The 144,179-nt window shown below is 41.5% G+C and overlaps 1 protein-coding gene and 1 pseudogene across 1 annotated transcript; one reads left to right on the plus strand and one right to left on the minus strand.

Moving 5' to 3' along the window:
* The first annotated feature begins 22,862 nt into the window (after positions 1–22,862).
* Positions 22,863–73,697, plus strand: LOC126161588 (glutathione S-transferase 1-1-like). The gene is made up of 5 exons (XM_049917533.1): positions 22,863–22,992; positions 38,508–38,717; positions 44,034–44,175; positions 64,134–64,301; positions 73,124–73,697. Exons 2-5 carry the CDS (start codon positions 38,515–38,517, stop codon positions 73,274–73,276), a joined length of 666 nt encoding a protein of 221 aa, XP_049773490.1. The 5' UTR covers positions 22,863–22,992; positions 38,508–38,514; the 3' UTR covers positions 73,277–73,697.
* A 14,842-nt stretch (positions 73,698–88,539) lies between these two features.
* On the minus strand, positions 88,540–105,993 carry LOC126152989 (glutathione S-transferase D5-like; annotated as a pseudogene).
* Between the last annotated feature and the right edge of the window lie 38,186 nt (positions 105,994–144,179).

The raw sequence follows: 144,179 nt of genomic DNA on the forward strand, positions 1-144,179 counted from the left end.
GACCAGTCCTTTCTGAGAAAAATTACGGGTTCTAAGTTGCTCCACTACTTAATGACACGGGTACGGATTTGCGATCCCTGGTTTATGCCATCCATTTCCGTGTTATACATACTTGGCCACTGCGTTGCAGCTGCAGTCGTGGAGGAGGCAGTCTGTTTCCTACTAGCGCTGTTTTCGCAGCAGATATTAACCGCGACGAATCATTCACTCAACGGCCCATCTGGCTGAGGCAGACAAGGGCGCTATAATAGCATCCATGCAGAGGGATTTTCAAATGGTTATGTAGCAAGAACTATGGGTCTTCACAAGTCGGCGGTAGCTAGGTGGATTAGACGAAAGGAAGAGAGTGGTAACCTGAATGGAAGGCCTCATGGCCGTCGCCGCAAAACAACAGCAATTCAGCATCGCGCAGATACGCCGTTTCAGTGAGAATCACCTTTTGTTAACGCACGACAAATTCAGCAGACTTTGGGTGTCAACGTTAGCAGTAAGACTGTCACTCGTCGTCTAAGGGAAGGTGGACTGAGAGCAAGAAGCGCTGCTGTGAAAGAGACATTTACTGTTTCCCACAGAGAAGCCCGCCTTACTTTTGCTGCTGAAAATGTCGACAAACCTCTCCAGTTTTGGAGGCGAGTGATTTTCACGGACGAAAAAGTTTTCTCTATTGCATCAACCAGTAAAGTACTTGTTTACCGGCCAAAAGGTGCTAGGTATAATCCAAAATATATTTACAGTTGCCGAAGGAGTGGCAGGGAGTTGGTAACGGTATGGGCATGGATATCGGCCGAAGGGTGTGGGCTCCTGTGGGAAGTGGAAGGAAGACTCGGTGCGCGCAATTACATATCAGTTCTGGAGAATGTGATGTTGCCTTCTGTGACAGCGAGATTTGACGATGATCAGATCATGTTCCAACAAGATCGCTCGCCTGTTCATATGGCACGTGTGGTAAAGAGGTGGTTCGACGACCATAGTAATATTACTGTAATGGAATGGCCACCTAAAGGAGCTGACATGAATCCCATTGAGAATATTTGGGCAGAAATGGTCAGAGTAATACGGGAAAAGGGACAGTCACCGTCGACTCGCCGACGGCTTTCTGATGTGATTTATGACGCTTGGAATAAGTTAGTTGAATCTCCTAGTTATGTGGCTACAGTTGTGCGTTCAGTGCTCAACAGAGTTCGAGCCGTTGTGGAAGCCGAAGGAGGCTATACGCGATACTAAGCAGCATCAGCAGAGGTGTTCTTTTTTTTTCAGCCCTTAACTAATCAGGTGCAACAGATGTTTCAAGTTATTTTTTTTTACAGACGTATATTTTATATAGTTTTAAGGAAACGCAGTAAGTGGAATCTGGAAAACAAATTAATTCAAAAGATATGTAATACTTAATTTGCTAAGAGAAGAAATACTCACGTTATATATTCATGCAGTCTCTAAAAAATACATGACACACGTGTATATGCAAGAAGGGTAAAAAGCAGATCAGCACAAACGAAAAATATTGAGGAGAAGCTCGCCAATGAAGGTGTAATTGAAGACAGAAGGTTAGGCTAGAAGGAGGGGGAGGGGTAAGGAGGCCCGAGAAAGAAGAGAAAAATCAAATACCCAATAGATTTCGTTGTCGCAGCACAGGGCGGTTGGTATATGCGATTCGGAGCAACATTAGAAGAATAGTTTAATTAACCGATTTTTGAGGCTTTATTTTGTGACGGCTAAACAGTGCTGCTTCATGGAACCCCTATCTGCCCACATGTGGCTAGACATCAGAGGTGTAAAAAATTTTGAGAGGTGCCGAAGTTTTCTGGAACAGTAACGTGTTTTAGACAAGAAGATGATTTTTAGTTCATGTCATTTTAACCATTCACAGTGCGCTTTGAGATTCTAATCTATGATTTCATTTTATTGTTATGTATCTTTTCTTCAGTAAAAGTGAGCGATAGTAAGTTTCAAGATATAAAGAATAACTGGAAGTTTTTAATTTGTGGAATAGCGTATTTAACAGTTAATATTTCCAACAAATCTGTAGTTATAGGACATATTAAGAAGCAGGTCAAAAATGGCATTGTGGAAAGATCAGTTGGTCTCTAAAGGGTGACGACGGTCAAGTAGCAAATACAAAACTATGGGTAACAGCTATTGTTGATGGTGAGGAGCCATAATCGATATGCCACTATTCTGTAATTGTATTTCTGAAGTTTATCGTCGATCCTAGAACTGAAACCGATACTCTGTTTTACGTAAAGAATATAACCTTTAAAATTTACGTATCAGCGCAGAATATTAGTACACAGTGTATAGATCAGGAACCTAATCCCACTGACTTTAATTTTATTCTCACGGATGACATCGAGACAGTAAATAACAAGAGGAATAACAAAACTCTCAGAATCAATATAGAGAATTCAAGTGACCAGTGGATTCAAAAGTTTTCTATATTATTTCTTTCACTGACTCCTTCATGCCTACATTTTCTCAGTCAGACAATGTTTGAAACTAGGACTAGCAAGGTAAAACATTTTTCCACAAATTGTAAAATTGGAAGTCGAACAGCAAGTTACATAAATTACGATGACAACAAACGTTTTTCAAGTACACTAATCACTGTAGGAATCCAACGCTTTTATTGTGTGTTACATGTGCAGTATGTAAACTTGCAACGCTAGCAACAAACAATACCACTAAGCTATGAAACAACTGTAGCAAAACAGAGCATCCTCGTTGTCCATGTTATGGATAAGACGACTCATTCGCAACATAAATGTCAATGTAAGCAGCAATTTCTGTTGGAACGTGCTTCCTGGATCAAATAATATACGTTTCCTGTCTTCAAAGTGAATCATGTACTAACAAATGTAATCAAAGGACATAAAAATAACGAGTGGATCTACTAACATAATTATGAACCACTCAAAAACGTAAATCGATGGTCACATAGTTATAAAACGTATTCTACGGTGTTGCCATTGTCCACCAGACTAGCAACTGGAAGAAGACGTTCCGCTCAGGTGATGTGCTGAGATAGCTAGCACTGGCGGAGCTAGCGCCTCGAAGGGGCCACAGCATCGTCTGCCACCACTTCGTGGGAAACGAAATACCTCAAATATAAGCCACTGTGTTGTATTCGCATATCTGTGACTATGACTTGGCGCTAAAGTGTGGTTATGGTTAGTACGTATGTTCAGATTGCGAATCTAACATCATAAATAAAGACGAGGGGGAATGAATTAGGAGTCCTTCCTCTTTCGTAACATCAAATATATTTTAGTCATTCTGTCTTAAATGAATTGAGCAGAAAATCATTCACCAGAAGTGAAAAACTATTTAGCAACACCAGATGATATTAAGAGCTTGCCGGCGCAGGTTAGCCGTGAGTTCAAAGGCGTCATATCGGAGGGGGCTCTCGCTCGTTTTGTTCACGACTGTACATGTCCTTGCGGGTGTTGCATTTCTTTCCAGCAGTATACGTAATTAAATATGTAGGTGAGAAACTTAGAACACGAATCGGCATTTAGTATAGCAAACATCGAGTGGCGTGCAAAAAAATAAAGAATAGGATAAAAACATTACCTTTTATTCTACATGTCTGGGAACAAAGCTTTTACAATTACGAGTATAATATCATTTTCATAAGCTCAGTATGATCTATTAGTTGTTGCTGGTATTCTCACAGTACATGTTTTCATACCTTTATTGTAGTGAAATTCTCAGTAACGTCGTTGAAATCTGTTTCATTTAAAACAGTGATTCCAAACCTTGGAGTAATTACACCCTGAGGGATAAAATGAATTTTTCTGAAGAGTAAAAACTAAACGATTCGATTCTGTTTCAGTCACGAAACTAAATTACACTCCTAGAAATTGAAATAAGAACACCGTGAATTCATTGTCCCAGGAAGGGGAAACTTTATTGACACATTCCTGGGGTCAGATACATCACATGATCACACTGACAGAACCACAGGCACATAGACACAGGCAACAGAGCATGCACAATGTCGGCACTAGTACAGTGTATATCCACCTTTCGCAGCAATGCAGGCTGCTATTCTCCCATGGAGACGATCGTAGAGATGCTGGATGTAGTCCTGTGGAACGGCTTGCCATGCCATTTCCACCTGGCGCCTCAGTTGGACCAGCGTTCGTGCTGGACGTGCAGATCGCGTGAGACGACGCTTCATCCAGTCCCAAACATGCTCAATGGGGGACAGATCCGGAGATCTTGCTGGCCAGGGTAGTTGACTTACACCTTCTAGAGCACGTTGGGTGGCACGGGATACATGCGGACGTGCATTGTCCTATTGGAACAGCAAGTTCCCTTGCCGATCTAGGAATGGTAGAACGATGGGTTCGATGACGGTTTGGATGTACCGTGCACTATTCAGTGTCCCCTCGACGATCACCAGTGGTGTACGGCCAGTGTAGGAGGTCGCTCCCCACACCATGATGCCGGGTGTTGGCCCTGTGTGCCTCGGTCGTATGCAGTCCTGATTGTGGCGCTCACCTGCACGGCGCCAAACACGCATACGACCATCATTGGCACCAAGGCAGAAGCGACTCTCATCGCTGAAGACGACACGTCTCCATTCGTCCCTCCATTCACGCCTGTCGCGACACCACTGGAGGCGGGCTGCACGATGTTGGGGCGTGAGCGGAAGACGGCCTAACGGTGTGCGGGACCGTAGCCCAGCTTCATGGAGACGGTTGCGAATGGTCCTCGCCGATACCCCAGGAGCAACAGTGTCCCTAATTTGCTGGGAAGTGGCGGTGCGGTCCCCTACGGCACTGCGTAGGATCCTACGGTCTTGGCGTGCATCCGTGCGTCGCTGCGATCCGGTCCCAGGTCGACGGGCACGTGCACCTTCCGCCGACCACTGGCGACAACATCGATGTACTGTGGAGACCTCACGCCCCACGTGTTGAGCAATTCGGCGGTACGTCCACCCGGCCTCCCGCATGCCCACTATACGCCCTCGCTCAAAGTACGTCAACTGCACATACGGTTCACGTCCACGCTGTCGCGGCATGCTACCAGTGTTAAAGACTGCGATGGAGCTCCGTATGCCACGGCAAACTGGCTGACACTGACGGCGGCGGTGCACAAATGCTGCGCAGCTAGCGCCATTCGACGGCCAACACCGCGATTCCTGGTGTGTCCGCTGTGCCGTGCGTGTGATCATTGCTTGTACAGCCCTCTCGCAGTGTCCGGAGCAAGTATGGTGGGTCTGACACACCGGTGTCAATGTGTTCTTTTTTCCATTTCCACGAGTGTATTTTAAAAATATCATTACTATTATCACAGTTTTGTAAGATTCTAATACTGATTGTATAGGTTATCAATGATTACTTTTTCTCAATTAGTAACATTAATGCGACGAAGGTTACAGGTTTCTCACATAGCTAGCCCACTACACACATATGTTGTTCTTTGTCATTGCTGATGATAAAAGTGAGGCATATACGTAACAGGTACTAAATATCTCAAGAAAATGTATTCTCCAGGTTGTAGATAGTACCTACAGTTGTCCAGGAATTGTTTCACTACTCGCTTCGAAACAGATACGTGAATTAATTGACAGCACGACACAGCAGTAACTACATAAGTGCTACTATAGTGCCGTACACATTGTTATTATTATTATTGTTATTATTGCCACTACTACTACTACTACTGCTACTACTACTGACTGTGGGCAGACACAGTTTCTGCCAGTTCGGAAGAAGGAGTGCAGCAGTCAAGTGATTTATGAACAATAAGTATAGTGCACACATTTTAACTTGCTTGATTTTAAATGGGGTTGCAGAGTGCAGGTCAAGCAAGTAACAAGTGTCTACCGTTACTGTGGATAGTTAGCTTTCTTATTTAAGATGGAGTTGTGAGTAGCATTTGCAATGCATCATGAATTACTTCGTCTTTCATTCTAACACACAACACAAACACAAACTAACACACACACACACACACACACACACACACACACAAAATATCTCATATCTTTCATCATTTTAAAACTAAAAGTGTTCCAAGAAAAATCTTTCATTCTACAATTCAACTAAGTGTTAAAATTGGTGTTAAAGTGGGGGAGCGGGGGGGGACGGTAATACTAGCTAAGGTCAATTGCACTTAGCAGAAGAAAGGTTGGTACAGACATTTAAAGCTTTTCTTTCAGTTGTTAAAATGGAGAGACTGGAGAGACTGACTAGTCGTTACTGATTCATTGTAGATTGAAGATAATTTTTTATTCGTTTCGTCTCGCATGATGCGTCTGAGGCACAATTGGTGAAGAACTATTGGATTATAAGTGATGTATAGCGTAATCATCCACTAAAGTCCCATTAAATTAAAAACTCAAGGATTTCTTGAGCTGTCCATCTAGCAACTACATCCACATTTGTATCGGACAGAGCAAAGTGACGCATTAGTTAGCACACTGGACTCGCATTAGGGAGGACGACGGTTCAAACCCATGTCCAGCCACCCTGATTTAGGTTTTCCATGATTTCCCTAAATCGCTTCAGGCAAATGCCAGGATGGTTCCTTTGAAAGGGCATGGCTGATTTCCTTCCCTAATCCATTTGGACCGATGACCTCGTTGTTTGGTCCCCTCCCCTGAATCAACCAAGCAACCCACTTGTATTGGTTGCACGCAGAGGCCTTCAATACTTCATTTCTTGGTATTCTCATAACAGTTCTTGTATAAATCAGTCTTTGCATTCAAACACTGACTGACGAATTTCTTCTTGAATTAATAATCCAGAATCATGAACTAGTTCACCCATCATTGTTTTATTACCCTTCCTTGTTCCTCTTAGGTCAATGTGAATTCTATATCACTGCATTTCTTAGTATGGTCTATAGCACTGTCTCTCCCCATCCCCCCCCCCTCCCATGAACCATGGACCTTGCCGTTGGTGGGGAGGCTTACATGCCTCAGCGACACAGATAGCCATACCGTAGGTGCAACCACAACGGAGGGGTATCTGTTGAGAGGCCAGACAAACGTATGGCTCCTGAAGAGGGGCAACAACTTTTCAGTAGTTGCAAGGGCGACAATCTGGATGATTGACTGATCTGGCCTTGTAACATTAACCAAAACGGCCTTGCTGTGGTACTGTGGACGGCTGAAAGCAAGGGGAAACTACAGCCGTAATTTTTTCCATGGGCATGCAGCTTCACTGCATGGTTAACTCATGATGACGTCCTCTTGGGTAAAATATTCCGGAGGTAAAATAGTCCCCCATTCGAATCTCCGGGCAGGGACTACTCAAGAGGACACAGTTATCAGGAGAAAGAAAACTGCCGTTCTATGGATCGAAGAGTGGAATGTCTGATTCCTTAATCGGGCAGGTAGGTTAGAAAATTTAAAAAGGGGAATCGATAAGTTAAAGTTAGATACAGTGAGAATTAGTGAAGTTCGGTGGCAGGAGGAACAAGACTTCTGGTCAGGTAAATACAGGGTTATTAATACAAAATCAAATAGCGGTAATGCCGGAGTAGGTTTAATAATGAATAAAAATATAGGAGCGTGGGTAAGCGACTACGAACAGCATAGTGAAAGTATTATTGTAGCCAAGATAAACACGAAGCCCACTCCAACCACAGTTGTTCCATTTTATATGCCAACTACCTCCGCAGATGACGAAGAGATCGAAGATATGTATGATGCGATAAAAGAAATTATTCAGATAGTGAAGGGAGACGAAAATTTAATAGTCATAGGGGACTGGAATTCGATAGTAGGAAGAGAAGGATAAGTAGTAGGAGAATATGGAATGGGGGTAAGGAATGAAAGAGGAAGCCGCCTTAATCATAGCTAGGGTATCGACTGTTTGTAAAAAATAAATAAAAAAGTAAAAAATAAAAAATGAAATATGTATGACATCTGTACAATCCTTAGTTCTTGTGCAATAAATAATTCAAATGTGTGAATTCCTAAGGGACTAAACTGCTGAGATCATTGGTCCCTAGACTTACACACTACTTAAACTAACTTATGGTAAGAACAACACACACACCCATGCCCAAGGGAGGACTCGAAATCCGGCGGGAGGGGCCGCGCAATCCGTGACATGGCGCTTCGCAGTAAATAATTGAAAGTGTTCCCGAACTTTATGTACACCCTGTACTGTATAAATCTACACATGTCAACGGTGTCTACAGATCGAGACTTGCTGTCGCCTCTGTTCCTACTTTTAAGCCGGCCGAGGTGGCCGAGCTGTTCTAGGCGCTACAGTCTGGAACCGCGCGATCGCTACGGTCGCAGGTTCGAATCCTGCTTTGGGCATGGATGTGTTTGATGTCCTTAGCTTAGTTAGGTTTAAGTAGTTCTAAGTTCTAGGGGACTGATGACCTCAGAAGCTAAGTCCCATAGTGGTCAGAGCCATTTGAACCTACTTTTAAAAGAAGCGACGTGCATACTAGGGGCACTAGATGAGTAAACTTTGTTTTATGGGGTTCATATTTTAGCAGACAGGTCATTTAATAGACAAGGAATACTGATGGATGTCGCGAGAAGACGCGTTTTCTAAAATCATTCAACATTACAGTAGATTAGTCTTCGTTCCGTAACAGTTTTCTGGTTATAAAAACCTTGTCAGTGAATGAAGAACATGGAACTAAAGAGTCAGCGGTTTCCGGAAAGACGATAAAACCAGGTGGAAGAAAATGTCCTACTGGTTTAGAGTTGTAGCAAGTCTGGCTTTCTCCGGATTTGTCTTCGCACTGACCACAGCGAAGGCTGTCCATTGTGGGGAGGGACTGTCTTGAGATAAGCCCGAACTTGTTTCTGTTTCCGGAGAAATTAAAATGATAAAACAACATATTAATAAACACTCTTTGCTAAATATTTTCTAAATGGTGACAATTGTGTGCGTAGTTTCGTTCAACGGACATTAAAAAAAAAAGTCAGTGCCACGCACACTTAACTGCTCTCCTGCACACGTATTTTTTTCGCCACTTCACGCGAAATATAGTTTTGAGAATGTTCATGTGCTTTATTAGACTGTAACTGGTCACAGAGAATGTCCTAAGGTGTGTAACAGCACATGCTTTTATGGCAAAACTGCGGTAGCTTCCACTCTACCAGGCATGTCAAAATGAAAGCTGTATCACATTTTAAGTTAGACCTGCAAAAATACAACTGAAAATCGCATCCAATTCCGTGCATTAGTCTTTGCGTGGTGCGCTTACAGAGATAAACACAAAAAATCTAAAAATAATTGTTTTCGCTTCGATAGCTGTAATAAAACACACCGTCACAGTCAATTTTCTTAAATATCTCTTGCGTAGACACATCTTCAAGATACAATTTTGTTACATGTGTCAGTTCACAATGCAGTGGAAACCGCTGGTCGTATCATTCAAAGAGTATCGGCTTATATGCAGCAAAGCTATGTCCAATACTGAATGAGTTTCGCTGCCAATATCTTGAGCAGCTTGGTGGACGTCATTTCTGATCACCATCCTTTGAAAAATTGTTAGAGATATCGTTAATGGAACACTTCCTTTGAACAGTAACGCTGACAATATTGTTATGAAGTACAGATTCAAGATCTACACCATTCTTCAACGCTACCGATTTGTAAATTGAAAATTATTAACCTGCTATCAAAATAACTGTTTAACCAATTAGCTGTGTTCGTGCTGCACGCTATTCGAAATCATCCAAATACAAACTACAGTGTTTTATGATGATAGCAAACACAAATAGCTGATACCTACATAGTTACATGCCGAGAATCAACATACTTCTTTATTGATTAAACTTCGGGCTATATTTGAACAAACAAGGTCCTTACCTTATGCTTCAGTGATTCCCTCTGTTTCAGTCAGCAACTTTGGATTCACTATATAAAATCGATGTCACCCACTTAATGATCTTCTACTTTGTAAAAGAAGTTGACGATTGGCCTCCAAGCCCCCATTGTTAGATGTCTGTACTTCTCGGGACTTTTGCCGACTGTCCATTTTAAATCGCTGTTGCCAACGTCAACATTCCCGCGCTTTTACATTTTGTGCTGTGTGGCGTTAATTGCATGCAAGGGGTTTGCCGCATGAACTAAATGTCACTAAGAAGTTATTGCTGGCCATCTGTTCTTCGTCGTGACGCCAGAAACATTATTAATCAGTTGGCACAATGTTGCGAACTTAACCAAATGGTGAGCTAATTCACCTTTTTCACTAGTCTACTTGCAACAAATAAATGCTATACTTGAAGTGACTGTCAAAAACGAAAAAAAACCTCTGACTTGACAAGAGTTTTCGCGCCCATGCACGGGACCCCATAGCATTTGCTAACTCCTGTTACATGGCTAATCCGGCAATGCGAGAGGGAATACATGGGAGTGCATGAACTCTATCTTTTTAATTAGCGCCATACGATCATTTCATTTCACTTCTTCAGTTTTTCGTTGTGCTACTCCATGCTCACCTGAGACTGAGGCGGCTTTACCATAGCCTTGAGCGCACCACAAAGTAATATCCAGCCCATCTTTTTCCAGCTACTGTTGAATATCTTTTGATTTATCCTCTTCAGTCTTCCCCGACATTTATTTTGGATGTATTTTGCATACATATGGAGCCTTGAACTCCAAACTGCTTCCCATTTATTGAACATATTTATACCTTGATTGGGACTGGATTAAAAACTGTCTGGTCCTGGGAGGCCCCCAGGAACGGAGGACAGTGGCAGGCCGCCTCCTCCGCCACCCTTTTGGTCTGCCACGGCACTGGTTAGAGAAATGGAATAGACTAGGACGGAAGTGGCGTCCAATTGAAAGATTTGCCCACGGCCCTTGAGCCACACTTAAACAATCACTTCAGCACTTCCCCCACCCGCCGGGGCTTTTCCCCCACTACAGATGTTATGCTTGCGTCATGCAGGACGCTGAGCGGCTGCTTTTTTTTTCTTTATTGTTGTCTGAAACACCTTGTACAAAGGTGGGCTGTCAGCAGCATAGTACACTGCTCTTCAGCCACGGGTGGTACAATAAATGACATAAAGGAGTGACAGATAATACAATAAAAATGGCGAGTAAAAAAAACTGGAGACACAAAAACAAGAAACATGAAGCCGTTCACACTGGTCAAGAAAAAACACTAAAGCCTGTTGACACGCCACACATAACATGGATGACGGCGACGGCACACGTGAACAATGGTGGTGTGACAGCGCAAGAACACTAAACACAAACGAAGGCACACACACAAGGCACTGATGGCGATGATCTCCGGCGTGTGAATGTTCACTGAGCGTGTGCAAGTCTGGGGACCTGCCAAGAGAGGAGGAGGAGGATGGGGAGTGGGAGAGGGAGAGGGGAGAGCAGGGATGCCATGGGCAGGGAGAGAGGGGGAGGGAGGAAGGGGGAGGGGAAGCCCAGGGGAAGAGGGGCAGAGGAAGGGGGATGGGTGAAAAGGAAAGAGAAGGGAGGGAGGGTGCCTAAAGGAAAGGACACAGGAAGTGAGGGGGGAGGATCAAAGTTGATAGGAGGGGTAGATGGAGGGGAGGAGGACATCATCAGGGTGGGGGAGCTGGCGGAAGCCACCTTGGGAGAGGGTAAGGAGGGTGGAGAGATGGAGACCGGGTGGGACATGGGAATACAGGTGCGGCAGCGGGTGGGGGTAGGAGAGGATGGGTCAGACAAGCGGGTGAGGAGGATCGAGTTTGCGGGAGGTGTACAGGATCCGTATCCTTTCAAGGAAAAGGAGGAGGTGGGGGAATGGATGAGATCGTACAGGATCCGTGTGGGGGAGGGGAGACGGATGCGATAGGCGAGGCGGAGAGCATGGCGTTCAAGGATTTGGAGGGATTTATAAAAGGTAGGGGGGGCGGAGATTCAAGCCGGATGGGCGTAACAAAGGATAGCGCGGATGAGGGATTTATAGGTGTGGAGGATGGTGGTGGGGTCCAGACCCCACGTACGGCCGGAAAGGAGCTTGAGGAGATGGAGTCGGGAGCGTGCCTTGGCTTGGATTGTCCGGAGATGAGGAGTCCAGGAGAGGCGACGGTCGAGGGTGACGCCAAGGTACTTAAGGGTGGGAGTGAGGGTGATAGGACGGCCATAGATGGTTGGATAGAAATGAAGGAGGTGGAAGGAAGGGGTGGTTTTCCCTACAATGATCACCTGGGTTTTGGAGGGATTGACCGTGAGCAACCACTGGTTGCACCAAGCAGTGAACCGGTCAAGATGGGATTGGAGAAGGTGTTGGGAGCGCTGCAGGGTGGGGGCAAGGGCAAGGAAGGCGGTGTCATCGGCAAACTGGAGAAGGTGGATGGGGGGTGACGGCGGCGGCATGTCCACCATATACAAAAGGTACAGAAGGGGGAAGAGGATGGAGCCTTGGGGCACACCAGCGGAGAGGAAAAAGGTGTAGGAATCTGTGTTATGGATGGTGACATAGGAAGGACGGTGGGAGAGAAAGGAACCGATCAGATGGACGTAGTTAATGGGAAGGGCGAAGGTTTGGAGCTTGAAGAGGAGACCGGAATGCCATACGCGGTCATAAGCATGTTCGAGGTCCAGGGTGAGGAAGATTGCGGAGTGACGGGAATTAAGCTGGTCGAAAAGGAGATGCGTGAGGTGAAGGAGAAGGTCGTCGGAAGAGAAGGACGGCCGAAGGCCACACTGGGTAACGGGAAGGAGGCTGTGCTAGCGGAGATGCTGGTGGATGCGTCGGGCGAGGATAGATTCCAGGACCTTGCTGAAGACCAATGTAAGGCTGATGGGATGGTAGGAGGAAACGGCAGACGGTGGTTTGCCAGGTTTAAGGAACATCAGGATATGGGAGGTTTTTCACAGGTCGGGGTAGTAACCGGTGGACAGGACGACATTGTAGAGCCTGGCCAGAATGGAGAGGAAAGAGACAGGAGCTTCACGAAGGTGACGGTAGGTGACACGATCGTGACCAGGAGTGGTGTTGCGTTTTGTGCGGAGTGTAGCAATGAGATCCTGTGTAGTGATAGGGGCATTGAGTTCCGTGTGTGCAATGTTGTCCAAGGTCTGGAAACCAGGTGCGAGGGGAGGGACAGAGGTGTCAGTTCGATCGCGGACATCCAGGAAGAGGGAGTAATCGAACTGGGGATCATTGGGGATGGAAAACACATCGGAGAGGTAGGAGGCAAAGTGATTGGCCTTACTAAGGGTGTCAGGGAAGGGGTGATCATCATGGAGTAGAGGGTAGTAGGGGGAGGGTTTAGTTCCGGTAAGGCGACGGAAGGCTGACCAGAACTTGGACGAGTTGATAGGTAGAGTAGCATTTAAACGGGTGCATGTCTGTTGCCAGTCCCGGCGTTTCTTAGCCGCGAGCAAATTACGAATGTGTCCCTGGAGTTGCCTGTGGCATTGTAGTGTGTCCGGGTCACACGTGTGGAGGAAGGCACGGTAGAGACGGCGGGATTCACAGAGGAGGAGGACGGCCTGTGGGGGTAAGGTAGGATGGTGTGGGTGGATGGCGACAGTAGGGATGTGGGCCTCCACGGCCTCAGACAAGGTCTGCTGGAGAAAGGAAGTGGCATGGGTGACATCGTCAGGGTGGTGGTAGGTGAAGGGGTGGCTATCGATCTGGGGCAGAGGGTATCTCGGTAGGCATTCCAGTTGGCACGGGAATAGTCATGGACGTACTTAGGGGGAGGGTCAGTACGAGGGTCGGGACGGGGGCAGCGACCGTCTGAAATGGTGAGGAGGGCAGGGAGATGGTCGCTGCCAATAGGCTCCAGGACATCCACCGTTATGCATCCAAAGAGGTTGGGGGAGGAGAGGATAACATCGGGAGTGGAGTTTGATTCGGGATGAATGTGCTGGAGGATGGGGATGAGGTCGCCTTTAAGGGAGGAGAGGAACCGATGCCACCACCATAACTGGGCGGCAGAACGACTATGGATGTTGAGGTCGGTGGCAATCACGTAGAAGGAGAAGGTACGGTCATCGTGGGAGAGAAAGCCAAAGGGAATAGGGGCATTAGGGTGGACATAGATGGTGGCACAGGTAACGGTAAGGCCGGGGAAGAAGAGACTAAGGATCAGGTGTTCGGTGGGGTCGGGAAGGAGAGGTTGGAGCCGAACGGGGATCTGGCGGTGGTGACCAATGGCAACTCCACCACGCGCAATCGGCGGGTCGGGCCAGCAGAATTGTGGATGCGGCGAACCGCACGCACCTCCAGATGGGGATGTGCCTGAAGCTCCGCCAACACCTCCTCCTCCGTGATCATCGGACTAAGCCGAATGATCATGGCGGTGAGGGTTGGCGAGCAATGCAGAGGTTGGGGTTGGCGGGAGGAAGGCGGGGGAGGGGCAGGGGTGAGGGAGGCATGAGGGCCAAAGCAGGTGACAGGGATGCGGGAAAGGAGATCCGTGTAAAGGGTGGGGCTGGTGGAGGAGATGATAACCAAATCATGGTGAGGAGTGAAGAGGGAGATGGGGGCACCAGGAAAATGCTGGCGAAGGAAGAGGGTGAGGTTCCAGGCCTCAAGAAGGGAGGGATCAGGACAGGAGAGGATGTAGCGGAAGGAGGAGGGGGAGGAGGAGGAGGAGGAGGAGGGGGCAGGGACAGGCAGCGAGACATCCATGGCATCCTGGACAGGTGAAGGGGGACGAGGCGGAGCCTTTTTGAATGCAGAAGAGGCAGGGGTGGCGCTAGGGATTTTGACGGCAGCGGAGGAGGTGTGGGGGACAGGAGCAACAGGAAGGTGGCGTGGAGGGGCAAGTCCCGGTGCTGGAGTCGGCGCCGGAGATGGTGAGGGCGATGGCGACGGGGACAATGAAGACGATGATGAGGGCGAGGGGGAAAGTTGAGCGTGGGCCGTGGCCCTCCGGGCGACCACCCTAGCAGGTGCCACGGAAACAGAAGGAGCAGAGGGAGGGAGTGGCAGGAAGAGATCAGAGGAGGCGCGGGAGGAAGGAGTCGGGGATGGGGCGACAAATAGTGAGGGAGATGGGAGAGTGAGGAGTGGGGGGATGGACTGATGGGGGGGGGGGACTGGGCACACCACTTGATAGTGGTGGCAGTGGCAGAGGGGGAGGTGTATATGATGGCAGTGGTGGTGGCTGTAGAAGAGGTGGTGGGGGTTGACATTATGATAAGAGGAAAAACACAGGACAAAACAAAGAAGCAAACGAGAGACAGGCAGGGCGACGAGAGACACAGAGTAGAAGGGGACGGAGAATGAGGAAAGACGAAGGAGACTGCCCCACTCTGCTGCCGCTGGCGGGGGGGCGACCCGGCTGGCTGGCCGCTGGGGACGCTGCTGGTGGTGGCAGCTAGGACCGCTAGGACCACTGCTGGCTGCCGACTGCTGGCTGCTGGTTGGTGGCTGGTGGCTGCGACCGCCGGTGGTTGCTGGCCGCTGGCGGGGACCGCTGCTGGCCGCTGGCTGCTGGCGGGGACCACTGCTGGCGGGGACCGCTGCTGGTTGCGGGCTGCGGGCGAGGACCGCTGCTGGCCACTGGCAAGGACCGCTGCTGGCTGCTGGCGAGGACTGCTGCTGGCTGGACTGCTGCACATTGACGGGCTGGCTGGCACCTGCAACACCTGTCGCTTCGATTGGTACCGTAACAGCACAATCAAAGGGCAGTATTCAAACGAATTACTGCCGGAGATCCTGCGCAGCTGCTTGTTGCTGCTAGTTAACAAGTGACTGCGGAGCAGAGGGGTGAAACTCATATAGGGATTTCCGGTAACACGACGTTGGTTTCGTCCCAGGCCACTGGGAGCGCTGCAAGTTTAGCAATTTATAGTCTCGTGTTCCTAGTGGATGGCGTAGTCTTCCATAGTTGTTTTGGTATCGTGATCGTGATTTTTCGTTTAAATTGCAGTGTAAGTATGTTGCTATTATTCTGCTTAATTTTTGGATGCATTCGTAATATTTAACGGTGTGATGATTCAGTATTTACTTTTTTACTTTTGTTTCACATAGAACACAAGGTTGTATCATCACATTACGTTCTGTGGACTCTTGTATATTTGTTCCTGCAAAGAAATACAATTTCCGTTGCTCAGTTTACTTAAAGGGTAAATATATTTCTTATTTCTGTTCATATGTCCTTGTATTTCATAGAGAATCACATGCTAGCAGATTTTGACATAGTTGGTATTCAACTTTCCGAATCCTGTAACGGAATATCATTCTGGCTTTGATTCATCTTCCTTTTTGCCGCGAAGTACTCTTAGTGACATAATAAGTACCATTTATTGTGCCATTTACTACATACCAAATATTGGACGTGTTACAATTGATTCGTAATGCCTCGAGTGTGTTCTATTTCCCGTTTTCGACTGTAAATATTCTGTACAGTACATAACACTCTATCCAGGTAAAAAATGTTTGCTGCTGTTGTATCGACAAATGTTGTGTTCTCACATAATAAGACATTTGTTCGGAAGTCACACAAAGCAGGTCTTTCAAGCAGTTGGACATTTACACGTATTGTTGTGGCAATATCCAATGCAGTAGAAATCTTCTCGCACTTTAATGCTCAACACAATGTAATACAGATTTACAGTTGTAACTGTTATTCATAATGTACAGTTGAATTTCGTATCTACCATGGTATCTAGATGCTGAAATATACTGAAATGGTACAATAAGCAGTGTTTCTACTGCCTGATGGCACTGTTTAACGAAGTAGTGTTGAATATAGAATATAGTGCAACTACGCTCACGCAGTTATATATAGAGTGATGTGCATATCCGTAGTAGAAATGAGAATTTGTTTCGTTTTTTCACTATTTTGTAGCAATACCACATCAGATTACAAGCCATGATAACAGTTACCAATACTTCAGTACAGGATAGCTGCATTTAGACATAAGCTAATATGATTTCTGATAGTGAAATTAATTTCACATTGAGTTTTCTTTAACATTAATCAATGTAAACCATACCTGATCTTTTTTCTCGTTCCTAATTTTTGGTTTGAATAACATTTCAGTCACATGAGGATGGATCATACAGAAAGAGAAGAATCCAGTTTGAGATTGAAATTGAAATACTCGCGCAAGGTTCCCGGATGCAGGAGTAGTTATTATGTAAAAACAAATTCCAAACACAAGAATAAACATTTCTATAAATTTCCAGCTGCATCAAAAAGTGAGACTTTAAAGAAGTGGAAATTGATCTGTAATATACACTCCTGGAAATTGAAATAAGAACACCGTGAATTCATTGTCCCAGGAAGGGGAAACTTTATTGACACATTCCTGGGGTCAGATACATCACATGATCACACTGACAGAACCACAGGCACATAGACACAGGCAACAGAGCATGCACAATGTCGGCACTAGCACAGTGTATATCCACCTTTCGCAGCAATGCAGGCTGCTATTCTCCCATGGAGACGATCGTAGAGATGCTGGATGTGGTCCTGTGGAACGGCTTGCCATGCCATTTCCACCTGGCGCCTCAGTTGGACCAGCGTTCGTGCTGGACGTGCAGACCGCGTGAGACGACGCTTCATCCAGTCCCAAACATGCTCAATGGGGGACAGATCCGGAGATCTTTCTGGCCATTGTAGTTGACTTACACCTTCTAGAGCACGTTGGGTGGCACGGGATACATGCGGACGTGCATTGTTCTGTTGGAACAGCAAGTTCCTTTGCCGGTCTAGGAATGGTAGAACGATGGGTTCGATGACGGTTTGGATGTACCGTGCACTATTCAGTGTCCCCTCGACGATCACCAGTGGTGTACGGCCAGTGTAGGAGATCGTTCCCCACACCATGATGCCGGGTGTTGGCCCTGTGTGCCTCGGTCGTATGCAGTCCTGATTGTGGCGCTCACCTGCACGGCGCCAAACACGCATACGACCATCATTGGCACCAAGGCAGAAGCGACTCTCATCGCTGAAGACGACACGTCTCCATTCGTCCCTCCATTCACGCCTGTCGCGACACCACTGGAGGCGGGCTGCACGATGTTGGGGCGTGAGCGGAAGACGGCCTAACGGTGTGCGGGACCGTAGCCCAGCTTCATGGAGACGGTTGCGAATGATCTTCGCCGATACCCCAGGAGCAACAGTGTCCCTAATTTGCTGGGAAGTGGCGGTGCGGTCCCCTACGGCACTGCGTAGGATCCTACGGTCTTGGCGTGCATCCGTGCGTCGCTGCGGTCCGGTCCCAGGTCGACGGGCACGTGCACCTTCCGCCGACCACTGGCGACAACATCGATGTACTGTGGAGACCTCACGCCCCACGTGTTGAGCAATTCGGCGGTACGTCCACCCGGCCTCCCGCATGCCCACTAAACGCCCTCGCTCAAACTCCGTCAACTGCACATACGGTTCACGTCCACGCTGTCGCTGCATGCTACCAGTGTTAAAGACTGCGATGGAGTTCCGTATGCCACGGCAAACTGGCTGACACTGACGGCGGCGGTGCACAAATGCTGCGCAGCTAGCGCTATTCGACGGCCAACACCGCGGTTCCTGGTGTGTCCGCTGTGCCGTGCGTGTGATCATTGCTTGTACAGCCCTCTCGCAGTGTCCGGAGCAAGTATGGTGGGTCTGACACACCGGTGTCAATGTGTTCTTTTTTCCATTTCCAGGAGTGTAGATGAAGGTGTCAACTGTAGTTATTATTATGTGTGTGAGGATAATTTTTACAAAGCAGATTTTGTGAACTTTACTAGACACAGGCTAAATCCTGGTGTTATACCAAAGCACATGGAATTGGTGTTGTATCACCCTCCCCCACCCATCTATGTTACACTGGTGGTGGTGGTGGTGGTGGTGGTGGCAGTTTCACCACATCGGGTGCAAATATAAGTGTGCACGAGACAGGTCACAACGCAAAATCTACAGTAATACAACGAAGCAGTCCCCCTTTACAGAGCACAGATGATGGTGAGTACAGCTTTTTATCCTCACCTGTTTATGATGTTGAAAGTAGTCCAGGTGTAATGGGATCTGGCGTTTCTAAACGTGATTTAACTCCAAGAAAACACAAAATGTATAAACTGCATAGAGTTATAGTTTCCATAGTGTGTAAATTGTAAAAACAGCTACAGAATGAGAGGAATAAATTGAAAATTCTAAAAGAGTTGTATGATGACAGGAAATTTCAGTTAATTGAAGAAGAGTTGAATGATGTGACTAAAACTTTTATTAATACTCAGTTAAGAAATGCCAATATGCAGCCCACAGCAATAAGGTGGTCTATACAAGATAATGCATTTGCTTTATCTATTTATAAGCGTAGTCCCCGGTTGTACAGATATTTGGCCACATACTTCTCCCTTCCATCTGTCAGGCAGCTCAAGGGAGTGCTTTCCCACATACCATTTGATACAGGACTTAAACCAACTTTATTAAACTTTTTAGCAAGGGAAGTAAGTAATATGCATGAAAATTACAAGTATTGTGCTCTACTTTGTGATGAAATGTCTCTGGATGATGGTATGTACTATGATGCACACAAACAGTTAATCTATGGGTATCAGGACTTCGGTCATTCAGGACGTTCACCTATAGCTGCTAGTCAAGCATTGGTTTTTATGCTGAAAGGCATTCACAGAACTTGGAAACAAGTTCTAGGATATTACTTTACCGCAACCACTTTCCACTACACCCATTTGAAATCACTCATTGTTCACATCATAAGTGAACTACAGAATATTGGGTTCAAAGTGGTTTGTACTGTATGTGACCAGAATGCAACAAACCAAAAGGCCCTTAAGCAACTGTGTGAAGCAAATTTGTTGAAGCCCAGTATATTTCATTTTGTCGTCAATAATCAACCAATTGTTACCATTTATGATGTACCACATCTGCTCAAAATCACTAGAAATGCTTTGATAGATAATAAAATTCAATTTGAACCTAACAAAGCAGCAAAGTTTGAGTACATCAGTACAGTGTTCTTTTTGGATAAAAAAAAACGGTTCAAAACTCTACCCAAATTAAAAGCACAACACTTTAACTTTTCTGATTTCCATGTCAAAATAAAGGTAAAAGTTGCTGCTGCACAAATGAGCCATACTGTTGCAGCTTCAATTGAAACATATGTTTCTACTCACACATTGCCATCTGAAGCTATACACACAGCTGAGCAATATCCCAGGGATGGAAAACAATTTAGATGTGCTTTATCAGAAAATTCACTACATTTAGAAATGTGGTATAGCATATTGAGGGAAACAGGCAGCTGGCAAATAATAGATTTAAAAATGGGAGGAATCAAGACTAATATGTTTAGCTTCATAAAAGGTTGGCAGATTACATTACAGTCTATTATTTTCTTGTGGAAGACCTTGAAAGTGGTTGGCTTTAAGTACTTAAATTTAAAGGCGTTCAATCAAGATGCTTTAGAAAATTTCTTTTGTTGTATAAGACAACATGGTATTTCTAATACAAACCCAAATTGTTTTCAGTTTGTACAAGCTCTTGTGTTGTCAATCATATGACTTAGCCTTTCAAAGCCATGAGTGTAAGTAACTGTGAAAATTATGATTATACTCCCTTGAGCAGTTTGTGTCACTTTTTGGCAGCTAGTGGTAGGAGTGAACATTTAAGTGAATGTGAGATGAATGACACTGATACACCTGAGCAAATTTATTCTTACTCAGATGGTATCATCGAGCCTGTAGAAGATCAACAATCCTTAGCCTATGTAGCAGGCTATGTACTAAAAGCCATAGATGTACCAGATGATTGTGAAACATGTAATACCAGTCTCTACTCCTCTGTTGTGACTGAAAATCATTTGTTTACCTCATTTAAAGAGAATAGTGAGGAGCATTCTCATTTGAAATATGAAAGTGAAAGAGTCATGATTTTCCTAAGGGCACTCCATGATCAGCTGTATGAGTATCTAAATAGTCATGGTCACACAACAAGACTACATGATAATTTAAAAAAAAAGCATTTGTTCTGTCTGATACAACAATTTGTAATAAACATGACACTGAAGAGAGACTTCTGAAGACAGGTATTCCATTTATAATATACAAGTACGTGAAAGAAAAGAAATTTACAAACAAGAGGATATTTTGTATGCAACAACTTAAAAAGAAGTTCAAATCATGTTAAAAGACTTTGTATTTCAGTGTTTATTATGTGTACAATGAGAGTAAGCTTCCTATACATATACGAATGTTGTGTTAAAATCAGAGAATTACATGTTCTTATATCAAAATCATGCCTTTGATTTGTTATGACAAAATCTGGTAATTCAGCAGGAACATAACTTAACACTTTCTAGATGTGATGATTGAACTCTAAAAGTATAATGAATAAAGTGCTGTCAAGGGGAATTTATGTTAATTTTCAGTAGTGTACCAAACAAAGTTTTCAAAGAGGAAGTAAATAAATAAAAATGTTAAAAATAAATGTTGTACCAGCGTCTTCTTTCATTATTTAAACATGATGGGTGTTGCCAAAAAGCAGCCAAGTTGGGGAAAAAAGACAAAAAATGTTATGTGTTGCAGTTCATTTTCTTTGTATGTCTCATTGGCAAAAACATTTTGGCTACATTCATGGAGTGCCTACCTGCTCTGCTCCCAATTTGTTTTTCAGTTGATGTAAAGTAGTATTTTGTGTGTTTCATAAATTTATTTGAACTGTGCAGAAGTTCAATTTCAGATGACTGAATATCCATAAATAACAATCAACAGAAAAAATAATAAATCGGATTTTATAGATTTTACAGTACATCCTTGGTTTGTAGCACAGATTTTTTTGTAAATGACCTGTTGGTTATCCTTTAGCTGTGTAGTTATTTATTTGTGTAACCTACTATTCCACTTTTGATCATGGGAGTGGACATAATGTGGTTTAGGATACGTGGAAACGAAAAAGTCATTTATATATGCATGAAATGTCAGATGATTTTTTAGTCTGACATGTGCTAAATCTCTTTATTTCCACATGATAATGACCACAAGGCAAAAATCGCAATATTGAGTTTTACAAAAAAATTTCACAGTCAAAAGGTGACGACGTAACTTACGAAAATTTCCACAATGTAAACTGCAGCTACGAGTAATTAATGTTTGTTTTTGATTGAGATTTCTTTTATATATTACTTTGCAAGATCTCAAAAACCTATATTACTGCACTATGTGGCCCACATTCAAAGATTAAATGAAAAATATTGTCATCTAATTCGCGTATTTAGAAATAAACTGGTGTCGTTCTGTGTTTCCGTATAATAACGTGGTCTTTGCACTTCTACTATATTGTAGAGATGGGTCGAACTCGATCATTCCCGTGAACTGCTTCATGCATTTCACCCTTTGCCGTGAAGCGTTCAAATGAAGTAGTTCATTCATGAAGAACGGAAGCCTGGCGAAATTGCCCAGTTCGACGCTCAGCAGCGGCTACGCTCGCTTCGCCTCGCTCGTACAATAAAGCTTCGTAATACTTCATAATTTTACCAACAGATGGCCGAACTATGCAGTAACATGCACGCAACGTTTTACGCTCTTACAACGTCTGAGCTAACTTAGAGTATGGTCGAAGGGGACAAAGGAAAGATAAACAGAAAAGCCTGTCACATATAAAGAAGGTATTACATTTAATCTTGCTCGACATTTTCTCATGAAGCGCCCAGAAAAGTCTTTATCTGCCAAGTGAAACATTATTTGTTGTAGTCATGGACTGAAAACTAGGGCTACCAACGAAATGCAGTCCAATTTTAGGTTCCTTTTAAAATTTAATCCAAAATAGAATGTTTATGTTTGCCACTGTCAAAAAGTCTATATATCTACTTTAAGTAATAATTCAAAAGTTTTCCTGTAGATTTATTTTTGTTGAGGATAATAACCCTCCAGATTCAAAACGTAAACTGTCACCTGTAGTTATGTCAGCACTGCAGGAAGCAGCTGACGCTACCTTCCCCTTAACCCTCAGCGCCAAAACCCCGCGCAAACCCATCGTTCCCCACAAACACAGTGGATGGAGTGAAGCGTTAATTTAAACGACTCGTTCACGAGCTGCCCACCACTACAATATTGGTGTTCTGTGCTGCGGAGGTTATATCACAGAACAGAACACGCGGGAATACGGTAGGCGGTATTTCAATATCGTTATAAATGTTTTGTTGAAAGTGTGAGAACATCAAATGTGTTCAACTTTACACTTCTTTGTAAAACTCTTATAACACCCATTATCGCTTACTGCAATCTTTACTTCACTTTGTGGCGTAGCCTACAAATGAAAATAACTCAGAAACTGGTATGTGGACCAAACCGGTATCGGTAATATTTATTGTTTCACTTCTTTATCTGACACACGATTAACATGACCATTACTGTTACGTGACAGTGATGGGATGATATACAACAATCATGTATGGTATCGGTGTCGTTAATACTTGTGGGAATGGGCGTTTCTTAGCTCCGTAAGTCAAGTCAACCACGGAGAGGTGGTTCTTCCAAATCATTTCGGGTTCAGTAATGTAAATAGCAATTATTAACGTTAGCTGAATTTGAATAGCACGAACTGTTAGTGCACTGTAGTGTGCAGTGTAACATCTTTTCTACGTTATATTTGCCGTCGAAATTCAGTTTAAGAGAAGCCTAAAGGATTTATTGGTGGCCAACTCCTTCTACTCCGTTGATGAATTTCTTAGTAAAACCAACTGATTTGTATATAAGTACAACATAACTTCTGCACAATTTCAGTGCAGTAATGTGTTCACTGAAAATGTGTGTGTGTGTGTGTGTGTGTGTGTGTGTGTGTGTAATCTAACTTCTGCACCATTTCAGTGCAGTAATGTGTTCATTGTAAATAAGTATTACAGTAGTTGTAATACATGTTTATTACCCTATAAATAAATAAAAAACTTTATTTTAAATTCAGTGCATTAGTATTTGTAAAATGACTCTTAGTGTTCATTAAAAATGACGATCATTCCACTTGGGACCTGTGGAATGGTACATTAGCTTATTTGTTTTAGTTGTAAATATTTGTCATGTATTGTTGTTTTTCTGACATGTTCCACATCCTGGAGGACCTCCTCACTGCGGATCAATTGGAATGAAAGTAAATCTAATCGATCATAATAGCCTGTATCACGAACTGTGAGTTTTTCGTACGATTGCAGTAACATATGATCGATGGATATTTGGGACAAGTATTGCATTTATGTAATTGGCAAAGAGATGAAAACAAATTTAGCATCCTGTCAGCAACAGAACACACTGTAACAGGAATAGCATTGAAGAGGATATTTCGCGTTTCGGCACCAATGAAACAAGTTGTCATAGCCATATTAGAGGTTTTGACTCAACTGCTCTGATATATCATGTTCTTCTGTAAAAGCTTTGCTTAGAACTTCTGCATATGGATAATACTGAGACAGCATTGCAGTTACAAAAGTGAATCGTAGCAGATGCATTTTTCACAGATGTCAAAGCTACTGGGGAGGGTAAGTTTTGGTATGTAGTTGATGTTACTTGTCAAAATAGATCTGTAGTTAGTTTGATTCGTTAGACAGTTTTTATACAGCCGTCAGCGAATCGACCAGCATATGGTGGCGTGCAAAGTGTTCATAAAGTTGTAGCATGTAGATAAACATAGATGGCTTGTCTTAAATCTTCATTTATCTTGCACATAGTTGAGTCAGTCTTTAAGTCAGAGAATTTTAATGAGTTGGAATAGATTTTAGCCCACAATTGACACAACAGGTGAAATGTGTGTATTAATCTGACAATTTTTGGAATGTGTTCAGCCCATCTTCATATACACTGTTGTGTTTGTCCTGTTTTCAAATATGCCATGTAATCTGTAAACATGTATATTGGTACTGGTTTCTTATGTACCTAACTGAATACTGGCACATCAGTAAGTACCATCATTGACACAGTACTATTTATTTACTTATGTTGTTTGTTTTGGCAAATGTCTGATCAATAATGTATATAGTCCTGAAGATGTAATGATCACAATCCATAACAAATTGCGCTGATAATACATTTCAGTTGTGCCAGAGGTGGTGGACTGGTGGTAGCTTTATACTGCAAGTGAGAAGTTGCTGCAACAGCACATTCACTTACACCACGAATAAAATGATTGTAATGAGTCTTTTCCAATTTTTTTTGAGAAGGTAATAAGTTTGTTTCTAAATTAATAAATATCTTGGTATTTTTATTGGCTCCAACCAGCTCTTATTTTTTGTAAGTGTCAGAGATTAGAAATCGTGCAACTGTGTGCTGCTAAGAAGTAGGGTTTTTCATTTTACAAAAACAATCAATGAGAATGTTTGGGACTGTGAAATGAATCAATGAGCAACAGAGATACCAGTTAGCATGAGATCTTCTCATTGTGATTCCTTGTAGTGTCAAGCTGTATTGTCTTAAATTTGTTACCGCCAACTGTGAATCTAAAATCTCAATAGTGGAAGTGCATTAGTATAAGGAACCTTAGGCATGTTAATTAAAAAACACAGACACACATCGTCACAATTTCTGGACAGTTTAGGCCTACTCACACAACATATATAATATTGATGATGCCAGATACTGATCATTCATCAGTCACAAAATACATACACCATAATAGCCGTTCATAGCTTGGCTACATGTAAGTGCACAGTTGGAGGTCTGTACTTAAACTGTTCGCCCACCATTCTCATAACATTAACATATTTCTCAACAATTCTGATAGTGCATGGTACACTTCGCAAAGTCCATAAAGATTTTCATCGCTGCAGTTAACACAGTCTATTCTCATACGAAGTCACGGTCCAAGTCCTTCTCCTGCCTTGCATCTGGCTATTTATAGTCTCATCCTTTGGGCAGTAATGCATCACTTCATGGTTTTTAGCATATTACAAGAGAATGCTTCGTTAATTTATGATACAGAAGGGAGAATATATAAAACTTGTCCGGCTGGATTTTTAGCATCAATTACTTAATACACCATGTTGTTTGAATACTCGTGTTTTACAGAAACATGAGGCACTACTATTTTATTTTATAATGATATTGTACTTTTGTGTTCAACAAAACTTCCGCAGCTTCTAAGAGAGAGACCATTTATAGTTTATTTAACAGAAGTTTAAGCTTTGAATATTTCCCTTAAAAATCAAAGTTTGAGAGGTCTAAAGATCACTGAGTTCAGAAAATTTCAGGCTATAGTACTATGAGAGCAGAATTTTGAAATATTAAAACATATGAGTGGGTTGTGTGTTGAAATCATATCTTAATTAATTAATAACTTTTGACTTACAGAAATTTAGTCAAAATGAATCACTGTCTTAGAATCAGGAACAATTGATTTACAAAGCTGATTATTTTGTTGGTTCTTAAGTTTCAGCTTTTACCCATGTATTTTTGCATGGTAGGCCTAATGAAATTATATCTCCTAATTTACATCTACACTCCACAAACCACTGTGAAGTGCATGACAGTGTATGACACATTGACCCAGTCATTAAGGTTTTTTTCCCATTTCATTCATGTATGGGACATGGGAAAAATGATTATTTGAATGCCTCTGTGTGTGCTGTAATTTATTCGAATCTTATGTCATGATTCCTATGTGCATAATATGTGGGGGTTTGTAGTATATTCCTGGTGTCCTGAAACTTTGTTAGTAGGCTTTCCCAGGATAGTTTGTTTGTCTTAAAGAGTCTGCCACTTCAATATCTCTATGACTCTCTCCCATGGGTCAGATAAGCCTGAGACAATGTGTTGGCTTTCTCTGTATATGTTCAGTATCCCCAGTTAGTCATATTTGGTACAGGTCCCACACAGAGCAATATTGTAGAATGGGTCATGTGAGTGATTTGTAAGTGATTGTACTTCCCCAATATTTTACCAATAAACCAATGTCTGCCTCCTGCTTTACACACAACTGAGCCGATGTGATCATTCCATTTCATATCCCTACAAAGTGCTACACCAGAGTATTTGTATGAATTGGTCAATTCCAGCTGTGATTCACTGATATTGCAGTCTTAGGATACTACAATTTTTTTTTCATTTTTTGAAGTGCACAATTTTACTTTGCTGAACATTTAAAGCAAGTTTCCTAACTTTGCAACGCTTTCATATCATATCAAGATCTGGATGAACACTAATGCAGCTCTTTTCAGACAGTAATTCATTACAGATAACTGCATCTGCAAAAATTCTGAGGTTCCTATTAATCTTGTCCACCAGGTCATTAACAAACAGAATGTACAGCAAGGGTCTCAAATCATTTCCCTTGGGCACATGTGAAGGTACTTCATCTGATGATGACTCCCATCCAAGACAACATATTGTAATGTAAATGGGTAGATAAAAAACACACACACACACACACACACACACACACACACACACACACACACACACACACACACATACAGATTTAACTTTTACAAGCTATCAGAGCCAGTGGCACCTTCTTCTGGGAGAAGAGAGTTGAAGGAAAAGGAAGATAGGTGAAGAAAAAGGACAGGAGAGGTTTAGAGAAAGGGGTACAGTCCAGAAAAGTCACCAAGAACCCTGGGTCAGGGGAGACTTGCCAGACGGGATGAGAAGGAAAGATTGATCGTAAGACAACATACTCAGTCCAGTCACAAATTTCACTTGAGGACCCATATGATTGAACATTTGACAGTAAGTGTAGATGTGGTACTGAGTCAAATGCTTTTCAGAAATCGGTAAATACTGCACCTGCCTGTCTGTCTTGACCCAAAGCTGTCAGTGAGAGTATTGTTAATTGGGTTTCACATTATCAGTGTTCTCAGAATCCATACTGACTGTCGTCGAAGAGGTCATTCTGTTCAAGATACCTTATTATGTTTGAACTCAGAATATGTTCTAAGATTCTACAACAAATTGATGTTAAGGATACTGGACAATAGTTTTGTGGATCACTTCTGCTATACTTAGATGGGTGTGACCTGTGCCTTTTTCCAAATCTCATGTGTTTTCCTTTCTAAAGGAACATGTGAAAATGGAGTTAAGCATTTCAGCATTTGCTTCGCTAACCTCAATTTCAATTCCTGTGTCATTTGCTAGGTTCTGTGTACACTAACTTTGGTGCCACTAACCACTTTTACATATGAGCAGAATTTCTTTGGGTTCTTGTACTTTGGTAATGATTGTTGCCACCACAGCCAGACATGTCCTGAATTAATTAACTTTAAAGGGGAAACAATTAGCCTATCTCACAGTGTTCATGGTTGGAGACAGTATGTTTGTAATGATACTATGTGAAATCCTTTACCAAATGTGAAATGTGTTGTGGCTGTATAAATAAGAGTTTATACAAAATTAATTTTAACGATTAGTTGCAAATACTATTAAATATCAGTTGTGCAGACAAGTAAGTGTGATAGTTACAGATCATTTGAAGAAATCTCATTAAGATAATGTGGTACATATTTCACACAGTATTCTTATTGCCCACTTTTGCTGAGTAATACTGGATAGGGAATGGAGGGGGAATGAACTGAGTGTCCCAGCATTTACAACGAAATAAAAAAAAATGGAAATGTCATGTGGCTAGGGCCTCCCGCCGGGTAGACCGTTCACCTGGTGCAGGTCTTTTGATTTGACGCCACTTCGGCGACCTGTGCGTCGATGGGGATGAAATGATGATGATTAGGACAACACAACACCTAGTCCCTGAGCGGAGAAAATCTCCGACCCAGCCGGGAATCAAACCCGGGCCCTTAGGGTTGACATCATTCAGTGATATGTTATTAATTGGTTGACCTATTACTTTCTTTTGATTATTGGACACCTGATTAATGCGCACTGTGCATGTTGGTCCAAATGTATGGTTATCCAGGAAACATAACCATGGAAAAATGGCAAAGTAATGTCATAAACAACATGACTTACTGCTGTGCATTTGTTGATTATGCCACAACGTATAGTAAATGTCATGTCATAAAAAAGTATTGAGCATTATTACTTAACTTGCAGCATTTGATCTGTGGAGCATGAGGAGTTAGCAATTAACTTAAGCTTTGATATTGGGTTTTGGCATTAAATGATGAGTTCTCTTCATCATTGATGCATCGTGTTTGCAAGCATGAGGGGGGGGGGGGGGGGACTTTTGTAACTTAGCTTCAAATTGCAGTGGAGCATCCTGCTGAACTATGGCACTCTGATGTCGTAGCCTATAACATATTCTGAGCTTGAGCATAATGAGACATCTCAGACAGAATAAACTCCTTGCCATCCTGTACAGATTCCAAAAAATCAATCGTGCAAAACCCAATATGTGCTTTTCTAATGTTAAAATACTGAAAGCCATGAGTTACGATAACCAAGTGCATGAGTATGTATTGATCAAATTCTGAAAAGCATTTAACTCTGTACCATATCAATGTCGATTGGTGAAAGGACTACCATATAAATTTTTAAAAAAGTAACTGGATTGAGGATTTCATGGTATGAAAGATACAGCATGTTATTGTGGACGGAGAGTTGTTGATAGAAGTAGAAGTAACTTCAGATGTTCCCTAGGGAAGTGTGTTGATACTTTCACTCTTCATGTTGTGTAATAATAGTTGACAGATAATATTAATAGTAACCTCAGAGTTTTTTACTGTTGATGCAATTGTTTATAGTGTAGTATAATAGATTAGAAAATGAAACACTTGAAGTAGTAAATGAGTTTTGCTAATAGGGAGAAAAATAACTGATGACGTTAAAGTAGAGAGGATAATGTAGATGGCAATGGCAAGGAAAGCATTTCTGAAGAAAAGAAATTTGCTAACATCGAGTATAGATTTAAGTGTCAGGAAGTCGTTTCTGAAAGTATTTGTATCGAGTGTAGCTCTGTATGGATGTGAAACGTGGGTGATAAATAGTTTAGACAAAAAGAGAATAGAAGCTTTCGAAATGTGGTGCTACAGAAGAATGCTGAAGATTACATGGGTAGAACACATAACTAATGAGGAGGTACTGAATAGGATTGGGGAGAAGAGGAGTTTGTGGCACAACTTGTGTTTCAACTTCTCACGGTGTAATGAATAGTCTATTAAATTTCGGGAATGCAGCTGCGCAAATAAAACTTCCTCCACTGATATTTCGGCCACATATTGTCCAGCCATCCTCAGAGTGAGTCACAAGACTGACAATAAGATGCGAAGCATGGCCTTACATGCTCCACTGCAGTGGTATTGTGCATGCTGGTCACAGACGCTGGTCATCGGCAAGGAAATATGCTTACACATGCGCCGCCTGTGGCGAAGGCATACTGATGTTCGATTCGCTTATTGATGTATGTTCGGTGGCGGTGACACCATGACAACTACTCAGCAGTTGAATTACCTCAAGAGCCGGATTCCATACTTTGTGCAAATTAAAACCATTGTCTCTATTTATTAATTTATTAACTAATCTGATCTCTATAGCTTCCTTGAAGACAGAATCCCAAAAGGAAGAGGTGGATGTTAAAATCTTCACATCACTGTAATTCAGGGAATGCCCTGTATCAGTACAATGTTCGGCAACAGCTGACTTGTCTCTCCCTCATAAGCGTGTGTATCTTAATGCTCCACACATCTCTCATGAATGGTGCGAGTTGTTTGACTCATGTATGACTTCTCACAATCTCCGCAGGAAATCTCATACACACCCGCTTTACGAAGCAGTAAATTGTCCTTTATAGAGCCGAGTAGAGCTGCAATCTTCGTGGATGGCCGGAAGATCACCTTAACACAGGGTTTCTCAAGAATACGGCCTATCTTCAAGGAAAGAGCACCCAAATATTGCAAAAACTCATTTGATATGAAGGAATTAATACTTCTTCCCCATCATATGCCTGCATTCCAAGTTTTCCGTTGAATGATCTACAAATTTGCTGCGGAGAAAATCCATTTGCTTTAAAAACGCTCTTGAGGTGTGTTAGCTCTTCTTGCAGATTCTCTATATCGGATATACAGTGTGTCCTATGCACTAAAGCCTTAAGGACACCTATGGTCTGTGAAGGGTGATGGCAGCTACTCGCATGTAGATATAGATTTGTGTGTGTTGGTTTTCAATATATGGCATGCCCTAATGTGCCATCACCTTTACAGTTCACGACAACATTCGGGAAGGGGACGCAGCCGTCATTTTCTATTTCCATAGTAAATTTTATAGTAGCATGGATATAATTCAAATGCTCAAAAAATTGATGTAATTCATCCATCCCATGCGGCCACACCACAAATATGTCGTCCACGTATCTCCAGAAGACCGTTGGTTTAAAACTTGCTGAGTCAAGTGCCTTGTTTTAAAAGTCTTCCATGGATAAATTAGCTAGCAGGGGGGAGACGGGGCTTCTCATAGCAATGCCATCAAGCTGCTCAAAAAATTCACCATTAAACTGAAAATAAGATGATAAAAGCACATGTTCAAATAAGGCCATAGTGATCTTATCAAAATGTTGGCCGATGAGAGATAGTGTCCTTTAAAGGTACCTGGGTGTTTAATGATACCACATCAAAACTAACAAGCACCTCTGTACTTTTCAGCCTGATATTGCTAAGTCTCTGGATAAAATCCATAGAATTACGAATTTGGTGACTGCATTTTCTTACCAATGGTTTTAATAAGAAAGCTAAATATTTGGCAGTAAAATACGTTGGTGAACCAATAGTGCCCGTTATAGTCACGTCCCCTTCACTCTCACCCTTATCAATCTTGTGAAGTTTAGGAAGACCATAAAAGCTCGGTGGTACTGCACCTCGCACTTTTAAACTTATTGTGACTTCCTTTAGTAGTGATGAAGCATTCAGCAAGGCAGCAGTCTTATTGTCACCTTGTTGGTAGGATCTTTGTTAATCTTCTGGTATGCACCAGAACTAAGTAGACCTCATGTCTTTTCCTTGTAGACTTCTTGAGACAAAAGGACGGTAGCATTACCTTTATTAGTACGCAGGATGACTGTCAGTATCCTCACACAGCTTTCGTATTGCACATCTATCTTCCTTGGAAACATTACTTCTTTGTGGATGATGATTTGTAATTGCTCGGCAAGTGTCACATCTGATTTCTTCAGCAGAATCCTCTGACAGCGGTCGAACAGCTTCTTCAATGGCACTGATGAAAGATGATATCAGCAAAGTCTTCGGACTAGGAGCAAAATTTAGCCCTTACCCGTCAAGTATATGACAGGACGTGGATTCGCGAAGTGGCTACAAAAAGACAGATTGCAAAGTAAAGGTGATTGGACCAGCCTTGCCAAGTGTACTCTGTTGTTCGATGTCCTGTCATAAATTTTATGAGCAGATTGATGGCGTTGATATGGGAAGCCCCTCTCCCCACTGGTAGCTGATTTATTCATGGAAGACTTCGAGGACAAGGCACTTGACTCAGCAAATTTTAAACCAACGATCTTCTGGAGGTACGTGGACGACACATGTGGTATGGCAGCACGGGATAAATGAATTACATAGATTACCTGAGCATTTGAGTTCTATCCATACTACTGTAAAATTTACTATGGAATAGAAAACGACAGCTGCCTCCCCTTTTTGGATGTTGTCGTGTGCCGTAAAGATGATCGCACATTAGGACATGCCATATATGAAAAACCAACACACACAAATCTGTACCTGTGTGCCAGTAGCTGCCATCACCCTAAGGTCATAAGTGTCCTTAAGACCTTAGTGCATATGGCGCACTGTATATCCGATAAAGATAATTTGCAAGAAGAGCTCACACACCTCAAGAGCATTTTTAAAGCGAATTGATTTTCTCTGCAACAAATTCGTAGAGCGTTCAATGTAAAACTTACAATGCAGGCATATGATGGGAAATAAGATAGTAATTCCTTCAGATCAAATGAGTTTTTGCAATATGTGAGTGTTCTTTCCTCGAAGATAGGCCGCATTTGTTAGAAAAATTGTGTTGAGGTGATCTTCCGGCTACCCACAGAGATTGTGGCTTTACTCATCTCTATAAAGGAAGATTTACTGCTTTGTAAAGCAGGTGTGTGTGAGATTCCTTGTGGAAGTTGTGAGAAGTCATACATAAGTCAAACAACTCACACCATTCGTGTGAGATGTGTGGATCATTGAAGATACACACGCTTACCAGCACCAGACAAGTCAGCTGTTGCTGAACATTGTATTGATACAGGGCATTCCATGAATTACAATGATGTGAAGATTGTAATATCCACCTCTTCCTTTTGGGATTCTGTGTTCAAGGAAGCTATAGAGATTAGATTAGCTAATAATTTAATAACTAGAGATATTGGTTTTAATTTGGACAAAGCATGGAATCTGGCTCTTGAGGTAATTAAACTGCAGAGAAGGTGTCATGGTGTCACCGCTGCCGAACATACATCAGTAAGCAAATCGAATGTCAGTATGCCTTCACCACAGGCGGTGAATGTGTGACGTGGAAAAAGAAAATTATTTGAATCATTTCTCATGAGCCAATCATTGATATACAGGTATATCAAGAAAAGCAATGTATCCATCTATCGCCCACCAGACTCATCTCCTGATGTAATCAAAAACATTAGAGAATACCTCAGTTCGTGTGTACTTAAGTAATCTTTGGTGGAGACTTTAATTATATACTGAGAGATGCTGCATGAAGTGTGCTTGGCTGTCAAGAGGGCAGTGTGTGAAGCCTTCAATAACTACCGTAGCAGAATATTGTCAAGTGTTCCTTCATGAAACCCAGAGAAATTCTGATTGCATGTGAAGGCACAAATGTTAGTGTCCAGTCCCTAACGAATGAAGCAGGAGATGAAATTAAGGGTAGCAAAGCAAAGGCTGAAATGCTTAACTATGTTTTCAGATGTTCCTTTACAAATAAAAATCCAGGAGAATTTCCCCAATTTAATGTTTGTACCACTGAAAACTTGAGTGAAATAAGTATTAGTGTCACTGGTGTTGAGAAACTGCTGAGACAGTTTAAACTGAAAAATGCTCCAGGACCCAAAGGAAATCCTAGCAGATTCTGTACTGAATTTGTGGCTGAACTAGTCCTTCTTCTAACTGATATATTGTAGATCGCTCAAACAGAAAACCGTGCTCAGTAGTTGGAAAAAAGTACAGGTCACAGCTGTCTCCAAAGAGGGTAGTAGAAGTGATCCAGAAAACAACCCTCCAGTGTCCTTGACACTGATTTGTTGTAGAATCTTAGAACATATTCTGAGCTCAAACATGAAGTATCTTGAATGGAGTAAACTCCTCCATGCCAGTTAGCATGGATTCTGAAAACACTGATTATGTAAAACCCAACTAGCACCACTCACGCCTGAAATACTGAAAGTTTTGGATCAAGGCTGTCGGGTAGATTCAGTCTTTCATAATATCTTAAAAAGCATTTGACTCAGTGCCACAACTATGCTTATCATCAAAAGTTCAGTCATATTGGGTCTCAAGTAAAATTTGTGACTACTGAAGACCGTTTGGTAGGAAAGATACAGCACAGCACTTGGACAGAGTGTCATCATCATTTGTAGATGCAACTTCAGGTGTGCCCCAGGAAAGTGTGTTGAGACCCTTGCTGTTCATGCTGTATGTTAATGGCCTTCTGGACAGTATTAATAGTAACCTAAGAATTTTTGCATATGTTGCAGTTACCTATAATGAAGTACGATCTGAAAGAAGCTGCATAAATGTTCATTCAGATCTTCATAAGATTTCAAAGTGTTTTGGCAACTTGCTTCAAATGTTCAGAAAAGTTAAATTGCGCACTTCAAAAAATGTAGGAAAAAAAGTATTATTCTATGACTATGTCAGTGAATCACAGTGGAAATTGACCAACTCATACAAATACCCTTGTGTAGCGATTTGTAGGGATATGAAATGGAATGATCACATAGGCTCATTTGTGTGTAAAGCAGATGGTAGACTTCAGTTTATCGGTAGAATACTGAGGAACTGCAATCACTTACTCATGTGATCCATTCTAGGATATTGCTCAAGTGTGTTGGGCCTGTACTAAATAGGGCTAACTGGGGATACTGAATGTATACAGAAATGGGAATATGAATGGTCTCAAATTTGCTTAACTCATGGGAGAGTATTATCAGGATGCTGAAGAAACTGAACTGGCACACTCTTGAAGACAGGTATAAACCCTAGAAAGTCTACTAATAAAGTTGCAACAACCTGCTTTAAATGATGATGTTAGGAATATACTACATCCTCTTACATATTGCTTACATACAGAATAATTACAGCATGCTCAGAGGCATTCAAACAAACTTGCATGAATGGAATGAGAAGAAACCCTAATAACTGTTACAATGGTATGTATCCTCAGTCCCGCACTTCTTGGTGGTCTGCAGAGTATAGAGGAAATAGATGTTGATGTAGAACAGAACCTTTTTGCACACTCCACTGTTCATAATTCCAGTCATTTCTATTTGGTGTGGATTCGACATACTTCAACAATATTCTAGAATGGGTTGCATGAGTTTTGTAAGAGAACCCTATTGTAGACTAATTGCATTTTCCCAGTATCCTGCTTTACGTATGGCTAAGTCAATGTGATCATTCAATTTCATAACTGTATGAATTGTTACACCTGGTATTTGTGAGTTGACTGATTCCAATTGTGACTTATTTTATTGTAGCCAGAGAATACTACATGTTTGCATTTTATGAAATTTCTGAACATTTAAAGTATGTTGCTTCATCCTTGCACTGCTTCAAAATCTTAGCATTGCCTGACTGAGTATTTGTGCTGTGTTTTTTAGACAGTACTTCATTACAGTAACTGTATAATAAAAAAACAGAGGTTACTGTTAATATTGTGTACCAGAATGTCTTAATATACAGCAAGGGAGCCAATTCAATTCCCTGGGGCATGCCTAAAGCTGTTTATAAATCTCTGGATGGTTCCATTCAAGATGACATGCTACATCCTCCCTATCAAGAAATGTCAATCCAGTCACAAAGTTTTTTTGATGTAATGTATGACAGTACTATTGTTAATAAGTATCGGTGCAGTGCTGACGGTGAGTCAAATTCTTTTCATAAGTCAAGAATTATTGTGTCTACTTAACTGCCTTGATCCATGGACTTTAGGATGTCAATGAGAGAAGCACATTTTAGATTTTAAAAAACCAATATTTTTCAAATTCATACTGGTTGTGATGGAGTAAATGCTCTGGGAAAGGGGTGGCTGGTGAGATGCTCAGAGGGATGCAGCTGGTTTGCCAGCTAAGAATGCAAGAGGGAGGGGTGACAGGCGCATTACCTCCTGCCACCCAAACCTAGTCCACCAACAGATTTCCCATGCCATATCCTCAAACACCCTCAATCCTCCCACCACCCTCAAGAATTACCTACGAAGGAACTCTCCCCAGTCAGCCAATATTACCTTGCACTGGAACAACTGAATCGTAGGGTTTTGATTATCTCCCATTGTTCCCTGAAATGAGAGAAATCCTGCCCAAGATCCTTCCCAACTTTTCTAAACTGGTGTTCAGTCACCCACCCAACCTACACATCATCTTAGTCCACCACTGTGCCACTCCTACTTTCAACCTGCTACAAGGATCATAGACCTGTAGAAGGTTTAAGACCTGCCCAAACCACACACCCAGAACTTTCTGCTTCAGACCTGTCACAAGCTTACCCTACCCCACCAGAGGCTGGGCCGTCGCTGAGAGCAGCCATGTCGTAGACCAACTCTACTGCAAACACTGCACAGTTTTTTATGTAGGTATGATTACCAGTCATCTGTCCACAAGGCTGAATGGCCACTACCAAACTATTCCCAAGAACAAAGGGTTGGGGTTGAGTTGTTTGGGGGGAAGAGACCAAACAGCGAGGTCATCGGTCTCATCGGATTAGGGAAGGAAGTCAGCCGTGCCCTTCCGAAGGAACCATCCCGGCATTTACCTGGAGCGATTTAGGGAAATCACGGAAAACCTAAATCAGGATGGCCGGATGCGGGATTGAACTGTCATCCTCCCGAATGCGAGTCCAGTGCAAGAACAAAGTTGACCACACAGTGGTACAACATGCAGCTGAACACAACATGCTCAGTTTCATTTCTCCTTCACACTCCGGGCCATCTGGGCCCTTCCCACCATCACCAGCTTCTCTAAGCTACACAGCTGGAAGTTACACACACAACACATTGTTTGCTTCCGTAGTCATCCTGGCCTCAATCTCTGGTAACCTGCTATTCCCACATGTTACACCCAACAGTTGCTCCTCCCTTTGTCCTGTTGGCTCCTACCAATCATGTCCCCATGTCACCTTCAGCAAGCAGTGCTCTCCACCAGCTTCAACAGAAGTGTCCAACTTGTGCAGCTGCCATCCCTCCCTCCCACATTACTAGCCCGCAAACCAGCTGCCTCCCTCTGAATCGCTAGCCAACCACCCTAACCCCTCTCCTTGCCTCCCAACTCTGTCCCTCTACCCACCCAACCACCCCACCCAACACAACCCTCGCCTCACCCCAGTCCACCCTACATCAGTCCACCTGCCGAAATGAGGCACTGATGTATGTCCAGTTGGCACCATGTTTGTTTGTTTACTTTCTATGTGTATTTTACAGTAGCTGAAAAGGGTTACTCCGCAACCCAGCGAGTCTTCTTTTATTGTGTGCATGCCTGTCAGTGACTCAATGCATCTGCTTTTCAGTGACTGGTCTCCTTCAGTCCCAAAGCTCCAAAGCTCTTTCAAAGATCATCAGTTTTCATTATTATAAAGCAGAACATCATGCCATAAAAGCATAATTTCTTAAGAGGCAGCATAAGAACAAGACACTGTAGACATTGTAAATATAAGACTGCTCTTTTTTAGTACTGAAGGTCAGGCCTTTTGTTTCATCTTTGGGGCATCAAATCAGTATTTAATGGTAATTGTGTGGCAACATATAATTTATGGAAGTAATCCTCCAGTGCAAATGTACAGTCGTGGGAATCACTCCAGGTTCTCAATCTCAAAACCTAGTGATTTGTTCTCTTGAAATTTCCTGTGAGATTGTGGTATATGACTAATTTTACTTGCCAAGGTGGTAACAGCATTGGCCCTGCATTATTCTGTGCACTCAGTTGGTAGGCTCATTTTTGTGGTAAAGATCTGCTGTATATGTAGCATGCTGCTGGAAATCCTTATATTGATAATCATTTGCTTGCTTGTGGAGTTTCGTTTGCTGATAAGGTGTGTATGGGAACTGGGAGTGGCGCAGTAATCCTTAGATCAACAGATACAATAACTAAAATATATTTCATACTTAGCCATATTTCTGTAGAAGATAATTCTTTAGAACGATAGGTAATAAAAATATTCAAAATAAAGTTTGTCATTTCTTCAAGACAATACAGTAAGATGGATTTGGTAGTGCAAAACGTGCCAAACCGAGCTTCATGAATTTTTTAATTTGTTGACTCTAATTTAACTTTTTATTCACTCCAAGGACTTTTACTTAATATGTTTAATTTAGTGTATAACCAGTAATGTGCATTTGAACCGAGTATCATGAGATAAAGACTTAAACTATTTTCTGTCTCCATTTACACACCTATTCAGCTACCACCTGAATGTGTTGACATGATGATCACATATGAATACCACATGTTACACTTTCGACACATTTTTATGCATTGATATTATTCAGCATGTAGTAACTTACTAAGAAGCAATTTCTTTCAGCAGTTTTGCAATGGCAGCTCTTGACTTTTATGGTATACCAGGGAGTCCACCCTGCAGAACAGTTAAGATGGTAGCTGCTGCCATTGGTGTGAAACTTAACAGCAAGTTTGTAGACCTTGATGCTGAAGAACATCTGAAGCCTGAGTTTCTGAAAATGAATCCCCAACATACGATTCCTACAATAGATGACAATGGTTTTTATCTTTGGGAGAGGTGAGAACTGTTCTAATAATGTTCTAGCATTTAATCAAGTTCAAATAATTTGTGTACTTCATTTCACAAAAGATCCTGCACTCTTGTATGTATCATTTTTTAAAGAATATATTCTTATTATTAACCACAAGCACTATCAAGAGTAGATGTAGTGTTCTGTTTTTGCACAATTACAAAAGTCCTTCAAGAGGACGCCATGTGACACACACACACACACACACACACACACACACACACACACACACACACACAATATATTGGCTATACATGGTTGTTCCTGCAGACAAGTTTTGTTGGAGTTGAAAGAATTGTGGTTAGGGAAAATTATAAAGGAGAGGAAGTATCAGGAAGGAAAAGAGGGGGGGGGGGGGGGGGGGAAGATGGCTCTCAGCAGGATTAAAATGTGTGTGTGTGTGTGTGTGTGTGTGTGTGTGTGTGTGTGTGTGTGTGTGTGTGAACAGGAACTAGATGTAAAATATCTAGGTACATGAATAGTAGGATGAAAAATTTCAAGTGAAGGAAAGTGAGGTTGTGGGGAAAACCAAGATGGGGACAATTGGAGGAATAGAGAAATGAATTACAAGAAAGGAGCTTATTTTTGGGTTGCCTTTCCCTCCCAGAGAGAATACAAATGACAGAGATAATGAAGAAGTTGTTGAAGTCTTTATGTTTTTGCACACAAATTGTTCAGCACATAGTAGAGCTTGTAGTTATCCACAATTTTGTGGTGGGCATCACACAGGTACCATCTGGTTAGTTGTCATACTAGTGCTTGTGAAACAACTGCATTAGATGTTGGTTGGATTGGTGTATGCAGAATTTTGCACTAGTTTGGCTCACAAGGGAAGGATGAGTTTACAGTGTTGATCTCAGAAGACACACAAAAAATTTTATCATTTAATTAAAGAAATATAAAGATGGATCTGTAGTAGATTTTAGTTTACAATTTGTGTACTGTAATTAAACAATTTGTTATGAAATTTCACTATAAACAAACTTTACTTAATTTACGTCTATTAATGGATGACTGAGATGAATAAATAACTGGGGTATGATGTTTAATAATGCAAGACTACAAACGCTATAGCAGCTTTGAATTTGGAGTCTTGACAACACTTGTTATTGCCCAGCCCCCTATTTCAGTGGCCCTTAAAGAGCACCAGGCTGGGCACAAAGACAAAACCTGTGAAGCACTTGAGTGCATACAGTAGCAGTTCGTATTTTTACGCATAAAAGACATTGTGTTAACTCCCACAGCGACAACAGCAATATGCAGATGCTTAGAGGATAATTCTTTGGAAAATTGGAGAATTTACCCATTTCATTTCTGAGTTGCAGATGAAAGTATGGTGTTAATCAACTTTAAAACAATGTTTTATTGCAAATTTTCAAAAAACCTGGGTGTAAGAGAAACAGAGAGAGAGATTTTTTCCCAAATTTATGTTAGTATGATGCATTGTTGTGTGTAAGAGGTCTGTCCAAAAAATTTCAGAACATTCGTAATTTCATGCCAGTTGTATGTTGGAGTGAAATATGGTTGGTGTCCCTGTGTTTAATGTGACTGCCAGAAGTTTCATTTTGGTATGTCTGTTAGTTATTATCCAGTGCTGTATTGAGCAGAACATTGTCACACAGTTTGCAAATTTCGAGATGACGTGGTTAGAGGAGTTATGCACCTGCATTAAATTTTGCATGGATCTCAAGAAAACCTTATAGAGACACACCAAATGATGCAGGATTTCTATGGTGACAAGTGCTTAAGCAATACTCAGTGTTAAGAATGGTTCATATGATTTAAAAATAATGAGACAGAAGTTAGATGACCCTCGTTTAAGATGCCATTTATTTACGGACGATGTCAGGAATGTGAATGAAATTGTGCATGCCAATTGGAGACTGACTGTCAGAGAGGTTGTAGAAGAATGTAACATTCCAGTTAGATCATTTAATGGAATCCTGACACAGCATCTTGGAGTGCATCGTGTTGCCACCAAGTTTGTCCCACAGTTCATGAATCAAGACCAGAAAGACCTTCTCCTTGCGATCTGTGGAGAGCTTTTGGATCACGCAACTGAGAACGACATGTTCCTTAAGAGAATCTTAACTGGTAATGAGATAGGGGGGTCTACAGTTATGACATTGAGACCAAGGTTCAACCTTCACAATGGGTCAGGAAAGATTCTATGACACTAAAAGAAGTTTGTCAGATTGGGTCAAAGTCATGCTGATGGTTTTCTTTGACTCTGAAGGATTATTTCATCATGAATTCGTCTCACAGGGACAAACTGTTAATCTGTGGTAATATCGGGACGTGTTGCATCATCTGCGAGGAAATATGAGAAGGAAACGGTCTGAAATGTTGCGAGATAATTCATGACTTGCATAGTGATAACGCACCTGCACATTCAGCCCTGTTAGTATTATTGCACAAAAAATGAAATCTCTGTGCTGCCTCATCATCTGTACTCTCCAGATCTGACCCCTGTGGAGGTTTTTTTTGTTTTCAAAGTTGAGAACCCCATTGAAAGGATAAAGATTTGTATTGTGTACATAGTTCCGCGTAGTCAGTGCGTACACAACTTTCCCACTAGAGCACGCCTCGCTAAGCGCAACAGCGCTCGTCCGTCTCCGCACTAAGAGATGGCGCTGCCATAGAGGCGGACCAAATTCTGCTTCTGCCGATGCGCGTATTAATATGTAACACAGTCAATGAGATTGCTGCTAACATAGAACCTTTTCTCCTCGCGGTTCACACTCCCGCAGTGATACATGAACGCACGAGTTATTATAATGAGTATACAGACCTCCGATGACCAGTCTGCACCAGTCTGTATGAGTTCTACATTTGTCTGTACCAGTCTATAGTCAAGATTACCATATTCCTGTACATAGCCATGAAGATAAATGTATAGACACTTTTGTCAAGTATCAGAGATATATGTGAGAATAAGATTAACGTACCAATACCAAAGGAACTTCAGATTGTCAATTGTAAATAGCATCCAGAACCAAGTTAAGTAATTTTTATGCTTGTTATTATTTTAATACCGTATTTACTCGAATCTAAGCCGCACTTTTTTTCCGGTTTTTGTAATCCAAAAAACCGCCTGCGGCTTAGAATAGAGTGCAAAGTAAGCGGAAGTTCTGAAAAATGTTGGTAGGTGCCGCCACAACTAACTTCTGCCGTCGAATATATGTAGCGCTACGCAGGCATGCTTTGCAAGCACAAAGATAAATACTGGCACCAAAACCTCTGCGTCAGTAAATAAATTTAAAAAAAGGTGGAAGACGAGCGTTTTTCTCCGCCCCGAGTTTCGACCACTGCATTTTCATACATTATCCAACGAAGTAAATACAAATTCCGTATTGTTCATCTTCGAATGTAGCACAATTTCAGTGTACTACGAAAATCTGACTGGCAAGACTGTTTGGGATGTTTGTCAATATGGCCAACTCTACGTTCTGAATTTTTTCCTACCTGTGAGAAGAGATGTTTGCTAATAGGAACCTGAAGAAATGTGAATCACATGCAGTATTCTCTGCACCATAAGAAAGAATACGAATATAAACATTTAGCCATGTATTCTTTCGTGTTTGCTGCTATCTCATTTAAATCCTGTCTGCCTAATAAACTACAAAACTAGTGTGAGACAGCAGCAAACGCGGAAGAATATACATACCATGTCATGTTTATATTCATATTATTCTTATGCCTAATAGTGATACAGTCAGAAATGAAGCACGGCACTTGACTAGATTTTCAAATCTAAGATGACTCTAATTTCTGTGCAGAATGTAATGTACTAAAGAGGCATCTGCAAAGATTTTCAAACGGAGAAAAATTTTCGCTAAACTCTCATTCAGAACATCATCTGTCATACACAGTCTATTATTTGGTTCTTGTTGATCATTATCAAAGAAAGCAGCAGTGTAACTAACAACAAATAGCAGTCTCTTGCTATTGTTTCGCTAATGTGACGATTCTTCTCTCTCTCTCTCTCTCTCTCTCTCTCTCTCTCTCTCTCTCTCTCTCTCTCGCGGCGGTAGCGCGCACACAAAAGCAAGCCATGCCGCGAGCGGTGATAGGCCGTAAACACTCATTATCAGAATGCAACGAACAATGCAGGACACAGTACAGTAATGCATTTTCAGCTTAGAGTGACGTAAACACCTATAACAAAGAGAACGGCACTTATCAGATCAAAGAAAAATAAGCAATAAATTCAAACCAGACGAAGTGCGTGAAAAAGGAAGGGTACCTGTATAAATGCGGACGGAGCGCCTGATGCATAGCAATGGCTACCTGGTAAGCTTAACTGCTAAGCTTACGACTCAAACCAAACTACTGTAGCTGTATCGTCATTCATTCGACCTAAATTGTGTCTCATATTACAATGGACCAACTTTGTTTCGATTTGGAGGTGCGGCCTAAAACTTTTCTCTCCCCTTGAATTTCGAGTCTCAAATTTCAGGTGCGGCTTAGATTCGGGAAAATTTTTTTTCCTTGATTTCAAGTCTCATTTTTCAGGTGCGGCTTAGATTTGAGTGCAGATTAGATTCGAGTAAATATGGTAAATGTGTGTGAAATTTGATCAAGTTCTGTTTAAAGTTGGTCACCGTCAATCTGCTACTCTAAGCGTGCAAGTGGCATTTCTATCGTCTGACCTAACGGCAGAAGGTAAACACGCCACGTTAAGACCACGAGACATATTGCTGACACCCACCTACTTCGTTAGAGTGACAAGCCAAATAATCTGATGGTGTGTGTACTGAAGGTCTTACAGTATGCACACCACAATTTGCAATTATAGCTGAGATAAAAGAAAATTCGAGGATGGCACTTAGTGCAGTCCAGCAAGAGACATACCAAGACTGCTTCGAGAAGTGGAAACAGCATTGGAAGCAGTGTTTCAATTGTGTAGCAGAGTATTTTTAAGGAGACCATGCAAAATGAGTAAAAGATAAGCATAAAAAAATTTGTGGACAAAGTTCTAAAATATTTGAACAGACTTCGTATATGGGAATGTCATACAGCTCTTGAAGGCTGTGCAGACAATATAGTCACTTTCCAAAGAATGGCATCAGATTTATTTAGTATATTATGCTGTAGAATTAATACTCGTGACACAGTCAAGGTGTACAGGACATTTTGGTATAGTGTGCATGTATAAGAAACTAATGACATTCACAAAAAAAAGTTTGAGGTAGTAAATTTCTTTGAAATCACTGTTTCCTTAAAAAAAGTAATTTTCTCTTCTAACTTGCATTGATTTTTATATGAAAGAAATGTTTCTGATGAATTATCATTTTATATAGCCGTGCTATAGCTGCTTACTTAGTGGACCAGTATGCCAAAGATGATTCTCTGTATCCCAAGGATGCTAAGAAGAGAGCTCTTGTGAATCAGAGGCTTTTCTTTGATCTTTCAACACTTTATGATGCCTTTGCTGATTATTATGTAAGTATCAGATTTATAGGTTAAGAGCTAGATAGTTGTTTTTCATTGATTAAACGTAGAGAGGGTGTGCGGATATCTGTGAAGTTTGATTAGGATATTATAAAAGAAATGCAAAGTCTACACATTTAAAGAAATGTAGATCAGCATTTAGCCACAAGCTTGCATAACAAATATTGTATACAGGCTAGGCATACTGATTAAGTGGAACGTAGTGACCATTCTGTAACAAAATCATTTTATTGTATTTCTCGGCAACATATCATGCAATAGTAGACTGGTTCTTCTTCGTGTTAAGTTGGCATCAAATGCTTTGAATCTGTTACATAGTAACACGGTAGCTAAGAGAATCCAAGAAAGGCCTCTCTAGCCTGTTCAGTTTCTAAGTTACTGTGTAACAGATTCAAAACCTCTGACTTACTAAGGTGTCAAAACCAGTCATTATAGTATTTTTATGACCCAAAACTGTGAGATACAATTAAGGAATTTAACTAGTTTCTTACTGATGATAGTTTTCCACCCAATTTATTCTACTGTTTTCATGTAACCTGCCCAGTGCTCAGTTAAGCTAGTTACAAGGAATATAAATAAAACCAACTGGATCAAGAACAACATTTATGCAAGGGTAAAACTACATTTCTTCAATACAGTGTTAAAAGGCAATAAAAATTGTAAAATAGTAGCTACATTTAAAAATTACCACAATTTCTATATATATGATAACACTGTTAGGGAGGGAGAGGTGAAGAGCACCAATGCTCTATATTACTACCTGTCCAAAAACTATTTCTGTGATAGTTCATTTCAATGTTAGCATTTCAGTATTTTCTTTCTTCATTGTTGGTCATTTATTTCCTTTGGGTTTGTTTTGCTACCAATAATGTGACACAGTAAATCAGTGGTTAAATCCCAAGGTCAGGTATTAAATACCCAGTTGATGGTAGAATTTTTTCTGTCACTAATCGAGATTATTTGTGTTTGTCGAAAATGCTATGTTTTACTGTTGTTCGTGAAGTATCATTGCCCAAGGTGTGTAACAAGGTAGTGACTGATACACACAGTGGAATAACAGGTGGTTGCTTATTGACCATAAACTAAGTAGAGCTTTAGAGGACAAAGGTCCACACTTGATTACAACTGAAATGTCCTTGTGTGGTGATGCATAGTGAGTGCCCATTACAATGAAGTCCATGATTGTTGGTAGTGGGTATGAACAGGGAGGTGCCATGGATGCATAGTGACAAGATCCCTCAAGGTTATGAGGTATTGGGAAGTTCGGGCATAGATCCAGTGGAATGAGGGCTGATGGAGGTCTGAAGTCTAAGATCAAGCAGCTGTGATCCTGATGAAGATGCAAGATGGCTGTGTCTGATGGGTAGTGGCAGGCATGGTCCAAAGCCTAGGCTTGAGGCAGAGACTAGTGGTTGGTCTGGTGCCTGTTGATCAACTGTTCACTGAGGGGCTGAGTGGCGATCTAAGCACCCACGAGCAGAGGAATCTGGTGTGGTGTCATGTGGATACATGACCTCGTTCACACTGATATGTGCCTGGGATTGCAGCACTGTTTACTATGATCTGCATGCGACGTATCACATGGCTTGCACTCCAGATGCTTTGGTTGCTGAAGGAGGCTTGCTGGTAAACAGCTCTGTGATTTTTCTCTTGACAAACCACATCTCGCACTTAGGTAGTGGCCATGTCCGGCCCACAAAGTGTATCTGCAAGTGTGGGGGCCAAATATGAGGCACAGAGCAGCCTCAAGAGCAGACTGGAACAAAACAGGATAGTCAGTCAGTGAACACACAAAAAAATTGATCCCAATGAAAGAAGCAAAAGATTCTGCATAAGGGACAGCAACTGGCCACTGTAGGTGGTGAGGAAGGCAAGGTAGGCAGGGCCGGCAGCAAAGTGTTCAACAAGGCACAACAGCAGGGGTGGCTGGCCGCACGCTGGAACAGCTGCAGAGGAGGCGGCAGCAGCACTGTTAGTGGTGACTGTCAGGAGTGACATTGAGAAGGCTGGCCACAACAAGGGGTGGAGACAATTGCAGAGGAGGCCACAAGAGAGATATGACAGTGGCGCAAGTGGTGACGATGACTGGGAAAGGTGTTGTGAGGGCCGTCTGAGATACAGCAAGCAATGATTAACGGGCTGGACGTGACAGGCCAGTGAGTGAGCAGACAGTGTGGGCTGGCTGCCTAAAGGTCAACGACGAGTGGGTCAGAGTCCGATGGCATCATGTGCAAGGACTGGACCAGTACCAGAGGAATGTCTGGTGGAGAAGTCTGTGAACAAGAATGGAGTGCAGCTTGGCATGACAACATTTTAAACAAGCTGGATGGCAGGGGGCCCAGCTTGCCATACAGAAAACTCCTTGATGTCCTGTCCAAATACTGTAGGAAAAAAAGATCCTTGTGAACCTGAGTGATGCCCTGCAGCAGGCCTTGAATTGTACAACCTCTGAATGAAAGTATTGGAGACACTGATGGATTGCTTGACCCCTGACTTGGAGGGCTGGAGGAAGTGATAGTTCCTGGCGATTGAGAATACAATACAAGTGAACTAGAACCTGAATGAACACAGAAACATAAGGTATTCACAGACCAACAACACAAAGTAAGAGAATGTACATTGGAAGAACTCATCACCAGATCACCCGAACTATGCAGAAGAGAGAACATTACCAAGAGCTTACATCTGCTGAGAAGTGTGAAGACAAGTTGCAAAGGGACACCTACCAGAATTGAGACAATCAAACAATTGTACAGTAACACTGACTCAAACAGTTGAAAAGTCCATGTCTGGTACACGAAAAGTCCTGGTCCAGTGCATGGTTGGAAGAGTAGTATTCTCTTACCGAGGAGTGAGACTTGGTGAAGTGAGACACACATGTTACAATGACAGCTGTTTATTACAAGAACCAAACCAGATACACCTCCTGAGAGTAATGTCTGCACATGGGAACAGCAATGTCTTGAGATACAGGGAAGATTAATAATGACACAGCCTAACAAGGCGATGAGCTTGTAGGCAGCCTCCCGATGAACAGTACGTGCTGCGACAACACTGTCCTACAGGGAAACGTGCTCATAGGCAACCTATTGGTAATGACATGGTCCCCCAAGGAGATGAGCTCACAAAAAGTGACAACAAATATGGCCATACAATGCCCTCAGAGCAGCTGGCAGAAGCACAGCATTGGATATGGATCACAATGAGGGCAATTCGGCACCTTGGTGGACATTGAGAGTGGCAGTGGCAGTCGTGGACAATAGCAGAAACTCAAAGCGGCTGTTGGTTGCTCAGAGCTCAGGAGTAACTGTGTCTCCCTGGACAGATCGCTGAACTAAGTACACATCTGCGGAAGCATACACACAAAGTATTATATTTACACATGACCATGCAGTCATGAATTAGTGCCCGCAACTGCAGCGCTGTGTGTTGTAATTTGCACGCCATGTAGTCTCAAGGCACTGTATCCCTGGGCACTGTAGTGGCTGTTGGTGGTTTGACTGTACATAGTGCCGTGCCTTTTTTATACAAATTAACACCTAGATGAGGCAGGGGCCATACCTAACATGCAAAACATACACATTAAATGTTTTGGCTAAAATATGCAGGGGCCAGCCCTGTATACACAACATCCCTCCCCCTTAAAGAGAAAGAGATTGTGCAACCATCTCGGAGAAGTGCTGCATACAGGGGAGGAGGCACTCCACTGCTGCCAGCACTGACTGTCCGAGCAGCTGCAACAAAACAACAGTACATCAGCCATTGTGTAAACATGTGTTGGAAATGATCAACATGTAACTAAAGATTTTAACAAAACATTTCATTCCACAAGCATTGAATATAACCAGAACATCATGCACAAACAGAACCCCAGACATGACATGAATATTTAAACAAGAATGCAAGATACAGTGAACAAGAGTGCTGAGCATGTGGTGTCGGACCCATGACATCTGATACACAAGACTAGAAAAAGCACACAAACATTGCATAAAAAAACTCAGCACCAGATACATAAATACGCTGAACTAAACTACTAAGAAACACAAGAAAGTGAGCCCAATGCAACACACACAGAGCTGGTGATGTGTAGACATAGGGCTGATGTCATCGCCAACTGGCAGGGCAACAACATGTGGTCTGGCCTTAAGAGGGGTGGCACCAGTAGGAGTGCCGAAGAGAAGAGGACTGGCCATAACAACGCTGATGCTGATGTAAAAGCTGGCAAGGGCTGGCCCAAGGGTGGTGGGACTGCCACCATAGAACTGAGGGCCACTCAGTAAAACAATAGTGCACACGATCTGACTGAAGGTGGTCCAGATTGCCACACACAAAACTAAATTTCTGGTCGTCCTATCCAGACATTGTACATGAACAGGCTCACTCAAAGATTGTGGGTAAGAGCCCATCATTAACCAAGACCGTATCACAAGCACTGCTCGGCCAAAGGCAAATTTCACAACAAAAATGCACATATAATTGTTCAACTAACAACCCAAACTCTTATGTTATCCAGACAAGAGCCTGGGAAAAATGCATTGTGCACAGAAAATTTCTGCACCCACATCGGCAGCAAATGAGCACTATGTTGTGTGTCTTGTGGTATGTAGGCTACGAAGTGTAACTCCAACTGTTGACGGTACAGGTTCAAGTCCACATGAAAAGGCGGTGCAAGCCTGAGTGAGCTAAGTTACGTCCTGCCTATGAATTTGCTGCTCCTGTAACTGAGTGACTTAAGATAAAGACAGCTCTGACAGTTTGACATCCATGATAAAGGAAAAATGGCACTCAAACCTTAAGTGAAAAAAAAAAACCCTTAGACCATCAGCATCAACTAACAGAATTCACACTCATAAAACATATGAACAAACTACCTGAACTCTGCAGAAAAGGCAATTACTAAGAAACCTGGTTCACGAGCATGCATAGATGAGAAACCAGGCTTGGTTATAAAAATCATTGAATGCGACACCACTGCCTACATACTATAGCAAAACAAAACTAATACACAGCAAGTAGTACTAAAACACATGTGAAGAATACAGAAACATGAAACCCTTTACCTCATTGTCAATGAAGCATATGGCTGACGAGAAGACATGAAAACCCACTTCTAACACATGAGCAAAATAGGCTTGTTGCCAATGAAGTACAGTGGACTAGCGAAGAGCTCTGAAACATCTCACAAAACCTTTCACCCTGCCACAAGTGAGGTACTGCGTATGAGAGAAGAACACTAGAAAACTACATGAAACCTTTTTTTTTTTTTTTTTTTTTTTTTCCCCCCCTCATTGACAATGTGCTACCCTCTTACTGAGGAATAACGTCTACACATCTTGAGAACAGCAGTGTCTGCAGGAGCAGGGAAGATCAATAATGGCACAGTTCCACAAACAAACTGATGAGCTTGTAGGCAGCCTCCAGATGAGCAACAAGTGCTGTTAGTAATGACTCAGTCACATGAGACAGTGAGTTGTGAGCAGTCACAATTAATACTGTAAAGTGGGGCCCTCTGAGCACCTGGCAAAAGTGCGGTATCGGATATGGCTCACAACAAGTGTGACTTGGCACCTCGGTGAGCAGTGGGGATGGCAGCAGCATGTGTGGTCCGTAGTGGAGCCTCCAGGTGGCCGTTGGTTGCCTTGAGCTTGGAATGTAACTGCTTCTCCAGGGATAGAGCACAGACTTAAGTACCTGCCTGAGGACAAATACGTCCATGTGGATATAAGTTAGTGCCCATGACTGCAGCGCTGTCGACTGTGATTTTCACGTCATGTACTGGCAATGCTGATGCTCCCGAACATTGTGGCAGATGCTGGTGTCATGACTACACAGTACCTTGGTGCCTCTTGTATTCCAAATTACCTACAAGGTGAGGCCTGCACGACATACATGTAAATGCGGTGAATGAAATATGCAGGGGCCACTACTTCATACATCACAGAAACAGTGCATTTTAGTAGGATCTGAATACAGAGTGGTGCAACACACTAAAATGACTATGTTGCCCCACCAAGGTGAGTTAACACACGTACAGAACTGAACAACTGAAAAAAGGATGAAACACTTCTCCAGCAAAAATGAATGAAGACACATCGGGAAACACTAAAACACACCCAAAGAAGGGCAACATTGCGAATGGTTTGGTGGTGGGGAGACGGGTAAGACAAAACCAGGAGCTGGCACTGGAGCAAGCAAATTTTGAGCACGTACTGTACTGAGAAACCACACATGTGGCATGAAACCATCATCATCACCACCACCACCTGTTAACATGTATGACAGACAAGTGAAGAGCACCGTAACACAAAACATTATCCTTGTTGTCCTTTGAAGTATCCCTGACCAGGTGTTGTACCCAGGTAATGATTAATATGCACATTGGAATAACAAATGTTTGTTTATTGACCATGAACTAACTCAGTACAACTTTAGAGACTGAAGGTTCATACACGAGGACTACTGAAATTTCCGTCAGCGATGATGCATCATGCTTACCATGACAACATCCACAGCTGTCAGTAGTGGCGATGAGCCGGGAGTTGCTGTGAATGTGTAGCAACATCGTCCCACAAGGCCATGAGCTGGTGGGCAGTCCAAGTGGAGGTCCAGTGGAAAAGGGTCTTCCACAGTGGCTGTGATCAGACGGCACCGTCTGATGGGTAGTGGTAGCGGCAGGTGTTGTGGTCCGAGGAGTAGGCTCAAGGGTGGCTGGCAGTCACTCTGGAGCCCGGACCTGATCTGCCATCAAGTAACCTAAGTATCTGTGAGTAAAGGAATGTCAGAGTGCTGTCACTTGGTCGCACAACCATTTGGATGCAAATAGCTGCCTGTAATTGCAACACTGTTTACTGCGACTGGCACACCACATATTGTCATGGCTTGTGCCTCCAAAGCTGTGGCAGCTGCACGAAGCCTCTACATGATGTTTGGTTGTCAACTTTATGCAGTATTCTTAGAGCACACTTATGTAGAGTAACAGCTTTTTTGACTGTAGTTGCATTGACCCAAATGATCATGGCACAGGATCATACTGAGTGAAACATTGCTAGTGACACCTGTTCTACTGTATTGTATTGGCAACAGACAGATTAACCAGTTTTTATAAGGCTGCTGTTACATTATGGAAAGAAGAAAACCTAAAAAGGATTGCCAAAGTTTGTTTTCCAAAGTGGCTATTTTAACTGCAATTACTTTGTGTATTAAGAAGTTATGTTGGTCATGTTATTGCAACCAAATGTAAATTTTATTCTTCTCTAACATAATATTAAATATAATGTCATTAGTTACAGAACAACAGTTTATGAGAAAAATCTGCTAACATGCAAGACTTAGATTAGCAGAATCATGGGCCAGTACTGTTTCACTCCTCCTGTATCAACTGCATAAATTTATCCTATGTAACTGTAGTCCGATTTAAAGTAGCTGCTTCCTCCAGCAATACACCAATGGGAGCCAGCATCAACTGCTCCCACTGTGTTGCCTCTTCAATTACCGTGTTTACTCGAATCTAACCCGCACTCGAATCTAAGCCGCACCTGAAAAATGAGACTCGAAATTCAAGGGGAGAGAAAAGTTTTAGGCCGCACCTCCAAATGGAAACAAAGTTGGTCCATTGTAATACGAGACACAATTTAGGTCGAATGAAAGATGATACAGCTACAGTAGTTTGGTTCGAGTCGTAAGCTTAACAGGTAAGCTTTATCAGGTAGCCATTGCTATGCGTCAGACGCTCCCTCCGTATTTATAGGGGTACCCTTCCTTTTTCACGTGCTTCGTCTGGTTTCAATCGATTGCCTATTTTGCTTTTATCTGATAAGTGTCGTTTTTTTTTTTTTTTTTGTTATAGGTGTTTACGCCACTCTAAGCTGAAAATGCATTACTGTACTGTGTCATGCATTGTTTGTCGCATTCTGATAATGAGTGGTTACGGCCTGTTGCCGCTCATGGCATGGCTTGCTTTTGTGCGCGCTACCGCTGCTTACAATTTAAAAAAAAAAGACAGGAATCGTCTCATTAGCGTAACAATGGCAAGAGACTGCTATTTGTTGTTACTTACACTGCTGCTTTCTTTGATAATGGTTAACAAGAACCAAATAATAGACTGTGTATGATAGAACATGTTCTGAACGAAGTTAGGCAAAAATTTTTCTCCGTTTGAAAATCTTTGCAGCCACTTCTTTAGGACATCAAATTCTGCACAGAAATTAGTCATCTTAGATTTAAAAATCTAGTCAGTTGCCGTGCTTCATTTCTGACTGTACCACTATTAGGCATAAGAATAATTCGAATATAAACACGGCACGGTATGTATATTCTTCCGCGTTAGCTGTTGTCTCACTCTAGTTTCGTAGTTTGTTAGGCAGACAGGATTTAAATGAGATAGCAGCAAACACGAAAGAATACATGGCAAAATGTTTATATTTGTATTTTTTCTTATGGTGCAGAGAATACTGCATGTGATTCACATTTCTTCAGGTTCCTATTAGCAACCATCTCTTCTCACAGGTAGGAAAAAATTCAGAACGTAGATTTGGCCATAATGACAAACATCCCAAACAGTCATGCCAGTCGGATGTTCATAGTACATTGAAATTCTGCTACATTGGAAGGTGAACAATACGGAATTTGTATTTACTTCGTTGGATAATGTATGAAAATGCAGTGGTCGAAACTCAGGATGGAGAAAAAAGCTCGTCTTCCACCCTTTTTTTTTTTTTTTTTTTTTTTTGACGCAAAGGTTTTGACGCCAGTATTTATTATTGTGCCTACAAAGCATGCCTGTGTAGCGCTACATATATTTGACAGCAGAAGTTAGTTGTGGCGGCACCTACCAACATTTTTCAGAACTTCCACTTACTTTGCACCCGATTCTAAGCCGCAGGCGGTTTTTTGGATTACAAAAACCGGAAAAAAAGTGCGGCTTAGATTCGAGTAAATACGATATGCAAATCATTGTGCCTGCCAGTTCACAGAGAGCCATTGCAGGAGAAGATTGCTGTAACATTTATTTTCACATCCATTATGATGTGCTACATAAGTAGTTGAAAGGTGGGCGTAGGGAAAGCGCAATGAAGGGCTATACCATACATAAATTTCAGGTTTTTTATGTGATATCTGAAGACAATAGAAAATTTAAACTTCATAATTATTAAATATTGACAAAAATTGCAAGAATAAATGTTGTTTCATGAATAATTTACATATCAAACATGATGTGATACACAAAATTGGAAAGAGACATTACCAAAATAATTGCATTGAGCTCAGTAGTTATCTAGATACACAGAGATTCCTACATCATATGAATATCAGATATTTTATTTGATGTTTGTAGGAGGTATATACTTAGAGGGATTTTCTTATTCCCATGAAAAGTGCAGCATTGTGGCAGAGTCCTGTGAGCATTACTTGTTGTGACGTCACCACATGTTTCGACCTTAAATGTCAAATGCCTGCTAATAATTGAAACCATACTATGGTTCATAACAACACATTTTAGTTTAATGAAAATTTTGAATGTTTCGAGGGTGGTTTGAAAAGTTCTCGGAATCACCACAAGTATTGTATTTGCAACAGACAGATTAACTAGTTTTTATAAGGCTAGTGCAACGAGTTGTTCACATGATATTCATTCGACTGTTGCTTGTAAACGAGTGCCACATCAGTGCTGTTGGAAGAGAGCTATGGCGGTAACACGGCTCTGCTGTTGTTCCCGTGTAGTGACTTGCATAGATCGAAAAAATCGAGATTCGAGCAGTGATTAAGTACTTCGTAAACAAAGGTATGATAGCAAAGAACATTCACGCTGATTTCCAGATTACACTGGGGAACACTGCTCCTTTGTATTCAACTGTTGCCAAGTGGACAAATGAATTTAAATTTGGTTGGGAGAGCTTAGATGATGATCCGCGCAGTGGTCGGCCTAGATGTGTCTACCCCAGAAATCATTGCAAAGTTGCGCAAAATGGTCATGGAGGATCACTGATTGAAAGTGAGAAAAATTGCTCATGCTTGACAGATGTCATCTGAAAGGGTGTATCACATTTAATGGAAGAATTAGAAATGAAAAAATTATCTGCAAGATGGGTGCCGTGACTCTTGATGCGCACCTGCACACATGTGCTGACGCCTTGGCAAAATTACATGAACTAAGGTATGAATTATTGCCACACTGCCTTATTCACCTGATATTGGTCCGTCAGACTTCCATATCTTCCCAAATCTGAAAATTTTTCTTGGTGGACAAAGATTCACTTCAAACGAAGAATTGATAGCTGGAGTTGACAACTGTTTTGCAGGCCTGGAGGAAACTCATTTTCGAGATGGGATCAAGGCACTGGAACATTGTTGGACGAAGTGCATTAATCTACAAGGAGACTACATTGAAAAATAAAAAATATTTCAGTGATGTTAGTACTTTTTTTGTATTCCGTTCAAAGAACTTTTCAAACCACCCTTATACTTCAGACTGTGTTTGTACTAAGTGATAATAGTGCCCAGTCTCTAGTGAATGAGACTGGAACTGAAACTGAAAGTAGCAAAGCAAAAACCAAAGTTCTTAAATGTTCCTTTACAAAGGAAAAATCAGGAAAATTACTCCAGTTTAATTCTCGCGCCACTGTAAAGTTGAATGACACATGTATTAGTGTCAGTGGTGTTAAGAACAGCTGAGTTGGTTAAAACTGAAACAGGCTCCAGGCCCCAATGTAATCCCTGACAGATTCGATACTGAATTTGCAGCTGAGCTAGCCCCTCATCTAACTAAAATATGTCATACATCCCTCGAACAAAAAACTGTGCCCAGTTTTTGGAAAGAGGCGCCTGTCTACATGAAGGGTAGTAGAAGTGGCCCACAAAACTACCATCCAATATCCTTGACATTGGTTTGTTGTAGAATCTTAGAACATATTCTAAGCTGAAACATAATGATGTATCTTGAACAGAATGGTCTCCTCCATGCCAACCAGCAGGAATTCCGAAAATATCGATCTTGTGTGACAATTCACGCTTTTCTCACATGACGTACTGAAAGCTTTGGATCAAGTCAATTGTGTAGACGCTGTAGTTTCTGACTTCCAAAAAGCATTTGACTCACTACCACCCCTACGCTTATTGTCAAAAGTATGATCATGTGGCGTATAGAGTGGAATTTGTGACTGGATTGAGGACTTTTTTGTAGGGAGGATGCAGCATGTTATCTTGGATGGAGAATCATCATCAGATGTAGATGTAACTTCAGGTGTGCCCCAGGGAAATTTGTTGGAACCCATGCTGTTCATGTTGTATATTAATGATCTAGCAGACAAAATTAATACTAAAATCAGGCTTTTTGCTGATGATGCAGTTGTCTGTAATGAAGTACTATCTGAAAGAAGCTGCATAATTATTCAGTCAGACCTTGATATGATTAAAAAGTAGTGCAGAGATTAGCAAGTCGCTTTAAATGTTCAAAAATGTAATGCACTCTACAAAATGAAAAAAAAAAAAAAGTAGTATCCTATGACCATAATATCAATAAGTGACTGTTGGAGTTGGCCATCTCATATGAATACCTGGGTGTAAGACTTGTAGGTATATGGATAGGAATAATCATATAGGCTCAGATGGGGGTAAAGCGTGTCGCTGGTAGACTTTGGTTTAGTGGTAGAATACTGGCGAGTACAATCAGACATTACTTACAAATCACTCGTGCGACCAGTTCTAGAATATTGCTCAAGTGTGTGGGACCCATACCAGATAGGCCTAACAGGGGTTATCGAATGCATACAGAGAAGGGCAGCACAAATGGTCACAGGTTTGTTTAATCCATTGGAGAGTGTCCCAGAGATACTGAAGGCACCGAATTGGAAGACTCTTAAAGATAGACGTAAACTATCCTGAGAAAGTCTATGGGTGTCGTACCAAAAGTAAGGTTCCCGGTGAGCTACAGCCTTGAGGGAAGGTGTAGGCTAAATCCAACAACAGTGCCATGCACAGTGCTTCCCCCATTCTTAAGCCCGCCACCCGTGATTCGCTACATAACTTAGTGTTGGCTTGGCAACCGCCGCTCCCGCCAAGTGCGAAGTTCGAGCAGTAATCCGGTTTCTCCATGCAAGGAAGTTACCACCCGTGGAGATCCATCAGCAACTGACTGACGTTTATAGTGAAGGGTGCATGTCCATTCAGCACATCCGCAAATGGTGCAGGGCTTTTGCTGAGGGACACACGGAAGTCCATGATGAAGAATGGAGTGGATTTTCAAGAAGATTAACAGTGAGCTGCTTAAATTGTAAGACATTTCCAGGGGCAGATGTGGACTCTGACCACAATCTATTGGTCATGAGCTGTAGATTAAAACTGAAGAAACTACAAAAATGTGCTAATTTAAGGAGATGGGACCTGGATAAACTAAGCCAGAGGTTGTACAGAGTTTCAGGGAGAGCATAAGGGAACAATTGACAGGAATGGGGGAAAGAAATATAGTAGAAGAAGAATGGGTAGCTTCGAGGGATGAAATAGTGAAGGCAGCAGAGGATCAAGTAGGTAAAAAGACGAGGGCTAGTAGAAATCCTTGGGTAACAGAAGAGATAGTGAATTTAATTGATGAAAGGAGAAAATACAAAAATGCAGTAAATGAAGTAGGCAAAAAGGAATACGAAGTCTCAAAAATGAGATTGACAGGAAGTGCAAAATGGCTAAGCAGGGATGGCTAGAGGACAAATGTAAGGATGTAGAGTATTATCTCACTAGGGGTAAGATAGATACTGCCCACAGGAAAATTAAAGAGACCTTTGGAGAAAAGAGAGCCACTTGTATGAATATAAAGAGCTCAGATGGAAACCCAGTTCTAAGCAAAGAAGGGAAAGCAGAAAGGTGGAAGGAGTATATAGAGGGTCTATACAAGGGCGATGTACTTGAGGACAATATTATGGAAATGGAAGAGGATGTAGATGAATATGAAATGGGAGATATGATACTGCATGAAGAGTTTGACAGACTACTGAAAGACCCGAGTCGAAACAAGGCCCCGGGAGTAGACAATATTCCATTGGAACTACTGACTGCCTTGGGAGAGCCAGTCCGGACAAAACTCTACCATCTGGTGAGCAAGACGTATGAGACAGGCGAAATACCCTCAAACTTCAAGAAGAATATAATAATTCCAATCCCAAAGAAAGCAAGTGTTGACAGATGTGAAAATTACCGCACTATCAGTTTAATAATAAGTCACAGCTGCAAAATACTGAAGCGAATTCTTTACAGACAAATGGAAAAATTGGTAGAATCCGACCTCTGGGAAGATCAGTTTGGATTCCGTAGAAATGTTGGAACACGTGAGGCAATACTGACCCTACGACTTATCTTAGAAGAAAGATTAAGGAAAGGCAAACCTACATTTCTAGCATTTGTAGACTTAGAGAAAGTTTTTGACAGTTTTGACTGGAATACTCTCTTTCAAATTCTGAAGGTGGCAGGGGTAAAATACAGGAAGTGAAAGGCTATTTACAATTTGTGCATAAAGCAGATGGCAGTTATAAGAATCGAGGGACATAAAAGGGAAGCAGTGGTTGGGGAGGGAGTGAGGCGGGGTTGTAGCCTCTCCCCAATGCTATTCAATCTGTATATTGAGCAAGCAGTAAAGGAAACAAAAGAAAAGTTCGGAGTAGGTATTAAAATCCATGGAGAAGAAATAAAAACTTTGAGGTTCGCCGATGACATTGTAATTCTGTCAGAGACAGCAAAGGACTGGGAAGAGCAGTGAGCGGAATGGACAGTGTCTTGAAAGGAGGGTATAAGATGAACATCAGCAAAAGCAAAACAAGGATAATGGAATGTAGTCGAATTAAGTCAGGTGATGCTGAGGGAATTAGATTAGGAAATGAGACACTTAAAGTAGTAACGGAGTTTTCTATTTGGGGAGCAAAATAACTGGCGATGTTCGAAGTAGAGAGGATATAAAATGTAGACTAGCAATGGCAAGGAAAGCGTTTCTGAAGAAGAGAAATTTGTTAACATCGAGAATAGATTTAAGTGTCAGGAAGTCATTTCTGAAAGTATTTATATGGAGTGTAGCCATGTATGGAAATGAAACATGGACAATAAATAGTTTAGACAAGAAGAGAATAGCAGCTTTCGAAACGTGGTGCTACAGAGGAATGTTGCAGATTAGATGGGTAGATCACATAACTAATGAGGAGGTATTGAATAGAATTGGGGAGAAGAGGAGTTTGTGGCACAACTTGACTAGAAGAAGGGATCGGTTGGTAGCACATGTTCCGAGGCATCAAGTGATCACCAATTCAGTACTGGAGGGCAGTGTGGAGGGTAAAAATCATAGAGGGAGACCAAGAGATGAATACACTAAGCAGATTCAGAAGGATGTAGGCTGCAGTAGGTACTGGGAGATGAAGCAGCTTGCACAGGATAGAGTAGCATGGAGAGCTGCATCAAACCAGTCTCAGGACTGAAGACCACAACAACAACAAACAACAACAACTGCTCAAAGATCAGAGGGTCACTGTCCTTGAACTAGTCGAACGCATTCCTGAAGCTTCCCGTGGCACAATCGAAAGAACCTTAACAGAAACGTTGGGTTATCACAAGGTGTGTGCTCACTGGGTCCCCCGGATGCCGACTGACGGACACAAGAAGCAAAGCCTTGACTGTGCTCGCAAGTTTCTTCAACAATGTGAGGGGGGAGGCAACAAGGAGAAGTTGTTGGGCTCTGTAATCATGAGAAATGAAACGTGGGTGTTTCATTACACTCCTGAAATAAAATAACAATCTTGTCAGTGGCGCCACTCCGTTTCACCACCACCAAAGAAATTCAAACAAATGCAGTCGGCAGGAAAGGTTATGGAGTGTGTTTTGGGATTGGAAGCGGGCACTCCTCATCGATTTCATGCAACCTGGGATGACAATAAGTTCAGACAGATATTGTGAAACATTGACCAAATTCCGGTGAGCAATCCAGAATCACCAGAGAGGACGACTGACAGAGGGAGCAGTGCTTCTTCACGACAACACTTGACCCCACGTCACTCATCAAACACAGGAACTTTTGAAGAATTTTGGGTGGACTCTTATGGCCCGTCCCCCATACAGCCCTGACTTGGCCCCCAGTGATTATCACTTCTTCCCCAAGCTAAAGGAACACTTAAGTGGCAAATGCTTCAAGAGCAGCAATGAAGTCTGAGCAGAGGTCACATGCTTCCTCAGCGGGTTGGTGGGAGACTTTTTCAACTTAGGAATACAAAATCTGGAGCACTATCTTCAAAAGTGTTGTGAAAAAAATGGAGATTATGTTGAAAAATAGACAAAAGTGTAAGCTTTTCAGCAATGCAAAAATTAATAACAATAAACAATGTTTTCTATTTGTATAAATATGGGAATCTTACTTTTGGTACAACCTTCATATTAACAAAGTTTCAAGAAACTGCTTTAAATGATTACTATCCCCTAACATATCACTCAAGTAAGGTTTTTGAAGATAAGATTAGAATAACTGCTGGATGCACAGAGGCATTCAAACAATAATTCTCCATACATAAATTGGAACAGGAAGAAACCCTAACAACTGGTACAATGAGATGTACCCTTTGCCATGCACCTCGCAGTGGTTTGCAGAGTATAGATTTAAATATAAACAATGAAAATATTAAAGGTACCTAGCCATGCATGTTAATGTGCTGCTTATATGATGGGAAGGGGAACTGGCCCCAGATGAAATCCGCCCAGTAGATAAATAACAAGGGTCATGTGCCAGCCAGCCTGGATCTGGTTTTTAGGGGGATTTACACATCTTACTAGATGACTACTGATTTGCTACAATAGTTTCACCTCAGTTACATGATTCACAAACATTAGAAAAATAGAAACTTCTGTTCATTTTCACATGAATAACACTAAACACAGATTGTTGAGGTACGCATGTTCCATCCTGCCTAGGTAAGAGGGTGGGAGCAGGAGGGGCATCCGGTCACCCCTTAAATTAACCAGCCAAATACTTTGATAACCATTCTGGCCATGCACCAGTGTGGGACAAAGGCACCAGAAGAAGAACGAATGGAAAGAGTAAAAGTAACATCTCTCCACGGAGTTCAGTCATCAGTGGGTTCAGAAAATAGGTTGTAAAAGGTAATAACTTTTGGACACATCTTAAATTCCGCAACTGTCCTGCCTCATTCTTTGCTTGCCCCTACCATACAACCACCTCCACCCCATTACCCTAACTTCACTCATCTCGCACTCACAACCCTCGTTCCAGCAGTTTTCCTCTGTTGTAGCTTTTCCTCCCAGTCTACTCCTCCACATCATTGTGTGCTGCACGTACCTCTTCCTGCTTATGGCCACAACAAGCTCACTGTATTCATATCCCATCTATCTGCCACCCACGCCCTCCCCACCGTCAGACAGTATTTTGTAACCCTTCTTCCTCTTCCCCACCTCATTTCTCCCCTTGCCACACCTAGCACAACCCCTCACCAAGCAAGGTGGCACAGTGTTTAGCACCCTGGACACACATTCGAGAGGATGACTGTTCAAACCCCCATCAAGCCATCCTGGTTTAGGTTTACTTTGATTTCCCTAAATCACTTCAAGCAAACACCAGGATGGTATCTTTGAAAGGGTGTGGCCTATTTACTTTTCCATCCTTCCCTAATCCAAAGGGACAGATAACCTCTCTGTTTGGTCCCCTCCCCCAAATGAACCTACCAATCGCAACCCCTTGCAGTGCATGTGTACACTATTAGCCCTGAAGAACAACTTGACCAAGCTACCAAATTTCTAAGTTTTGTTTGTGTTCCAATTGATGGCTCAGCCCGTCAGCTGTATGGTAACTAGTTACTTTTATTCTTTCCATTATTTATATTCCACCAAAGACTATCCATTACCATATTGATAATATATAATTAACACAAAAAATACATACACATTGAAGGTAAGATCTGAAATACATCATAGCTAATAACTGCCCTTAAGAAATCAATAAAACTAATGTCTTATTTAGAAATATTACTTTGTCTTGTGTCACAAACTTTTATTTATTATTATTATTATTATTATTATTATTATTGCAAATGTGAAAAAAGGAGTTCAGAAGGACAACCAAGCATAATTTCCAAAGTATCATGAAAGGCTTAAACCACTGACTAGTAACAGGCAAACAACAGAAAACCCAGGATGGAATATAAGAATATTATAAAAAGCAAAGTTGCTACTCAGCATATAGGGGAGATGCTGAGTCGCAGATAGGCACAACAAAAAGTCTCACAATTAAAGCTTTCAGCCATTAAGGCTTTCGTCAAAACTAGACGACAGACAGATGCGTGGGCACGTGTCCGCGTGCGCGCGCGCGCACACACACACACACACACACACACACACACACACACACACACACGCGCGCGACTGCAGTCTCAGGCAACTGGAACCACACTTTGAGCAGCAGCACCAGTGAATGATGTAAGTGGCAGCTGGATGGGGGTAAGGAGGAGGCTGGAGTGGGAAGTGGGAGGGATGGTATGGTGGGGGGTGGCGGACAGTGAAGTGCTACAGATTAGATGGAGGGCAGAGTAGAGGTGGGGAAGAGGGGGAGGGGTGAAGTAGCAGAAAAGGAGAGAAATAAAAACACTGCGTGTGATGGTGGAGTGACAACAGTGTAGTGCCGGAATGGGAACAGGGAAGGGACTGAATGGGTGAGGATAATGGCTAACGAAGGTTGAGGCCAGAGGGGTTATAGGAGCATAGGATGTGTTGCCACTTGCGCTGCTCAGAAAAGCTTGTGTTGATGGGAAGGATCCATAGGGCACAGGCTGTGAAGCAGTCAAGGAAATGAAGGATAACAGCTTGTTGGTTGTCGTGCCTACATAGAATGCAGCACAGTGGTTGCAGCGTAGCTTGCAGATCACATGACGAGCTTCACAGGTAGCCCTGCCTTTGACGGGATAGGTGATATTAGTGATCGGACTGGAGTAGGTGGTGGTGGGAGGATGTGTGGGACAGGTCTTGCATCTAGGTCTATTACTAGGGTATGAGCCATGAGGTAATGGATTGGGAGCAGAGTTGTGTAGGGATGGAAGAGTATATTGTGTAGGTTCATTGGACAGTGGAATACCACTGTGGGGGGGATGGGAAGGATAGTGGGCAGGTCATTTCTCATTTCAGGGCACAACAAGAGGTAATCGAAACCCTGGTGGCGAATGTAATTGAGTTGTTACAGTCCTGGGTGGTACTGAGTTACAAGGGGAATGCTCTTCCTTGGCTGTATGGTGGGACTTTGGGAGGTGGTGGGAGACTCGACAGATAAGGCGCAGGAAATTTGTTTTTGTACAAAGTTGGGACGGTAATCAGTCAGTGAAGGCTTCAGAGAGATGCTCGGTATATTGTTAGAGGGACTGCTCGTCACTGCAGATGCGACGACCACAGGTGGCTAGGCTGTAAGGAAGGGACTTCTTGGTATGGAACGAGTGGCAGCTGTCAAATTGGAGGTTTTGCTGGTGGTTAGTAAATTTGATGTGGATGGAGATACTGATGTAGCAATCTTTGAGGTGGAGGTAAACATTTAGGAAGGTCGCTTGTTCGATCCAGATAGCAAAGTTGTCATCAATGAATCTGAACCAGCTGAGGGGTTTAGGATTCTGGGTTTTTGGGAAGGATTCCTCTAGATAGCCCATGAATAGGTTGGCATAGGATGGTGCCATGCAGGTGCCCATAGGCCATACCCTGAATTTGTTTGTAGGTAATGCCTTCGAAGGAGAAGTAATTGTAGGTGAGGATATAGTTGGTCATGACGACTAGGGAGGAGATTGTCGGTTTGGAATCCATCAGGCGTTGGGAAAGGCAGTGTTTAGTAGCGATAAGGCCATGGGCATTAGGAATGTTAGTGTACAGGGAGGTGGCAGCAACAGCGACGAGTAGGACACCGTGTGGTAAAGGGACAGGAACTGTGGATAGTCACCAAGGATGCCCCGTTGTGGCCAGTTACTGTGCCCCCACTGAGTGAATCTCTGCTTTCAAAGACCAGCCCCTTCAACCTATTACACGGAACCTACCCTCCTCTATAAAAGATACCAACCATTCCACCACCGACAAACATTCAAAGTCAAATAATAAAAAACCCACCAAAAACATGATTCAAATGAAAGTAGTGGCATACTCATAAAATTAGCCTTTTCAGTTGATGCCAATTGATCCAGGTGCAGTTTGTCCAAATTTGACAATAGGTATTCATTGAATCTATCACAGAATAATATGTATACAGTAGCTACATGGAATTTAGTATTAACTACAGTTTGCATTCACAAGATGATATTATAAAAGTATTATTTGCTATTATAATTATGTGTGTCCATAAATAAAAAAACTGCACACATTGAACTAAAACTTAGCCAAGCAATATACTAAAATATGTAGACTTGTAAAACAGATTATAAAGATTAAAATGATTTGTTTACCAAATCAAAATACTTTGGATGGCAGATCCGTCTTGCTGGAGAACCAGTAATTTGATTTATATGAGGCAGGTTGTTTGCTGCAAAACTAAAAAATAATAATAAAAAAATAAATCAATAAAATTTGAAGGTAATGTTCTCTACACTGGCACCATCTGGCAGCTGAAACTTGCAGCTTTGTGAAATTTGTGAGCCAGGCTGGTAGTTGACACTCTGAGTAGGCACACGTTTTTATTCCTTACATTGGACCTTTTTTTGCAATTTCTAAGTTTGTGGTGAGTGAGTTTTTATAATTATGTTTTAACTTTGATTTTTAATCTTTTGTAGCTTGATGTTGTGTTACAAACACATGTTGCTTGTTATTTTCCTGTATTCTTAATTGCAGGTATCTGATGATGGCAGATGCCAAAACTTAGTAAGCGACTAAGACAGTTATACACACAGAAGGGAGATTAATGTATTCTGTACCATTACATTGTATTCATGGTACTAATGACAGAAATTTCTTTGCAGTACCCAGTATTGTTTTATGGAGCACCAAAGTTTGATCCAGAAAAGTTTAAGAAAATAGAACAAGCCTATGATTTCCTAAATACTTTCCTCGAAGGAAAGGAATGGGTGGCTGGAACGTCTATGACTATTGCTGATTATTCCATGGTATCTTCAGTTGGCACAGCAGAAGTAAGTACTGTTTGTGAAAAATTAGTCAGTGAGACTGTTTCATTAAGCTGGTACATTTCTACATCATTCAGTTATGAAACTTTTTATTCACTGTTATCAACAAAGATAAATTGTAGGAGTGTCTTCTTTGTTTGTGCAGGGTCCTCATTTAATTTTATGTTGTATTCTTGATACTCTTTTTTGGAGGTTTTATTTATTTATTTATTTATTTATTTTTGTAGCAAAATTCCTGTACTGAAAGCATTCTGTCTGTAATGCTTCTGTGTCACAGAAAGAATAGCTTCTTGTCAGTCAGATGTTATTTAGGCTATGCGGTTTTTATAGTAAAACTTCTATCATTGAAAGAATAGTTTCATCATTATTGGTAGAGCATTAAATAAAATAACACATAAATTATCATTCTGTGGGTAGTGATATTAGAATGTTTAATTTTTGTGATTTTTTGCGATTCGTATGAATGGTGATGAATATTTAAGAACATTTTCATTAATTAGTCATATAGAGTAATGTTATGTAGAATTGTAACTTTACTTTTGCTACTCTGAGCCTCATCATCATTCTCGCAGAAAAACAAGCATGCTGCTGTTAGAATTTGCTGCTGTGTGTTCAGTTCTGTTTGAGCTGTCAGTGTAAGCTGAACCTTCTGACTGTATTCTGGAATGAGTCTAATAATATTGCAGGGTTAATATGCGATCTCCCACTTCACTCTATATCACACAATCAAATACTAAATTGCTTCTAAACAGATAATCATATTTTTTTACTCACCTTCCACACTGAAAATATTCATTTGTTTTGTAAACCAACCAACACATTTCACACTATAACAAGATAATGTACACACAGGACATAAATGGGCTCTGTTCTTAACAGTTCGAGGGTTCTAAATACATGGTTCCTCACATTAAGAAGTGAAAATGAAGAGAATGCTTTGTCAAGAAGCAACCAGTAGTTGCAGAAAATAAGTGAATCAGAGTGAGGCCACTTGGTAGTATTTCAGAGAATTTGTTATACATGATGTGTTAAAAAAGTAATGGGAATTTTGTAATTTTGCATGTTGTGTTAATCTGATTTGTGCAGTTTTGTCATTGTTGTGGTGCTAAACATGTTTACATTATCTGCAGAGTGTTAGCACATCAGATATTTAATTTTTTGTCAGCTGTGAAAAAGGTTACATGTGTTTTTGCATCAGCAGTTATTTGTTATATATAAAAATGGACAAAGTATTTGTATTAAATTGTGCAGTATGAATGGAATAAAATTGAAGTTTTTGGAATTTTAAATATTGCTTTTGAATGAAGAAAAGTCTGGGATGGAGTAACAACAATGAAATGGGATAGATTGCTCTTCTTCACACAAAGGGGGTGTTGAGTGGCAGACAGGCACATTTAAAGTACATTTAATTGGATATCAAGCTATTGGACCAAGTCCTTCCTCACCCATATTGCACTGTATCCTTGTCCTTCCCTATTTGCACCCCCTTGTCACCTGGCTCATATCTCTCTGATAAACCCGGATGTAAGACATGTTCCATACATCTTCCCATTACCATCTGCTCCATCGTTTTCACAAACATCTCCAACCCAATCAAAGGCAGGGCTACTTGTGGAAGCAGGCATGTTGTCTGCCGTTGGCTACAAACATTGTGGCATTCTACATGGCCAAGTTGTCTGTCTGCATGAATGGATACCACCAAACTGTGACCAAGAGACAGTTGGTCTTCTAAGTTCCTAAGCATGATACACAACACGGTGTGTTGACTGCTTCATAGGCTGTGCCATAGGCTGTGCCCACTAGCATAAGATTCTCTGAATTGTGCAACTAGGAACTCTCTCTCTATAACATATTCTACATTTCTGTAACCTCCTAGCCTTGACCTTAAACAGTCCCCATCCCACCTGCATCTATCCCCTATCCTGCTCCCATTCCCGTCTCTCGTATGCCTGCTGTGCTCCCAGTGGTGTAGTCATTTCCCCCCCCCCCCCCTCTCTCTCTCTCTCTCTCTCTCTCTCTCTCTCTCTCTCTCCTCTCTCTCCTCTCCCTTTTATCCTTCCAAGCACAGCTTCCCGATGATGCACCTGACAACCCTCCATCCTGTCCCCACAATGTCCCTGCACCCTCACACAGGCATCACTATAGCATCTCCCCAGCCCTAAGCTGGTGCCCCTCGCCAACCCTGTCCATTGCCTCTTCTGTACTGCCACTACCTACCCCAGCCAAGATTGCTCTCATTCCATTCAGATCTTAGCACCCTAGATCACAATGGCCCTATGTTTGTGTGTATTTGTGTTTTCTATGTCTGAGGAAGGACTTTGTCTGAAAACTTAATCTACTTTTGTATGCACTTTATACGTATCTCTCTACTGCTCAGTGTCTCTTCTGTGTGGTAAGTAGCAGTCTGTCATACTTCAAATATCGCTTTTGGTGAATGTGCTATGAACAAAACAATGCTTCATGTTAGATATACAAGTAAGCCATTAAAACATTGTAGATGACTAGGGCTGTGGACACTCCAGCACATTAACAACAATGGAAATATGGAAAAAATGAAAGTGATTATGATTGATCACCAAATCAGGGAAGTTGCTCGCTGATGATGATGGCACATCAGCAGGTTCATGTGATGCCATTTTTTCATATGTTTTAGATATGAAATAAGAGATGGCAAAATTTGTTCCAAAATTATTTAATTGTGAACAGAAACTACAGTGAATGCAATTTGCTTAAGAGTCACTAGATGAAGTGAAACAAGGTTATCTGTGTTTTGGTAGTTCCAACATCGTAGAGTCAACAGTGATGCAGAACTATTGAAACATATCATAAGATGTGATGAAACACGTCTTCATGGATATGCATCAAAACTGAGACTCAGTCATCCCAGTGGAAGAATTGTGGATTGCAAAGACCAAAAAAGCTCATGTGTGGTCAGATATGAATGTGATGCTTACTCTGTTTTTCGATTTTAACGTGTACTGCACTGATGGGTTCTTGCCATAGCGACAAATCATTGAGAAGAAGTACTACTTACATTTGCTTGAAACAATGTGGAAAAATGCTTGAATTTGTGGCAAAACAATTAATGATTTCTGCATCACAGTATTGCAGCTACTGACACTTTGCTGCTTGTTTCTGAATTTTTTGCCATAACCAATACTGTAATGATACCCCGGCCTCCATAGTCACCAAATGCGGCCACTTGTGACCTTTCCTGATCCCAGAACTAAGGAAAACATTAAAGGGTTGTTGTTTTACAAGCATAGTTGAGTGACATGGAGTTTCTAGATTACTATAAAAATACAAAAGAATAAACAGGAAGATGTTGCTAGCAGCAGAAAAGTCATGAATGAGAGAATCGCATACAATTTGGGCAATGACAGCAAAGCAATCTGGACAGTTGTTAAGAAAGGAAATGGAGAAAGAAATCAGAGAGAAATAAATTCCAAGTAAGGGACAGAGGAGCGTTAATTTTGTATCCCAAGTAAACCGAGCTAGATGGATTTCCAGTGTGTAGGCTCAAGGAATTCATTGATAATGTGAAGGGGCCCGTAACACACATTCTAAATTAATCTTTCATTTCAGTTACCTTTCTGGAATACTTAAACAGACTGGAGTTTACCAGTACACAAAAAGAGTGATACTGAGAACATAGAAAATGTAGACTGATATCACCCTATCTTCATTTTCAGAGATCATATAAACAGATGTGGAAGATAGACTTCTTGACTACGTTAATAATATAATTTGCTAATAGAATCACAATTTGAATTCAGACTAGCAGTAGTTCAGAAACAGCAATAGCAGAATTCACTAAAAGCATAATGGGGGCCCTTCTGTTTGCTGACAGCAGCAACAAAATAATCACAGATATGTCACTAGAGCTAGCCAAGCTGATGCTAATAGAGTACATATATGGTTAGAGGAGAATAAAGTAACACTTAACATAAAGAAGACAAAAGTATACATTTCTATACAAAGAAATAACAACAACAACAACACTGAATTGATTGTAAATCATGAGTCGCTAAGCTGTGTTAACTAACACAGAGGTTTTAGAAATGGATGTAGATAACCAACTGAAGTGGTGGACAAAAAGAATCACAGAAAGGGTTTCTGCCTCATGATATGCTCTGTGGGTACCAGCATCAGTGTGTGATAGTAATTGATTGAAAGCAACTTATTATGCATATATTCACTCAGTCACTAGATACGGTAAAATTTTTTGGGGGACGGACAGACTAAACATTGAACATATTTTCAGATTACAAAAGAGGGCTCTTAGAACAATAACGAAAAAGAACAAATGAGATCACTACCTGGAATTATTTACAGATCTAGGAATCTTGAATGGGCACCTAAAAAGAAAACGCACAACATTATTGAATATCAGATAAAGTTTGAGACATCTTTCAGGGATTGGAAAAGCTTATTACATCTAATGGGAACTATTTTGAAGGGGATATACCTTTTTCATCTACATCCATTTCATCAGCTGTGTATTGACGCAAATTAACTTTCAGCTATCGGAAATGAAAATTTGATAGCTGCTGATTTCTCCCCATTCAAACAGTATATACCATATGCTTAGACGCCCGGTGTGGTATCCCTGATGATGATTTTACACAATCGTGTGGAATGAAAACTTTTTCCATCCTGAATTTCGTTGATGTAATAAACGTAGAACTATAAACTGAATACGCTTTTCGCTCACCACTTTCATAAATGCTTTCATAACATGTTCCATCAAATGGGGTGATTTCGGACACCGGGCGAATTCGGACTGTATGGCTTATTTGCTCTTTGCCACTGCATAGAAACAAAGAGTTACTTATTTTAAGATCTGTGCGCCAGTTATTGTAAGCGCAAGATTGCATTTATTCCTTTCCACAACTTTTATTGTGCATCAATTGTTTCCCTAGGTGAATAATTGACGAACAGTGTCACTGTTAAAAATCCATGCATTATCGTAAAGTGGAAACTTTCTATTGTTGCACCGAGCGAGAAGTTATTGTAACCGTAATTGTCGATGCGCTCAGTACCTAACAGCATTGAGACAATTTCTGTACTAGTTTGTCGAGTTTCTCGTGCAAGGTTATAAAATAACGACGGTTTTTGTAAAACTGTGTACTTTGTGGGGTGATTTCGGACAATGCCAAGAACGTATAAGAGCAGGAGATGTGCTATAGTATGATGTAATTAAGACCCGGAACTTTTAGATAAAGCTGTTCGTGATATTCGGAGTGCTAAATTATCATACAGAAAAGCGTGTGATTTGTATGGTATACCTAAATCAACCATACAAAATAAAGTACAGGAAGCACATCCGAAAAAATGGGAGGACAGCCAGTGCTAAATGAAGAAAAAGAAGAAGAAGAAATGTTGAAGCAAGGTATCTTGAGGGCTGCGCATTCGGGAATTCCCTTCACTAAATTGGATATTAGATATTTAGTTAAAGGCTACCTTAATAAATCTGGCCGAAAAGAAAGGAAATTTCGTAATAATTTGCCAGAAGAAGAATGAGTGCATTTATTCCTCAAACGACAGTCAGAAGATCTTGCCGTTTGCTTAAGCGAAAATATTTAATGAGCTTGTGCAGAAGTGAACAAAGACTGTTAAGATGTTTTTCTCTAATATCAAGGCAAAGCTGGAAGATCTCCCACCTAGCAATATGATCAACTATGATGAAACCAACATGTCAGATGATCCAGGCAAGCACCAGATAATTACGAAACGAGGGAGTAAGCATACTGAAAAAGTGATGAACTCATCAAAATCTGGTGTCTCAATAATGAAGCCAGCTAGTGCTGATGGTAAACAGCTTCCTCCATATTGTTGTTGTTGTGGTCTTCAGTCCTGAGACTGGTTTGATGCAGATCTCCATGCTACTCTATACTGTGCAAGCTGCTTCATCTCCCAGTACCTACTGCAACCTACATCCTTCTGAATCTGCTTAGTGTATTCATCTCTTGGTCTCCCCATACGATTTTTACCCTCCACGCTGCCCTCCAATACTAAATTGGTGATCCCTTGATGCCTCAGAACATGTCCTACCAACCGATCCCTTCTTCTGGTCAAGTTGTGCCACAAACTTCTCTTCTCCCCAATCCTATTCAATACTTCCTCATTAGTTATGTGATCTACCCATCTAATCTTCAGTATTCTTCTGTAGCACCACATTTCGAAAGATTCTATTCTCTTCTTGTCCAAACTATTTACCGTCCATGTTTCACTTCCATACAAGGCTACACTCCATACAAATACTTTCAGAAATGACTTCCTGACACTTAAATCTATACTCGATGTATTTACAATCGATGTATTTACAATCGCTTTGCCCTATTTGAAGAGACAAAACGGGCTAACAGTCATGATTGGAGACAACTTATCCAGTCACGTGTCTTTACGTGTTATTGAAGAGTGTGAGTGGAACAATATTTCATTTATTCTCCTTCCCCCCCAATAGCACGCACCTCCTCCAACCGCTCGATGTAAGCTTCTTCAGGCCAATGAAAGCAGTGTGGCAAGCTGTATTAACAGATTGGAAGAAACACACTCGTGGGACCATTTCCAAGGATGCCTTCTTGTTTCTTCTGAAGCAGACACTGACTAAGATTTCAGCGAATTCCAAGGTAAACATAAAGGATGGATTTCGTGCCACGGGCGTAATCCCTTTTGATACAGATCATGTCTTACGAAAATTGCCTGATAATGAGGAGAGCCAGCAAAGCAATGCAGACGCGTGGTCTTCCACTTATGAAAAAATGCTCAAAGAACCGTTATCCTCCAAATAAGCTCGGTAGCTCCCGCTGCTGCTGCAAACTAGACGTTCAACCTGAAAAATCAATCACTGGCCAAGATTTTCAAGGAAACTGTAACAGTGCTAAAACAAGTCACAGTGCTTGCTTCTAGCAGTAGTGAAAGTGAAAACTACACATCATCCATTGAAGTTTCACCACTGAAAGAAGAGGCTTTTCTTGTTGCAGAGTACAAATATAAAAGTGGAAACAAGGAGTAAACAAGGCAGTATATTGGAGTGGCCACAAATTTTGGTGTTACAGAGGTAAGTATGAAATTCTTGCGCCCACACGAGAACAGTAAAAACATATTTGTGTTTACTAATGTCCCCGATGAAGACACAATACAAAAACTGCAAATTTTGAGAATACTTCCCACACCAGTTGAGAAGAGAGGAATGTTCATTTTTTGAGATGATGTGCTTTAGACTCGAAGACAGTCGTTTATTTAAAGTGTTTGCAACTTAATTTAGAATGATGAGTGAGAAAAATTATTTTGACCTTTTAGTTAAATTACTTTGTTTGTTTCTGTCTGTTTCTAATATTTCAGTTAAGTAATGTAAAAAATTTTTATTTAAATTCTTGCAAAATAAAAACTTACCTATAATGTATAAAATGCATTGTATCATTCCATATCAGTTATTCATAACAAAGGGCTACCTTAAAATGTGTAAAATGTCACCAAAATCAAATAAAAAGCATGTAGAATTTAAAAAAAGGCAGTAAGTCTCCGAATTTGCCCTCTATATACTGTAACTTTGGACAGAGATTTCAAAAACAGACGTGTCTGAAATCACCCCAATCCATGGGGGTGACTTCGGACACTTTATTTAACAATCAATTTAATCTAACAATATATACGAAAGTTACAATCAAAATAATAACAAAACTGTCGTCCAAAATCACCCTGTTTTGATGGTACTCATACTTTTATGTCTTCATTTTACCCTTTTTCAGCTACCCTATTTGGTTATTGAGGTATTTTTATTACTATTGCCTGGTACTACAGATTAAACAATTCATATTAATATATCACTCTTGAAAGTTATTTGGTTTTTGTTCTGTTTTTAAAATACTTTACTGAAATGAAGACATTTCTGCCCTGGACTATAATTATTGTTTATTTCCACTATTGGTCAGTTTCGACTATTAAGCAATTTTTCAAGTTGTAGTTTACATGCTTGAGCACAAGCCACCAAGCTGTCCAGCCACCAGAGTATGGCGAGTAAATGTAAAACTTATGACAAGAAAAGTACAGGTTGCTTTTCGTTAAACTCAATTAGTGGTTTTGGTTAAATAAACATCTTCAGATCCACTCTTAAAAGAAGAATAAAATATGTCTTCAAAACATATAAAATCAGAATACATTCACCATTATATTGTACTGTCAAGTACAAAGTGCAACAAAACACCACCAACAGCTTTGACGTATAGTAGATTGTGTGGCGACAAACAAACTGAGGATGCGAATCCATGTCTGAGAACCTCATAAAACAGTACTGCAGGATGTTGATGTCATAGAGATCAACACCTGCAGTTCATCCCTTTTGGAAGCAATGCCAACAGATAGCAATCAGTGTTCTTGTGGCAGGTATGAACATATTTCCCGCCATCCAACATCGTTAACGCAGTCACGCTTATTGTGAAAAGCACGTCCATCAGCACTAAGACTTACATTCACTGCCGAAGGGATGAACTAGCGGCCGGCATTGGCTCCTACAATTTTGTTGAAGGATGATTATCTGGAAATGGGTTTCTATCCTCAGTTTGTTCCTCATGGTATCTTCCATTAACCCTTGAACTTCACTAACATAATTTTTTGCACCCTGTATATTTTACATCTATTCTTTAGTCTGGTATTAAATAGTTGCTCTTCAGATAGTTAGTTAAATGAAGCAGTCACTAAATGTAAACTAAAATCAATGTGGACCTTTTCAACTTGAGTTTTTGATAATCAGTGGCTGTAGTTGCATATACAATAAGCCTGAAATAATACATGTACTGTATATTCTTCAATTGTACTCTTTACAGGCTGTTGGTTTTGACTACAAGAAATATTCTAATGTTCTTGCTTGGTTTGAAAGAGCAAAGAAGGCAATAAAGTCATATGATGAGATTTATCATCCAGATGCCATGGTGTTTAAGAAGTGGTATGACGACGCAGGTGCTGGTGACAAAAAATAGTCCTATGTATTTCAAATAGTCCTAGCTATTTTGTCTTCAGACTATCTCATAGGACTTCCTCTTTGTATTAGAAAAAAATGTTTAATATGTACAAATAAATCAGTTAATTCAAACTGTGCATGATAACATTTCTCAAAATACTTGAAATTTATTCTGAATGTATATCCAGTAAACTAAATGATCTGCTATTTTTGATTGAAATATTTTCCATTAGCACTTATATGCACAAGAAAAAAGTACATAGTTTACGACCAGTGGTTCAACTTCGCGAGGTAATTTAATGATGCAAAATGATATTTTGGAAGAGTCATTGAGATTTTATTATTACTATTTCTACAATTACGTGAACTGTCACAGTAACAGGTTATAATTTTCATTGTATGAAATTATATACCTCATATGTAAATTGAAGCTGGATGGGGTAAATTGAAGCTGGATGGGGGGAAAGGAAAGGGCAGGGACTGTTGTTGCCAGCTGCATCAGGACTCTTCATGGAACCAGTGGCAATGAGTGAAAATGTGTTTCGGACTGCAATTCGAACCTGGGATCTCATGCTTACTGGCCAGTTGTGTTAACCACTGCGCCACCCGGACACAGTATTTATGGTAACTGCATGAACTAGCTCAGTATGCCTCTCGGCAGACGGGCATTTCTACCTGGTGCCACCTGTCCATAGTCCATGTCCATGTCCTCAGTGCTCACTACTTTGAGATTCCTGCAGGAGGTCAGATATAATCATTCATCTGCACTGAAGAAGGTGGATTTGTTGCCCATCGAGGTGAATCAGTTATATGAATGCATGCTGTCTGTTCTTTTGGACATGTCCAAAAGAACAGGCACAACACATTCGAAAAATTATATGTCTCATTATTTGAAGTGTGTCATTGAAATTATTACCATTTTAGCCATTGAATTAATTTTAATTGCATATGATTATTTCTGTCAAGTGTAGCACTAAGTAGAACTAAAAAAAAAAGATGAATAATAAAAGCAAGCAGCTGTCTGTGTCATTTACTGTGTATGTTTGCTCTGTGAAAATGTTGTAATTAAATAAAAGTGCTACTGTTATTCATGATTTTCTTCATTACTTTTTAAGGAGAAATTTGTTTGTGCACCCATAGTTGATAGAGTTGGGTTGTAATCTGGCATCGCTGCTGGTTGTAACCACTCTGTCCCATAGTAATGCCAGATTGCAGCCTGACAGCTTAGCTGATGGCAGGAATGATTGCTTTGAGTATGAGGCTGTGACCCAGAAACTAGTCACAAAAGAGAGAGAGAGAGAGAGAGAGAGAGAAATATAAAATGAGTGGGAAGTGTAGCTGTGTGATGCCTACTTAAAAAATAAATGTTACTGTTGTAAGTTTCTCAGGATGACTAAATACGAATTTACTCCCCTGCTCTGCCTAATAATAATTGTAGAATAAACACATTTTGTTCTATACCTGCTATGATACTAGTAATGTATTTCTGCATCTTGTCTACATCCACATTCACTGTGAAATGCATGTCTTGGGATACTTCCCATGTAGGGGTTTCATCCTATTGCGTTCATATATGAAGCATGGGATGAATCATGGCTTCAGTGCTTCTGTGGATGTTGTAATTCAAAATTTTAAACATGGCTGAAACAGCAACTGTTGAAAATCTTCACGGTAAATAACAGCTAACTGCAATTGTTTGGCTGTTATCATTTACCTTGAAGATGTAATTAGTGTAATATTGATTTTGGGTTGTCTATAAGAGTGATGCACAGGGCACCGTAATACATATCTCTAGATCTGTCTCTTAGTACTCACTACTGAAACATAGTAAGTGGGTTTTCTTGGGAGAGGAGGAGGGGGAAGGTGAGTTAGATATCCATCTCCAAGCATTTGCCGGTTCAGATTTTTCAGCATTTCCTTAATGTCCTCCCGTGAATCAAACAAAACTGATCTTTCACGGCACCATTCTTTGAATATATTTAACATACAGTGTTAGTCATACTTATGTGTGGGTCCCACACACATGGACATTATTCTAATATGGGTAGCACAGAGGATTCATAAGCAATTTTGATTGTAGACTGCATTATCCCAGTATCCTTCCATTGAATTGAAGTCTACCACATGCTTTACTGATAACTGATCACATGTTATCATTTTGTTACATATACCCACAAAATGCTGCACTATAGTAATTGTACGTGAATTGTGCTTTATTTATCTCATGACGCCTTTTCAATCCATGTGGTTTGTGTACACTGTTGACTGGTTCCAGTTTACTCATTGATGCTATTGTTGTAAGATACTACTGTTACATCCATAAGTAGCCAGATATCAATGCACTTGTCAGAATGCAGGAGATAAATGAGTAAAGCTGCAAGGTGGAAGGACAGCCTGCAGAAAAGACACCAAGCGGTAGTTGAGCTAAGCACAGCTGGCTGATGGTGGACAAGACACAGACAAGTACAAGCCAAAAGCAACCTATGCAACAACGAAGTGCAAAGCAGAAACTTTCACCACAACATTGTCCACAGGCCCACAGCAAAGAGAGAGAGAGAATCTGAATTGCGACCACACAGGACATCCAAGTGCCAAGTGAGGTTGTTATTGAATAGTCTGTTGTGTAGTAATGATAATAACTGATGATATCAGACACGAGTACAGAAGTGACTAGCCATTCACTGGGTGACTGTTTTTATACCTGCCAGAGGGAACTCTGTTGGCTGGAGCACTGTCTATGCAAGTGCAGTACTGTGGCAATGCTATGCCCTCTAAAGGCCATCTACTTGCCCTTGCCCAGAAATAAACATTTCTACTTTCTCTTAGATGTATGAAGTTATTGCCTCTTCATTTAGTCTAGGGAGCAGTGATGCTGCAATGGAGACATTCTATGGAACAGAGATTTAACTGAAATATATTGATATTGAGATACAGAGCATCAGATAGTTTTTGATACTGAGATACAGAACATCAAATATTTTAAATAGATTTTTATCCATAATGTGTAAGAATTGCCGACTAACTTGGATTTCAGTTAAGTCTTTGTTCCAGAGAAACCCTCAGATGTCACTGGTACTAAATCCATTGTGGACATCTAAGATAGATTAGGTCTTTTTGATGCCCTTAGATCTAACAAATTTCTGTCATTAGTGGGCTTCTTAACCTGTTCAAAGTAGCTTTCAAGAATGTGTTTATTATAGTTCCACAGCGTGTCTTATTGTGTCTGCCATTTACAAGACCAATTATACCAATCAATACCTAGATGATCAGTCACTGTCAGTGATTACAGTATGACTGGGGAACACAATTAGTGCTGACCGTAGATTTTCCTTTTGAAGTTTTTGTTCTCCTGGGCCTTTTCATTTGGTCTTTGTTGACAAGTGAAAGCATTATGATAATCTTTCCCCTACCAATCAGCTCCTACAGGACTGGTTTACTCTGGAAAAGTTCACATTCACAATTCACTGGTTATTCCCATAAAAGCATATCAGATGGTACTCAAGTGCTATACACAGGCATCTCCAGATAACATCAAAACTTAATGCATCTTTCTTTCCTGTTATAAGGACTCGTAGTTTGTCCTTAAAAACATGTTAACAAACCATTTTGTGTATTGCAGGTATACATTGAGAATGCACTTAGGTTTTGTAATGGAAAAAATGCAGGCTGCTATTACTGTTATTTATGTTGTTGAAACCATTTAATTGCATCCATACACTGTGTCTTATTGTGCACACATAATTATATGCAGCCATGAAAAAAATGCATAAAGGTATCTACACTGCAACCACAGAGTTCTATTCATAGGTCCTATATACTGTCAGATTTCCAGTTCAGACATATTTGCAATTATGAATATCACAATCAGTTTGGCCATGATCAGCTTTTCTCTTAAGGTTCACTTTTCTGCTTTGTTTTAGTTTTGAGCACAAACTCGCTCACTGAACATAATAAACGTAAGACTGTAAGGGAAGAGACTATCCCAGGCGAGCTTTAATAGAGTAAGAGAGTTTTACTGAATGCTAGAGTTGACTTGGTGCTCAAATTTTTTGCTATGTATCTGTGTCCAGAACTACAGGACCAGATACTGATGTAAACTATAGGCACTTCGTTCATGCCACCGCAAAACTATCACATGTTAAGTCCACACACGTAGTTGAACATGGTCAGTTGTTCGCAGTGCTCCATCTATTGACGCAGGATGAGTGCCAACTGATATTTGCACAGAGTAAGTATGCAGTGTAATAGCTCCAAAGAAGATTAAAAGAAATGTTGGTGAATTTATGATGGTTTCAATGTTTTTATTTTAGATCTTTAGGGTTTTTTATGTGTGTTTTGACCTGGTGAAGCATGTGGCTGAGGAGCGAATGTTGTTATATGAATGTATTAGCATTCATAAGAAACGAACTACACCACTATAAAATACCTGTGTATTACGAGGAACTGCTTCACTTGTTGGTGGTGAAGTTCCTGTGGTTTGGTTTTCCTTGACTTGTATCATTGACAAACTGAAATTTGAAAATAGTGAACAAATATTAACATCCTATGTAATCAGAAATATTTATTTGAAGTAGTTCTGCTCTATACAGATGGTGCACTGAAGAAACAAGATTGCAGTCAAAGGCTATAATTTTCTTACTACCATGAGAAATTATACTGGTGAGCCAAGTATTACACTTAATAACGTGTTGATCTATCTTTGGAAACCAGTAAAGCAAAGATTCTGCATGTCGTAGATTAAAAAGATCTTGGTAAGTTTCTGGAGGCATGTGCCACAAGGTGTCTGCAAACTGAAGGCCATTAGTATGTGGGTGCAGCAGTGGAGCCAGATGCATATCATTGGATTCAACAGTGGTAGCTCGTGCAAAATTTTACCAATGTGCTACACTGTTGTGGCCTATAGCCTTTTGACTTGCAAGGATAGTAATTATAACTAAATTCAATATATTAATTTTATGTGCATAAATTGAACTGTTTAAATTTATTTATATTTTGTATTTAATCATTTATAAGGTGTACAACTTTGCTTCCGCCGTATTTTCCCCAACACTTGAGGCTTCAATGAAACAAATTGGTTACACATGTATCATTCAAAGTATCTTCCATCGCTGGCCACTACTTCCATTGTTTGGCCAGTGTACGAATCTTGCATCGAAAACATTGTTCATCTATTGAAGCGATCCACAAATCGATCGATTTTGTGACTTCTTCATGAGATCAGAAAATTTTGGTCAGCCGGGCCATGCGCCATTGATCTAAACAGGTGATAGTCAGAGGGAGCAATGTCTGGAGAATATGGTGGGTGGTGTAGGACTTCCATTTTAACGTTTCCAAGTACATTTTTACCTCTTCTGCAATGTGGGGTCGAGCGTTGTCATGTTGCAAAATCACTTTATCGTGCCTCTTGCTGTATAGTGGCCGTTTGTCTTTTAATGCTCTGCTCAATTGCATTCAATAACGAGAACCTGTGATTTTTTTCACTTTTTTTTAACACCTCATAGTACACGATGCCGAGCTGGTCCCACCAAATGCAGAGCACAGTCTTGGAGCCGTGAATATTTGGTTTGGCCATCGACATGGAAGCATGGCTGGGATATTCCCATTATTTTTGCGTTTAGGGTTATCGTAATGAACCCATTTTTCATCCCCAGTCACAATGTGATGCAGAAATGCCTTCTGTTTTTGCCTCTGAAGCAACTGTTCACAAACAAACAAACGCTGTTCAGCATCTCTTGGTTTCAGCTCACATGTGACCCAAGTTCCTTCTGTCTGAATCATGCCCATAGCCTAGAGATGTTTTTAAATGGCTTCCAGTGTCACTCCCACTAATTGTGCCAAATTCTTCTTGAGTTTGAGGTGAGTTTTCACTCAGCCATGTCTTCAATTCTACATCTTCGAAAACGTTCTCTCTTCCACCACTATGCCAGTCTATGATGTTAAAATCACCGTTCTTGAAGTGTTGAAACCACTCACAACACATTCTTTCACTAATAGCATCCTTACCCTATGTACTTGATAGCATTTGATGAGACTCGGCTGCTGTTTTCTTCATTTTGAAACAAAACAGTAACACGTCCTGCAAATGATGAGAATTGGGCTCATAAACTGACATTTTCAATCAAGAACAACTTTATGATGCAGACACAAATGGACTAAGGTTTGAATGAGGTTATGTTGACTGCAGTCCAAGCTGACTGCCTGACATCTGTGATCTGTTTCTTTTGACCACTACTTACCATTGTCGCCACCTGTCGGCAAATGGCGGAAGCAAAGTTGTACACCTTGTAACATTGTGAGCAATAAAATAAAATAAAATCAATCAATCAATTATGGCAGCAAGGGAATTAGACAGCTGACAAATTGCCAGTGAGTGAATTTGACCCTGCATTATTTCGCTCCACTGTATTATTTTGCTGTTGCGTGAACTGGTGCCTGTAAATCTCTTACACTCAATGCGTTAATCTTTAAAGAGAGTTTCACCTTTTTCCTATGGTCCACTCAGGTGAAATATTTGAGGAACTTGAAAGGGGCATCAACTGCTTCTACTCACGTAATTTTATTTTATGTATGGTTTCTATCAGTGGAATCAATGGCCTTCTGGAAACCACACTACACCTTTTGAATTTAGTAATCTGTGGTGAATGATTGACGTCAGATTAAATATATGCTCGGATAGTGATCTGTCCTTCCTAAAACCGCTTTAATATTCAAGTAGATTAACACCCAGAGTTACTGTTGTTTCCCCTCTGTTCCGTATAATCTTGCAAACATGTTACATGCATCTGGTTGGAAAGAAGTCCACCTGTAGTTGTTAACATCTTGTTTATCGTCTTTCTTACATTGTGCACATATCAAGGCCACCTTACATTCTCCTGAGAGTTTGTCTGTTTTCCAGTTTTGACAAAGATTAATTTTAGCTCATTTATTTACTTGTGTAGAGACCATTTCATAAGTTCTGTTGTAATAGTCTTCTCCACTAGCTTTATAAGGTTTTAATAACTTCTTTAATTTCTGTGACAGTTGGGGGTAAATCTTATTCTAGAGTTTCACAAGTGTTTGGATATTTGAGATTATGAGCTGGTTCTGGACAATTAACCCAGCGGTGCATGCATCGGGAATCTAGATGTCAGTACACACATCTGGCCCCACAGACCTCTACTGCTTCCATCACTTTTTACTTGAATTGCATTATAAGTTAGGGAGAGAAGTGTTAGTAAATGAAATATTATCGTTACCAGTCACTCTAGTATTTTATTTAAAAGAAACCTTTTATATTTTGGTCAAAAGCAAATGGAGATACTGTTATGGTCTCAGATGCCAAATGTGGTGTATTGACACCAAATGTAGTGCCAGGAGGTGCCGTATTAAAACTCGGCGAAAGTGAAGCAGAAGGGGGCCACTGGCCAACCTAAGAGTTAACGTGTACATGACGCGAACTGGTGCTCTTGTCAAAACAGAGGCACACAGCCAAGAATTAATAGGTGCCGTTTTCTAATGAGATTCATTGAAGCGTGGCAACTCTCCTGGACAGCGGGGTGTGTCGCACCACCAGCTACACAGGGCAACAGATGGGGCGCCAGCATCACAGTCTATGGTGGGTCGTTGGCTCGACCCTATGAGGCCGACGCGGGGTCTGCAGCCAGCCAGGATGGGCCCCTCTTCGGCTCGCTACCGCGGGCAGTCGTCTGTGCTCCCGACACACGTCGGAGACTTCTGAGGCGAGGGCCCAGATACAGACGCCGGATAGCTGGCGCTTGTTGTTCACCGCAATCTTAGCCACGCCAGTGGGAAGAAGGACGCAGCTGGCCTTCTGCAGCTCACACCGAGCGGCGCTGAGTCGGCAGGGACGCAGACCGCCGAGTCAACCGCGGCACTCTGACAAGGACAATGCACTCTGCTGGCGTACAAGGCCGGCACGACACAGGGTTGCGTTGCACAGGCCGCTGGGGTGCTTCCCCAGCATTGCCAGTTTTTTTGACAGTTCGAGTGGCGCGGTCTATTGCCTGACGAATTTGTAGCAGTTCTGAAGCGAATGCCGTGAAGTGTTTCCTTCGGTTTAGAAATGGAGTTTAACTCACGAGGGCTTAAGTCAGTGGAGTGCAGTAGGTGGTATAACATTTAGCAGCCCAGTCAGTCAAACAAATCAATAACAGTTTGCACTGTACGTGCTTGAGCATTGTCCTGCAAAATGATGGTCAGGTCCTGCAGAAGGTGTCAGCACTTCCGTCTCCATGCTGTTCATTTTTGGAACAGCCTACGACTAGCTTAGACAACCTCGTCCAAACTTAATGGAGCGTTAATAATGGTGTCTCCGTTGCCTTAAAAGCTTTCCTGACTAACATCAACTCACCAAAAACATGGTTCATATGGCTCTGAGCACTATGGGACTTAACTTCTTTGGTCATCAATCCCCTAGAACTTAGAACTACTTAAACCTAACTAACCTAAGGACATCACACACATCCATACCTGAGACAGGATTCGAACCTGCGACCGTAGCGGTCGCGCAGTTCCAGACTGTAGCGCCCAGAACCGCTCAGCCATTCCGGCCGGCTCATCTCACCACATCCAATTAAAAGAAAACTGACGCTCACAACCGTTACAGAGTGTATTTAAAGCAAACTTGATATGCATGCACATTGTGCCGCTATTAGCACTACCCTTATACAATTGTTGAACAGAGATCATCTTTCAGAAGTAAAAACACTCCTACCAACTTTCGTTTATGTCACAAAACTCATCCTTGATGTTGCGATTTTTATCTATCACTGTAATAGTACATACATGTACCGCAACCGAAGAGGTAAAGATTACATAAAGGGGCTGTGTCAAGTTATTCAGCGTTTCCTGTGGTGCCACGTTGTACTATAGCCGCCATGTTTCCGGATGTCTTTCTCTGGTTGTTTTGAAATTGAAGGTGTTGGCTTATAGTTTTGTAAACTTCACAACTGTAGAATTTCTTTTCGGAAATTTTCTAGGCTTATGAAAATTAATCCAGAAAATCAAGATTTTTGTTCCAACATTAACATGATCATGTATGTATGAATAAATATACAACTAAATTTTAAAAGTGTTGCAATCAAGGAAATTTTTTTCTATACTGTGTTTAATAGTCTAGCTGTTAAATTATTACTCTACTGCACACCAATAATCGCCGCGTGAAATCAAATTAAGCAGAAGTGTTATCAAAAACTAACCTATTATTAAAAACCAGCTAAAGGTTAAATACGTTTTGAAATAGAACCTACTGAAAAAGAACACTTATTTGCAAGACAGATAAAACCGTTAAGACATTAAAGAAACTCAGTTACTTTGCAAAGATAATATCATGCACGGTAAACGATCTGTTTCTAGGTACCAGATGGTGCGTAATCGATGGAGTATGACTTAGCCGTCCACACGTTTTATTACTAGTTTTATCACTGCATAGAATTTTACTTGCCGTAACAACTGTAGAATTAGCAGTGTGTTCCAAATAGCTGTAATAGATTATACAGAACTAAAATATGCACAACTCTAAATATTTATAAATGTTGTGTTAAATACAACCTCATATTTAGCTACAACTAAAAGTGTAAAAATGTCGGAAACTGCTTATAGCGGTCTCTGGTGCGCATTCTTTAATGTTGTTCTAAAATCAGTGGCAAGGCTGAAGAGCCAGCCAAACAAAAGGTATTCTATCCTCTAGGGACAACACTCTCTCTCTTACCTTAAACCATAATCCGAGAATTTTGTGACGACAAAGGAGCCTGACAAATACTTGCATTATACCTTGTAACATTTCAAAAATGACAGGAGCCTAAGAGCGTTGAGTTTTTCTCGTGACTGTGAACTTATATGTGTGGTGGAAGGTATGGTGAATTGCTTCTTTGTTGTACAAAAGTTATAAATTAAGTGATTTAGTTTTTGCAGTTGCAGTAGACATTACTCCAATGATTGTTTTTGTTGCTTCTTGAAATTTCAAATGTTGTATGCTTTCACATTAGGAAATATGGATTACAGACAGAAAGGACTGTAATTTCTTGTGAGCAGATAGTGCCTTGTTTTCAATTATAACTTAAAATTGTAGAGGAAAAGGTGTAAAATGGGCACAGGTGTAATTATGGGCACTCCTTACGAAGAGGGTGTGGGAAGTGCTGCAGTCTGGCGACCAGGACTGAAAACGGCGCCTATTGTTGATCGACGGTAGCAGTGCACAGTTGGAAACATTGTTTCAAGCAGTGTAGTTATAGCGTCGGTTATTGTGTGAACTGGTGTTTATTGAGGACTGCAAACGTTTGGGAGGTATGTGAAATCGCTTTCTTTTTATATCCTTCTGATTAGTTTGAAACAATTTCCTAGTAATATCCGGAATAACGAAATCCAAAGCTACTTTTAGAAGCCAGTTTTACATTACACACACTTTTAGGTGAGATGTGATAGTGGCCATGTTACTTAAGAATAGTTGGTGTAAATATGGGCCCCTATTTAAGGAAGGCCAATAATTACACCATCTCTTCTCTTAAACAATGTAAAACATTGAAATAATTTTATGGGGATATGGTTAGTCGAATTTTGTTTAAACTCTTGTATACAATTCACACAGCAACAAACAAACAGAATTTTTAAATTGCGATAATAGACCCTAGTGCTTTTGTTCATTCTCGCAGAATGCTGATTACGAAGAAGTGCTATGAACGTAAGAACCAGAGGTCTCATTGGGATAAATCTTAGATGGTATGTGCCATAGCAGCTGTGAAAGCAAAGGAGGCTTCTGTGAAAGCTGCTGCAGGAACTTTCGGAGTGCCTCGTACCACTTTGCAGAGATTTCATAAACTTGATAAAATCCCTGAGCAAGCAGTTCAAGAGACAAAGCTTGGAAGGAAACCGATTTTAAATGCAGACCACCTTGAGATGAAGCCAAAATTCTTTTTCGTGCACTTTGGCGGATCTGAGAAGAATGGCATTTTTACTTGCCCAGAGAAATCGTTTGACAACCCCTTTCAAAGGAGGAGAAGCTGTGCAAGATGGGGCTGACCTTTTTCTTGACAGACACAAGAATCAGCTGTCAATTTGCAAACCTTATGGAACCTCATATGCTGGAGCCTTAGACTTCAATAACGAGAATGTGATGGTTTTCTTTGATTTATTGGCAGACGCTTTCAACAAAAACTTATACCGGCAGACGAAGTGTATAACGTGAAAGTGAACGTGACAGACCTGTCCATTGTCCAAAGCAAACTTCCAAAAGTGATAGGAATGAAAGGGAAGAAACAAATTACAGCTCTGACGTCTGCAGAAAGAGGGGCTACAATCACAATTATTGAGTGCATGAGCGCTTCGGGACATTATGTCCCATCAATGATAATTTTCTCTAGAACCAACATGTTCCAAGCTCCTATGAGAAGCTGCCCCCCTGGTGTCATTGGTAGACACCATTCTTCAGGATGGGTTCAAAACAATTTGTTCACCGAATGGTTCGTTTCATTTCATTGAGAAAACATGTCCGACCCAACAAAGGCCCATTCTCCTCATCTTGGATGGTCAATATAGCGACGTTCGAAATCCAGATGTGATTGACTTGGGGAAAGAACACCAATTGGCTATCATCTCATTTACTCCACATTGCATCCACAAATTGCAGCCTCTAGACGCGACGTCCATGGGACCTCTGAAAACGTACTACATTGAGGCAGTGAGAGTGTGGTTGCATCACAGTGGGCGTCCTCCCATACCTTAAGACGCTATGTAGGTTTTTGGCCAAGCCTACCTTCGTACCCAATCATCTGATATAGCAATGCACGGATTCAAAGTAACTGGGTTATACCCTATGAACCGTTATATCTTCACCGACGCTGATTTCATAGCTGCTGAGTTGGTTGCAGGAAACAGTGGAACATAGACCTAATGTTTCTGAATCACATGCTCCTCTATCTTCTATCTTTGGACCATCGACGTCATCTGTTTCTTCCTCGAGTTATGGTGATATACTGTCACATCTAGCTCTACCTATGCCAGTTGATGAAGTCATTGAAACACTGGGAAGTTCACCAGGGACTTCAACAAATGCAGTTTCACCATTCGATGTATCTCCTGTCCCGAACATTAAGAAGAGAACCACAATGCAGGGACGAAAAGTAGCAGCCGCCTGCTACGTCACTGGAACGCCATACAAACATCAGTTGACAAAGGCGCTTGACAAAAGTACTGTCAAGAAGAGGTCGTCGAGTTTCTCTCGGGTTAGAGGCAGCTATGCGGACAGAGGTGCAAAATCCAAAGGCCTTCAGAAAAATAAAATTTGTTCCACAAATCTACCTGATTTATCATTGGACTCTTCAGGCTCCTGCAGCCCTCACCTTGTGGCCAGCGATAATGACCTTGATGTGAACGATGGGGATACACCAGATTCAGGCGATGCAAGTTGCATCTTTTGTGATGAAAAGTTCTCTCAGGGTAGGAGAGGAGAGGTTTGGATGAAATGTGTTATGAGCCAAATGTGGGCACACTTAGATTGTGCTGGCGCTGGAGCAGCTACTTACGTTTGCGATTACTTTAAATAATTTCAGTGTTTATGAATAAATGTACGAAAGTTCCTTTTTGTAGTCTAGTCTACCATTCTGCATTGTGTCAACCAATTTCATCAAAATATTTCAGAAGATTTCTTGCGCCTTTTTGTGGATGCCCGTATTTGCAACCCCTATTTACACCTTCTCCTGTAATGCAAGCCATTTGTATACAAAGTAAAAAGTACAAATTACTCTATGGAACAATTTTGGTATGCTTTTATATATGGGTAGTCACTTTGCAAAGTCTGGATCTATATAATGAGCAGACGGTAAACTAATTCCGGCAAAAGCTAGTTTATCTAGGCAGTGTCTTAAGTCTTCATTTCATATACTTGTATACCTACGATCATCCAGGTATTTTCCAATGGCTGGATGCATTAGGTCGTAATGTACCTGATTCGCGAGTCTGAAGTGTGTGTTCGATGCGCGTAAGCCATGGTTTATTTCACTTATTTCAAATTCAAATATTTATCCATACAACCATGTGATATGTAAAATTGATATGAAAGCAAGCTTTATATAGAATGTTTTCTCTTCAGTCTGTTCTTCGGGACTTGTGTGTTCCACATATCTCCAATTAAGGATGTACTTAAACCATAGGAAGATTGCACCTAAACTGAATTTTCAAGAACGTGCTTTTTATTGTGAATGTCGCATAAATTTTTATCTATGCATCACAGTAATTGCTGAAGCACGATATATATCAAGTGTTCGTTCATCATAATTAGGGATAATTTGGCTTCTAGCTGTAACTGTTAAACATTAACGGTTGGTCGTTATTTCATAGTTATTTGACATTATCTTCTTGCATCCTATATCACGCCCACTGATTTTGACAGCATGGCAAATGGTAGAGGGTTGTTAAATTTGCTTTACTGTCGTCGCTGTGTCGCCTCTCTATGGTCTTCTATCTGTTTGGCCACAACAGCCAACTACAGGAAAGCAGACAGAGATGTGTCAGTCCAATAATACAGAGTAACGTTATGATGGTGGTTTTAATGCTTCAGGTGTTATACGAGGGTGGTTTGAAAAGTGCTCGGAATTACCACGAGAGGCTAGCGCAACGAGTTGTTCACGTGACAGTCATTGGACTTTTGCCTGCATACACGCCCCACGTCAGTGTTCTTGGTAGATAGCTGTGGCGGTGACGTGTCTGTGTTGTTGTTCCCGTGTAGAAGATGGAAAAAATAGATATTCGAGTAGTGATTAAGTACTTCGTAAAGAAAGGTATGAAAGCAAAGGACATTCAGGCCTATTTCCAGAATACACTGGGGGACCCTGTTCCTTCATATTCAACTGTTGCCAAGTGGACAAAAAAATTTAAGTTTAGTCGGGAGAGCTTAGATGATGAACCGCCGCAGTGGTCGGCCAAGATGTGTCACTACTCAAGAAATCGTTGCAAAAGTGCACAAAATGGTCATGGAGGATCGCCGATTGAAAGTGCGTGAAATTGCTGACACTTGCCAGATGTCATCTGAAAGGGTATATCACCTTTTAACTGAAGAATTAGAAACGAAAAACTTATCTGTAAGATGGTTGCCGCGACCCTGGGGGCTCGCCCGCACACGTGCCGCTGCCGTGGCACAATTACACGAACTGAGGCATGGATTCTCGTCACGCCCGCCATATCCACCTGTTTTGGCTGCGTCAGACTTCCATCTCTTCCAACACAAAATTTTTTTTGGTGGACGATGATTCACTTCAAACAAAGTATTGATAGCCGGAATTGACAACTATTTTGTAGGCCTGGAGGAAACTCGTTTTCGAGATGGGATCAAGGCACTGGTACATCGTTGGACCAAGTGCATTAATTTACAATGAGACTACACTGAGAATTAGAATAAGTTTCACTGATGTAAGTAATTTTTTTCTATTCCGTTCCGAGAACTTTTCAAACCACTCTCGTACTTAGTATGCCTTCCCCTCCCCGCCTATCCACCCACTTGGGTACAAAGCATCATGTAAAACTGCCAGAAAAGTCTTTCTTTGGGATGTGGTTCACCTTCTGCGTCACATTGGCTTGAATGTCTATTACGCCATCAAAGCGTTGACGCTTTATGTGAATTTTCGCACAGTGTTTTCTTTTAGTTGGCTGTACTGATAACACCAAATCTCGTCGCCTGTAACGCAGGAGAACTTCTGTAAAGTTTGGAAGGTAAGAGACGAGGTACTGGCAGAATTAAAGCTGTGAGGACGGGGCGTGAGTCGTGCTTGGGTAGCTCAGTTGGTAGAGGACTTGCCCGCGAAAGGCAAAGGTCCCGAGTTCGAGTCTCGGTCCGGCACACAGTTTTAATCTGCCAGGAAGTTTCATGTCAGCGCACACTCCGCTGCGGAGTGAAAATCTCATTCTGGAAATAAATAAATTATCCGCATTTTGCATTTCTGTCAAGTTGCGGGAGGCGTTCAAAATGGCTCTGAGCACTATGGGACTCAACTGCTGTGGTCATAAGTCCCCTAGAACTTAGAACTACTTAAACCTAACTAACCTAAGGACAGCACACAACACCCAGCCATCACGAGGCAGAGAAAATCCCTGACCCCGCCGGGGATCGAACCCGGGAACCCGGGCGTGGGAAGCGAGAACGCTACCGCACGACCACGAAATGCGGGCAGGCGTTCAAGCGCGGTTGTTCTTGTTCAGTGTTAAACGGAAAAAGGAAAAAAAAAAGTCTTTTTCGATTAAAACATTAACAGAGTATTGTTTATTATGTGGTACATTTCCAACTTTTGTTTGTATTTATGTATTCCTCCGCTGCAGTAACTGCTTCACATTCTCACGGAATTCTCTGAGGTGCTCCACATATTTTGGGTTAGAAGTCTCGACTCGTGAAAGCCACTCCTTGTTGTTAGGGTACATCTTCGGATCAACTCCTGATTCTGGATTCAGCTGAAATAAGACGATAAAATTTTTTTATCAGTACCTGCAGACTATACTACTGTAAGATGACTAAATGTGGCACAATTAAAGAAAAATGTCTCTATCAGTGAGATATAGCAATTTGGTTATATTTCCTACATTGGAAAAATGTGCAGAGAAACAATATCACAACTGCTTAAAAGGACAAAAGAATGGACAGATAGAGTTACAGATCAGAGTAGCTGACGTCCATCTGTTGCATTTCTTAGAGTACATTCTAAGCTCAAAATTATAAGTTCGTGGAACAAAAGAAGTTTTTCTCAAAGCATCATCAAGAAATCAAGGAAAACTACTTGACACTTAGTGTGTTTTATTCAATCACTATGTCTTTCAAACATAAATACAGGTAAGTAGGTTAATTCCATTTTCCTAGAATTCAGAAAGTTAAAAACTGTAGGCCTACCATGTCGTTGAGTAATTAAATTACTATACGAAATTTCTCCGCAGATATGTGATTGGACCGATGGATGCAATATGTGACGAAAAGTATCCAGATAATTATTAGTGAACATTAATATGGGATGTATCCTTTGTTCGTCTTTATAACGTCTTGAACTTTTCTAGGGACACTAGGGAATGGCAACCCATTGTTCCTCAAGAGGTTTGCCGCCAGATATATCGTGGTTTATCGCTTCAAATCACTCTTACTAGTCATCCACTGGGCACTGGCGTCTCTCTTTACATCACCCTTTGCGTCAATTAGTACTGACTACGGAAATGTATGGCTTGTGAGGAGCTGCCCGATCATTGCACCGCATTCTTTTTTAACTCCCTACGCACAGAGGTTAGCACAGGAGAGGAATTCGTGGCGAGCCGCATCAAAGCAGTCAGAAGACTGATGACCGCGGCCCCCCCCCCCCCCCACAACAAAACGCACAGTCATTGTGTTACTGCCGATATCATTTTTTGAAGCTCATGTTCATTTCATACAATCTTAAACAACCACCGTCCGCAATGCTCGACGGTCCCTGGCCGTAAGCACATGAGGTCATGCTTTAACTGTGCTTGTTCCCTCACATTTCCAATTCACAGACAATTCACCAAAAAGATCTGAAATATACCTTATGGATTTGTTACTCAGGTGACATCCAGTGACAAGTCGACGTTCGAAATCACTGAGCTCTCCTGACGGATCCATTTTGCTCTTACTGCCTCCTTACTGAAACATAACAATCCCCACCTCCTATATTTGAGAGTCCGCCTCTCGTGACATCTGGTGGTCAGTTCCGCAATACTTTTGATCAGGCAGTGTATTTGACTAACAGACTCCAGTATATTACACTAGATGGAGAACGTTCAGCAGGAACGAAAGTAACGTCGAGTGTGCTCCAAGTGAGCGTGACAGGACCTGCACTGTTCTGAATACAGATAGGCTTTATCAGATCGCATCGGTAATCGATAAAATTAGACAACATTGTCTGATGAGTGCAGCGATTTGGTGCTAACTTTGATTAAAACAACAGTCGATATCGCGATAACATTTGTTTATTATTACCAGCTTCGGCTTATATTGAAGCATTGCTCAGACTTTATGGGCCCCCTATGCCAGGTGGTGATGGTTCCTCGGTTCTTCAGGTGGTGCAACGAAAAACCGTGGTGTGGCATGAAGAACCGAGGAATCGCCAGCACCAGCATAGGGCGCCTAAAAAATGTGAGGATGGCTTCAACATAACCTATAATAATAAACGAATGTTATTGCGATCTCGATTGTTATTTTAATCATAGGTTCAGAAGCTCTCTCACATTGTTCGCTGTGGTGTTCGTTAAGTCCATAGTCTTTGCCTTCTCGAACATTGTTCCTTTACAGCGTCATCGCGAATATGAAACATCTTCAACGAAGAAAAATAAAACGAGAAAAGTTACCCAATTAGCTTTGAAAACGAACGTTACAAAATCAGCTGTGGAATACATTAATATGACAAGAACCTGGCCCTCGTTGAAGGCAATTTTAATGCTAACGGAGAACATGAAGAATACAATTAAACGTGCTATTTCGTCAAGGAACGAAGTAACAGTGGAGTAAGTTTGTAGCTAAATAAAAGAAATAAATACAAATGAAATATATAATAAATAAATACAAAGGAAATATTCAAAAGTAAATCCGCGAAAGGCTGACGTTTCTGTGTGGGAGAGCAACTACGAAATTTCCGACATCGAAAATCTTGGAGAAGCCTTGGCAAGTATGCGCAGTTACACAGGAAAAACGAAACATTTGGCAAAAGAAATATCAATATAAAAAGAACTGTGAGTACATACACACCCCACTCCCCACACACATTCAGCTAGCTATTCTTGCTGCTGCAACGAGTTGAGTGACTTGGTTTTAACGCTCAGGCGAGACCCACAATAGTTTTATCTTCATGTAATCATATTCAGTCTTCATTTCCCGTTCCATCACAAGCTTTCACGATTTCCCTTGTTGTTGTTACATGACAGTTTCTGAGTAACCTGAGTGCCGCAATTGATGAATTGATAAATAGCGCTGGTACGCGAAAACTTTGACAGTGTTACATTTATAACTACGTGGTTCTGATTCGTCCGAATGTCTCAATTGTGACTAGTTCTGTCGAAATGTGTCTTAAGTTTTCCCTAACGGATCCATACATACCAGCACCACTACTACGACATGTCACACGTGTGCATTCCTTACTAGTATATTTGTAAGTCGGAAAGCCGTACACAATACGACGTCGGTCCAGAACCGCCCCATGAGGCCGAGGCGTTAGTGCAAGCGGCCAGCCGAGTGTGTCGGGTCATCTCGTTATCGAGACCGATTCTCGGAACACCGTAATCTTCCAGGCAGCATTTTCGCTAGTCAATCTCGCTTACGAAAACGAGGGGGAATACGGCCTCTACTGTGTGGTGAGCCTTTCGCGTTTGCGGTTTCAGGGTAACGTCAACAATTAACGTAGCCGCGGTCGCAGGTTCAAATCCTGTTTGCGTATGGAATTTAATACGCGTCAGTGCTGAGTACACCCTTTGTGCGGATCAGAATAACAGTATCAACTACCACCAGATTTTCATTCGATGTGTTGTTTGCTTGTGAAAACACGTTGTGACGGAACTTGTGCATACCAGGGGAAGCGCAATCTCGTAATGATAAGCAGATTCAAATGAATGTAGGCATATATATTTCTTGCCGTTTTGGAGCCCTACTAGCCAAACTAATTACCAGTCTGAACTAAATTACTATGAGGAAAAGGGTTGCATGTGTCGAAAACAAGCGGTTATTGTCAAATCCACAATTTCGGGGCAACTATGCCGAGTGATAACATGCCTGATAACATCTGTCTCCATGTTTAGCAGGAAAGAGTTTTCTGTAAATACTTGGAAACAAACAGAACTCTTCCGGATCATCTGTCAGGAACTAAAAAACGAGACTTTTTTTCAGCCCATTATGTTCTGAGAAATCATTCATCTTCTTATACACATACAGACATAACGGAATAAAAGACTAGAACCAGATCATACAAATGCCTCAGACATTATTTTCAGTTTGTCTAGGAATGCAGCAGGTACTACATTGGTTGCGTGAGAGTGATTAAAGAAAATTAGCTGCAATGTACTAACAGTTCACTTACGAATTTTCATGGTGAAGTCAGCGTAATAGCAATGCAAATACACATTTTTCAATGTGAAAAACTCATTGAGTTTGGCAGTAGTTTTAACTGCAAAACATATAGACAACAACGGAAACCGATTATAGCAGCACTGACACAAGCAAATTCTGTTTTATCTTTCTCCAAACACTCCTTATAATGTACGATTTCACTCTTGTTTGTAGCACTTCAGATATAGCAGCATAGTATCTGGAAAGTACACATCCTTTTTTAACTACTTATAAGGACGCAAATGTCCAAGTTTATTACTATGAAACAAGAGGTGATCGGCTGTACTTGATGAAGTTCTCGGGTCCCGCATGTATATTCGATTCCTTTTGGTTCTCGACAATAGTGTTCTCGATTCCTTGAAGTTGTCGTTTACGGACATATCTAGTCCGGAGGAGAACAATTATCCCTGTTCTACGGCTGGGTGCTAGGAAAGAGAGTAAGTCTCCTTAATGAAGGGAATGAAAAGAATGGTTGAAAAATGGTCCGGCTTCTTAAGTACTGCAGAGTATAGCTATATTCTCTTAGATCTGGTGGTGCGGAATTAATTTTCAAAGCGATTGTAAAACTGCTATTCTATGTTTCATGGAGTGGCAATAGTTATACTTTGTTACCTCTGTTCTACATTTATTTCCACACCTCAGCAGCAACGGTAATGATATCACTCGCAAAGAGGCCAGTCACCCTAAAATTATTCCACACACCCCAGCAATAGTCATACGTTTTTTTACAGTACGAGGCTCGACAATCGCCCGAACAAATCCGCAGAACTTTATGATCTCGTCTTGAATGCCGTACTTATTGTGCTACCTTCCAACTCTTACAACTATTTTTATGGATGATGAATACTAGCCATAATACCTCGCTTATTAACTATTTTGGAAAAGCACGAATCACAACATCGAGTGATTGCGTGTGCATGCATTACCTCTAGCGATAATAGACAGTTAGCAATACTGTAATCGACAATGGTAACATTGTCCCCCGCCAGCCACTGTTTGCCGTCAAGCATTCGGTCCAGGGTCTCCAAACCTTCCTTTGCTTTGTCAATGTCATTAGGTTCTATCTGCTTTCCATGAAACTTTGGCACCTGTAGGCAGAAAAATCACAGCTCTGAAATCTCAGATGCTACTCAAAAAGTATACGAAACACACACACACACACACACACACACACACACACACACATATATATATATATATATATATATATATATACTTATCGCGAATGGACCCAGAAGGATCACGCAAAGCTTTCTGACGTCGTTTCTTCCATACTTCTTTCATTCGTTCTCCATGTTTTCTTTTTCTTTCTTCTGTCCATTTTGTTCCTGGTCTCTTTAGTGCTTCCTTCTCCGACAATACAATCCACTTTTCCACCTTATTTCTAAAAGTTTTTCTATCTTTGACATCTTTAAGTTCAATATTTGCTTTTTGTAAATCTAATTTTACTTGGCTAATCCATGGTGTTGTTGATTTGACTTTTTCTATGTAAGTGAGAATTCTGTTGGTGAGTCGTGTGGGGGGAAGTCTAGTTACATGTCCATAAAATTTTAATCTTCGCCTTCTTATGTCTGCTGCCAGGTTTGATATAGTTTCTGTGGTTCTTCTTGATTGTATCCGGTATCCTTCTTCTGTTAATTTTGGACCTAAAATCTTTCTCATAATTTTGCGTTCTTCTTTTAGTATTTTTTCTAAGTCACATTTTGTGTGGAGTGTGAGCGTTTCACTAGCATATAGTGCTGCTGGCTTAATTACTGCGCAGTAGTGTCTGACTTTTGTGTTCGAGGAGAACACGAAATTTGTAAACCTACTTTATCCGCGCATTCCTTAAGGATCTCTATTTGTTTGGTGGCGATTTCTTCATCATCTGCAAGTATGGCCAAGTCGTCCGCGAATGCTAAACAAGATACCTCCACGTTGTCTTTGGTTCTACCAAGATGGATTGGTTTCCAGTAGGATTGATTTTTTAATTCTTTTTCCCATTCCTTAATGACTTTATCCAGGACTATATTAAACAGAAGTGGAGATAGCCCGTCACCTTGACGTACTCCAGTTTTTATGAGAAAAGGTTCAGAGATTTCTCCCCTGAATTTAACTTTAGATACAGTGTCTGTCAGTGATTCTTTGATAAGCCTTAGTGTTTTGGAGTCAAGTCCAAGTTCCTCTAAAATGTTAAACAAAGATTGGCGGTCAATTGAGTCATAGGCTTTCTTAAAATCTACAAATGTACAAATTATGGGGGCATTTCTAATTGCTTTGTGCTTTAATATTGTCTTTAAATTAAATATTTGTTCTATGCATGAGCGACCGGGGCGGAAGCCTGCTTGATAATCACCAATTTGGCGTTCCAGCTGCTCTTGTGTTCTTTTCAGCAGGCATGTTGAGAGAATTTTGTAGGTGACTTGTAAAAGTGAGATTCCCCTGTAGTTATTGACATTTGTTCTGTCTCCTTTTTTACGTAACGGGTGAATAAGGGCACATTTCCAATCCTCTGGTAATTTTTCTGTTTCCCATATTTTTGTTATTATTTTTGTGAGCTCTTGCAACGTCCTTGGTCCTAGGTTTTTTAATAGCTCTGCAACAATGCCATCTTCGCCAGATGTTCTATTATTTTTTAAGTTTTTAATGTGACATTTGATTTCTTCCTGTGTTGGTGGTAATGAATCCGGTTGAGCGTTGGCACTGATTTCTTTGGGAAACCTTAAACTAGGTTCTGGGCAATTTAGTAGGTTAGAAAAATATTGAGCCAATACTTGACAGTTTTCCTGGTTTGTTAGGGCTAATTTACCATCTGGTTTTCTGAAACATAAGTTTTGAGGGATATATCCTCGTATTTTATCTGCGAAAGTTCTGTAGAAGTCTCTTGTATTATAGTTTTGGAAATTTTCTTCTATGGCATCCAGTTGTGCCTTTGTGTACTTCCTTTTTGCTTGCCTAATAGATTTTGAAACCTGTTTTCTAACCTCGTTAAATAAATGTAGACTTTCTTGTGATTTTTTACTGTTATATTCTTGAAATGCCTTTTTTCTCCTTTCCAGTGCATTTTCACAGTCTGAATCCCACCAAGGGTGTTTGAATATCTTTTTCAAGGGAATAGTTTCCTTAGCTATTCGCGTGATTTTAGAATGAAATTCTTCCCATGTGTTTGCCTTTTCCTTCTCCCATTCTTCTTTTACTTTAGATTCTTTAATCTTCTTGGTGTCATATTTCTGTATTTCTGTTTTCTTCTGATGACTTCTTCGTGCTGTAAACTTGATTTTAATTCTAGTTAGGTAATGGTCTGAATCAATGTTTGCTCCTCTGCGTACTTGGACGTCGTAAATTTCTTTTTGTACTGGGTATGAAATAGCCACATGATCTATTTGAAACTCGCCAATTTGTTGTATAGGAGATCTCCATGTCTTTTGTTTTCTTGGACATTTTCTTAGAGATGTTGACATTATCTTCAGGTTATTCTGCTTACATAGTTCGACGAGCCTTGTACCATTTTTATTGGTAAATTTATGTGCAGGATATTTGCCTACGGTTTTTTGGTGGATTTTCTCTCTACAAATTTGGGCATTAAATCGCCGAGTAGAACTTTTGTATCATCTTTTGGAATCTTGGCCATTATATTCTCCAAATTTTCCCAGAACTTTTCTGTTTCTATGGGGTTTTTCTTGTTGTCTCCGTTTGTGGGAGCATGAACATTAACCATTGTGTATGTTTTGTTGGCACATTGTAAGCGCATCGTCATTATCCTATTATTTACGGGAGAAACTTCCTTGATGGAGCTGAGCACGCTCTTGTGTATGATAAACGCCATCCCGAGATGGGGGGCTCCTCTTCCGATTCGTTTATCCGTCTTGCTCTTAAAGATGCGATAGTTGCCATAATCTGATGTTTCTTCATCTGTAAAACGTGTCTCCTGTAAAGCTAGTATTACTATCTTTTGCTTTTCAAGTTCTGTTGTAAGGTTTAGAAGTTTTCCTGGTTGGATTAATGTATTTATGTTAAAGGTTCCAATGTATGTAGGTGTTTTAAGTGGAAGTTTGCCAGAGAGCTCCGACTTTCTCTGATGTAATCGTGTAAGTCCAGGTTCCCCAGAATCAGAATTCCTGGTTGCCATCTGTTGATGGGTGGATTGGTTACCACCTGGGGTAATGTTGTTATTACTTGCACGAGTCATACTTGCTTGTAATCAAGTTGGTCCAGTGTTTCCACTGGGTGTTTAGAACCAGGGATTGTTAGTTCCTGGGGCATTATGACCAGCCGCACATTGTGTGAACAGACGCTGACCAGGATGCCGATGGTTCCCACTTCAGACGCGTCCTGGATTTGGGTGTTGACAGTGCTTATTGTAATGGCGGCACTTACTCGCCATGACACAGCAACGTCTTCGGGTTCTGTGGTTTCTGAATGAGTGTGACCCTTGCCAAAAGTCACCCTCCCACACCCTCGTGATGCTGCCGCCTCGGTCCGGGACTGCTTATTTGGGTTTCCCCTTATTCGCAGCTGTCCACCATATCTGATGGATCGTTCGCTATCCGCCACCTGCGACCCGCCCTGTACCTGAGGCTCGGCTAGGGTATATATATATATATATATATATATTTTAAATCTTTGCTGTTCGACTAGTAAGACGCTACTTCATTAACGCCAGTGTCACAAAAGTTCAACTTAGGTGTTAAATAGAGCCAAAACACTTCACGAAGAGTGTTCCATTCGCGAAAGGTCTGGAGCGGAATACTAATAACAACATTTGTTCTACAAATGATGAATAGCTTTTTATGCAACTGGATTTTACTAATCTAAGAATAAACTTCACAGCTGTATGCCATTCATAAGCGCTATTGAGAAATTTGGTCAATTAAACTCTCGCGCAGTGAAAAATATCACTTAAACATAGTGCAAATTTCAGTTGCCCACATATTTATCTATAGACAGGAACGATTTTTCACGGAGTATCGTTAATTAACAATTGTAACGAAAAGGCATTTATTTCTATAGTGATAGTGAAGACCCTGATGTTGATGAAAGTTTCTTCTCATTTGCCTACCGTTTTCATTGTAGACACTATAGGATCAGAGAATAACGCTGGCAGTTTATTTTCAGCTACTGGCGTTTCTTTTTAAATAATATTTGAAACGAAGTCCTACTAAGGAAGATATATACCTTCTCCAAAATGAAAGTACTTAAACATAGAATTGACTTTTTGAGATGAGGGAGAGGGAAAGTGTACGGAGAGATACTCCGTCTTCGGTACACAGTCCCTCGACGTTTGTTATGAACGGAAGAAATTAGCTCCAACATAGGGTTTTATGCCCAAGTAAAAGTAAATGAGTAGAAGCAACTAGAATAATTCTAGTTCTATTGCGATAATTCTACTGTCAGTTATTGATAGTACAGTAGAACCTCGCTTATCGGTTCCCTATGGTACCGGGTACATGGCTGAAACCCAAAATATGTGGGATTATAAGAGGAACACTTTTAATAAACCCATAACATCACAATACAGTAAATACAGTATAGTGTGACTTCAGTTTTCAACTGGAAGTATTGTCTGAGTGTAATTTACACTAGTTCCTTTACGGCAAACTACGTATGTATCGTACGGTTAGATATTGTTACTGTGAGTGAATTTTAACATCTGTATACACCGTATTATAGTGCCGCATTGACACGCAACCGATTGGCACTTAACTGTATAAAACGTGAGAAATTGCACAGCAAAAAAATGTTCTCTTCTTAAGGAAGAAGAAAAAAAGTCTGTAATGTTCTTTTGTTTAGCAGACGACAACCTTGATTTTGTTGCGATGTTCTGCTATTTCCCAATCCACGAAATGTCTGTTGGGCTACACGTAGGACTTCGTTTGATTTGTTAAAGGACAACATCAAATTCATTTTTAGCATTTGTGCGTGATACAACGGGTATTCAAAAAGAAACGAGCCGGAGGCATAATCACAGAAACCAGTACCTGTATGATAGAAGTATTGACACTGGCTGCTGAGACACTTGTCCCACTCTGACACAAGGTGGTAAATGGCTGTCTGATGAAGTTCCCGGGGCTGTGATGTTAACCAGTTCCGCTCGTACACCTGGACGTCGTCGTCCGAGGTGAATCGATTGCCCCTCAGAGCCTTTTTAACGGGACCAAAAATGGCGTAATCACAGGGAAAGAGGTCCGGACTGAATGGAAGGTGGCGAAACCTCCCATTCGAATTACTGCAGGAGTGCCACGACTATGTTGGCCGTATGAGGCTTTGCATTGTCGTGAAGCAGAATGACCCCACAGGTGTCCGCCCCAGTAGCTGAGTGGTCAGCGTGACGGATTGCCGTCCTCCGGGCCCGGGTTCGATTCCCGGCTGGGTCGGAGATTTTCTCCGCTCAGGGACTGGGTGTTGTGTTGTGTTCATCATCATTTCATCCCCATCCGGCGTGCAGGTCGCCCAATGTGGCGCCGACTGTAATAAGACCTGCGCCAAGGCGGCCGGACCTGCCCCGCGAGGGGCCTCCCGGCCAATGACGCCAAACGCTCATCATCATCATCACCCCACAGGTGAGATTACCTGGTCGTTTCGATTTGATCGCTTGGCGAAGGGTGATCAAGGTTTGCGAGTAATGCTGGGTATTCACTGTTGTCACGTACTGCAGGAAATGAATCAGAAGGGAGCCATCTTGGCCAAAGAAAAACGTCAGCTCTGAGGAGAAAACGATTCACCTCGGACGACGACGTCCAGCTCTATGTGCGGAACTGGTTAACATAGCAGCACCGGGAATTTTCCGCCTTGTGTCACAGTGGGACAAGTGTCACAACAGCCAGGGTCAATACTTCTAACATACAGGTCCTGGTGTCTGTAATTGCACCTCCGGCTCTTTTCGTTTTGAACGCCGCTTATACTCGAGCCGTAGGTTCATTTCCTTCGTTGTCATCATCTTTCTCGTTCTCATCGGTTGTTGAGCTACAGAGTCAATGAGCTGGTCGTCATTTAATTCTGCTTCTGTTGTCCAGTCAACGTCAGCTGTACTGACCCACCCACTTATACGACTGGGCTCAACGCCCAATTGTAAAGAAAGCGTCACATGTTTAAGTTTTAGATGGTGGCATGATTTATTATTGCACGCTTTAATGTGTAAGAAGAACACTGTCACTAAATTTCAAAACAAACGCGTGCACATTAACACTTATGATCGAGTCAGAAACAAGTTATTTCATATTAAAACTGACTGAGCTAACGCACCTAGCAACGACCAACTGGCCACTGATCTATGGTAGGTCATCGACGATTCCAGACCTGACTGTAGCAGCGGCCCGTGTATGTCAACAACACCAGAAATGGGATGGTCAGAGCAAGCAAGAAGTCGGACCATCTGAGATCGGATTAGCTTGGTTCTACTGTATTGCTTCTTTCATGGAAGAGAGAGTTACTGAAAATTCCACAAGACTTTTGCTGATGTAATTGTCAGAAGCGTTTGAATTCCAAAGTGTAATTTTGAACAATAGGAATAAATTGCAGGAGTTGTTTCCAGAGAATAAGGAACAACCCATGTCCAATCAAGGTAAGCTCGGAAACCCATGGATTGCTACGTTCATTCGTACCCTGCAACTCAATCCCTCGTGAGAGTACAGAATATGGATGGGGCGTCATCAGTCCTCACCTGTGGGGCGTCGTGGACAGGACAACTATCAGTGAGCAGATAAACCAGAAAGCAGCTCTACTTAACAGCATAATAGCATCAGTGACGTGAGGTGACCTAGCGCGACAGTGCAGCGTCCGGGTTGATGTAAGTGGAATGACCCTTGTGTGGATATTAGCACTTAGGGACTTATATTCAATAGATCTCATTTGTTAATTATCCCATCAGCGATGGTTTTCCCCAGTTCGTCTGCATAGTTAAAATCATTCCTTGTCCATCGCTAAATTATATCTATGCTGGAGTTGTATGTATGGTGGAAATTCAAAAAGAGAACTCTGAAAAAAGTTCAGTTGAGAATCAGTAATGAGATGATGAATGTACTGGGTCATAGGATCATTCCGTATTAATGTGTTTAAATCATACCTAACTGGAACAGTGCAGAAAGTTGAAATAAACAGTTCACATAATATGCAAAAAACTGATGATTTCTCAGACTGGAGAACAATCAAGAATAGGGTGCTGCAAGGTTCGGTCTTAGGTCCTCTGCTGTTCTTAATATCTATTAATGACTTTCCATTCTATATTCACGAAGATGCAAAGCTGGTACTTTTTGCCGATGATACAAGTATAGCTATCATACCCAACAGACAAGATTTAACTGGTGAAATTGTAAACGATGTTTTTCAGAAAATCATTAAGTGGTTCTCTGCAATTGGACTCTCATTAAACTTTGACAAAACGCAGTATATACAGTTCCACGTAGTAAATGGAATGACACCATTAATAAATATAGACTTCGATCATAAATCGGTAGCTAAGGCAGAATATTCAAAATTTCTATGTGTATGCATTGATGAGGGGTTGAACTGGAAAAAACACACCGAGGATCTGCTGAAACGTTTGAGTTCAGCTACTTATGCTATTAGGGTCATTGCAAATTTTGGTGATATACATCTGAGAAAATTAGATTACCACGTCTATTTTCATTCTCTGCTTTCGTATGGCATCATATTCTGGGGTAATTCATCATTGAGTAGAAGAGTATTCATTGCACAAAAGCGTGTAATCAGAATAATTGCTGGAGCTCATCCAAGATCATCCTGCAGACACTTTTTTAAAGGGCTAGAGATCTTCACTGTAGCCTCACAATATATATATTCACTTATGAAATTTGTTGTTAACAATCCGAACGAATTCAAAAGTAATAGCAGTGTACATGGCTACAACACTAGGAGGAAGGATGATCTTCACTACTCAAGCTTAAATCTAACTTTGGCTCAGAAGGGGGAAATTATGCTGCCACAAAAGTCTTTGGTCACTTACCTAATAGCATCAAAAGTCTGACAGATAGCCATATAGCATTTAAGAAGAAATTAAAAGAATTTCTTAATGGCAACTCCTTCTACTCATTAGAAGAATTTTTGGATATAGTAAGTGGGTAATTTCCCCAACCTACACAAAAAAATTAAAAATATTAAGTGTCATGTAATATTTTGTGTAATGTAATGTCTTGTATAGACACCTTTTATTAACCTGACACGTTCCACATCATTACGAAGTGTCTTATTCATGATCTATGGAACAAGTACTAATCTAATCTAATCTCTAATCTAGATGTGCTATGGAAAGAGACGAAGCATGCAGTAGCAGATAAAAATTAAAAGTAGTGTACATCCTGAGGAACATTACACAGTAACCTAAGTAGTTACTCTAGTAATATTTTAAGCGAATATTACTTACGAAAACTTGCGTAATTTTAGAGTATAGGTCCACATCGAAAAATAGCCTCTGATCAACTAGTACACGTTTGTTGAGGTCTTTCGGGTGAGTGAGTCATCCTTTCCATACTTTGTGACGAGGTACATGGCAATAGCACGGCCGTAATAAGAATATCAGAGGTTAATGTTTAACGAAGGGAAGAGTAAAAATTAAAAAAAAGGATGAATGAAATGCATATTTCAGCAATCAGCTGCTTTTATTTTAAACCCAAATATCAGCAGGTTTCAGTCTTGGATCATCTTCACGGATAAGGGTTAAAATGGTTTAAGCCACCATATTACGTTAGTCATTTCTTAAATAGTGCGTAATGCATGCCATGGACATCAATATATGGCACACTACATTTAGAAGCAAACATACGAATACTAAATGTACGTTTCGAAAAACGGTGTCCTCACAGCCACAAGTGTGACAAAGTGACTGATGTTTCTATAGTGCTCAAATTTTTTGACATCCAGAAAGACAACAGCAACTTCATGTAGACATTTGCACAGGAAATTTTATTGGTACAAGTGGAACCATGGAAGTGGTAAGAGTACGTTTTGAACGCACTCAACCGTATTATGATGTACGTTACATCAGTTACTTAGGTTATGGAAACAGTAGAGCCTATAATGAAGTTGTGGCATCCAAACCATATGGGGACTGGCTAGAAATAAAGAAAATTGAGTGTGTGGGGCATGTGTAGAAGAGAATGGGGGCTCGTCTTCATGAACTGAAGTCGTCGCTAGGGAAAACTTGCCTTAGAAACCAATTGGTGTCAAAGATGAACTGACAATGCAGCCTATAAAGAAATTCCAAGATTATTATGGTTTAGCAGTTAGGCCAAATTACTCATTGTGTAGAACCAATGAAGAAAGCTGTATGGTCAGTGTATTTTCATACACTGTCCAACACTGATGAATCTCAACACGGATGTGCCTGGCAGTGGGGCAAAGCTAGTGCAAATATAATAAGGGTTTAGTAACTGGTGAAAAATATAATTATCGAAAGAGTCTGCCTTTGCAGTTACGGAGCCAGTAAAACAAGTATTCAGAGACTTGGCAAACACTGATCTACTTCGAAAGTGTTTGTATGGGAGACCACAAAATGCAAACGAGTCTATGAAAATGGTCTTTTGATTCGCTTACCCAAAAGTGTGTTTGTGTTCTTACCCGCTTTGTGGGGTGTATGATGCCTTTGCTAGTTTCAATCAGAGCAACATCAGTAAATGTGAAATGCTGCAATCTCTAGGATTAAGTGTTGCACTGCTGAGACGATTAGAAATTTGGATAGCGAGAGACTGATAAACGCAGAAAACAAGCTAAAAATGTACGATAGGTATGCAAGATCAACTAAAAAACGTGCCAAGACAAGATGTCTTTATGTCTCAACTTTTGACTTCGTTTTCCATAGGTTTATTTTTTCGATACAAAAGGTACATTTTCTCTCTTTCTACTCAATAAAGAAAACTGAAATTTTCAGGATAAACTTGAACACACATTTTGCATCACATGCTGAAGCTTTTTTAATATTAACAGAGATGTATTTAACATTATATCAGGCAAATAGGACTGACGTTTAAAAGAAAAAAATCAGTCTCAGAGAAAAACATTTATATCCTCATTTACAAGAGATAATATTAAATTCCTATAACTTCAGCAAATACACAAGGAATGTATTTATTATTCCTAAAATTTCAATAATTTTTATTGCGTATTTTCTGAGATAATGTACCTTATACACGACCTGGTTTTACATTACCCAGATAGGGCATTCCATTTCCCCCGCATAAAATATTAGGAGAATCTACATATTTGGAAACATATACACACTATTTTTCCTTAACTTTTTACTGCCTCATCCAGTGCCGACCTAGTTAGAGGTTCCATACAGAGAAAACATATTTATTGACACTTCTTTTCTCCGTTTTACGAGACTAATCATATAACAGAGACTTATCAATGTGCTCTCATTTTCTCACATATTTTAATTCGAGCTCTCCTTTCAGAAATGAATAAACCATTGTCTTCCAGCGCTGGGATTTTGTGCTGCGGGAATTTCTGAAACAGATGCAAAAGATGAACAATAGGAGGAAAAGTAAATACTGTCAAATGACACTGCTCTGAGAAATACCTATATTGCAATCCAGTAATAACTAGTGCACAATGGAAAGAGACTTCGAAGTTAATTTTTCAGTATGCTACCGTCCGTCCAAAAAGTTACAGGACTGAATTTATTCTGGGGGTATAAGCGACGTCAGTGAAGAAATTAGGATGGGAGCTTGAACTAACAACTGCAGAGAACAGATGTGCCTTCTGCAGTGTCGTCGAGTATCGACAGCGGCGCAAGAAATTTCGACCACCGCAAAGATACTGCACAGCAAAGCGGTACCACGAGGCGCCAATGACATGCTAGGAAGAAGCCGTGCCTCCCGTGGTTATAAGACCCCACCGCCTCGCCTCTGCCCTGAACTAGCATCAGGAGAGACCTGAAGGACAGTTCTGTTCGAGGTCGGATCCTGCCAACTTCCAGGAAGTTCGTATCGAAGTGCTTACCATGCTGCAGGCCATGCTGCAGGCCATGTCAACTGTCAGGGAGTGAAGAGACAACCGTCTACGAATTTGTGTTTTCTAGTGTCTGTAGTGCAGCCACAGTACGGCCATTCTGAACTTGTATCAATTAGCCACTCAGTAATCGTGACTCTTTCAGTGTGTTTTAATCCGCAAGTCCACGTGTACAGCTTCATAGCTACAGCCGACCATGACGAGCAAAGTTAAATCATTTTTGTAATTAATAGTATTTCTTATTCAGAACGCTCTAATTAACTCATTACTAGCCACCTCAGAGTCCAAGAAGTAGGACACAACAACTTCGACCTGTCTGTTGTGAGCAGGCAGTGTTAAGTAATGAACATCAGGCCGTAAGTGTATATATGTCCTTGTTTTGCAGTGGACTAAGAACTAAACGTCTCTAAATAAAATGTTCAAGACGTCCTCCAACTTTTGAAGAAGACAAAATTAAGATGTGAATGTAAAGCGGAAGCGAACAACATCCTGAATAAGGACATGGTTGTATAACGTTCTGTTCGTTTAATGAAGTGTGGGGAAGACTATGTAGAACACTTGAATTATTAATAGTCCAGTGAAACTGTCAGAAAAAAAGCCTGTACCTTGCAAAAGGTGGGGTAGAATATTTTATTTTTTTAACTCGTTAATATTGTTGGAAAGGTTAGAAAACCAAGTTTTGCCAACAAAATTTCTCTTGGGAAAACTTTCTGCAGTCAAAAAACTTCGAAAATTAGGACTTTTTTCAGTTTTTTCAAAATATCTCAGTTTCATTTGCTCCTATCGCTTTAACGTCTATTTTATTTTTTAAAGAGCACAAAATCCTCTACAAATTTGATTGTTACCATTTTATTCTACTCCCAGTATCTAAGGCGTTACAGCGCGTCAAAAAATACCAATTTCTCAAATTTCGAGCAAAGTGGCAAGATACCTTATTTTTGAACACTATTTTTTCAGTTTCTGTTTGTGTAGTATAAATACATTATACATCATGCTGTATGTTGGAATTTACCACCTCACTTTCAGGTATTCAATTTCTCTGTATGCAACATGAGGATTGCTGGGCACCCAACTATTGTGATTCTTACATCACTACCTGAAGTTCACTATGGGCCACCTCAGCCCTAGTATTTGTAAAACTATAAATATAAAAATACATCATTAAGACACACACACACACACACACACACACACACACAAAATAAATTGTCTCAGGAAACTGAACTATTATTAGTGCAATAGGCAACCTAATTAGGTAGGTAATTATTCTTGTGTATAAAGGCCACACAGTTGACATTAAAAATAAATAGCTTTATTACAATTAAAATGCACTGTCAGTTACTAAAAAATGTTGACAGTTCTGGGTGTGTAATACTTGTAATATCGCACTTTAGCGCACTTGAGACAGGTATGAGCATCACTTCCATCTACCCCACCTTTTGCAAGGTATATCTGCAATTTGACTGGGCTATAAAACCATCGTCTTAACTTTTTTATATTTTTTAATAATCCAATCTCGAAACCTTTTGGACAGACGGGGTATATGGAATACCACTGAAGTAAGTAAGAAACCTTACCTCGAGCATTTCCGGTGTTCACATTTCTTTAGTAATTTCTTGTATATTCACTATTTTCAGCTCCACTCCAATAATATTGGCTATAAGGCGGACGAAGCGACTAGGAGTGCTCAGCGCGTTGCTGTAGAGCGTAGGTGGGGCCATTCTGATGTCCTGAAGATCAGAGCGAGAGGTGATGCTGTTCTGCTGCTGAAAAAGAATTTCATTCATTCGTGTGTATCTATGTCAGTCAGGTATTTTACAAGGGGTCTTGAGTGACACTTTTACATTGTTTGTGATGCATACTTTTTTCAGTGACCGAAATAAAAATGAATGGTATGCCGGTCCTTTATTATCTAGATCGGTATTGTCAGTGTTAAAAAGGAGTAATTCGTCACGAAATTTTATTACAAATTTCTCTCCAGTGGTTGCGAACTCTTGAACCTCCTGACCTAATGTCCGGTTGCTTTTTTTCCGACTACCAGAAAAACTGAAATTACGAGTATGATTATCATTTATTAGATCGAAGTTTTGCCAGAGTCAACCGTCGACTTCATAGCAGAGTGCTTGCAAGACTTACAGATCGTAAAGTCACACGGATTATACTTTGGGATTCGCTGCTTTGAAATCAGAAATCATTGGGAAAGAGCAACGTCGTTGTATTGGAAAGTATTGTCCACGCAGTATGTGCCACGTTTAGTTCCTTGAAACTCTTTGCCTTCCTCAGAAAATTAAAGAAAGAAAATTTCCCTAACAGAGTTTAGTAGCAGTGGAAATGCAGGCAAAGTAATGTGGTTAGAAAAGGTTTTGCCAGATTGTGTCATTTTCTCTATGAATGACAATAGAAGGAAGGAAATTTCAGGAGGTGGAGAGTTTTAAATACCTGGGGGAACGGATAAAACTTGGACTGACAGAAAAGGAAGCCATAGAAGAACGAATAAATAAAATGAATTTATCGTACAAACTAACTATGAACATCTACAATAGGAAGACTATTCCGATTAATGCAAAATTGAGAAATTTCCTGGCAGTTATCCGCCTTGAAGCCTTTTCTGCAGCAGAAAATCCTAACAGGAGTACCTAAGAGACTAGAACTTGTGGAGCGGAAGATTCTCAGGTGGATATTGGGACAGAAGACGGTCAGTTTAGAAGACGAACTTATCAATAACAATGTAACCACGCTAGAGAAAATATCAGACATCATCAGCAAAAGAAGAATAGTGTTCTTCAGACACATCATTAGAATGGACCAGAGGAACACAGTAATTAATAGAGTTTCTGGTCAACAACATAACCAAAGTACGCAGGTTACAAGCGGTGCGAATGAATCTGGAAGAAATGGGAATATTGGAATCAGAAATGTACAGCAGAATGATTTTTAAATAAAAAAACACGTTTCCCCGCGTTTCGAGGACAGAACTAGACCCAGAACAAAATCATCGTGGTCAGAAAAGCGAAGAAGGTTGCAAAGTATGAGAATAAAAAAAATACTGGACAAGGAGAAAGGCCACAAGAAACGAAGCTGACGCGAATTAACGTGGTACCCAGATGGCCAAAACAAAACGAAGAAGAGGAAGAAAGAAAGTGTGCAAAGGTGAAATAGCTTTCCCAGCTGGTTGGCTTGGCAAGGAGCACCCACTACCCTGATCACAGCTCTGACTTCTACTAAAGTAGCGAACTGATCTCCCGCTACATGCGTAATGCGACCTTGTCATCACAGGTGCAGTGGAGCAAATCAAATGTGATGACGGATTAAGGATGGAAAGGGATAGTACAGCTGGATGACTGACAAACAGTGTTTTGCAGTTTTCAGATATCCAGCTGTCCAGCGCCTAGCATAATCCGTCTGTTATGACGTACAGTGGAGTAAGACAAACGTAGACCTTCAGCCGATAGGTAGCAGCATCTCCTTGGAGCACTCAACAAAATGCCTTGCGGATATTAGTGAAATGATCCATAAAATTTCGGGCGTGCAGGCACATAAATTTGACTTCTTCTAATATTTCGGCTGAATACTGTCCAGCCACCTTCAGAGTGAGCCGAGGTGACTGACGCTCCAGTACTTGCTACGTCCTTTCAAAGCCGTAAGCCGCACCACTGCGCATGCGGCCACAGATACACAAGGCGCCAGAGACGTTGATCGGCGGCAAAGACGTATGGCATATGCATGGAAATAGATCTATGGCTGCACAGTCGACCCACACGGCGATACCGATGTATCACTGCGAGCTGTGACGTCTTTGTGATTTTGTTGCAGAAATTGCCGTATTCCAAGATTTGTCCAAGCTGAAGCCGCTATCTCTATTAATTAAATTCGTCGTCAAGCGAATTTCAATTGCTCCCTTCACTACTGAGTCCCAGAAGGATGAAGTCGAGGCTACAATTTCGACGTTATCGTAAAGCATTGAGTGCCCAGTGTCAATACAGTGCTCGGCCGCCGCAGATTTATTAGGTTGTAAGACCGGCTTCAGCTTGGACAAATCTTGGAATCCGGAAATTTCTGTAATAAAATCACAAAGACGTCACAACGGTGCAGCTCGCAGTGATATATCGGTATCGCCGAGTGGATCGACTGCGCAGCCACAGATCTATTTCCATGCATATGCCATACGTCTTTGCCGCCGATTAACGTCTCTGGCGTCTTGTGTATCTGTGGCCGCATGCGCAGTGGTGCGGTCCACCGGTTTAAAAGGACGGAGCAAGTGCTGGAGCGTCAGTCACCTCGGTTCACGTTGAAGGTGGCTGGGCGGTATACAGCCGAAATATTAGAAGAAGTCAAATTTATGCGGCCGCACGCCCGAAATTTTATGGATCAGTATTTGCGCCGCGGAAATATGAAGATACATAATAGTGAAATGAGTCTGACTTACACCACAATGTTCTCAAGCCTCATTAACAAATCAGACAAACTACACACTAGCACCATGGATACAACAGTGATGAACTGCGTGATATTCTTCTTGCTAGTGATGACAGTGGTCCAGATAAGGACTGAAATTCTCTTTGGCAAAAGAAAATGAAGATATATGCACCTTAACTACTGTTTTACAGAAAGCCCTCCCATTTCCAAAACTGATAGTGTCTGAGGCATACTTCTGTAGAAACATTTACTGTCACAAGCTCTGGGTGAATGATACAGGGAAAAATTTAGGGTACATGTACGTATGGGATGAGCCCATAGAAAGCAGGGGATCACAAGAAATCTCTGCTTGCTTACCAAGCACAGAAAACCCAATCCTGTAAATACATAATTAATATATACAATATTAATGTAGCTTTAACTGTAGTGAAATTGACACAACAAACGACTGTAGACATCACTGATCTAAAGTTCGTGGTTTCAGGGGCTCTATCTGCCTAATGATGCTGACTTTGGTCACATAGAACAAGCAGCACGAAATCGAACTGTCTTCGCTCCAAATGACTGGTACGGAATAATACTAACTACAGGGAAAACAAACAAATTCCTGTTAGTAAGAACGGAAGGTAATGAGTTTCAGAGTATTAATAATTTGACAAAGGCAGTAACAAAACGAAAAAAATGTAAATGAAGACAATGTGAAGCGGTTGAAAATACAGCGGATATATTATGATAAGGAAAATGAATATTCTATCCTGTACAAATACACACTGAATGAAAACATGCCGTTTGAAGAGCTTGTGGTAAAACCTATCAAGCAGGGTTGACCTCGTAGGCTTGCTCTGACTGAACAAGAAAAACTTTACAAAGGTCCACAAGCTATACCCGTTCTTAAGAAGAGAGACTTCGCGAATTTGATAACATACACTATGTGATCAAAAGTATCCGGACACCTGGCTGAAAATGACTTACAAGTTCGTGTCGCCCTCCATCGGTAATGCTGGAATTCAGTCTTGTGTTGGCCCACGATTAGCCTTGATGACAGCTTCCACTCTCGCCGACATATGTTCAGTCAGGTGCTGGAAGGTTTCTTGGGGAGCGGTAGCCCATTCTTCACGAACTGCTGCACTGAGGAGAGGTATCGATGCCGGTCTGTGAGGCCTGGCACGACGCCAGCGTTCCAGAACATCCCAAAGGTGTTCTATATGATTCAGGTCAGGACTCTGTGCAGGCTAGTCCATTACAGGGATGTTATCGTCGTGTAACCACTCCGCCACAGGTCGTGCATTATGAACAGTTGGTCGATCGTGTTGAAAGATGCAGTCGCATCCCCGAATTGCTCTTCAACAGTGGGGAGCAAGAAGGTGCTTAAAACATCAATGTAGGCCTGCGCTGTGATAACGCCAAGCAAAAAAACAAGGGGTGCAAGTCCCCTCCATGAAAAACACGACCACATCGTAACACCACCGCTTCCGAATTTCACTGTTGGCACTACACACGCTGGCTCATGACGTCCACCGGGCATTCGCCAAACCCACCCCCTGACAACGGATCGCCACATTGTGTACCGTGATTCGTCACTCCACACAACGTTTTTCCACTGTTCAATCGTCCAATGTTTACGCTCCTTACACCAAGAGAGGCGTCGTTTGGGGTTTACCGGCGTGATGTGTGGCTTAGGAGCAGCCGCTCGACCATGAAATCCAAGTTTTCTCACCTCCCGCCTAACTGTCATAGTACTTGCAGTGGATGCTGATGCAGTTCGGAATTTCTTAGCTGTGGTCTGGATTGATGTCTGCCTATTGTCTGCCTGATACACATTACGACCCTCTTCAACTGTGGACGATCTCTGTCAGTGAACTGAGGAGGTTGGCCTATACGCTTTTGTGCTGTACGTGGCCCTTCACGTTCCCACTTCGCTATCACATCGGAAATAGTGGACTTAGAAATATTTAGAAGTATGGAAATCTCGCGCACAGACTTTTGACACAAGCGACACCCAATCACGCAACCACGTTCTGAGTCCGTGAGTTCCGCGGAGCGCCCCATTCTGCTCTCTCACGATGTCTAATGACTAGTGAGGTCGCTGATTTGGAGTACATGGCAGTAGGTGGCAGCACAATGCAACTGATATGAAAAACATATGTTTTGGGGGTGTGCGGATACTTTGGATCACATAGTGTACATTCCCCCCCCCCCCCCCCAGTGAACCATGCTTTTTTTAGAAACATAACAAGCAATCAGAATGCACAAGACGTCGGCCCATCTCCTGACGCGATCTCTGAAGAGAGCGAGGAACAAATATAAGCTTAAAATGTATGTCAATCTTACGACTATATTCTTATAAATGTGTTTTTAAACATAAATATCTTTTTGAAAATAATCTCTTTTTTTAAATGTCCAACCTCACTTTGAAGTAAGTCATTTTTTACGTGCCCACTGGTGCTTGTATTTCCCTGAAGGAAAATACATAAAAATTACAAAGATCACAATAAAATGTTCTTTTTTTAGTTTAAAAGGTTAATTTAGTATGTAGACTATCAAAAACTTTCAATCAAGTTCCTCTCTTCGCTTCACTGGTTTTTCTACAGTGTCAAACACAAATTCTTCATAATTGAATAAGTAGCTATTTGACTTACACAACTAAATTTCTCAGCTGTCCAACTCCGTTTCTCAGACGTCCAGCTTTACTTGAATAAGAGTTGACTACAGACTCAATTAAGTATAAAGTAAAAGACCCAAAAATACATGACTAATTGAGCTCACATGAGTGAGCAAGCTAAAAAGGCCCTGAAATAGTTGAAAAACGTGCCTGGATACAACACACTTATACTGTACTGGTGGCAGTGCTCGAATAATCAAGAAAAACACGCACATACAATATGAAGAAATAAAACACGTAACTGAGGCCGAGCAAGAAAGATACTGTCTATTGACGGCACATAACAGCAGAATGTGACCGACTACCTTAGGTGTGACGTGGGGCCGTCGGTTGTCCGGAAGTGATCGTAACTGCCAGTTGCCATTGTATTTCCAGATGACCTGATTGTCGCAACCAGCGAGAGACCATTAACTGTTTCTCCGTATTACTAGCGGTCTGTTATCGACCTGCTAATATCCTTAACACTCAGTTAAACTGTCACAACACATCGCGTAAAAGGTAGGACCAGAAAGTGTGGAGGCTGATGACTGATGACTGTACCAGCCACAGGAAAACGTGAAGACGGCAGGAGAACTCGGGTCCCACTTAGGCAGCGCTCTTGCTGTAGGTCTCATTTAAAACCCTGGGTTTCGAAAACCTAACGGTGCTCATTCACACAATTTTGGGCAGGCTGCTTGGTTACGCAAGGTTGTTTCTCACTTCTTCACACGGCCAGAACTGCTTTTCTGATATCTCTCCGGTGTATTCATGCACGAGGGATCTTTCAAACATAGCACGAAAGGCTCCCTTACAGCAATAAACGGCACCGTGGTGAAAATTACTAACTTCTGAATTAACTGCCATTATCACCATCACACATTATGGACAGTGTATCTATACCGGGGGATCATTACTGTCGATCTCTCGTTCGACCTCGTGCCAAACGTGAAATAGCGAATCAAATTTTACTCAAAATTACGAGGGCTATTCGTAAAGTAAGATCCGATTGGGTACGAAATGGAAACCACAGTGAAAATCTGATGAAGCTCTCCATAAGTGTGTTGGGCGGTGTCTTTAGTATGCCCGTCGGTTGCGTCACGTCGCTCTTTTCAGTTCTCAGAGTATAATGAGCGCGGAAAGATGTCTAGAAAATAATGTCTACCGCCAAGTATGAGGGCTGGCGAGAGATTTCACCTGATGTCATCCAGCTCACATAAAATGTCATGCGTTTCTTTCTTCATGACAATTCCCGGCTGCAGTCTCCAGGGACAATGAAGAGGCTCCAGCAGCGTTTTCGATGGAAAGTGTTTGATCACCGACAATACAGCCCGTAATTAGCTCCCCCCTGAGTTTCAGATCTACTCATATGAACTGTTGGCTATGGAGACAACATTTTGGCACAGACAACGAGCAGCAGACCAGCGTAGAGATTTGACGGAAAGCACAGTCGGCTGCCTTTTATGACGTGGGTATTGGAAAGTTGGTACAACGCTGCTACATATGTCTACGTCGGACTATGCAGAGAAGTAGCTGGAACGCGTAGCTAACTGTCGCTAATGAAATATTTTTGAGTTTCACAGTGGTTTCCATTTCGCTACCGATTGGAACTTACTTTCTCAGTAGCCCTGGTTATTACTTAATAGCCGGGCGCTGTAGCGGAGCGGTTCTAGGCGCTTCAGTCTGGAAGCGCACGACCGCTACGGTCGCAGGTTCGAATCCTGCCTCGGGCATGGATGTGTGTAATGTCCTTAGGTGAGTTAGGTTTAAGTAGTTCTAAGTTCTAGGGGACTGATGACTCAGATGTTAAGTCCCATAGTGCTCAGAGCCAATTACTTAATATAGGAATACCATTAGTAGGCTCAAAGGTTTGTTACTCTATGATTAGCCTAAATATAGCGTGGCGATAATAATTTGCCACTGCTGAAAAGTGCGGCATCACAAAATTAATGAAAGAGTCTAACGATTTACTGTAAGGATCGTATCTGAGTCACCAACGAAGTCATTCAAATGAAAGAAGAGTCCGTCAGGATGAATTCATTTCCCCCAAGCTGAGAGTTTCAAGAGACAGTTTGGGACAGGTAAGCTGAGAGTTTCAAGAGACATTATGGGACAGGTAATAGGGCAACAACGTTAATGACTGACAACGTTGTAGTTTGCGAGCTTCTAATGATGTCAATTTGGCAGATGGTTAGACAGATTATAAAACGAGTGAAGGAATGTTGGGGTTTGTACTGTAACAACGAGGTCGCTAGAGACGGTACAGAAGTTCAAATTGCATAAGGATGGGGATGGGATTCGGAACTACCTCGTCCTTTGTTTTTTATGATGATGATGATGTTTGGTTTGTGGGGCGCTCAACTGCGCGGTTATCAGCGCCCGTACAATTTCCGAACCTTTGCTCAGCCCAATCTCGCCACTTTCATGATGATGATAAAATGATGAGCACAACACACCCAGGCGTCTCGAGGCAGCTAAAAATCCCTTACCCCGCCAGGATCGACCCCGGAACCCTGTGTTCGGGAAGTGAGAACGCGACCGCGAGACCACGAGCTGCGGACATTATTTTCTTATGTAACTTTAAATAATCTTAATAACGAATAACACTTCGCACAGCGTACGAGCTGAGAAAAAAAATTTATTATTCAGGAGAAAGAGCTCGACAAATTGAGCAAGTCAGTAAAGCGTTGGTCCACCTCCGTCTCCTATGCTAACAGTTATTCCGCCTGGCAATGACTGATAGAGTTGTTTGGTGTCCACCTGTGCGATATGGTACCACATGCTGTCCAACAAGGCGCGTTAAATCGACAAAATCACGAACTGGGTGGAGGATCCTACCCATAATGCTCCAAACGTTCTCAGTTAGGGAGAGATCCAGCAAACTTGCTAGCAAAAGTGTGATCTGGCAAGAACGAAGACAAGAAGTAGAAACTCTCGCTGTGTGTGGGCGGGCATTATCTTGCTGAAATGCAAGCCCAGGATGGCTGCCATGAAGGGCAACAAAACGGGGCGTAGAATATCGTCGACGTACTGCTGTGCTGCAAAAGTGCTGCGGATGTCAACCAAAAGGGATTGAAGTAATTTTTGTTAACAGAAGGGAGTGCTTTTGAAAGGTAGTCCACAGATCGCGCAAGTAGTGAACTTTCGTAAAACCTAGCTGCAAATGCGCTGAACTAAGGCCAACTGGTACAGTACTGATACAGGGATATTTTCTTGAAAAACATAACCGAAGAAGTTTAAAGCTGAGATGTGCCACCATATTTACTGGTGTCCTTTGTGGTAGTTTTCACATAAATAATGACATGTCTTATTTCACCACGTGCTTCTTTGCATGTACTGAGGATAGCTCTCCTAAGGTATATCCTCCCAATAAGGAACACAGTATACGAAAACTTGAGGCAAATGTCGGCAACGGCTTAGCCACAGTGGTAACACTGGTTCGCCTCAGATTACGAAGTTAGGTACAGTCGGGCTGGACTAGCACTTGGATGGGTCTCCGTCCGGGTCTGCGAAGTGCAGTTGGCAATTGGGCTGCCCTCAGCCCTTCTGAGCCTAATTGAGGAGCTACTTGATTGAAAAGTAGTGGCACCTGTCACGAAAACTGACAATGGCGGGGAGAGCGGTGTGCTTTCCACATGCCCCTGTGTATCTGCATCTGGTGACGCCAATGGCTCAGGAAGACTTGGCGGTCGGTGGGAACCATTGGATCTTGAAGGCCTGTTCGGACGGTGTTTGTTTGTTTGAGATGACTTAGAGATGATCCGAATTACTGTTCTACTGCTTTTATTATAGCTTAGCCTTACAATGATAAGCGGTTTCGCTCATATTCTTAACATCTTCAGACTTATTTTAACTGCAGAGCGACCTGTCGGCTTCATGGGCTGCTAGCAGCCCCTTTATATTTTTAGCGTGCAAAGACAAATGCGACAGAACACCGTATTTAAAATATTAGAATAAGCATTGTTGCTGTCGTATCTCGAAAGATACAGTTATTAGAGCGCTGAGCACAGACTTCTGCTTCTGTTAAGTGTAAACCCGTTTTTGGGCTGCAGTAGAGACGACAAAGGAGATAACACTACAGAATCTTGCAGAAGAGGGGAAGATCTATGTGTCAAGCCATGTCTGCAAGTTAGCAGCTGTAAATACCTTATAAGAATGTTGGAGAATGTGCTGTTGCCGGGTTTTAAACATGTCACATTTATGGATTGACTGTGAGTAGACACAAACGTAATCGCTTTTATTTTCTATTACCTGCAGTTGTCAAAATTCTAATAACTTGTCTTCTACATATGTATACGGATAAGCAATTGATGATCAAATATAGTTAGCGAAACCAGTCGTGTCTTTGAATAAAGACTTTTAACAGTCGTGATGGTCCTTCTTACTCAGTATGGAATATTTCGACTGCGGATGTCCTACATACAAAGTGTTACTTTGAGTGAGTTCTCTCGTAGTTATGGAGAACTAATTTTGTCGACAGTGTAACCATGAATCCCTCTTTAAAATATTGAGAGGTTTACCTGAATATAAACACCATCCAACGATGCCAGCCTAAATTCCATTAGCCCACGGTTCTATCAAACCAACACATTGTATACAACTGCAATGCATTGCAGCAACCTCACTTCGTAGTACATGCGTCACTTACAGCTCACGCAATGTATGAAAGTAATGGATCTGTAAATCTGAAGGATACAAGCTTCGCTGCATAACTACTATTCTAATGATAGGCGTCCGGTAGATCCTAATCGGCTGTAAAAGAAATGTGATGCTTATATTAATGTACTAAGAGTAATCATATCTGGACTCTGGTGACAAGCGGTAGGTCTCTGACAGCGATACGTGGCTGTGTTATCTCGTGATAACGTCTGATAAGAGAACGATAAGGAGTCCTGCTACTTCCTTGTTCCCTGAGCGTTACATTCACAACATTTACAGGGGATCCGCAAGTCTGGTTTCCGTAAATTGATTTCGCAATACCGCTCCTGGTTGGTCTAGTAAACAAACCAATAGTGATTCTGGAAATGCGGCTCGGGCTGCCAAACCTTAAGCGATTTAGGAAGACGACCACAAAGCTAAATCTGAATCGCCAAACGGAGAAGAGAATCGAAATCCTCCCAAACGCGATTATCTGAACCAATTTATTTGGTGGGATAGTTTTCAAACCTCTGGAACGAAAGACATAGAGGAACTACAGTTTTCAAAGGATATTAGAAAATACTGAACGTAATAAGCAGAAAATAGTAGCACTGGAGCAGTCATTTATTCAAATTAGTAGTAGAAATTGCAAATACCATGTAACCAATATGAAGAAAATACTGGACAAAGTATGAAGAAAACTGTAGTGCTATGTAAGTCAATTATTTTCCAAAAATCTAAGAAACGTGCCAAAATAATAGGAATAAAGGCAATGTAGGACATTTCACACGCCATATGACAGCTGGAGCATTTAGCACAGTAGTCGAACATAGTTACTGAACAAATATAATATTTTGTGCGTATGGTACATACCCAGTTACACCAGGAGGAAGACTATACTTTATTCTGCTTCTCCCGCGTCCCACTTACGTACAAGCAACTTCAGCGCCATCATACATTTTATACCACAGGGAATGCAGTGTCATCATTAAGCACTGGGTCATCCTTGCGCAGCAGTCAAATAATCTGATTAGATAAGGACACTGGGATGTTCCAGCCGGATCTATCCTAATAAGGAATAACTAATTGCTGCAAATTCAAATGACCGATATCGGCAACCGAACTCTCTCAGTTTCGGAGGGCAAGCGCGTGTAGTAGATACTCAACAACTCCACTTCTGATCGTATTCTGGTGTACAGAGCATGCACACTACCGTACAAAAGGAATTTTAAATATATAAAATAATTGTAGTTGTACAAAGAAAATGCAGAGTATAACGGAGCACTGTACACGGTCGCAACTTTGAGGTGAGGGTTGCGGAACTTTATGGACGAACGTGGACAACACATAGACGTAAGATTGTCTAGAGGGAATATTTGCGCTATACCCCCTCAAAATGTTACTTTCAAGAACATAAACTCTCTACAAAAATTAAATTTTTCTTGAGTCATATGAGTCTCAACTGTAACTTCTGTATATATTAAAATCGTGTTTCTTTCAAGTAAAGGACTGGTTGTATTTACAGCATTTCTCAATGTTAAAGCAGACGTTGCACTTTCTGAATAACATACTTTCTCAAACATTACACATTAGAGATAAAATACCACTTTATCCTGTATATTATGTGAACAGAAAATTACGTATGTCACATGTACTATAGCTCCTGAAATTGTGTAGGCTGAAATCCACGCCAGTATTTGGTACTGAGAATAATATAAAGTCACAGTACCTTTCATCGTCTTCTCCAGGTGTCCAACATCTGCTAACAATATTCCTTTTTAATTTTTTATTTATTTATTTTTTTTTTTTATTTGTGGTACGATCTTATGGGACCAAAGTGCTGAGGTCAACGGTCCCTAAGCTTACACACTACTTAATCTAACTTAAACTAACTTACACAAAGGACAACGCACACGCCCATGCCCGAGGGAGCGCGCTTTTGTTTTTAAAGAATTCAGCTGGTAACTACACTCCTGGAAATTGAAATAAGAACATCGTGAATTCATTGTCCCAGGAAGGGGAAACTTTATTGACACATTCCTGGGGTCAGATACATCACATGATCACACTGACAGAACCACAGGCACATAGACACAGGCAACAGAGCATGCACAATGTCGGCACTAGTACAGTGTATATCCACCTTTCGCAGCAATGCAGGCTGCTATTATCCCATGGAGACGATCGTAGAGATGCTGGATGTAGTCCTGTGGAACGGCTTGCCATGCCATTTCCACCTGGCGCCTCAGTTGGACCAGCGTTCGTGCTGGACGTGCAGACCGCGTGAGACGACGCTTCATCCAGTCCCAAACATCCTCAATGGGGGACAGATCCGGAGATCTTGCTGGCCAGGGTAGTTGACTTACACCTTCTAGAGCACGTTGGGTGGCACGGGACACATGCGGACGTGCATTGTCCTGTTGGAACAGCAAGTTCCCTTGCCGGTCTAGGAATGGTAGAACGATGGGTTCGATGACGGTTTGGATGTACCGTGCACTATTCAGTGTCCCCTCGACGATCACCAGTGGTGTACGGCCAGTGTAGGAGATCGCTCCCCACACCATGATGCCGGGTGTTGGCCCTGTGTGCCTCGGTCGTATGCAGTCCTGATTGTGGCGCTCACCTGCACGGCGCCAAACACGCATACGACCATCATTGGCACCAAGGCAGAAGCGACTCTCATCGCTGAAGACGACACGTCTCCATTCGTCCCTCCATTCACGCCTGTCGCGACACCACTGGAGGCGGGCTGCACGATTTTGGGGCGTGAGCGGAAGACGGCCTAACGGTGTGCGGGACCGTAGCCCAGCTTCATGGAGACGGTTGCGAATGGTCCTCGCCGATACCCCAGGAGCAACAGTGTCCCTAATTTGCTGGGAAGTGGCGGTGCGGTCCCCTACGGCACTGCGTAGGATCCTACGGTCTTGGCGTGCATCCGTGCGTCGCTGCGGTCCGGTCCCAGGTCGACGGGCACGTGCACCTTCCGCCGACCACTGGCGACAACATCGATGTACTGTGGAGACCTCACGCCCCACGTGTTGAGCAATTCGGCGGTACGTCCACCCGGCCTCCCGCATGCCCACTATACGCCCTCGCTCAAAGTCCGTCAACTGCACATACGGTTCACGTCCACGCTGTCGCGGCATGCTACCAGTGTTAAAGACTGCGATGGAGCTCCGTATGCCACGGCAAACTGGCTGACACTGACGGCGGCGGTGCACAAATGCTGCGCAGCTAGCGCCATTCGACGGCCAACACCGCGGTTCCCGGTGTGTCCGCTGTGCCGTGCGTGTGATCATTGATTGTACAGCCCTCTCGCAGTGTCCGGAGCAAGTATGGTGGGTCTGACACACCGGTGTCAATGTGTTCTTTTTTCCATTTCCAGGAGTGTATTTACAGTTGTGTTACTGTACGTAATTAGCAATGATGCATATTACGAAATAATACACCAACTGTAATCACTGAAAGTTATAAGGTTTGTAATTTCCGTTTGTCAGGGAAAAGGACTCTCCTACTAACTACGCAAATAAACAGTTAAAAAGAAAGCTTTCGCTTTAAACAATAGTTACACATGTTCAAATGGTTCAAATGGCTCTGAGCACTATGGGACTTCTGAGGTCATCAGTCCCCTAGAACTTACAACTACTTAAACCTAACTAACCTAAGGACATCACACACACCTATACCCGAGGCAGGATTCGAACCTACGACCGTAGCGGTCGCGCGGTTCCAGACTGTAGCGCCTAGAACCGCTCAGTCACACGGGCCGGCCTACGATTTCCACACTACACTGATCGCACAAATAATAATAATAAAAAAAATACTTTCGTTAGTTGCGCTCGTGGTGAGCTATCTGCAAGCCCCTCGCGTGAAATGCTACAAGACGATGAATTAGTGACTTACATTTGTGGCTTGAAGCAATCCCGTTATTTCAGAAGCACTTCTTAGCCAGTACAAGGTATCTTGATGTAGCATAGTGCATAAGGTTACCCAGCACACAATAGCTTAGAACTGGCAATTAAATATAGCCACCCCTTCTTCTGCGGATTATCGCTGCTTAAATACACTGCGGAAATACTGTACGTGTTCCTCACTCAAAAGACAAAAGACTGCACAAAGTGCAGAGACTTCTTCTACAACCTCCTCCAGATATGAAAATACGACAGTGACTTTACCGCCTAAACGGATCCGTGGCGATGCACCTAATGATTCTGTCTTAATACTAAAGCCAAGACACTATCCATTAATAATTACATAGCTTTTTAATATTTCTGTTAACATAATCCGTGTAACGAAGCACATAAAATAATACACAGACATCTATTTAAACACCGTGATTGACAAATATGCATATTAGTTTACACCGCACAGTTAGTTGCTTGGAGGCAGCACTCGTCAGTGTCTGTTTAGGTCTGCGTTTGCAGTCACCGACGACGCTCTTCAGACGCCGTCGCAAAGGTTCATAGATAACATTGGCAGGCAGCTTGGTCACTGTGCGCCCGATCGCATTCGTCAGTTTTGACGGGATCGAGGAGGTTAGGTTACTTAGAATCTATTTTATGTGTGAGGTAGGTTATATTTTAATCTTAAGGACGGGATGGACACCACGATCTGAAATAATACTGCCTCAGGAATATTGTTACTTCCCGTCTCAAATCCACTGGGTAAGTGTTTAGAGAGCAGTGAAGTATACTAGAATCTGATTATCTGAATATCCTGCCAGTACTGCATTCATTTTCACCATTTTTAGAATAAAATGAGGTGCTGTAAAACCACAAATATGCCTTTCATTAATTAGATAATATTTGCTTATTTACGTACACGTTTCATCCATTCATCATATACTAGAAATATGGACTTTGTAACGGAACATATTAAAGGCCTTACTGTACCGAAGTATGCGATACCCTCCAAATTCAACCAGTTTAACGAGTATTTATGATTATAGAAAAGTTATTGTGTATGTTAACAATGATTGCATAACATGTCTGCATAAACAGTCAACCCATTAAATTATACTGAGTAACTGACCCACACAAAAGTTTATATCACTTGATCACTGATACAGCAAATGTCATCATGTAAAAACACTAAGTTCATCTTAAATAATTAATATGAAGTACGAAAAATAGTGGCCAACTTAGGTATTTTGGATCTCCTTAAATAAAAATCACCCAGTGAAACCTATTTGTTCACTAGGAGCGTTTTCACTCAGTATTCACGAAATCAATCCTATTTTAGACGAAAACCAATGTAATTCTTAATAATTCATGTTATTTACTTATTTATGCAAATTAGAGAAGTCAATTGACAAACTTCTAAAAAACGGCCTTTTTGTAACAAAGAATTATTCTGTCAAGTCAACAAATCTGTCTGTCATTTTAATAACATGTTAAATTATGTCACTCAATGCAAATTAATAACTTTTCTGCACAAATTATGATAACAGATGTACATGTGACTTATAAACTATATCTCTTTTTAGTAGTTCTTTGACAATGTTATAAATACGAGCAGCAAGAAGGGTCGAGAGGCAGTCGGAATGTCACTTTGGTAAAGTGTGTTATTGTTTGAGGTGGATAAACAATGCAAAGAACATGTAACGGAAGTACTACTTTGTGTTGAGTCATGGTCTTTGGTGGACAGTGGAATTAAGATGGCCACCAGAGTAATAAATATTTGAAGTTTACGTATTTGTTGGTTTCGCTCGTTCTTTATCATCAAAAGCACATAAAAAACACGGGACCTCATGTTTTTAAGCCTAGACAACCAGATTTAGAGCCAGCATCAACATCGAGACACAGCAGCGATCCAGCAAGCAGCAGTGATTACTACAATGCATTTTAATGGCGCCAACCTAACATCAAGTGCTAACAAGTTCCGTAAATGGGAGTGAAATAGTGCGATTACAGCAATTAGCAATACCTACGACCAGACGACCATTACAACTTTCACCATGTAAATTAACAACTATGTGCCCATAACCTCATTGACAGAAACTTTACATAATTAACAACTATGTGCCCATAACCTCAATGACAAAAACTTTACATACTGAAGTCGTACATCTTGACACCGTAGCACTCGGCACAAAATATTTTGGAGAGATCGTTACGGCAGTGTATCACTGAAACTACTTATTTTCTTAAGTACAGGCCTGTTTGTTTCTAAGGTGGTGGTCCCTTCTGACGCTAAACGCTGGTGGGAGAAGGAAATTGGCGTCACAGAGTTAAAGCGTTTTAAATTTTTCTGACACGGTGTTTTTTCCGTCATATCGGATATTCTTAACACTTGTCTAGTAGTTGCAGTAACTGAGGACAGAGTGAACAGTACCCACCACATTCTTTTCGAGACAGGTATAGCTCGTTTACATGCATCTTTTAATAGCAAAAGCCGTGCTGCAGCACTCGTCTTCAAGCACACCATCGTGGTGTCCATCCCGTCCTTGAGATTAAAATATAACCCACCTCACACATAAAATAGATTCTAACTAACCTAACCTCCTCGATCCCGTCAAAAACGGACGAATGAGATCGGACGCACAGTGACCAAGCTAATGTTATCTATGAACTTTTGCGACGGCATCTGAAAAACGTCATCGGTGACACTGCAAACGCAGAACCATGCAGACACTGACGAGTGCTGCCACCAAGCAACTAACTTTTGATGGTTCTCGAGCACAGCTCGAGAAAAGACGTGAAGCTGTATCTTGCCTCCCCTTGCCCCTTAGGACGGCAGTCCGTCACGTTGATCATTCAGCTATCGGTGCGGACGGGGTAGACATGAATCCCGAGGATAGATTCATACTTGTGTTGATTCATTATGCCTTCCAGAATGACGAGATCACCCACGGAATGCCACGAAAACATTCCCCAGGGCATAACGGATGCAGGGTGTTTCCTGACTTTCCACGCCGTAAACGCAAACGGCCATCTGTCTGATGGAGCCCAAAATGCGATTCATCTGGCACCATCTGTCACCAATTGCGGTACTGGCGTGCAAATTCCGGCCTGTGTTGCTGAAGAATAGCAGTTAACATGGGTGCATGAACCGGGTACCTGCAGCAGAGGCCAGTATGCAACAATGCTCGCCGAATGGTCATTTAGGAGACATTGTTGGTAGCCCACTGATGCATCTGGGTGATCAGTTACTCGACAAAAATGGTTCAAATGGCTCTGAGCACTATGGGACTTAACTTCTGAGGTCATCAGCCCCCTAGAACTTATAACAAACCTAACTAACCTAAGGACATCACACACATCCATGCCCGAGGCAGGATTCGAACGTGCGACCATAGCGGTCGCGCGGTTCCAGACTGTAGCGCTTAGAACCGCTCGGCCACCCCGGCCGGCAGTTACTCAACAGTTGCACGTCTGTTCGCCCGTACACATCTCCACAGCCGTCAGTCACCCCTGATATCTGTGGCTCGTAGCGCATCACAGTTGCCTCTGCGCCGATTTTGTATAGCGCCGTTTGCCATGCAGGGTATACTTTAACCACGGCGGCACGTGGACTGTTTACAAACTTCGCCACCTAGTAAATGCTTCCACTCCTGGCCCAAAAGCCAATTATCATGGCCTTCTTGGGTGTCATATAAATTACTCCGTTTCTGCATTACGACAGCCGCACGGGATTAGCCGACGCTGGCACGGTAGCCCAGCGTGTTCAGTCAGAGGGTTAGCTGCTCTCTGTAATATAAAAAACTGAGTTAATCGGTCAACAACGAACTTAAACGGATGTCTTACGACGTTCGCCCCGAATAGCTGCAACGACCAAAAGCGAACAAAATGAGCTTAAAAAAAAGCGGTCTAAGGCGCCGCAGTCAGGGACTGTGCGACTGGTCTCGGCGGAGGTTCGAGTCCTCCCTTGGGCATAGGTGTGTGTGTTCGTCCTTAGGATAATTTAGGTTAAGTAGTGTGTAAGCTTAGGGACTGATGACAGTTAAGTCCCATAAGATTTCACACACATTTGAACAGTTTTTGCATTACGACAACGACTACACTGTTTTCCACATCCCCCTGACACGCTTAGTAATACACCGTCCACTGCTAGTGCTGCCACCTCTGGTCTTGGGTGGTTATTGCACGTTGACGTCGAATATAACCGGTGGTCACATTAATGTGACTGGACTGTGTTTTACTTATCCCGCTCAGCATTACCTTGAGATATTTTACCTTCGTCATTCAGTTCTAAATTTGCAGTCTTCTGCTTGGTTGTGTGTTCTTAATTCTTCATGCTATTGAGGTTACTGTTCAGAGGCAAGAAGGGCATAGAAGGGGTGGAGGGAGCAGGTTAGTTCGTAAAGGTTGCAACATATAGTAGAACTCTAGAAGCTTCTCTCCATTTTCTTGCTTGACCTCAGCGCACATTCTCCAGAAATTCAGCTATATACTGCGTCATTTACTGTTGCCTTCAAATCAACGAATATTATCATATTTTCATCCCCCTTCCTATAATTTAACAACTCCACTATGCTCTCGCACATTTACTGAGGTTCGTCATCATCAGTTGGGAACGTGGTCGTCTAAACTTGTACATTGGTGAGTGGAGCTGGCCCTCTCAGAGAATTTTTCAGTTTCCTGCCGCTTGTAGTGGCTTACTCTATTAGCGACATACTTGTCCATATCAATGCCAGTATCTGGTATTGTGAATCCTGGCAAAACGACTGTTGGGAAACTGAGGGATCAAAACAAATAGAAACTTACAACACAAGATAAATAAATATACGTTTTCAGAAAACGTAACAATGTTAAATACAGTAAAGCAAAACGGCCTCACTTTCACCTTATACCAATGGTAGAATAGGGGTTGTGTTGCAGAATGTTTGTTTCCTGTTCAGGACTTGGCATTTTATAAATCGCATTATTGTGCACAACAAAATGTTTCAAATGGCTCTGAGCACTATGGGTCTTAACATCTGAGGCCATCAGTCCACTAGAACTTAGAACTACTTAAACCTAGCTAACCTTAGGACATCACACACATCCGCCCGAGGCAGGATTCGAACCTGCGACCGTAGCGGTCGCGCGGTTCCAGACTGAAGCGCCTAGAACCTTTCGGTCACACTGGCCGGCCTGTGCACAACAGTACATTTGGTGATAGGCATGCGAAAATTAACAGGTTGACGCACCTGTGATTTGAGTGAGCTGCATAATCCTAATATAAGAGTAAAGTTTCACGTCCTACCCCCCTTAAAATTCCTTGACGATCCTTGTTTAGGTTTACTGGTCACCAGATATGTTGCCAAAAGGGTATGTGATGGACCGTACTTACTACCACAAAACACAATGAGCAGAAGTTTCTGTGCTGACCAGTGGCTCTTCACCTTCCTCGCTCTCGAAGATGATTTACGATGCCACTATAAAGTGTGGTAGCTTTGTTACGCGTCCTAAAGATACTCTAAATTTCGCTTGCCAGCAGGTGGAAACATATCTTCACTGGCAGTCTCAAGGAAATCAGTACTCAGTACTGACTTCCATCTTCCTCTCCCTCAAATATGGTACCACCTATGAGATAACAGCTTCTCACGCGCTTTCCGATACTCCAAGGTTTCCACCGCATTTGTACAGTGCTGGAACCACAATTCAGTTGCGAAGCCAAAGCTCGCAGCCACTGCAACTTCAAAGGTTTTCGCTTCAATCTACTCGTCCAGTAGAGGAGTACTATCTTAAGCCTTGCCTCACATTGCGCTGTTTGCCTTTAATACATTACTGATTTCGCATTCTGTTAACTTCTTCACACACTTTTGTCAGTGGTATCATTTCCGGACAAAGCCTTGTATCGATGTTGCACATCGCACCCCCCGTAAATTGGCAGGAGCAAAGTCTAACATGTACAGTCACGACACTCACTGCTGTGAAAATTGTTACAATCTGACAATAGGTGCGACACTAGCGCCCCAAGTGCTGAGAAAGCAGCCGTAACGTTAAAATTGAATTTTATCATTTTTCTAGTTAATTAGTGAAATATTTATTAAATTCTAGCTCTCCGAGCGTTGTTAAATTAGGATGAGATAAGAATGATCATGAAATACACGTAAAACAGCTGAATCTCATTGATTCACTGATATAAGCTACAACTTAATGACGAAGAAATACTTTCGAAAATGTGTATAATTGCAGCTTGCTCCACTGAAAACAGGAGAATATAAACATCTATTTCATGCATGAGAAGAATATTTCATTTGTTGTCTGTTCTTATTATGACAGCACTTTCCTTGACACTTATCACTTTTTAGGGAGCATAATGTTTCACACAGTCTTACACTTCACTCGAGTTTTTAATACATAAATATTTTTGTAGATGTAATTACTTTTGTTTCAAAAACCGAATGTGTTGCAGATTCTTGCCGTTTGTGCCTTAGATGCGGCATCAACTGTGAAATTGGTTTCTTCTGTGTTGGGAAACAGTTTATTCCTTTTGTTCTTTTATTATCATGTCTTTGTGTTTTCTCCTTCATCTACAGTTGTCATAGATTGTCTGCTACGTTAAAAAATGTAGTTCTTGCATTCCATACACATTACCTATGTTCGTAATTCACTGATTTGACTGGAAGTGTAGCTGTTTACTAGCAATTTTTTGTCCTTAAAAAAACACGACATTCTTCAGTAAACATCTGTAGGTTACAATAAAATCGTGAATAAAATGTTCTGTAATGTAGGGGAGAGTGGGGCACACTGAATCCATAAAAAATATTTCTCCGTGTCCATCATCCAATAATTTTATTACAGAGTTGTGATTTACAGATATTACAGTTTAATCATTCAAGTACCAAATGGCCTTATATGATTGCATTGTCATTAATTGTTTTTTAGCTGCACGTCTTTGAAGAAAATTTGGTAAATGTTCATTGTGCCGCACATGTGGAGTACAGTGAACCACTTTAAAACAGGTTCATTAAAAGAACCTATTTAGCATACAAAGTAAGTGTAAATGTACTTTAAACATAATGTTTACATATATTCCACGTGTGAATCATATAATTAAATCTGTAGGCACACAATCATGTAACTTAGTTTGGAATTACAGGACATCAATGGACTCGAAGCTGATTCCAAATTTGAAATATGATTTTTGTGTCTTTGTCACACCATCAGTATAGTAGGTCATGGGAGCACATAAAGTATGTTGAAAGCTGGAACAAAAGCTTCATCCTTTACCTGAGAAAAATAAAACTTCCCATTTTTTCACTTTTCCTTAAAAATGATACCTGATAGCCACCTGTATCATCCTTCGGTTTCAAAATATTCCCCACACAATAAACAGGTGTTTTGTTTTTCAGTTCAAATTTGGTCAAAACGAAATCATCTTTTTCTGGCAATTTGCCCATTTCTTCAAAGTTGTACTCACATTCACCGGACACATCCATGTTGTCATCACTCTCTTCATAATGCGCCTCACTACCGTTGTCATCTGCTCATAAAGCTTCCAGTTGGTCTTTTTATTGCGATGTTTTGTGGCTTGCAACAAATCTTACTCCAGTGTATCAGTTGCAACTAAACTTCGTCCTCTATTACGTTTATTGCTCTTCTTTCCGTTCTCTGCTTTTGGATATCCTCTAATTATTTCAGGAGAAACTCCATTAGGAAAAACTGTTTGGGTGTTAAGCACAGCAGATGATCCTGCTTGCTGCAGATCTTGTGACTGGATGACAACAACTGAGGCTTGTCCTGCAGATTGTGCATCCTTGATATGATGGAGAGAATTAACATCTGAAGTTGTTCTGTTTGCCTCCACGACCCTACCTGTTACTTTTCTGACCATAAAGTCTTCATCAGTGAAGATGTCTTCATGAAATGGAAATGTTCCACATTTATTGAAAGCTGAACATATGTTAGTGGACGTCATTGATCTGTCATGAGCAATTTTGACACATGCAGGCACATTATAAATAGTGAGAGGAGTGCCTTTCTTGTGCAGGAGTTTTGAATTTAATGCTGAGTAATAAGTTTCCTTGAATAAAGAGAACACTCCTGTATCTAGAGGCTGCAGTTTGTTTGAGGTGTGTGGGAGTATAGTTAACATAACCACCCCACTGGCTTTTGTCACATGTACTACCTCAATTGACAGATTGCTTTCATGATTGTCTAAAATTAAAAGCACGGGATTGTCTTTACTACTACTGGATTTGTGGATGAAATGTACCATGACATCCACAAAAACTATCTTCAAACCTGATAATATAAAACAGCACTGCTGAACGTCTGTAATTTAACCCACTGTGACTCTGAAGTCACGTCAAATTTTATCGTTATATTTCGCATTAGGATCGTTATTTATTTCTTGACCAGTGTGACTTGAGTGTTACAATATGGCTGCTTTATATTTAGGTTGTTTGCACACTGGCACCAGAATAATATTATCTTTGGTAGGTAGCACTGAATGTTGGACTGCAGTCATTTGTCGTCTTCCTGTGCTGGTGCAAGTTCAGCTATTATTTACAGTGATGCTATTGTCATTTTTCAAGAAACAAAAATACTTCGTTAGAAATGTAAGTTTAATCCTTATTATAAACACTGCATTTCATGTATAAATATTGCATGTGCTATGAGCGAATTTGGGTCCGTTTCTCAGAAGTCACGTTGGGAAATAATGGAATCATAACCTCACTTTGTTACAGAGTCATGGAGCCCTTATAAGTTTTATGGAAAACGTAAGAAAGATGAAGAATATGAAGTTAGAACTATTCTTGGGTATGAATCAGAAGAGTCTGTCTTAGATTCAGATAGTGAGGATGATATTGAGATAGTAGAAGAGCGTCAAGGTGACATAATTATAGGCGAGAGTGATAATGATAGTGCAGAGGACGGTGATAATGCTGTACTTGTGAATAATGAAAGTGATAACGACAATGTTAGTGATGAATTTCAAGTCAATTATGACTGGAGACGTTCTAGCAATCGCATTATTCAACCTGTTCAACCGTGGAAGTGTTGTCTCCCTTGTGCACCGGAAGAACCTCGTCTACCTATGACCTATTTTAGGCAGTTGTTAGACGATAAAATTGTGGAAAATGCTGTAGATCAAACCAACTTATATGCAATACAGAAAGACATTTCTAAACCAATAAACACTGATAAAAATGAGATTGAACAATTTTTTGGTTTTTGTACGTACATTCCCATTTATGGACTTCCATCGTCTCATATGTACTGGAAAACTACTACTCGGATTCCAGCTGTTGCTGATGCAATGAGCCCAATAGGTGGGAGCAGCTGAAATTAGGACTCCATTTCAATGATAACGAAACTATAGATCAAGCTGACACATTGTACAAGATCAGACCCTTTCTGGAGCCATTGGTTGAAAATTTTCGAAGAATTCCCATGAGTGAAAAATTCTCAGTGAATGAACAGATGATTCCTTTCAAGGGTAGACACACCTTGAAGAATTATGTCAAAAATAAACCTAAAAAAATGGGGTTACAAAGCATTTGACTTGTGTGATTCACATGGAATTGCACATAATTTAGAGATATATTCAGGGAAAGTGAAACATGACCCATATCCTCTAATACCTAGACACATGTTTCACAAACTGTATTTTGATAATTGGTTCACAGGAGTGCGGTTAGAAGTTGAACTAGAAAAGATGGGTATTCAGTCTTTAGGAACTGTGAGACCTAATCGGCTCAGAGGCTGTATGTTCACTTCTGACAAAGTCATGAAAAAGAAGGTTCGAGGGAGTTATGAGGAACATTTATCTAAAATTGATGGCATTACTTTGAGTGCAGTAAAATGGCATGATAACATGCCTGTTCATTTGCTCAGTACTTTTGCTGGTGCTCATCCAACATCAACAGTGGAGAGATGGGACTGTACAAAGAAAGAAAAAATAAATGTTGAATTCCCCACTATTGTTCACTATTACAATCAGTGCATGGGTGCTGTTGATCTGTTGGACTCACTGATAGCACTGTATCGCATCAAGATCCGGTCGAAGAAATGGTATTTGAGAATTGTATTTCACTTGCTTGATCTGACTGTAGTCAATGCTTGGCTACTATACAGAAGAGATTGTACAGAGTGTAACGTGAGAAAACTAGATCAGCTCAGCCTATTGGACTTCAAAGCTACTGTTGCCGCTTGTCTTTGCAAACAGAATAAGAATGGACAGAAAAAAAGGGAAGACCTAGTAGTTCGTCAATGGAAACTGCAATTCAGTTGAAGAAGAAGACTGGGTCAGCAGCACCACTGCCTGAAAAAGAAGTGAGGAAGGATGGAATTGGCCACTGGCCTCAATTTTCAGAAAAAAGAGGTCGTTGCAAAAAACCAGGATGTAATGGTGCACCAAAAGTGTTTTGCACAAAATGTAAAGTGCATCTTTGCTTCACACCAAATTCTAACTGTTTTTTTTATTTTCATACTCTGTAGTTCATGTCAGAAACTAAAAATAACCGGAAAATTGCTGACATTAAAATCAATTTTTAAGTTTGTATTTTTTAATTATTGTATTGCGTATGTTTTTATCTGTAATTAATTTTTATCTCATTATTCTTTACTTACTTCCAATTTTACAGTAACATGCAGCTCCATTCTTGTCTCGAATTAGAAATACTAAATTATTTGTACAAGACTGAACAAAAAATGTAACTGCCCACTGTGAACTCAGAGCCACAGAACTATTTTTGAAACATAAATTATTCACCGCCGCCGGATTCGTCACCGTCGACCGCAGCTTGCTGGTGTCTGCCCTGGCTGCGGCAGCTACGTACCTCATATTACTGACTCAGTTCAGTGGAAACTGCTGAATACCAGAACATTTTATAAATGTACTGCTAATAACTTCACCAGATAAGATATTATCCACCCCCTCGAAAGAGCACAGTGGTCGGTTTGCAGCACTGTTAGCACAGTAAGATGGGTCAAGTGGGACCTGACAGAGGAGTAGAAAGGAGTTATTGTGTTTCGGAGTCCCCATGACCACACCATGACTGAAGGTGCCCAATTTGCTGGAGTATCAGCAAAGACTGTCCAGAGTGTCTACAGGAAATGGTGTACCACTCGCAGCCATGTCAGACGTGCAAGAACAATGGTCATAAAAAGATTGTAAGTAGGCTGTTTAGGTTTTTATGTTGGTAACGCCACGTAGCGCTCTATATGAAAATCACTGACTGTGCTGTGTGAAGTCTGTGTCTGGTTGGCGTTCTTGGAATAGTCGCTATTGTAGTGTTGGGCAGTTGCATGTGAACAGCACGTAGCGTTGCGCAGTTGGAGGTGAGCCGCCAGCGGTGGGGTGGTGTATGTGGGGAGAGAGATGGCGGAGTTTTTAGAGCGGATGATCTGGACATGTGTCCATCAGAGACAGTAAATTTGTAAGACTGGATGTCATGAACTGCTATATATATTATGACTTTTGAACACTATTAAGGTAAATACATTGTTTGTTCTCTATCAAAATCTTTAATTTGCTAACTATGCCTATCAGTAGTTAGTGCCTTCAGTAGTTAGAATCTTTTATTTAGCTGACAGTATTGGCGCTCGCTGTATTGCAGTAGTTCGAGTAACGAAGATTTTTGTGAGGTAAGTGATTCATGAAAGTTATAGGTTATTGTTAGTCAGGGCCATTCTTTTGTAGGGATTGTTGAAAGTCAGAGTGCGTTGAGCTAAAAATATTGTGTGTCAGTTTAGTGTTGATCAGAATAAGCAAAGAGAGAAATGTCTGAGTACGTTCAGTTCTGCTCATCTGTTTGAAAATCAAATAACGTAAGAGGTTTATCAGCACAGTAATTCACTAATTGTTCTAAGGAGACGTTTCAAGATCCTAACACGGACCAGAGACGAGTGACACGCCTGGACAATGACAATTTGTTTCAGACTGGCAGGAATTCCTGCTGTTGGTGAATTATGGTCCCTCTTAACAAGTTTCCAAGTGAATAATGCAAATAGAACTTTAAAAATGTATTACAAACAGCGCGATAAAATATTTATTCAGTGGTTATGGTTTCAGTCAGAATGTGACTATCCTCAGACTCATTTATAACAGTTGGTAGGCGGACCTGTGAGACGTTGACGTTTGTGGAATCGTAACACCTGCTCCATTCGCCAACCATCGTGGTATAAAACGTCTGAGGATAGTCACATTCTGACCGAAACTAGTAACTATTGAAGTAAATTTTTCCTGCGGTCATGACTGTTTTTAATCCATTTTTAAAGTACTTCCAGCCTGATCACTGTTTCTTCATGAGAAATGTTCTCAAAAATTAAATCAAGAAGATTGCAGCCAATGCAATTTTGGAGTGGAGTACCTCGCCAAAGACCACTGCTCGCAGTGGCACATAAAGCTGCATGTTTTCAATACTCCAAATAACACACAAACATGACAGGATCTGGCTGAAGGTATTAGTTGTGATAGGATGAGTTGCTATTTCGACTCTTTTGAAAATATACATAGTGTCTAGTGGACTGTCATCCCAGTGAGGCATTTAACTCTCAGTGTCTAGTGCTTGTAATTCTGTCTATGACGGTTCTGTGATGTTTTGGATGTGAAAAAAATGAAATGATCGTACAGCATTTATGGCTGGGAGTCACACCTTGTGGAAGTTCGGCCGCCTAGTTGCAAGTCTTTCAGTTGACGCCACACTGGATGAATTGCCCGTAGGTGACGATAAAATGCTGATGAGGACAATACAACACTCAATCCTCAATGGTGAAAATCTCTGAGCTGGCCAGGAACTGAACCCAGGCCCACTGATGGCAGTCGGACGTGCTGACCACTAGGTAATGAGGGGACGATTTTGTAGCTATTCTCGTATGATGTTGGGCCAACTCATTCAGGTTACTTCGAACGTGAAACACAATTTTCCATATCAACATACTCAGTGACGAAGTGTTCCCCCTCCATCTGCAATTTCGTCCTGAGTAAGTTGTGGACACTGCTGTCTTCCAAGCTGGTAACAGCCATGTTCACAGAGTTCACACATACACTCTTGGTCCGACAAAAAATTAAACATCGTTTTTGCACATTGACTGGCACTCTACATCATTCGATCTTAATCTAATAAAAAATCTGGGACTATTCGGAACAGCTGGTTAACTGAAGGTAACAATCAATATCCCGTCAATATCTGTGCTCTGTGGGATCTCATCTCAACAAGTGGCTTCAGCTGGAAAAACTTGTGGAGTCATCTGATCCCTGAACTGAGGTCAGTGTTACACGATATTAGCGCCATGTTTGCGGTGACAAGGTTTTTGTCATGCTTTTGCTCAAAGCTGTATCAGCTATCACCATTCCAAGGAAACAAGTGTTCAGTGGCTATCTAAGAATCTTGCAACTCTGAGTGCTCTTCTACATTCACACAAGGACTAGTGTGTCACTACAGTTGTCTTAAGAAATACACTCCTGGAAATGGAAAAAAGAACACATTGACACCGGTGTGTCAGACCCACCATACTTGCTCCGGACACTGCGAGAGGGCTGTACAAGCAATGATCACACGCACGGCACAGCGGACACACCAGGAACCGCGGTGTTGGCCGTCGAATGGCGCTAGCTGCGCAGCATTTGTGCACCGCCGCCGTCAGTGTCAGCCAGTTTGCCGTGGCATACGGAGCTCCATCGCAGTCTTTAACACTGGTAGCATGCCGCGACAGCGTGGACGTGAACCGTATGTGCAGTTGACGGACTTTGAGCGAGGGCGTATAGTGGGCATGCGGGAGGCCGGGTGGACGTACCGCCGAATTGCTCAACACGTGGGGCGTGAGGTCTCCACAGTACATCGATGTTGTCGCCAGTGGTCGGCGGAAGGTGCACGTGCCCGTCGACCTTGGACCGGACCGCAGCGACGCACGGATGCACGCCAAGACCGTAGGATCCTACGCAGTGCCGTAGGGGACCGCACCGCCACTTCCCAGCAAATTAGGGACACTGTTGCTCCTGGGGTATCGGCGAGGACCATTCGCAACCGTCTCCATGAAGCTGGGCTACGGTCCCGCACACCGTTAGGCCGTCTTCCGCTCACGCCCCAACATCGTGCAGCCCGCCTCCAGTGGTGTCGCGACAGGCGTGAATAGAGGGACGAATGGAGACGTGTCGTCTTCAGCGATGAGAGTCGCTTCTGCCTTGGTGCCAATGATGGTCGTATGCGTGTTTGGCGCCGTGCAGGTAAGCGCCACAATCAGGACTGCATACGACCGAGGCACACAGGGCCAACACCCGGCATCATGGTGTGGGGAGCGATCTCCTACACTGGCCGTACACCACTGGTGATCGTCGAGGGGACACTGAATAGTGCACGGTACATCCAAACCGTCATCGAACCCATCGTTCTACCATTCCTAGACCGGCAAGGGAACTTGCTGTTCCAACAGGACAATGCACGTCCGCATGTATCCTGTGCCACCCAACGTGCTCTAGAAGGTGTAAGTCAACTACCCTGGCCAGCAAGATCTCCGGATCTGTCCCCCATTGAGCATGTTTGGGACTGGATGAAGCGTCGTCTCACGCGGTCTGCACGTCCAGCACGAACGCTGGTCCAACTGAGGCGCCAGGTGGAAATGGCATGGCAAGCCGTTCCACAGGACTACATCCAGCATCTCTACGATCGTCTCCATGGGAGAATAGCAGTCTGCATTGCTGCGAAAGGTGGATATACACTGTACTAGTGCCGACATTGTGCATGCTCTGTTGCCTGTGTCTATGTGCCTGTGGTTCTGTCAGTGTGATCATGTGATGTATCTGACCCCAGGAATGTGTCAATAAAGTTTCCCCTTCCTGGGACAATGAATTCACGGTGTTCTTATTTCAATTTCCAGGAGTGTATGTAAATATGTTACTGCAATGTAAATTTCATATTCACACATCTAGTGGACAGATGTGAAGGACTAACGGGATACATGGTTACTTCAACCATCACTCATCATACACAGGCTCGGTCAGTCACCACAATGATCAAATCTATTAAGATAACTAAACTGCATGGTACACAACAATATTCCCAATTACACTTAGACAGTATTCTATGTTTCTTCTTATGCTTTTACTTCTCCATCTTCTTCAGCAATGAGATTAAGACTTTGATAATATTGCTACTGAACATGCTGTCAAAAGTTTTTTGCAACTTGCATATCACTCTTTGCTGTCATAATAAATTTCAGATAGGAAAAAAACTGGATAACTAACTTTCTATTGATTCCCATTTCCTTCCTCTTCTTGAAAGACTTTTGCTTGTTCCAGTTTCATCACTTTGTCATAGGCCTTCTCATAGACTTTCTTCCTACATGATTGTATTCATAGAATTTGCTTTGAATTCTTGTGCCATGCATTTGTAGAAGTGTTGTTTACATTCAATGTGTGCTACACGGTATCATCGTCAAGGGCACGAAAAGCTGATGTGAAGAGAGAATGATTCATTGTGAATAGAATGGCAGGGCAAAGAGGAAGATAGTGTGAATGATTTAGTGATAGAATTATGTTCACCAGCATAGTCATCAAATCAATACTAACAATTATAGCTTGGGTGTATGTATTGACATTATAGACAGAATACAGAAAAGAGAGAGTATTAAAGAGATAGAGTATTTTAATAGTTAAGTTCAGTTTTCAATTAAAGCATTCATGTTAGCAATGAGCCCATACTTGAACATGATGACTGATACATAATCAATTACTTAACCTATATCTCAATTTCTTATAATTTAATATCATCTGTAATCATGAACGTACCTGTTCATTTAACTGCATTTTTTGCATTTCTAGTTACTGAAATAGCAATAAATGGACGATCAGTTATGTTCATTTTAAGAGTACTTTAACATCACTAACTGGTGTCAGTGTGAATCACCACTAAGGAACTAAGTAATTGAGAACCTTTTAATTTCCCATGCAATTAGATTCCATTCCCACATTATAAGAGAGAAACAAACATCAGAAATGGATTGTATTACATTTTTTAGGTGGTCTTCTTCATGATCACTTGAAAGTAACAAAATCAAATACTTGAGATTATTTTGTTCAGGAAACACTCATCATTAGTGGTATTAGTTCATTTTACTGCAGAGATAAAAGAAATTCAGAATTATTAATTAATATTCAGTAATTAAGTAATATTCAGCAATATTAAAAACGCTCTAAATACGCAAATTGATGTTACAATGAACTGTCACCAAGTAATTACATAACTAACAAGCTTTTAATCTCGCATACCATATGGTTTTGTTGCTGTAACATAACTTATTTTTAGGTGCTTTTTCTAGATTGACAACTTGAAAGTAATCAAAACAGATATCAGAGAATACATTTTTCATATAAGATAAAACATTTTCAATCTGTCAAACCAAGTCACTGACCTTAGTCATTTTTCTAAAAAAAACCTCCAGATGTCAGGCCAAAAATTCATAAACACACGATGGAACAGCAATATGTTGTTAGTAGAATTCTTATTTTGTTTTTAATTTAATTCATAGGACATTTAGCAATTTTTGTTTTGCAGAACAATGTTGACAGTGAGTGTAGAATTCAGAGGGAATGTTAGTGATGTAAGAAAGGTATGACCTTTACGTCTGAGAATGGCTGTATGTACTTAATTCTCATACACCACACTGTCATGGAAACATGACCTAAAATATTTGTGTTGGAAAAGCCTCTACATCTATTTCCCAAAATTTTTGCTATGGAAAGTAGAATGAACTTACTCAGACCTATTTCATTTGTGTAGCTTCCCTCATAGAGTTTTGTACGGTTAAATTTTCCTTAGACAAACACAAGTCAAAATGAACAGCACAGTATGCAGAAAAAGTACACTACTTCTTTGCACAACAGTAAAAGGAAGAAGGAAAGAAAACACATTAATATGTTAATGAAGCAGAGTAGGTAGTTCTCATTCTCTGTATATCTAATACTGTGTCTTCAGAGAATAAACTGACAGCAGCATTAACTAATCAATCCAAAAAATGTGGCAATAGGCAGTTATAAATATGATAATGATATATACATATCTGTTAATAGTTGCAATGTTACTTTTAACACCATTTTATGTTACCAATTTATTACAAATTTGATACAGTCCTCTGGTCAAAAGTTGCATCACATTATACATCTATGAGATCCAAAGGGAAAAAACACTAAAAATTTTTATATATTATAGTTGTCAAAAAATAATAATTACTTTTGTTACGTTTAAGTTGTTCTCAGCAATAAGTGAACACAATAGTTTGCAACAATGATTTACTCCAACATACAAAGCTCAGAGATACTAGTGAGTGAAGACACATCATTAAAACAAAATACATGGTACCAATATTATGGAGGATGTATTATATTTAGATTTAATATTCATTCTGCAGATCTTACTTCTCAAAAATTTGAAAGAAATCAGAACGTTGGACAGATGGTTACTCACAAATTGATAGAACACTTTTAGTAAATATTTTATTTCAGAGATTCAAAAGTGCATTAATTAAGTTCTGGGCTAATTTAAGTTGTATTTCACAGATCATATGATTGCATTATGAACTGTAGAAGTCAAATATTGCATATAACTCCTATTATATGACATATTACACATATTATTGACAATTCATGCATCAGTTACTCATCTCTAAAATTAACTGACTGAGAAGAAGGAGTCTGCCATTAATGTATTCTTCTGATCACTCTAAAACTAAACTCAATTCATAGCTCATTTTTTTATATTTCCTGGAAAGTTACTGAAGAGTTATAGTGTCGTGTAACGGACATTTGACCTAGGATGAAACTCTACAAGCCACAATGAAGATTACTTTTACCTCTGCAGTATGTATTAATTATATAAATGTAGAATTTCCAACAAATTCTATTAAAATATAAATAAACTGAGAATTAATAGTTACAGTACGTAATTATTTAGTTTCCTACTTGATTATGTGTCACTGGTGTAACGAACAAATCGTATCACTTGCTTCTGTATTTTGAAAATTTTAGTTTGTGAAGAGTTGTCATATTATGATGAAAATGATAATAATGAGGTGTGTTGCATTCTTTATTTCCTCATGTTCATCTGGTATGTACATAGTACAAATAAAATGTTTGTTTAACATGTTTACTCTTTGTGTGCTTCTTTTATCTTAATTTATTACAAGATGTTCTGTTATATGACATGGATGACCACACAAGCCACCATGCGTATTTTGTTACAGTTCTTTTATCACGTCTACAGTCATGGATATTACAATCCAGAAGTAAATAACAAACAGATTTTTTACTTATAATCCTCATCATTCTCCCCACCCTGATTAATCTCAAGCAGGATAACCAACTGTACAGTGCAACTAATATTTCTTCAGTCAGTTGGCGCAGAATTAAATTCTGCACTACTCCATGTCTTTCTGGTTTTCCCTCTGTAATATGGTCTCTCTTCCACATACGGCTTGACTGTGTTTCTTCCTGTAAGAGGGCATTATCTACCACTCGTCATTTACAGTTTCAGTTAGGACTTTATGGTAGTTTCTGGTCTTGAAAAGATATTCCTCAGTAAATCTTTTTGCAGCTTTTCCCTTTGCTTTGCCTCTTTTCGAATATCTCTCAATACACTGAGTTTGTGACAAGTTACAATGTAGTCATCCATTCGCCAGTTAAGAAAAGACTTCATGTCAGGACTTCTGAGTCACACTGCTAATACATAATGTTCTGCAATGGAAAAATATAGCTGAATGGTTCAAATGGCTCTGAGCACTATGGGACCTAACTTCTGAGGTCATCAGTCCCCTAGAACTTAGAACTACTTAAACCTAACTAACCTAAGGACATCACACACATCCATGCCCGAGGCAGGAGTCGAACCTGCAACCATAGCGGTCGACAAAATATGGTTGATAATATTCCTCTAGCTAATTTTGCATTTATTACATTAGATCTAGACCTACTTAAGATTGCATACAAAACTAAATTTTGGGGAAGGATGCGACATCTACCATTCAGAACCATTTTGCCAAGCCCCTCGAAAACGTTTACCAGTTGTATTTCATTTCCTTTTCGTAATCAGTTATTAAATAACACCGAACTTGAATCTTTATGTACAAAATACGAGACGTAAAAAACAAAAGATAGCCAAAAACATACTAACTGTCCAAGAACCATTCTATAGGGAAGAAGGCGTTTTGAAATGATCTTTATTGTGTTGTATCACTTAAACTGCTTATATTCATAATGCACTACTGCAACAATATAATGTTCCAGATACCACATTGATCTTGTCAACAGTTCCATCATACCAGGCCCAACACTCCGTCTCGTTTTTGTTTCCCTCTGCGATTGCAGTGCGCCAAGTGGCCACGGAGCTATACTGTTGAGTTCGGCGAGTTATTGTGAAAGCGAAAGCCAATGTTAGCTGCTTATATTACTGTGTAGAATGTTCGTTACGAGCGAGAGCGTCTATAGTGGAATAAACTGCAGTAACAACAACAAGAAAACTCCACATCTGACCTTCCTTCTTTTTTTTTTAGGTTTCCTAAAGACCCTAGGAGTTGTGAACCGCTAGGGGAGAGTGAGGTACTCTGAATCACAGGGCACAATGGATCAGGTAGCATGATTTCAGTATAAGGTGGTAAATTATTTTTTCCTCTGTCCATATGTTATCAGTACTGCTCTAACGACTGCCATTTGTTTTCTGTACGATCTAGTACCTGCCATTAGTGTTGTACTGGATGTGGTGTCACCGCCAGACACCACACTTGCTAGGTGGCAGCCTTTAAATCGGCCGCGGTCCGCTAGTATACGTCGGACCCGCGTGTCGCCACTGTCAGTGATTGCAGACCGAGCGCCGCCACACGGCAGGTCTAGAGATCTAGAGAGACGTCCTAGCACTCGCCCCAGTTGTACAGCCGACTTGGATAGCGATGGTTCACTGACAAATTACGCTCTCATTTGCCGAGACGATAGTTAGCATAGCCTTCAGCTACGTCATTTGCTACGAACTAGCAAGGCGCCATTACCAGTCTATATTGAGATTGTTATTAATGTACCATCAAGAGCGATGTACACCAATTATGGATTAAAGTTAAGTATTCCAGCAACAACGTACCTTATTGGCTGTATTAATTACATTGTCCTGTTCCAGACCTCACGCCAGTCTGCGTGAGCGTAAACACGTGCATTTTGGCCTCGTCTAGCAACACGGTGTTGGCTATTCTGCCAACACATCACATGGCGACGAGTGTAAAACGGTCTTCTTCTTTATACTTGCTTAAATTACTTGTATCATGGCTTCGCCACAATCTCCAGATGTACTGTCCAAATTTTATCGCTTGCAGAATCAGCAGACGCAGGCCTTATTGGATGCCCTTGGACAGCTCGTCCAGGGTCAATGTGTAATGCAAAACGATGCGGCAGCCGCCGCTCCACCGCTACCGCAGCCACAACATGCTGTTGCACCACCTTTTCGTTCTTTTGATGCGGCACTGGAAAGCTGGACAGAGTGGTCACGCCAATTTGGATTCCATCTCGCCACCTACAGAATTCAAGGTATTGAGCGGCAGCCTTTTTCGCTTTCTTGTGTATGTGTGTCCACCTACCGTGTGATAGTGAAAATTTTTCCCCGACACGACGTAGCAAGTCTGTCCTACGAAGAAATTTTGTCAGCATTAGATGCATATTTCAAAGTATCAGTCAATGTAGTTGCAAAAAGGTATACATTCTTTCGTACAAAACATACGGCCGGTCAAACTAATCAGGAGTGGGTCGCAACCTTGGAAGGCCTTACTAGGGATTGTGCTTTTGAGTGTCAAAGTGGACTTCCTTATTCAGATATTATGGTGCGTGATGCAATTGCACAGAACGTTTCTGATGTTCGTTTCCGGGAACAGATTTTGAAACTAGTCAATCCCTCCCTTCAACAAGTGATGGACATATTGGATCGGCAGGACACACTTGACTTTGCTCAGGAATCATTTGAAACTTCGCCACCTGTGTGTCACATTAACCGGCCCGCCGGGCGAGCTGCACGGAACAGTAAACAGTCCTCGCGCCCGGCCGCGCCAAAGCCACCTGCCTCTCGGCCACATGTCCCGCGCCAGCATGCAAATGCAGTGAAATCATGCCCGCGGTGTGCAGCTCGACATTCGCGTGAGAATTGCCCGTCACGCCAAGCTATTTGCTTTTTCTGTAATAAAACAGGACATGTTCAGAGCGTTTGCCAGAAAAAGCTCAGATCGGACACTCACAACCATTCCAGGCCCTTTGCTTCGCGCCGGAATCGAACCAAGGATACTCGGGCTCGTGAACCTTCGCCCATGGAAATTCATGTAGTTCATTCCACTCCGCCCAGTGCCACTCTCTCTAAAAGTGACTGTGTTCATCCCACAAATAGTGTGCGTCGACATCGCAGGAAATCCCGTCATGTCGCAAGTGATTCTGTACCAGTGTCAGTTCACGTTGCACGAGACAGTCGCTCTTGTCGTCAGCAGGACAATAAACTTTTTGTAGACTTGGACATTCATGGTAAAGTGATACCATTCCAGCTCGATACCAGAGCTGCAGTTTCACTGATCAATAAAGACACGTACAAACAACTGTGCACACCTCCGTTGCGTGCCACAAATGTTAAGTTACATAGTAATTCAGGACAAGCTATCCCTGTGTTAGGACAGTGCAGCCTTCTTGCAACATACAAGGGACAAACAAAACTTGTGCCATTTTACGTACTTCGTTCTTCTTCTGCAGTGAACTTGTTTGGTTTAGATTTATTTCAGTTGTTTAACTTGTCTATAGTAAATCAGGTCCTCTCAGTGAACCAGACTGTGCCTTCAGCCAGTGTTTCTCGTCTATGTGAAGAGTTTGCAGACATTTTTGCACCGGGTCTTGGTTGCGTTAAGAACTATAAAGCACATTTGGAACTGAAAGTAAACGCGCAACCGAAATTTTTCAGAGCGCGCAATGTCCCCCACGCATTGCGTGATGAGGTCGCAAGAACATTAAACGATTTGGAATCACAAGGTGTGATTGAACGTGTGCAGGCTACTCTCTGGGCATCACCCTTAGTAATATTGCCAAAACCTTCCGGAAAATTGAGACTTTGTGTGGACTTCAAAGCTACAGTGAATCCACAACTAGTGATTGCAACTTTTCCTTTACCCCGTCCGGAAGATCTTTTTGACAAACTGTGCCCGGGTAAATATTTTTCGAAGTAGGACCTCGCAGATGCGTACTTGCAAATACCGGTGGACGAAGAATCCCAGCGCGTTTTGGTAGTTAACACGCATCTTGGTTTGTATCGGTTCAAAAGACTGCCATTCGGGTGTGCATCAGCCCCTGCATTGTTTCAGCAATATCTGCAAACTGTTTGTGCCTCGGTCCCTACTGCAGAAAACTATCTGGACGATATTGTGATCTCCGGAAAGACGGAAGAAGAACATTTAGCCAACCTCCGAACATTATTTCAGGGTTTGCGACAAAGTGGTCTTCGCTTGCGGAAGGACAAATGTGTGTTTTTTGCTCGTGAATTGCCATATCTGGGACATGTACTCAATGCCCAAGGCATACATCCCAGTCCAGAGCACCTCCGTGCCATACAAGACATGCCTTCGCCGCAGAATTTGAAGCAGCTACAGAGTGTGCTGGGAAAAATCAATTACTATAACAGATATGTGCGCCACGCCTCTTCCATTTCAGCACCGCTTCATCGCTTACGCTGTAAAGGTGTTCCGTTCGTCTGGACGACGGAATGCGAACGCGCCTTTCGCCAGTTGAAATCGGCGTTGCTTTCCACTACTTGCCTGACGCCATTCGATCCCCGGAAACCCCTTTTGTTGATGGTAGATGCATCGGATTTCGGGATCGGTGCTGTGCTTGCGCACAAGTTGGATCGCATGATCGCCCTATTGCCTTTGTGTCCAAATTGCTCTCGTCTGCGCGAAGAAATTATTCACAGATAGAGAAAGAAATTTTGGCTCTCGTATTTGGTGTTACAAAATTTCATGATTTCTTGTATGGTCATCACTTTACCATCATCACAGACCACAAACCTTTGACATCGCTTTTTCATCCGACCAAGCCTGTACCTCCACGTACAGTGCAGAAATTGATTCGCTGGTCTATTTTCCTGTCGCAGTACCGCTACGATATCTTGTATCAGTCCACTGCTAAGCACGGAAACGCCGATGCGTTGTCCCGTTTGCCTGTTGCTGAGGATAGAGCATTCGATTCTTCCGAACTTGCGTGCATGTTCATTGATGCGGAAACCGATGACGTGGTCGAATCGTTTCCGATTGATTTTCGTCGTGTAGCTACAGCCACAGCTGCTAACCCTGTCCTTGCTACCGTTTTGCGTTTTGTTGCTACGCAATGGCCCTTGTCAACGTCACGGATCGAGGATCCGTTGGTTCGCCGATTTTTTGCTCACAAGGAGAGACTTGGTGTTTTGCTGTTGCGTTCTGATAATGATCAGTCCAGGGTCGTGGTCCCACGTTCGTTACAGTCCTCGTCTTAAAGCTTCTCCACCAAGGACATTGGGGTATAGTGAGAACGAAACAACTTACTCGTCAGCACTGTACTTGGTTCGGAATTGATGCTGCGATTACGAATATGTGCTCTTCTTGCATGGCGTGTGCTGAACAACAATCCGCACCACCGCGGAAATTCTTTGCATGGCCGAAAGCCACTTCCCCTTGGCAACGCTTACACATAGATTTTGCTCGTCCATTCTGGAATGCTCGATGGTTGGTTCTGGTCGATTCATTCAGTAATTTTCCTTTTGTTGTCCGGATGTCTTCCACAACGTCTTCTGCCACCATCCAAGCGTTGTCCGCTATCTTTTGCATTGAAGGTCTTCCGCAGACTATTGTTTCCGACAATGGCCCACAATTCATGTCCGCAGAATTTCAGTCATTCTGCGAGGCCAATGGTATTCAACATCTAACATCCGCGCCATTTTCGGCTCACTCGAACGGTGCCTCTGAACGATTGGTTAGGACTTTCAAGTCACAGATGTTGAAGTTGAAAGAGTCGCATTCTCGGGAGGCCGCATTATTGCTCTTTTTGTCCTCGTATCGCTCTCAGCCTCGAGATGGTCGCTCTCCGGCTGAGTTGCTTCACGGTCGCCCTCATCGAACCTTGATGTCTTTGCTACATCCGCCGCATCAGGTTCCTGTGCAGCGGCAGACACTTGCTTTTGCTCCCGGCGACGTTGTATACTTTCGCAACTATCGAGGTTCACGTCGTTGGCTTGCAGGGCGCATTCTTCGCTGCCTCGGCCGCGCTATGTAACTGGTTTTGGGGGCCTCTGGTGAGGTGCGTCGGCATCTCAAT

Source organism: Schistocerca cancellata, chromosome 2 (assembly GCF_023864275.1).
Source record: "Schistocerca cancellata isolate TAMUIC-IGC-003103 chromosome 2, iqSchCanc2.1, whole genome shotgun sequence".
Classification (NCBI taxonomy): domain Eukaryota; kingdom Metazoa; phylum Arthropoda; class Insecta; order Orthoptera; family Acrididae; genus Schistocerca; species Schistocerca cancellata.

Bases quoted from the DNA above. Each gene is read 5' to 3' on its own strand.
- LOC126161588 (XM_049917533.1), top strand. From the start codon at position 38,515: ATGGCAGCTCTTGACTTTTATGGTATACCAGGGAGTCCACCCTGCAGA. The intron at 38,718-44,033 runs GTGAGAACTGTT...CATTTTATATAG, and splicing joins GGTTTTTATCTTTGGGAGAG to CCGTGCTATAGCTGCTTACT. The intron at 44,176-64,133 runs GTAAGTATCAGA...ATTTCTTTGCAG, and splicing joins ATGCCTTTGCTGATTATTAT to TACCCAGTATTGTTTTATGG.